We start from the raw sequence: 144,179 nt of genomic DNA, 5'->3' as shown, positions 1-144,179 counted from the left end.
CAATACACTTGTTGGGCTTATGGGTAATATTATTTCTAATGAAAAGAGCTTTAAAGAATTTGAAAAGGAAGATGAGAAACAAAAAAAAAGGTGTCAAATGTTCTTATAGTTAATGAAACTGATGACTCTTAGAATGAAACTAAATTGGATGATGAAATAGTTTTGTTTATCAAGAAATTAAAAATATTTTCTAGGTTCAGGATAAGCAAAGGGCAGAAAGGAGGACAACTTGATGAATTTATGGAAAACAAAAATACTTCATTGACTTATTTTAATCAGAGTACATGAACCTCTATTAATAATAGATGAAGGTAGTAGAGTCCAACAACAATTAAACTACCTTTGTCCCAATTACACCCAAACTCTAACACTTAAAGATAAGTCCTAGCATAATTAAATAACCCAATATAAATAGAAGACTAACATGACTAAAACACCTTTAAATTGAAACTCTTCTGTGAGACCTACTTCCGTAATAAATTTGGCTTTGTTAGACTTCTTATTGTGTAAGAATCTTCACGTGATCATGATGGGTCCCACCAGCTCGCATGATCATGGTGGGTCCATATCTTATGGCTTGGGCCCATCTTCCAACACTCTTGGATATGTGGGTCTTCCTTGGTCTTATAGGCTTGGGCCCATCTTCCAACACACTTGGATATGTGGGTCTTCCAAGGTCATGTGGACTTGGGCTTATCTTCCAACACTCCCCCTCAAGCTGGGGGTGAGTGAACATCATGAACTCCCAACTTGCTGCAAATGATATATAGGATCTTCTCGTAACATTGGCAGTCTTCCATATCTTCCAACACTTCCCCTCACACTGGTGCTATCTTCCATGAGGCCCAACTGGCATAAGATAAGTGAGAGTAAAATCACTCAAAGCGATATGACATTGCTCCATACTCCAATCATAACCCATGTTGGATGTAGGGCATACTCCTATCATTCTCAGGTAGTGGCACTCCTATCTTTCGCAAGTAGTAGGTCTATACATAGTGCTCAGAAGTGTAGTAAAACTCCTCCATCACCGTGTCCCTCTACAGGACAACGACTCTCTAGTTGTAGGAATAATAAATGCCAATTAAGGGGGGTAACAATATGTAGTAATAAGCTCCTCCATCGGGCATCGCCTCTCACAGGTTGAAATGGGTGATAAATACCTGTCATTCACAAGACGGCGATAAAATATGTGATACATGATAAATGCATGTCATTCACAAGACGGCGATAAAAGACATGATACGTGATAAATGCATGTCATTCACAAGATGGTAATAAAAGACATGATAAGTAGGTAATTCCTGTCATTCACAAGACAACGATAAAAGACCCACCGGTACATATATATATATAAGTCTCGATGGACTTAAAACACCCAACCATGATGGACTTAAACTCCCAATCGAAGCAACACACAAGAGGTTGGCCCAAAGAAGTATGTGAGAGTCAAATAAAGGATAGTAGGAGTAAGGTTGTCAAATAACCAATAGGTAATGGGTAAAAAGGAAAATAGGATGTTGAGGCCACTACTTCAATAATAATGTCTCATCTAAAGAGATACAATAACTGCAACTGAAATGGGCCTGGGCCCATATAACACGAACCAAAATAATAAAATCCTTGTAAAAGGAGCCATGAAATAATCCGATGAGTATCTATAGCAAATAATAAGTTGACCAAAGAATATGTTGCAAAATACCTCAAAATAATAATCTAGCCGAAGAAATAGAATCGAGTTGAGCCAAGTCAGGTATCACCAATAATTACCACAATTATTACTACGAGTCAGGATTCTAGATCTTCAATTGTCTTTTCATATCATATAGAATAAAATACCTCTTTCTTATACTTCTTCTACTTCTCCCCCTCAAGCTGGGATGTAATGGCAGTGTTCCCAGCTTGAACCAAGTAACATAGATTTAGTAACCAAAAAATGGGTAAGTGAGATATTTTCCTGATATATTTGATTAATAACAGTAACTCAAAAAGTGATGCAAAACAATCGACTTAAATTCGGATTTTTCAATGCAACAGGATACCAGTGTGACCTTTGATTATTCTAATGCAAATATATCCTCAAATTTAGATCAGATTGATGTAAAATTATTTCCTTTTAAAACTAGACTTAAATACCTTTCGTCCAATTATAAATTCTCTTCATAAAATATACTTCTATTGAAATATATAATCTGGTAGATTTCGGTCTCTACCAAACTAACTACTCTTACCCTTTTTCTAGGATGACCATTGACTCTTCCAAGATCAATATCTCCATAGAAAAAATTCAGATCTAGAATTGGTTAAATAGGTAATAAAATAGGCTTACAGATATTTATTTTTATATATAATTATCTACATAAAGTCTAGTTCTTGATAGCATAAAATATATCGGAAGTTGAAGTTTTCTGCTGTTGCACGAACCTCTTTTGCAATCTGACCTTTGCTACTTCAAATATCGATTTCTCTATGTAGATAACTCCGATTGCAAATAATCATTTTTCCTAGGAAATTAGACTCAAATATATTTTCGTCAATATATAATATGCAATATTAAAAGCTCATAATAGAGGTGAAAACATAAATACAATAACTGGTAGAGGGACTGAAAAAAATAAAAATATGAACCAAAATTTCTAGAGATAATAAATCAAAAAATATCACATTACCTCTGTAGGTTGACCAAGTCAACTCATGGAACCTACTCTGTTACCATGTTCATTGACTTATTTTAATCAGAGTACATGAACCTCTATTTATAATAGAGGAAGGTAGTAGAGTCCAATTACAATTAAACTACCTTTGTCCTAATTACACCCAAACTCAAACACTTAAACATAAGTCCTAGCATAGTTAAATAACCCACTATAAATAAAAGACTAACATGTGGGTTTGAGCCCATCTTCCACTCACTTGGACGATTGGGCCGTCCTTGGTCGTGTGGGCTTGGACCCATCTTCCAACACTCCTAACATATGAGAAGGAACCTCAAGAAGTTGAGGAAGAGCAATAAAAGAAAAACCATTGCTCTAAAGGCCAAAGTTAGTGCTAAAAATGATTCTAGTGAAGAAAGCTCCGGTGAGGTGAGTTTCATCACTAGACATTTACAAAGAATGTATAAGAAAACGAACTTTAGAAAAGGCCAAACCAGAATTCAAAATGACAAATCATTTAAGAAATTTGACTTTTGTTTTGAGTGTGGTAAACCGGGGCATAGAAGGAACAAATGCCCAAACCTAGAAGGGAGAACCCCATCCTCAAGAAAAGATCCCAAGGACAAGAAGAAGAAAGTCTTGATCTTAGCTTGGGATGCTATGGATGATGAGTCAAGCCACTTTGAGGAAGAAGAAAGTGATGTTGGACTCATGGCTATCAAAAACACTTTTAAGAAAAATAACTAAGAAACAATTCAAATTTAAAGGATCGAAATCAATCAAAAGAAAAAACCTTGGTCTAAGTCAACGTCCACCATCGGAATTTCACAACTGATCATCGATGCAAGCATATATCAATTCGCACTTGAGTATTTACTGTTGGAACTATCTTGCTATCTCTCCTTAGTCATAGTTAATTAGAAAACAAGTGATCCAATTAACCCTAACTACTAAACAACACAAGACAAGCGTTAAATGTTTAATCTAGCAACAACCTTAAGAATTAGAGAGATCGATGAAACTAAACAACACAAGCACAAACAACTGTATTTAATTTAGTCTAGCGTTCTTCTTAAGATCTAATAATTCATGACGCAGCAAATCATCAAATCTCAATTGCTTCAAAAGTTAGAGGGATAAAAAAATTATGGATTTGACATCTAACCCAGCAGTAGATTGCAACAAGTAATAAACTAGTAGGCCTCCTAGTGATTAAACGAGACAATCGTGAAAAAAATTACAGAAGAAAATCTGTTACTCAAAACATAAATTGAACGGTGAAAAAAAATCAGATCTCATAGTTTTATTGATTATGATAGCTTCAGTTTCCTATGACCAAGTCTGAAAGTTTAGCCATGCAGGGCCATGAAGAAAATTGAAGGAAAAACTAGAGAAAAGAGGAGGAAAAGCTGGAGAAGGGAAAAAGAGTGGGGGTCGTCCAAACTCTCCTCGTGGCCCCTTCTCATCTTAGTCCCTTGTTTAGGGTTTTCCTCTTTTTATTCCCCTCCCCCCCCCCCTCTCTTTTTTTCCCGTTCCAGGACACCATAGTGCACATACAACGACTTCAAGGCAGATGTCGACCTGGAATCAACCGGTATCTCTCAAAATTTAAAACATAAAAGTTGTAGAAAATTTTTTTGGAGTCCCATATCATCTTGAATCATCTCAATCAGAACTCTTATGAGAGAGTTATGCTCATATTACGAAACAATGTTGAAACTATCCAGAATCGCCCAATTAACTTCATTTTGCATTTGATGCCTCATTTTGCATCCTAAATAAAAATATAATAATATAATAATAATGAGTATATTTAGGCACCAAATAATTATAAAATCCTAATAATTAAGGGAGAAAAATATCACATTTTGCATTCTCATCACCCACACATCCAAGAGGTGGCATATTGTTAAAAAGAAGACTACTCATAAAGATGGCATGAATTTGTAATTACTTGTCTTTTTTATGTCTCTTCTCTTGTAATGTTGTAGCCAAAAGGGCATTGTAAAAAGCTATAAATATAGGCCCTTGGCTAAGAGGTAGGGCATCAAGCTCTCTCCTCTTTTTCTCAAATTCGACCAAGCTCTCTCCCTTTAGTGGTAGATCTTTCCTCTCTCTTCTCCTTCTTCTTACTTTGGTTGAGGTTCTTATCATGGGATCATAAATTCTACATGGTATCGGAGCTTATATTTTAGGATCCTCCATGTTAAGGTATATGTGAAAAAAAATATGAAGATCTCATACGAGTTACTCGTGAAGGAAGGAATCCAGCCATGAAGAGATAATTTATTTCTGGTTATAATTTACACATATTTTTTGCTATTTGTGAAGCCTTTGATCTCTAGATTATATCAAGCAAAGATGGCCTTCATATGAGAAGTTGTGAAGGTTAATTCTTTGTGTTAAGAGGATGTTATAATTTTGGTATTCCTGTAGATAAATTACAAGTTTGATCAAGATCGGTTGTTACAAAATTTTTTTATCAAGATTGATGATTTGAGAAGAGGATGTTTCTATGATTGAAATGATTTGATCTTCAGTTACTTACATGAAACTTGGTTCGATTTCCTAATGTTCAAGATCCCCTATTTGGTAACTTGGATTCAAGACAAATTCTTTATACTCGGATTAGTCTACAAAGCATGAGACAAGTTCTCTCTTTGAATTTTTACGAGTTAAAGTGATTGATAATATGTTATTTGGAAGTTGGGATTTTCCCCTATGTGATGAGATTTACAAGAGACCTTATTTTCTACAAATGATCTCAAAGAAAATTCAAAAAAGTTGTGGTTCTTAAGTGATTAGCCAAGATTTTGGAATTTTGGGTTAAGGCACGAGTTTTCACTCTATCCTCTTGAAGTTTTTTTGCTTAAGGGTATAAAAGGATTTGATTCATTACTGGATGGTGAATCCACTTGACATAGGCACGAATTTTTTTGATGATTTAGCGCCTAATTTTGTGGAGGAGATACTATATCTCAATTTGAAAGTGGTTGATTTGGTACAAGGTTTCTTCAAGTTTGAATTAGTGGATTTTTTTAGGAGATATTCCCCTATTTGGTCTATTTGGGAAATTCGGATTGACTTATTTGGCAGCCTATGCATGATTTTAAGGTGACTTACGACCTCGGTTTTATTCATTCTTAAATTTGGAAATTCTATAATTGGATCTTGAGTGTGGTTTAGGCATGTTTTTATTCAAGATGGATGGAGGAAATAGTAGTAAGAGCGACATACTCAAAATTACTACTATTCCCTTAAGGGGACTATCAAACTATCTTAGTTGGCCTCAATCAGTAAGAAGGGTTCTTATTACTCGAGACCTTCTCAGTCACTTAACCAAACCTTCTCCACCAATTGGTGAAGAAAGTCAATCCTATCTCAAGTGGGTTAAGGATGACAATTTGGTTGTTAGTTGGCTTTTTAATAGTATGGAAGAGCATGTAGCAAATAATGTTGTTCACTTGGAATCAGCCAAAGAGATTTTGGACACATGTGCTAAGTTATATTCTAGTACAGCTTCTTTACAAAAGTTATTTGATGTATTGCAAAACATGCTCAAGGGGACAATATTCATGATTTTTTTGCTCGGTTTTGGGGTCTCCTTCAAGGGTGGAAGATCACTCAACCATACTCCACCGATATTTTGGTTCAAGAGAGGCAAAGGGAAGCTATAGTGGCAACAATGTGTTTGACAAAGATCAAGCTATACATTAAAGTTGCTAAGACTCAACTCCTTAGCTCCTCCGCACGACCGTTCTTTGATGAAATAAGTGCAACCTTGCTGAGAATCCCTGATCCATCTCTTAACTCAAATAATGATGTTGCATCTACTATGTATTCATGTAATAGAGGTACATCATTCTCTAACCGAGTCCACAACAGAAATTCTAGAGGAGGTCGAACAAGAGGTGGTAGAACCGGTCCTAGCTACTCTTGCACAGAGCCTCGCATATGCACCTATTGTGGTGGTCAAAACCACCTTGTGGAAAATTGATGGAAGAATCATGGCAAATCGGAATGGGCCACGGCTACTCCAGCCTCTGTTAAAATGAAAAATGGGAAGAAAATGCTGAATCCCAAACCGGAAAGATGACTCTCACTCTTGAAGATTGTGAAACATTTCAAAAAATGAAGTCATTTATGGAGTCTTCCCTTCCATCTTTACCTACGGCTGCTACCACTATTGTTTTAGGTATGCTTTCTTCTACTTCTTCCTCTTCTTCATGGATAATAGACTCTGAAGCCTCTAAACATATCTCAGGTAACAAACATATGCTAAATTCTTTATCTCCATATCATCCCGATAAGTTTGTTTCTATAGCTAATGGTACCCACACCAAATTACTTGGCAAAGAATCATCTTCTATTACACCCTCTATCCCACTTCGAGATGTCCTATTTGTTCCTCAATTCCCTTTAAAAGTATTCTTGGTAAGTCAGCTCACAAAACATCTAAATTGCTCTATCACCTTCTCACCCTCTTCTTGTGTATTTCAAGATCTAACAACGAAGTGGGTGATTGGTGGAGGCCATGAAAAGGGGGGCTTATATTACTTCGACCTACCTTCGTTAGTTGCACTTTCATCCTCTCCATTCGAGGCGCAACTTTGGCACAACCGGCTTTGTTAAGTTGTGGTGCCTAATTAATCCCTGCGTTGAGTCGGTATGCATAAGTGTGTGCAATTTCTCTAGTAAATTATTTCATGTTTATAGTAGATTACGGAAGTGGGGGAAGACAAGACGTAGTCTCACCTTGAGGAGAACCTGTATTAATCTTGTTTTACTTTTGTGTTTTTGCATTTTCTTTCTTTCATGATTATTATTGCTCTCGTTAGTTTGGAATTAGGGCATCTAATTCCTAACTAGCTTGGCCATCTGTCTACATCTTCTCTTCGACATGAATTTCCTTCTTTAAACTCTTTGCCTCCTTTAAATTGTGAAGTTTGTTAGTTAAGCAAACACCAGCGAAGTACATATTCTCCTCGGACTAAAAATAAAAATGTTACTCCCTTTTCTCTAGTACATTCTAATGTATGGGGACACTTGAGTGTCTCCAATATTTCTCAAGTTAAATATATTGTTACTTTTGTTGATGATTTTACCCGAGTTACTTGGTTATATTTGTTTAAAGAAAGATCTAACATATTTAATATCTTTAAGGCATTTCATGCTATGGTATTAACCCAGTTTAACAAGAAAATTCAAGTACTTAGGTCTGATAATGCTAAAGAGTACTTGTCTAGTGAGTTTTAGTCCTTCTGTGAAGGTAATGAATGACCTTATACATCAAACATCTTGTGCCTACACACCTCAACAAAATGGTATTGCCGAAAGAAAGAACTGTCATCTCCTTGAGGTTGATCAGGGCCTCCTCTACTCCATGAAGGTACCCTACTTTTATTGGCCTCATGCCATACTTACAACTTGTTTCCTTATCAACAGGTTACCTTCATCTGTTGTTGGTCATAAGACTCCATATTTTTTATTATTTCCTACTAAAGACCCATTTTGTCTTCCCGTCAAGGTCTTCGGGTGTGCATGTTTGGTCCATATCACATCTCCTCAGAAACGTAAACTTGCTCCTTATTCTATGAAGTGCATTTTCTTGGGTTACTCTCACACCCAAAAAGGTTATGTCTATTACAATCCTACCCTTCGGCGGTTACTTGTGTCTAGTGATGTGACCTTTTTTAGGACACCTCATTCTATTCTTCGAATGATGCTTGTCATTCCCTCCTACCGCTCCTCGTCCAATTGTGCCCTTTAATGCCGATGTCACTCCGCCCTCCAAAGCATTGGCCGACATCACACCTGAGGAGCTTTCGGATCCTACCGAGGTAAGTCCTTCCCCTATTCCATTTGTTCCACAGTTTGATACTCGGCCCATTGCTCTAAGAAAAGAACGTCATACTTGTACTACTTCTCATCCTATATCCAACTTTATGTCTCACCATCATTTGTCTTCCGTATGTTCTCAGCTCCTTGCATCTCTTTCTTCCATCTCTATTTTGTAGTCCTATTAGGAGGCCCTGAAACATCCAGGATAGAAGGCGGCTGTGGATGAGGAAATGCAAGCCTTATATGAAAATCAAACATGGAACTTAGCACCGCTTCTGACAGGTAAGAAATCAGTGGGTTGTAAATGGGTCTTTTCCGTCAAACATAATCTGGATGGGTCCATTGGATGCCTTAAGGCCCGCCTCATCACTAAAGGGTACACTCAATGTTATGGAGTGGGACACCCATTGATGAAGAAGATGTTGCTTATGCTAAGTGATTAAAAAATGACACTTTGGTAATTAGTTGGCTCATCAATAGCATGGAAGAACTTGTCTCCAACGATGTTATTCATCTCAACACCGCCAAAACAATTTGGGACACATGTCCTAAGTTGTACTCTAGCTCCGACAACTTACACAGGCCATATGATATTCTCCAAAGAATATTCAACACTAAACAAGTAGAAAATATCCAAGAATATTTGACTCGTTTTAGACGCCTTCTTCAAGAATGAAAGCTAGCTCAGCCTACTTCCACCAATGTCTTTGTCCACGACAAGAAGAAGGAAGCCTTAGCCACTACCATTTGCCTAGCAAACATTAAGCCATATCTCAAAGTTTCTAAAATTCAACTACTCAGTGCTTCTGTTATTCCTACCTTTGATGATGTATGTGCCACATTACTCCGCATTCCAGACTCTTCTTCTCCTTCTCCTACTGAAGTATCGTCCGCTATGTAGTTCAGGCATAGAGGAACATCAACCGACCACGGCCGTGGAAGAAATTATAGAGGAGGATGAGGAAGAGGTGGAAGGACTGGTTTTGTTAGAACAGACGACAAGGAATGCACCCATTGTGGAAAATATGGCCACATTATAGATCTGTGTTTTAAAATCCATGGCACATTGGATTGGGTTAAGGCTAATCAAGCCTCAGTAAGTGATACAAAGGAAGACCAGTCTACCCCACCAACAGAAAAGAAAACCCTTACCGATGATGAGTATGACTATTCCAGAAAATGAAAACACTAATGGTCTCTCCTCCAAGTTCCTCCTTAACTGCTGCTGCCACCACCGCTTCAGGTATGCTCTCTGCTGCTACCACCACCGCTTCAGGTATGCTCTCTGTCACTTCCTCCTCTTCATCCTAGATAATTGACTCAAGGGCCTACGAGCATCTCACAGGTAATAAAAATCTACTCCACTCAGTTTCTCCTTGTCTCCCAAATAAATTTGTTACCATAGCTGATGGCTCCTAAACTAAAGTTCTCGGGAAAGGATTCACATTTGTTACACCATCACTTCCACTCATATATATTCTTTTTGTTCTTATTTTCCCTTGAATCTTTTATCTATTAGTCATCTAACACAACATTTCAATTGCAAAATTACCTTCTAACCCACTTCATGTGTGTTTCAGGATCTTACAACGAAGCAGGTGATTGGTGGAGGCCGTGAAAAATGGGGCTCTACTACCTCCACGTGCCTAAAATAAATGTCATCTCAACCAAGGAAACTGAGACAAGTCTATGGCACAATCAGTTGGGACATCCATCCATACAATCTCTTCATCTTCTTTTTCCTACCTTTAAGGATATGTTTAATTTAAATTGTGAAGCGTGTCAACTAAGCAAACACCAGAGGACCACATACACACCTCGTCCAGAACTTAAAAGTATTTCTCCTTTTATCGTTGATCCAAACAGATGTATGGGGACCCTTGAGCGTCTCAAACATTTCCCGAGTCAAGTACTTTATTACATTTTATTGATGATTTTACTCATACCACATGACTATTTCTATTTAAAGAGTGTTGGAAGATGAGCTCCAACCCACACGACCAAGGAAGGCCCACATATCTAAGAGTATTATAAGATGGGCCACACGACCAATTAAGGCCAACAAGATGGGCCCAAGCACATAAGAAGTAGGACCCACCATGATTACCATGAGCTGGCATCCTTATCACATAAGTTGGAAGATCAAGAAGGACTCACAAAGATAACCACAAGCTGGTTGGAAGATCAAGAAGGACTCACAAATATAACCACGAGCTGGCATCTTTATCTTATGGTCACATCATAGAAGAGTTCTAGTTTGAGTTATGTTTGTCTTCTATTTATATCGAGTTATTTAATTATGCTAAGACTTATTTTTAAGTGTTAGAGTTTGGGTGTAATTGGGACCAAGGTAGTTTTATTGTAATTGGACGCTACTACATCCCTCTATTATAAATAGAGGTTAATATACATTGATTATAATAAGTTAATGAATTCAATGAAGTATTTATCTTTTCTATAAATTCAACATGGTATCAGAGCCAGGTTCTGTCAGTTGACTTGGTCAACCCACAAAGCTAATAAGATCCTTTTCTCTAAACCCTAAACTAGTCTAGGTTCGTATTTTTTTTCTTTTCAATCCCTACACCAGTTAGTTTTCATTGTATTTTCACCTCTATACTAAGCTTTTAATATTGGAAAGTATATATTTACTTAAATATATTTGAGTCTACTTTCCAAGAAAAAAAGTTTTTTACCAATCAGAGTTATCTATAAAGAGAAATCGATATGTGAAGCAGCGAGGGTCAGAGACCGAAATCTATCAGATTATTTATCTTTAGATAATTATATTTTATGAAGTAAAATTATACTTGGATGAAAGATATTTAAGTGTAGTTTCAGAAAGAGAAATTTTCATGTCAATTTGATCTATATTTAAAGATATACTTGTATTGGAAGAATCTAAGTCATGCTGGTGTTTTGTTGCATTGAAAAATCCGAATTTATGCCCATTGTTTTGAGTCACTTTTTGAGTTGATATATCAGGAAAATATCTCACTTCTCCCTGGTTTGAGGGCTTATTTATACATCTCTGTTATTTGGTCTTATTGTTTTATCTATGATATTTGGTTCAAGTTGGGACCACTGCCATTACATCCCAGCTTGAAGGGGAGAACTAGAAGAAGTATGAGAAAACGGTTTTTTATTCCATATGTTGTGGATAAGTTTATGTTACCAAAATATTCAAGAAAGGGGGAGCACAAAAGATGAAGCTTCTGCATCTAAGAAAAAATATTTATATCGGATTATGATTAATTCATGGGCCCTTCTATAAAGTTTATTATTTTGGTTCGTGTTAAATGTGTTGGAAGATGGTCGTGTTATATTCAGCTGCAACTATTATGTCTCTTTGGGGACATTATTATTGAAGAAGAGGTGGCCTCTGTTTCCTTTCTCATATCATCATTTATTTGACCCCGTAAAAAAATATCACGGTTGGGAAACCATGATTGGCCTTGTAAAAAAAAATATATCATAGATGGGGAACCATGATGGAGGATACCCTATAAAAAAATATCACGGTTTGGAAACCATGATGGAAGAACATAATACCCTGTCAAAAAATATCACGGTTGGGAAACCATGAAAGAGGAACTTATTATTACATCTATGATAAACCCCCCTGAATTGGCCATTTGGGCCTCATGGAAGAGAGCACCAGCTTGAGGACGAGTGTTGGAAGATGGGAGGACTGTCATTTTATACAAAAAGATTCTATACATCAGTTGTAGCAAGCTAGGAGTCCATGATATTCTCTCACCCCCAGCTTGAGGGGGAGTGTTGGAAGATGGGATCCAGCCCACACGACCAAGGAAGGCCCACATATCTAAGAGTATTATAAGATGGGTCACACAACCAAGGAATGCCCACAAGATAGGCCCAAGCACATAAGTAGGACCCACATGAATACCACGAACTGGCATCCTTATCACATAAGTTGGAAGATCAAGAAGGACTCACAAAGATAACCACAAGCTGGTTTGGAAGATCAAGGACTCATAAAGATAACCACGAGCTGGAATCTTTATCATATGGTCATGTCATAGAAGAGTTCTAGTTTGAGTTATGTTTGTCTTCTATATATATTGAGTAATTTAATTATGCTAAGGCTTATCCTTAAGTATTAGAGTTTGGGTGTAATTGGGAAAAAGGTAGTTTTATTGTAATTGGACTCTACTACCTTCCTCTATTATAAATAGAGGTTCATGTACTCTGATTATAATAAGTTAATGAAGTCAATGAAATATTTCTCTTTTCCATAAATTCAACAAAGAGAAATCTAAAATACTATCCATTTTTAAATCATTTCATGCTATGGTTGTCACTCAATTTGGTCAGAAAATCAAAGTACTTAGGTCTGATAATGCCAAAGAATATAGTTCCAAAGATCTTGACTATTTTTGTCAAGAGAATGACATTATCCATCAAATATCTTGTGCCTACACCCCTCAATAGAATGGTGTAGTACAACGGAAGAACCGTCACCTTCTTGAGGTAGCTCGCAGCTTATTATTATATGCCATGAAAGTCCCATACTTTTATATGCCGCATGCCAACCTTACTACATGCTTTCTTATAAATAGGCTACCTTCTTCCATTCTCGGTCATAAATCCTCATATTCCTTATAGTTTCCACATGGTGATCCTTTTTGCTTCCCTTAAAAGTTTTCGGTTGTACATGTTTTGTTCATATTACCTCCCCACAATATAGTAAACTTGATCCAAAATCTGTCAAATGTATCTTCTTAGGATACTCTCGCACGCAGAAGAGTTATATTTGCTACAATCCCACTCTCCACAGGTTACTTATGTCCAAGGATGTAACTTTTTTTGAAGACTCTTCATACTACTCTGACAATGCTCCTCTAGGTCTCGCTGTTGTACCAGCTTCTCCTCAATCGGTTGTGCTCCGCGCTACAAAAACTATTCAACCCCCTGAAGCGTTGGCTGACACCACACCTGTAGAGTTTGTGGATCCCATCGAGGTATGTCCATCTTCTCTTGTTCCTTTTGGAGCACAATATGATACTCGACCCATTGCCTTAAAAAAATAAACCAAAACTTGCACTAGGCCCTCTACTTCTCACCCCATATCCAATTTTGTGTGTCACCATCATGTATCCTCTTCATGTTGTCAATTTCTTGCATCTATCTCCTCCATCTCAGTCCCACAGTGTATCAGGAGGCTCTAAAACATCCAGAGTGGAAGGCGGCAATGGATGAAGAAATGCAGGCACTCAATGAGAATAGAACATGGGCTCTAGTTCCACTTCCATCAGATAAAAAACCTGTCAGCTATAAGTGGGTCTTTACATATAAACACAATCTGGCTGGGTCAGTTGCTCGCCTTAAGGCCCACCTCATTGCCAAAGGCTATATGTAGTGTTATGGGAATGATTATGAGGAAACATTCTCTCCTGTGGCCAAAATGAACTCGGTACATATTTTATTATCTTTTGCTGCTAATTCTTCTTGGTCGATCTATCAGCTTGATGTGAAAAATGTTTTTCACAATGGGGATATTAAGGAAGAAATTTATATGCAACAACCACTTGAATTTGTGTTTGAGGGGGAGTCGGTATGTCGATTGAAGAAATCCTTTTATGGTCTGAAATGGTCTCCTCGTGCATAGTTTGATAAATTTAGTCCAACACTCATGTAGGCCGGATTTCACAGATGTTCCATAGATCACTCCATATTTCTTAAAGACACACTTGGCAAAGTAATTTTGTCCGTATATGTTGATGATATTTTCTTAACCGGTAGTGATCCTGAGGGCATTCAGGAAACCAAGGAAAAGATATGTGAAGAATTCATGACAAAAGATCTTGGACTACTTAAATATTTTTTGGGTGTTGATGTACTACAGTCCAAATATGGGATTTACTATCTCAAAGGAAGTATGTCCTTGATCTACTGGAGGAGACATGAATGATGGGGTGTAGACCAACAGAAACCCCAATGGATTCCAATACAAAATTATCTACAGGCACTGGAGAAGATGTGGATATCAGAAAATATCCAAGACTTGTGGTGAAACTCATTTATCTTTGTGTAACAAGGCCATATATATCATATGCAGTAAGTGTGGTAAGTCAATACATGCACAAACCACAACTTACTCACTGGCAAGCACTAGAAAGAATATTGCAATATTTGAAAGGAGTTCCAGGAAGACGGCTTCTCTATAAGAACCATGGTCACTCCAACATACAAGGGTTCTTAGATGCAGATTGGGTTGGATTTCCGGATAACAAAAAATCTACTTTGGGATATTGTATAATGGTTGGAGGGAACTTGGCTACATGGAGAAGAAAAAAACAGAATGTAGTTACAAGGTCTAGTGCTGAAGCATAATATAGGGCCATGGCACACACATTTCATAAGCTTCTATGGATCAGATCCCTTCTCACTAAACTTGGATTCTATAAAGAAGACCCTATGGATCTACATTGCGATAATCAGGCGACAATACATATCACCTCAAATCCGGTCTTCCATGAGAGAACAAAATACATTGAGGTAGACTACCATTTCATACGAGAGAAATTCCAAGCCGATATGTTATCTCTCAAACATATCTCCTCACTAGGGCAAGTTGCAAACATTCTCACCAAACCAGTCACTCATAAGATCTTGTCCACCATCTGCAGCAAGTTGGGCATTTACGATGTTTTCTCACCCCCGGCTTGAAGGGGAGTGTTACAAGGTGGGACACACCATGATCACATGAGCTGGTGGGACCCACCATGATCACATGAGGTGGCATGATGAGTCATCACATGAGGTTGAATCCTTATCACATGAGTTGGAAAAAATTTCAATCTTCCTTGATTAATTTAATCGATTTATCTTCCCTTGATTATGTAGATTTGGAGAATCATGATTGATGTAATTAGGGATATTAGGGATCCTATCTTATCTCTATATATGTAATTGAAATAGTATAAATAAGGGTCTTGGTTGAAGGGTTCAATCATGCTCTCCACTTCTCAATTCGTGAAGAATCTTTCTCTAGCCTACATTCTTTTTCTCTCTTTTCTCTTCTCTCCTCTCTACCCGAACTCTCTCTCTCTCTTTGCTCTTTTTCTTCTCCCTCTCTCATCTTGCTAGCGGTTTCAATCATGGGGTCCTAAATTCAACAGGGACACAACGATAGGTGGCCACCCTCCAGCGGTAGTGCTGGTATTGCTCTCTGCTTCACTGGCTGTCAATCCAAATTTCATCATTGTTCATTATCGGGATAGATCTTTGCCTCTATTATATTTTTTGGAAGTTGCCTTCGTTGCCTCCCGGTATCTTGTGACATGTTTCCTATCGAAAGTTGCCTCAGTGAATTAACTTGGAAATTTGTCTTCAATCCAAATCATTCCAGCAACAATGACAACTTTGTTGCTGGTTAACTTCGTCAGTTTGGTATTTGATTGATTTGGTATTCTGTTTGTCTGGTTTTTTGTCTTATAATTTCTCTGCTAACTGTTGGATCGTCACTACATTCCATTTCTAGTTTCCTTCTAGAGAGTCCAAAATTCGGAAAAATATTTCAAACCAACACAAATTTTTGGTATCTTTAAATATCTTTGTTATTTGTTGTTGAGATATGCAATTACAGAAATTTTCCATACTTGTTGATTAGAAACTCGCCATTTGAATGCATTTTTCTGCTCGCTGTAAGTCAAACATTACAAGCTAGATTAAGCTCGGGGTTCAAGAATCTCTTGGTTCTGTAATCTCTTCTCTCAGACATCTATTATAGAAGCAACCATATTTAGTAGAGATTATGCATCTATGGCACGTTGCTGATTGAAGATCAGGTTTGTCACGTATCTTCTCTGGTTCTTTTGAAAAGAAAATTGCAGTAGTAGAGATCAAGAGAGTGCGTTCTTCTTCCAAAAGCACCAATATCTTCTCTATTTGCAACATCAGTGTCCTCTTCTCAATTATCATCCTCTAGTTTGTGAGAGCATCTCCTTCACCTTTGTTTTCTTTTGGGACTATCCATTGGAGCTGCAAATTTTGATTTGAATTATCTCAATAGCAGAGGCTTATATTATGCTCACCATGTCAAGACAAACTCAGAAACCAATGTGTTGTGTCAAGTGTCACTTGCTTTGATAAGAGAAGCAGTTGTTGCTTTCTCATCTCTCTTAAATCCCAACACACGTTGGTACAACTCCTCCAACAATTGGTGCTTTTATTGAAGATCATTCCTTTAAGTGACAAATTACTTGGTGCTGAGATATATTTGTTGAAATCACTACTTGATGATGATGTTTTGATACAACAGGATTCCTTGTTGAGTTTTTGATTGGTATCATATGTGTATGATTGGTATCTTAGCAAGAGCAACTACTAAGTTGTTGATTCTTCATAACTCAAACTGGTAAACCAGTGTCTGGATCAGGTTCACTTGGATTAACTGAAACCAGTAAGGTCTGCCTCAGGCCTAGTCAACTCGGACTCACAAGTCAATTCAGTCCTCTCCACCCAGTCTCTTAACTCGATTTCTTGGCTTCGACGGATAGCTTAATCCTCGGTCAGCATATTATGTGGAGAAACTTCCTTATTTAGTGATGGAATATATGCATATTATTTTATGGGTCATTTTTAAGGATTATTTGTTGACATCACTACATGATGATGATGTTTTGATACAACAGGATTCCTTGTTGAGTTTTTTATTGGTATCATATGTGTATGATTGGTATCTCAACAAGAGCAACTACTGAGTTGTTGATTCTTCATAACTCAAACTGGTAAACCAGTGTCCGGATCAGGTTCACTTGGATTAACTCAGACCAGCAAGGTCTGCCTCAGGCCTAGTCAACTCAATCCTCTCCACCCAGTCTCTTAACTCGATTTCTTGGCTCCAACAGATAGCTTATTCCTCGGTCAGCATATTATGTGGTGCAACTTCCTTATTTAGTGATGGAATATATGCATATTATTTTATGGGTCATTTTTAAGGATTATTTGATTCATGATATTTGGGCCCAGGCCCATTTTAACTGCAGCTATTGTGTCTCTTTGGCTGAGATATTATTATTGAAGGACTTCTCAGTTGTTGATTATTGTCAAAATTGGTTATTTTGATAAAGTAGAAAGCATATGGTGGCCCCAGAATATTATCTTCCGGGTGATTACCAGTTACCCCCCTTAATTGGCATTTATTACTCCTACCATATGAGAGTCGATGTCCTATGGAGGGACACGGTGATGGAGGAGTTTTATTACATTTATGAGCAATGCCTATTGACCCACTACCTACAGAAGATAGGAGTGTGTCCAACATCTACCATGAGTTATATTATGCCAGTTGGGCATCTTAGAAGACACCAACGACTTGAGGGGGAGTGTTGGAAGATATGGTGGACTGCAATTTTATATGGGAAGATCCTATACACCATTTTCAGCAAGCAAGGCGTTCATGATGTTCTCTCACCCCCAGCTTGAAGGGGAGTATTGAAAGATGGGCCCAAGCCTACATGACCAAGGAAGGCCCGCACATCAAAGTGTATTAGAAGATGGGCTAGAGCCCATAAGACCAAGGAAGGCCCACACATACAAGAGATGGACTCAAGGCCCACAAACCAAGGAGAAGACCCACGAGCCCACAATGATGGCATTATGGTAAATAATGATTCATATTTTAAAGATGACATTGATGTAATTAGTTTAAGTTTCAGGGGCTTAATTATAATATTATTAGATTATTAATCTATAAATTCAGCTTCAAGGGAAGGATTAGGACAAAAGTCCATAACCTCTTCTTCGTCTAGTTTTCTCCCAATGAGTCGCTCTCTCTTTTTCTCCATGAGCTAAATCCATGGAGTTCTGAAAATTAAAAAAATCATAAAGCTGGCGCACTTTGCATAGAAGGAAAGTTCCTTCTTCTAGAGTGTTGGAATATATGATGTAATTAGGGTGGCACTGATGTAATTACTTTACGTTTCTTGTCTCTTCTTCACTCTTATTAGGGTGAAGAATATTGGTAGCTTTGATATCTATAAATATACCTTATGGGTGAGGGTTTGGATCAAGTTCATAACCTCTAGTTTTCTCCCAATGGTGTCTCTCTCATTTTTCTCCATGACCTAAATCATGGAGTCCTAAAAATCAACATGAAACTTGAAAAAAATGAAGGTTGAAGAAAAGAAAGTATTGTGATTTATCTATGTAAATGCTTCCTGTATTAGATTATTCTTAGGAATTTATTTCCTAAATCATTTAGGAAAGAATGAAGTCAAATATTGAGATCTTATCTTCATAGTTGGCGCAAGAGTCATAGAAGGAAAGTTGCCTTCTTTCAAAAGATCTTCTAAGTTATCCAATATTCCTTGAGATTTCACTTACCTTTATAATTCTTTCTTAATTGAGGAAGATTTAGAATCCATATTCTCTTATTTGGATTAGCACGTGGAGTCATAATCTCCTTGATTACCTACATGATTAAGGATTTGGTTTGGTTTGGCTTAAGTGTGAATTTTTTGTTGACTCGGTTTGGTTTACTTGGTTTCATTTCCTCTATTATTGGTTGGTTGATATGGTGCATTGAATATACATTGGTGGTGGGTGAAGATTATGTGAATATGAGTGGTAAAAGCAACTTACTCAAGATAACCACAATACCCTTGAGAGGGTTATCAAATTACTTGAGTTGGGCTCAGTCAGTTAAGAGATTCCTTATCACTAGAGATCTCTTTGGACATTTGTCTAAACCAACTACACCCATAGATGAGGATGATAGTTCCTATATCAAATGTCTAAAAAATGACACATTTGTCATTAGTTGACTTATTAACAGCATGGAGGAACATGTGGCAAATAATGTTGTCCACCTTGAGACCGCAAACCAGATATGGAATACTTGCTCCAAGTTGTACTCGAGAATTTGCAGAAAATATATGATGTGTTTAAGAACATGTTTACTACAAAACAAGGAGAGAAACTGCATGGATTCTTGGATAGATTTAGAGGGATGATTCAAGAGTGGAAACTTGCTTAGCCCTATTCAATCGATATATTGGTTCAAGAAAAGCAAAGGGAGGCCTTAGTAGCAACTATTTGCTTGTCCAATATCAAGCCATATCTTGAAGTGGCCAAAATCCAACTCCTTAACTCCTCCGCACTCCCATCATTTGAAGACATCAGTGCAACATTACTTCAAATATGAGATCGTTTTTCCACCTTTCATATTGAAGTATCATCAACTATGTACTTAGGAAATAGGGGTACATCTTCTACCACCCGAGGGGCACGGTAGAAATCATAGAGGAGGCCGAGGAAGAGGTGGTAGGAATGGCTATGGTTCTTCAAGGTCAGACAACCGGGTATGCACTCATTGTGGTGGACTGATCCATCTAGTAGATACTTGTTGGAATCTTCATGGCAACCCTGACTGGGTCACTGCCAACCAAGCCTCAGTTTAGAATGAGAAGAACGCTACCCAATCCAAGTCACAATGAGGAATGCAGACTCTTACCAATGATGATTATGACCTCTTCCAGAGGATGAAAACTCTGATGGTATCTCCTCCAGCTTCTCCAGCACCTTCAACTACTTATGCTTCCACCACTGCTTCAGGTATGCTTTCTACCACATTCTGCTCTTCATCCTGGATCATCGACTCAAGGTCCTCTGAGCATCTTACAAGTAATAAGAGTTTGTTACATTCCTTATCGCCATATCGACCAAGTAAGTTTGTTACCATTTCCAATTGATCCCAAACCAAAGTTCTTGGGAAGGGATCCTCTTACCATCTCTTCCGCTTTTGTTCCTCAATTTATTTTAAATTTGTTATCTGTTAGCCAGTTAACCAAACATTTTAATTGCTCCATCACCTTTTCACCTTCTTCTTGTATCTTCCAGGATCTCACAAAACGCAATAGGTGATTGGTGGTAGCCATGAATAGGGGGGCCTTTATTACTTAACCCTACCTCCAATCATAGTGATTGCCACTTCTTAGACAGAGAAAAGGTTATGGCTCAATCGGCTTGGTCATCCATCCACAACATCGCTTTAGCATTTATTTCCATCCTCAAATACTTTATCAACTTTCAACTGTAAAATCTGCCAGTCGAGCAAACTCCAGAGGACATCATACTCTCCTCGAACTGAACTCAAATGTGTTGCTCCTTTTTCATTAATTCATTTAGATGTATGGGGACCCTTAAGTGTCTCGAACATATCTCAGGTTAAATATTTTGTCACCTTTGTTGATGACTTTATTTGAGTCACATCACTATTTCACTTAAAAGAACGGTCTAAATTTTTTTCCATATTTAAATCCTTTAATGTTATGGTGTCCACCAAGTTTGAAAAATAAATACAAATGTTTCAATCAAATAATGCCAAAGAGTACCTATCTATAGAATTTTAATCATTTTGTCACGATAATGGCATTATTCATCAAACATCTTGTGCCTACACCCCTCAAAAAAATGTTGTAGTTGAAAGAAAAAACTGACATCTCCTTATGGTAGCCCGTGACCTACTCTACTCTATGAAGGTGCCCTACTTTTATTGACTTTATGCCATTCTTACAACCTACTACCTTATTAATAGGCTACCTTCTTCAGTCCTTAGCCATAAATCCCTTACTCATTATTATTTCCGAATGAAGAGTCCTTCTCCCTTCCTTTAAAAGTTTTTGGTTGCACATTCTTTGTTCATATCACATCTTCTCAAAAGAGTAAAATTGAATTGAAATCACTTAAGTGTATCTTTTTCGGTTACTCTCATACCCAAAAAGGATATGCCTGTTATAATCTCTCTCTTCGAAAGTTACTTGTCTCTAGGGATGTCACTTTTTTTAGGACACATTTTTTATTCCTCAAAAGATGCACCCAGGGTCTTTCATCAGTTCGGCCAACTCTGAAACCTATCACGCCACTTGATGCGGTTCTACTTCAGCCCCCTACAGACTTGGCCAACCCCACACCTATGGAGTTTATGGATCCCTCCAAAGTAAGTCCATCTTCCCCTATTGTATATGGACAATTTGATACTCGGCCCATAGCTCTATGGAAGGATCCTCGGACTAGCACTAGGCCCTCCACTTCTTATCCTATTTCAAACTTTGTTTCTCACCATCGTTTGTCTTCCTCATGTTGTCATTTTTTTGCATCTATTTCTTCCATCTTTGTTCAATAGTCCTATCAGGAAGTTCTGAGACATCTAAGATGGAAGGCTACCATGTAAGAAGAAATGCATGCCTTATATGAAAATCAGACTTAGGCCCTTGTTCCTCTTCCTCTCGGCAAGAAACCCGCGGGCTGTAAATGAGTTTTTACTATCAAACACCATCCAGATGATTCTGTTGCTAGTCTCAAATCCCAACTAGTTACCAAGGGATATACTCAGTGTCATGGAGTTGATTATGAAGAAACTTATTCCTCAGTGGCTAAATTAAACTTGATACACATCTTATTATCTCTAGTTGTTAATTCCTCTTGGTCGATCTTTAAATTGGATGTCAAAAATGTTTTTTTGAATGGGGACATAAAAGAAGAGATATAAATGCATCAACCACCTGGTTTTATGGTTGAGGGGGAATGTATATGCAAATTGAGAAAGTCTATATATGGGCTTAAACAGTCTCCTCGGGCTAGGTTTGACAAATTTAGCCAAGCAACGTTATGGTTTGGATTCAACTGGTGCTCAGTAGATCATTCTGTTTTTATCAAGAATACGTTAAAGAAAAATGTATTACTAGCAGTTTATGTGGATGATATCCTTTTAAATGGTAGTGATGCGGACAACATAAAAGAAGTCAAAGATATGCCAAGAACTTAAAACAAAAGATCTTGGACTTCTAAAATATTTTCTGAAAATTGAGGTATTCCACTCTAAGCATGGGATTATATCATCTCAGAGAAAGTATGTCTTGGATCTACTAGGGGACACAAGGGATGAGGAGGAGTCAACATACAGATACTCCTATGGATGCTAATGTAAAGCTATGTGCAAGCTCTGGAGAAGATGTTGATATAGGTAATATCATAAACTTGTGGGAAAGATTATTTACCTCATGGTGACCAGACCAGATATATCATATGTAATAAGTGTGGTGAGTTAGTATATGCACAAACCACAACTTACCCATTAAAGCCTTGGAGAGGATATTAAGATATTTAAAAGGTGATTTGGGAAAAAAAAGATTTCTCTTTAAGAATCATGGCCACTACAACATAGAAGGTTTCTTAGATGCAGATTGGGTTGGATAACCTAATGATAGGAAGTCCTTAGTTGAGAAGCAAAAAGCATAATGTTGTTGCAAGCTCCAGTGCAGAAGCAATGTATAGAGTTTTGACACACACAATCAGTGCGCTTCTATGGATCAAAATCCTTCTTACTGAAATGGGATTCTATAAAGGAGAATCTATGGAATTATATTGTGACAACCATGTGGTCATTCATATCACTTCAAATCATGTCTTCCATGAGAGTAAAAAACACATCGAGGTAGACTGCTACTTTATACGAGAGAAATTTTAGGCTAGTATCTTATCTCTGTCTTGTTTCATCACAAGGACAGGTGACAAACATTCCTACAAAACCAGTCACTTTAAAAGTCTTAACCACCATATGCGGCAAGCTAGGTATTTATGGTGTTTTCTTCCCACCAACTTGAGGAGGAGTGTTGGGAGACATCTCAAGTGGCATTAAGGTAATAACCTTACCCACATCAAGGAGGTGGCACAATGGGTACTTAAGTGCTCTTGTCATAAGGATGGCACAAGGGTGTAATTATCTAAAATGATGTATGTCTACTTATGTCTTTTTCTTTTGAAAGGCTGTAGCCCTAAGGGCATTGTAGTCATTTTAAACTTTCTTCATAAACTATAAATAGAGGCTCAAGGTAAGGGGTAGATCATTAAGTCTACCCTCTTCTCTCAAATTCGTCCCTAGCCTTTCTCTCTTCTCCCAAGCACTCTTGAGCTCCATCTCTCTCTAGTTGTCTCTCTCTTTCTCTCTTTTCTTTTTTTCTTCCTCTCCTTTTTTCTCCTCCTCTTCTTCCTCTCGTCATTCTCATCCTCTTCTCAAGGACCTTATCATGGGATCCTAAATCCAACAACTTGGATATCTAAGGAGAAGGTTGTCTCTCCTCAATTACAAAGGCTATAAGTTTTTCTTCTTTTGCAATTTTTCAATTTCTTGATAGGTTCATCTAAAACCTTATGAAATCTATATAGAAGGGCTTGCTAGAGCTAGAATCTAGCTAACTCAGGGGAGATTGTATTATAATCATGTATTTGAGCATACACTTGGCTTGAGAGAGAGCCAAAATCTCTTTCTTCTAAATTCCAAGCTAATAAGGATGATATTAGTGAATTTTTCTAAGAATGAGGTTCTTGGGTGGTGAATAACAATAAGGGAACATTGATAACAAAATATTTGGTGTTATTTTGTGGTGTGTGAATTTTTGTCTCTATATTTTTATTTTTCATTTACTTAAATTCTTGAGAAGCTATCGAGGTCAACATTGGTAACGTAATGACCCAGGTTTATAAAAAATCTCACAATTAAAAAAAATGATTTAGTCCCCCTTCAGTAGGACTCTAGGAATCAAAGTTGTCATGGAAGAGATCTTAATAAAGTTCTACTCATGTTGCTCTCTAGCTAGTTGGAGGTTTTCACTGACAAACAAGAGCATGTCGTCGGCCTGGTTCTGGATCTTCCTTCACAATAGGCTTCTTCGTCTTCTCCATGGTCACAAGAGCTTTCTCTCCACCAAAGAAGAATACAATTGTTGATCCAATTGGGCAGATGCCTTCAGTCTATGGTTGGAAGTGCCTATTATCTTCATGTCTCTTCATGCAACCATTGAGAAGGCCATATGTAAGTTTAGCCTCATAGTCTCTTGATTTGCAACTACTCGTCTTTGTGATTTTGAAACCACAAATCATAAAGAGATGAATGTTGATCTCGTTGGAACCTCCGAATCAAGTCAAGAAGCAACAAAGGATGAACACCAAAACATGCTAACTTATTTGTGACTGAAATTTCCAAACTTAATTTTTTGCTTCTCTATGTCACCGTGGTAGAGAGATCCAAGTCAGCTACTAGACATTGTCGTTTGTTTTACTAATGTCCTCAACAAAGAGATGCCATAGTGAAACTTTTTTATAAATGATTGTGGAAATTGATAGCAAAGTACTTCCACGGTTTGGAGAGGAGGTTTTTACTAAGATAAAATCTTTGAGCTCAACATAAGAAAATTAAAGGAAGAAGGAGGGCAAATAATCTCTCAGATGACACCAAAGTACACGACAGTAAACTAAGGTAATGAGAAAAATAAACTAGGGTATAAACTAAAACCTAATTAAAAGAGAGAAACCCATCATCTATAAATTGATGTGACGTTAATTTACAAAACCTGCTATGACACCATGTTGAATTTCAAGAAAAGAGAAATACTTCATTGACTTATTCCTTACTGAGTACAATGAGCCTCTATTTATAATGGAGGAAAAAAGTATAATCATATTAAAATTAAACTACCTATGTCCTAGTTATATTCAAAGTCTAACAATTAAAAATAAGTCCTAATAGAATTAAACAATTGAACATAAATAAAAGACTAATATAATTAAAACACCTTTAAATAAGACTCTTTTGTGCGACCTCCTCATATGAGGCTCTTGTAAGATTCTACCATATTAATTACTGCTCTGTGAGACTTCTTCATATGAAAGTCATGCAAGACTCTTCCATACCTGATCTTCAACAACTATAGAGTTTGATAATCAAACCATCGTCTTCATTGCTAACAACCCACTTGATCCGTGAAATAGTGAACCATGTAGAAGTTGATTGCCACTTCATTCGTAATCAAGTCATTAAAGGGAAGATTACTACTACTCGTGTATGTTCAAATGATCAAGTAGTAAATCTTTTCACCAGGGCATTACAAGGATCTCTATTCCTAAAGTTGTGCTCCAAGTTGGGTTTATTTGATGCTTACTCTCCAACTCGAGGGGGAGTGTTAAAAGGATGAAGGTTTTATATTTAGTTAGTTCTTAGCTTATGAGTCTTAAACTCATGTACTTCTCCTAGTATGTTCCCAAGATGTAGCCTTAAGGGCATTTGTGATTTTTTATATTTAGGTTACTATAAATATGGTATAGATGTTGTTTGAGGACATACCTTAAAAAAATTCAGGATGTGGATCTTGGGTTTGAAGAAGACCTTCTTCCTCTTCTCCTTTTCTCTCCTTCTTCTTTCTTCATTTCAATCTACATTGTTTCTCTATCACATGATTGGTGTTTTTGCATTCTCATAATCTTCCCTCTTTAGTGAAAGTTAATTGAGAAAATTTAGAATAGTCTAGATTAAAAATTTACTTTTAGGTTCAAGTAATTTTTATTTATTCTATTAGCTTATGGTTTATGTGGACATTTTATTTTAGTATTAAATTTCTTACTTCCTATTTCTAGAATTAAAGTTATATTAGAAGTTAATACTATATAATTACTTTTTCATTTTGTATTCACATTTCTTCTAAATTATTTAGACCCATTCTCTCTTCTTTACTTTATGCATTAGAATTGACCATGCCGATGAGTATGAGTAGGTGGGTTGGTTGGAACAAAAGGATGGAGAAATGGTTGGATCGCGGTGAAGAAGAATAAGGTTTTAGACCACTAAATTCTTTTCACTAGAGTTGTTTTATCAACTTTTGGAACATGTGTTTTCTAATATTGTTATTATAAGCATCGTATGTTTTTTGGTGTAGAATATAAAAATTAAAATACAAACAAGTTAGTGGAGGTTTCTCACTTATACTTCTTTCTTTTGCTTATTTCAAATCTTATTATTAAAGAGTACATATGAAAGAGTCTTACATAATTCTCATAGTAAGAAGTCTTATAAAGTTAGAATAAATATAGTAGATTCTTACAGGAGGAGATGTCACAAAATAGTCTCATTTAAAGATGTTTTAGTTATGTAAATATTTTATTTATGTTAATATTTTATTTATGTTCAATTATTAAATTATTCTAGGACTTATTTTTTAGCATTTAACTTTGGGTGTAACTGAAATTAAGATAATTTAATTATAATTGGATTACGTATGTACTCAAATTATATCAAGTTAGTAATTTTTTTTTTCCAGAAATTCAACACTTATATCTAATTACATGATTCTTTTACAACAATTTTTATATCTCCTTATGAATGTGATAAAATAGGCATTGCAGAAGGGTTCACCTCTCATGGGGTAAGGGAGCCTCAAGCAAAAGTTTCCTCTCATGGGGAAGGGAGCGTCAAGCAAAAATTTTCCCTTCGCAGTTGTCCCTTCCTACTCGGTGGTGGTTTTGTAATAAATTGGAATAGTTCTTGAACAGATCCTTCCGATTATGTTTATAATGATTGAACGGTTTGTGTGCGATGATCGCACGTTGAACTCATGTAAGATGTAATCCCACCAATATTATGTCTCCCTCCCCCGTCGTCTTTTGGCAGAACTGTAGTGGCTTGTCGCTAGGTTACTCCGTACTCGTAGCTCAACGAGTTTTCCCTTCTTCGTAAACATCTCGATGTTCTATTCCAAAACAGAACCATGGGATGCTCATCCATGATGAAAAAATACTCGCTTCTCCTTGTTCTTTCCCTCTGCTTCGTAAACCTTTCTTTCGTTTCTTCCTGGAAGAAAGATGAATTTCGTAACTGCAACCAGACACCCTTCTGCAAGCGTGCCCGAGAACGAGCTCCACAATCATGCAATCTCGTTGTGTCCGATGTCAAGATCGATGGTGGAGATCTCACAGCCAAGCTCCTCCCAAGAACACAAGAAGGGAAAATGGAGGCTGAAGCCGGAGGTGATGAGTCAAATGTGAAGCCCCTTTTACTTATAATCTCTGCTTACCAGAAGGGAATCCTTCGTTTGAAGATCTATGAAGACCCGAGTCTAAATCCGCCCCGGAAGCGGTTTGAGCCACCGGAAGTTGTCATACCAGAGTTTGAGAGTAGCAAGCTTTGGCTTCAGCAAATCTCCTCCATCCAACTGGAAGGAGATTCCTCTCCATCATCTGTTGTATACCTTTCCAGTGATCATGAAGCAGTGGTCCGACATGACCCGTTTGAGATCTATGTGCGTTGGAAGGACAGCGGCAAGAAGCTTATCTCAGTTAATTCGCAGGGATTGTTCAATTTTGAGCAATTCAGGAAGAAGAAGAGTGAGGACGGGAAAGAAGAGGATTGGGAGGAGCGGTTCCGGACCCACACCGATAGCCGACCATATGGGCCTCAGTCGATCAGCTTTGACGTTTCCTTCTATGGCGCAGATTTTCTCTATGGGATCCCGGAGCATGCCTCAACGAGCCTTGCCCTGAAGCCGACAAGGGGTCCCGGGGTGGAATTCTCCGAACCCTACCGCCTGTTTAATTTGGATGTTTTCGAGTATGAGCATGAATCCCCCTTTGGGCTTTACGGATCTATTCCTTTCATGCTGGCTCATGGTAGAGCTTATGGGACGAGTGGGTTCTTCTGGTTGAATGCTGCTGAAATGCAAATTGATGTGCTTGCCCCTGGTTGGGAAGGAGATTCATCCAAACCAGTGCAGAGTCAGAGGATTGACACACTCTGGATGAGCGAGGCAGGGATTGTGGATGCTTTCTTCTTTGTAGGTCCCTCCCCAAAGCATGTGGTGAATCAGTACACAACAGTCACTGGTAATCCAGCAATGCCACAATTTTTTGCAACAGCTTATCACCAATGCCGGTGGAATTACAGGGATGAAGAAGATATTGCGCAGGTGGATTCAAAATTTGATGAATTTGATATTCCATATGATGTATTATGGCTTGATATCGAGCACGCTAATGGGAAACGCTACTTCACCTGGGATCGTGTCCTCTTCCCCAATCCAGAACAGATGCAGGATAACTTGGCAGCTAAAGGAAGACATATGGTTACAATTGTGGACCCTCACATTAAACGTGATGATTCGTATCATCTGCATAAGGAAGCCACAGAAAAGGCTTACTATGTGAAAGATGCATCTGGGAAGGATTTTGATGGGTGGTGCTGGCCAGGTTCATCATCTTATCCAGATACGTTGAATCCTGAGATTCGGGCATGGTGGGCTGACAAATTTTCATTGGATAATTATGGTGGTTCAACTTCTTCCTTGTATATATGGAATGATATGAACGAGCCTTCAGTCTTCAATGGTCCTGAGGTAGGTTATTTCCCAACTTATCGTCTTTGATATGTTATTCATGCTGATAATCCGATATTTTTAATTGTAAAATATAAGCAGTCTTTGGTGTCTCTTTGTTACCTTTGTTGGTCTATTTGTAAAATTTATGGACAACAACCTGAAACTCATGTTAAATTTGTAGCTTTCACCATTTTTCTTCTGCCCTGCATTTTTACATTTGGATTTTATATGCAAAAGGCCTGTATCAGAGGTTGAATATCTTTTTTTTTTTGAGCAGTATGTAACAATTCTAGCAGGAGAGATAAGGAATATCCACTAATAGATTGCAGTTTCTTTAAAGATGCTTTAAGTGAGAGAATAATAGTTTTTTTTCTTTTTTCTTTTCCCCTCTTTCATTGGCAGTGTTAGAGAAAGATATTTAGTAAAACAGTTTGGTGTCTGGAAGTGTTTTAACTGTTATCCTTAAGAAACTGGCTGAAGATTATACACCTTTGATGAAAAAAAATGCAAGGATAGTGGGAAACTTTTATTTAAGTCAGAATATTGTTACTTCAATTTTTCCATTTTTCTGAAGGGCAAGAATGTTATTGAAAAAAGGCAGCTCCACCAAGAAATGAGCCAAAAAGAAAGAAAAAAATGCAATGCTCACGAATAACTTGTTGTTACTTCAAACATACTCTTGCACAAGTTACTAAAAAACCATATAATGTGAAGAAACTTAAAAACTTTATGTGATTTGAAAATCCCTAATTGTCATTTGGATTAGTTGGTAACCTGCGTTTGGTTCATACCTCAGTCAAAAAAGAAATCTATTGTTATAGAACTGTTGCAGGAATAAGTCTGATAAAAAAGGAAAATTAACGCAGTTGATGTCATGGCTTGTGTTAAAATGAGTGAAATTGAGTTTTTGAGAGAGAGAATGAGGGAGAGAAGAAAGAGAGAAGAGTGCCACAAGAAGCTACTCTCCTTGGGGTCATGCACGACTCCTAGTCCTTATTCAATTAACTGTCAATTAATTACAGAATTATCCCTAATCAGTTATACTTTACATAATCCCTTATCCCTATTGACTGACTCAAATTACATCAAATTTAAACTACAAATAAAGTTAAACATGCTGAACAATAAAATGTCATCTCTAGAAATTATAGCTAAGGTAAAATGAGCAAAATGCCCTTCTACTCATTTTCTATCACTCCCGCTTAAGCTGGAGCGTATATATATATCCATGAGATTCAGTTTGTCACAAAAAGATTCAAATTCACGTCTCCCCAAAGATTTAGTAAATTGATCGCCAGATCTAACATATGGAGTGACTACTTCTCTTCATCACAACATCCCAAATAAAGTAATAGTCCACTTCAATATGCTTGGTTCTTTCATGGAACGTTGGTTTTCCAACAATCAATATAGTTGCCTGGTTATCAAAGTACATTGTCATAGGTTCATCTTTCTGTAGGTTAAACTCTCTAACCACAAATCTCACCCACATCAATTCACTGACTGTATGAGCCATAGCTCTATACTCAGCTTCAATACTTGACCTAGCTACAACATTTTGTTTTTTACTCTTCCAACTAACTAACAAGATTGTCTCCCAAGAATACACATATGTTTGTGGTAGATTTTTTATCAAGTTTTGACCTTGCATAATCAACATTAGAGAAAGCTTCTATTTTCAAGTGATCTTGAGATTTAAAAAACAATTCCTTACTAGGTGACCCTTTTAAGTACCTCAGTATTCTTTGTGTAGCCTCCAAATGAACTTTCCATGGACATTCCATAGACTGGCTAACAACACTCATAGCAAATGAGACGTCAAGATGTGTGACTATAGCATAGATAAGCTAATCAACCAAGCAACAATAAACTGTCTTGTCCATAAGCTCTTCACTTTGTTCATTATGAAAGTCATGCCCAACTTTCGTAGGAGTTTTTGCTGGTTTAGCTCCCAACAAGCTATATTCTTACAACATGTCTGTGACATATTTTATTTGAGTTAGTACCAATCCTGCTTTGCTTTTGGCCACTTCAATGCCTAGAAAATATTTCAAGTTTCCTAGATCTTTTGTTTGAAAATGTTTGGCCAAATGTATTTAACATCCTCAATGGCTTTCTCGTCACTACCAGATAAGATAATATCATCGACCTATACAAGCAAGACCACTATACCAGTCTGACGCTTCATGGTGAAAAAGGTGTGATCACAGTGACTTCCAGAGAAGTTAGCAACTATCAGACTGAATTTATCAAACCACGTCCGAGAACTTTGTTCATGACCATATATGTCCTTCTTATGCCTACACATTTTACTCATCTTCCTTTGAGCAACATACCCAAGAGGTTGCTCCATATACACCTCGTCATGTAGGTCTCCGTACAAGAAGACATTCTTTATGTCTAACTGGGATGGTGATCATCCTTGATTTATAGCCACAAAAATTAAAATTGGTACAATGGACAGCCTGGCGACCGGGGAGAAATTTTCAAACACGTCAACACCACAAGTTTGTGTATACCCCTTTCCAACTAACCTTGCCTTATACCCTTCTATGGAGCCATTTGCTTTGTATTTAATCGTGTACACCCAATGACATCCAACCTCTGTAGCACCAATCGGCAGATCACATAGAACCTATGTGCCTTATATCCAGAAGTGCTTCCATTTCAACTTCCATGGCTTTCTTCCGTTGAGGAGATGATAAGGCATCCTCCACAGAAGAAAGAGAAGAGCATGAGGACAATTTTTTTTTTTGATAAAGATGTATTATATTAACAAGAGAAAAATTACAAAGGAAGAGGGAGTAAATCCCTAACAACAAGAGATTGAAGGGACGCTCCCTGCTTGGCAAGCACATCTGTTGCCGAATTTGCAGATTTCGGAATGTGAGACCAAATACAAGAGAGTAGTGAGGTAATATCTAAGATCTCCCGAAAGATGTCCAAATGCCGCCACGACGGAGGGGCAGTACACTCGCACCATCCAATGACCACCTTGGAGTCCCCTTCAATGTGAATGGGACCATTGCAGTTGTCTTTGAACATGCGGAGCCCATTAAGGAAGCCATATAGCTCAACCGACGTTGAATCGGAGAAGCCTAACGGGCCAGCATAAGAGAAACACTGATTGCTAGATGAATCCGAAATCACTCCCCCAGATCCAGCGATCCCCGGATTGCCGAGAGAATAGCCATCAAAATTCAACTTTAGGTAACCAATTTTCGGGGGAGTCCACTCCCGCATGACTTGAACCTTGGCCCCAAAGTGCATATTTGCCAGATTGCTCCAGCTATCACGGATAGAGGTACCCTTGAAAGAGGAAAATGACTTCTTAGTCAGAAGCCAGGTCGAGATTTGCCCCATCACCCTTTTCGCTACTTTTACGTCATATTCACTTTTTGCATCGAAACGCCTTTGGTTACGTTCATTCCAAAACCCCCATGGCACGAAACTGGCACATGCGGAGATCATCACTTTACTAAGACTAGGAAGGGGATAGCCAATGATCGACTTGCTAAAAGAGATCAGATCAGTTGATATACAAAATTGCAACCCCAACTTGCATAGGACAGAGGTACACACATTCCATGAGAACGGGCACTGTAGCAGAATATGGCTGGTGGATTCCGCCTCCGCATTGCAAAAAGGATAGTGACAGAACAAAGTGTTCATAACAATTGGACAAGGAATCAAAAGAAACAAAGTGAGACAATGGATACCTTGTACCTTTGCGCATACCTTTCTTGAAGAGCAATAGGAAAGTGTAAGTCACTCACCTTAGGATCGGTAGGCAAGGAGGATTCAGGTGCAGATGTGAGAGGAGGATCTAAGATTTAATGTGTAGGTACACATTGTCTCTAATATACCTATAAAGGTCTCCCTTTAGTAGCATCGGATGGAGGAATAGAACATCCTCTACCACAAGAGGAACAACAATATTTGGACCTGTAAGACATGGAGATTCATCTATAGAGACCAATGAATTGAATGGGGTATTCTCAAAGAATGTGACATCGGCAGGTAGAAATGTCTTTCTAGTAGATGGACAAAAGCATTTGTACCCCTTTTGAGTACAAGAATATCCAAAGAAAATACATTTTACAGCCCGATGAGACAATTTATCTCTACCAGGACCAATAACATGTTTTCCAAAAGGTGATGATTTTTTTGCAAGCAAGAGAAAACATGTGCGAAGCAAAAACACATCTAAATACTCTGAGGAGACAATGAAAATAATGTGTCTCATGGCATCGATACCTGTAAAGTTATTTTTTCTCCTAGGACAAAAGAAGGCATCCTGTTGATGAGGAAACAGGTAGTAAGAATCGCATCGCCCCAATAAGATTTTGGAACATTCATGTGGAACATCATACTGCGTGCAAGTTCCAACAGATGACAGTTCTTACGCTCAGTCACTCCATTCTGCTGTGGAGTAAACGCACGTGAGGACTGATGTATAATCCCTTTACTCTGACATAATAAATCAAACTTCTAATTCATAAATTCCAAACTATTGTCAGTGCGAAGTGCACGAAGAGAAGTATCAAATTGTGTCTTTATTTCAAAATAGAAAAGTTGAAAATTATCGAATACTTTAGATATTTCCTGTAGGAAATACACCCAAGTACAATGACTAAAGTCATCATTGAAAGACAAAAAATACTTATAACCAAAAGTACTAGATACAGGATAAGGACCCCAAACATCAGAATACATGATGTCAAATAAGTGTCTGCTTCTAGATTGACTAAAAGGAAAATTTGTCCGTCGATGCTTGCTCAGTTGACACGACTCACATTGAAATGAAATACTAGAAGGAAATGTGGGAAAGGTTGAGGGCATGGTGATAGTATCATCAGAGTGTAATGCCTGTAATGACTGTAGTGAGTGGCTCTCAAAATAGTAGTCCATCTCTCTCACATGCGAAACCAATTGTCCTCCTCGTTGCAAGATCCTAGAAAATACAATGAGAAGGGTAAAAAGTGACAAAATAATTTATAGACTCTGTGAGTTGACTAATGGACAATAAATTCAAAGGAAATTGGGAATAAACAGTATAGGCTGGCTATTTTCTGGTTGTTTTCATGCAAAGCTTGGCAGGTCTGCAAACCTTGTCCACCATTTTCTCTTGGCAAGCAATCAATCCTTTATATGTTGACTGAAATTCCCATTATGGTCTAGGCCTTGTGTACCTAGTGCACTCGCTCTCCTAGGTGAGAAAACAACTTTGATGTCACCTGAGATTATTGTTGCATCGAATGAAGTGGAGTTATGAGGCGTCGCCCGAAGGAACGTGAGAAGACATCGTCGGGGCTAAAGGATAGGTCTCCGACGATTCTCTCCCCGGCAACGGAAGGGAGGAAAGAAGATAAACAATCCCCCCCTCCTGGCATAACCGAAGAAGTGGAAACGTCAGATGCTGAGGCCCGCCGGAGACAAGAGGACCGAGGCAAATCGCCGGTGACGGAGGAGGATGGGCCCTGGAGCATGGCGAAGGTAAGATCTGCGTTCCGGAAAAGAAACATTAGAAAGGGAGACACATCGTGGGTACATGGCGACACCGAAATCTCGTTGGAGCTAACGCAGGGACGAAATGCAAAGGTAGTTTGTCTAACGATAAGGAATGGGCAAAGAAGATCTTATATCTCTATCCCCCCTGCCTCAATCACGGACTTTGCCCTCTGTTTTGAAGAAGGAGATTCTGGAAATGCTCAGAGGTTTCGTGAAATCCGCATCGATGAAATTTCCTTTACCATCTCTGTATGCCGGAAAAATGGTATCAAAGAGCTAAAAGTACTCTAGAGGAGAGGACTAACAGTCATGGCACGTGTGTACTTACCGGAAACTCTCGGAGATTATCACTGTTGGAAAGAGTTGCGAAGATCGATCCTAGCTATCGACGAGAAATGTGCTGAGGTTTCCGCAACGAGAAAAGGAAAAAACCAATTGCCTCCCAGGAAAGATCTTCGTCATCCCCCCCCGCCCGCCCCCCCCTTCAATGTCCATCCCGAATAACCAAAATTCTAAACCCCCTTTCCCTATATCACCCTCAAGCCCCCACCAGAAAATCCCCCAAACTCCTGGCCAACTCCTGATCATAAATCTACCCCCGTTTTTTTTTGAAAATGGGAAACGGAAACTCAACAACAGCCTCATCGTGGAATCCCCCTCCGCGAGATGGAATAGCATCAGACTTGCTTTTTTGTTCGGCGAGTTCTTCTCATTGCAACCCAAAATTGCATGGATGGAACCCGGGAAGTGGCTGGTTACTACAAAATCGAGAGAGGAAACGGAAGAAATTTTGGAAAATAAAAATTGGCTACAAGAAGAGGAACTATTTGCGGCGGAATGGGAAACAACTCCGGTAGGACAGTCTCTCGGCCAATGGGTTTCGATTCGTGGTCTACCAATTGAATTGTGGATAGAGGAGGAACTCAATAAAATCTTTACCACCTTTGGAAAGATAATACAATGGTTGGAAACCACGGCGGAAGGCTCAAAACTTGATGTTGCGATGGCTTTCGTCGACCCCAACTGTCGATGGAGAGAGGCGTGCTACCAAAAATTGAGCTTCGGTGAATACTTCGTATGGCTGGAGGTGTCTTTCAGGGAGCTCTGTGTGCTGTGACCGCCGGAATGTCACCGGACGCGAAAGAGAAACAAAACTCATTGGGAAATCTTCCAGGAGATTTTAGAGATTACCTCATTATTTTCTTGTATTTGGTCTCACATTCCGAGATCTGCAAATTCGGCAGCAGATGTGCTTGCCAAGTAGGGAGCATCCATTCAACATCTTGTTGTTAGGGATCTTCTCTCTTTTCCTTTGTAAATTTTCGCCTTTTAATGCAATATATCTTTATAAAAAATAAAAAAAATAAACAGATGATGGAACTGATGTACCCATTCCTTGAACTGAGGATATGGATCCAGCAACCAAGGTAACATGCGGAATCATAGTAGTCTCTTTTAATTTAGAAAATAATGAAGACATACGTGACATGTGAGTAGTGGCACCTAAGTCAAGAACCCAGGTAGAGGAAGGACACACATGTAGAGTTGACGTACTTGAGCTAGCCAGGGTAGGTGTAGGAGTGAAGCTAGAGCCATAGATGCCAAAGTAGAAGCACCAGTCAACTATGCCATACAACACTAGCTGTTGCATCTCATCTGATGCTCCAGGTGCAATATGCACTATGGGCCTAGTAGGTGTCTCTGTAGTCTCATGATAAGAGAATTAGCCCATGTGGGCTTGCCAAATTTGGCCCAACACTTATAAAAAGTGGTTGGTCCGTCCATAATGGATACACTTTCTATTCTGCTTACTACCACCATGCCCTCAACCTCTGCCTGATTGTCTCTACCTCTACCCCTTATACTACTACCTTTACCTTTAAAAGTTTTTGTGGATCCTAGAGTGTTCAAGGCAAACATAGGGACACCTATAACAACTTTATCCTCCTGTGAAACAATGGCAGATTTTGCACGCAGAACTCTGTTATATGCAGTAGAGAGAGATTGAACATCCTTGGAAGCATCCTGGAATCAGAGGTGGAGTCGGCATGTGTAGACGTCGGGAGGAGCGAACCCATTTCCCCTCTCGTCTTCAAGCATCGGTGCTTGGGGTCGGTTTGCTCCTCTGATATCCTCGTCTGCGGAGGAACCCCGACCTCCTCCAGGGAAGTTGGTTGGCGAATCTCATACCTCCCTCAGTCTAGAGTCTCTGACAACGAGGAGAACGCAGCCGCGACGATGCAACAGAGGCACGATGACTTTGGCAAAACTATGGTGACGGAGGATGATGGGCTTTGGAGTACGGCAAGAGGTAGAAATACAGAGAGGAAGGAAAAATGTAATGTGTGGGATTCATCATGGGTTTGTGGAGATTCTGATATTTCTCTTGAATTGATATCAGGGCAAATCGAAAAGGTAATTCGTTTAACCCTTAGAAATGGGAGAAGAAGATCTTTTATTTCGATTCCTATGGCGATTTCAGATTTCGTCTGATGCTTTGAGGAAGGTGAAACGGTGAGAGTACTAATGCTCTGGGAGATTCGAGTTGGAGATATTTCCTTCTCCCTCTCTGTGTTCCGAAAGAAGGGGATAAGGGAGCTTAAGATTATTTAGAGGAGGGGGATGCTCATTATGGTGCATGTTTACCTCCCGGAGGTTTTTGGATCCTCCCCGTTGGAAAGCATTGTGAGAAACTATCTCAACCATCAGAGAAAAATGTGCGCATGTTTACCTCCCGGAGGTTTTTGGATCCTCCCCGTTGGAAAGCATTGTGAGAAACTATCTCACCCATCAGAGAAAAATGTGCGCATATCCCACCGAAGAAAACTCTAACTTCTCCGAGCACCCATCCCCCCCCTCCAGAAATGACGTCCACCACTTCCCCTTCCTTCTGAATACCAGCCAGAGAGCGAGATTACAACCTCCGACATTGAGCCTTACCCACCCCACCACTTAGAACCCCACCATACATTTGCCCTCCGACACTTTCTTAACGGGAAGGAAGGCTTTGAGCCCAGTTTTCATCGTGGCAACAAAATCTGATATTTGGAATAGCATAAACCTTGCACCTTGGATCCGTGATAAAATCCAAATTGATTACTTGCCCAAAATAGCATGGATGGACTCTCGAAAATGGTTAGTTTTTCTCAAATCGATGGAGGATGTTGATGCTGCTCTTGAAACTGAGAAATGGGAGCAAGAAGAAGAGATGTCTGCGTCGAAGTGGGAGGAGACCTCATTGTTTTGTCCTCTCGGACAATGGGTCTTGTTCAGAGGTTTGCCGATCGAGCTCTGGTTGGAGGAGGTGCTAAATCATATCTTCAGCTCCTTCGGAAACTAATCCAGTGGGCGGGAAACACGTAAAAAAAGACAGGCTGGATGTGGCAACGGCTTTCGTCGCCCCAAATTCCCGATGGACCGAACCTCTTTTTTTTGAAAATCATCTACGGCAAAGATTTTGTATGGATCGAGGTTTCTTTCAGGGAACTTTGTATTCTGAGTTCGTCGGAGAGTCGCTGGCATCGAATGGGATGCTTCTCCCCTTAGTGTTCACAAACATGTCTTCCCGACGAGTCAACACCGAACCCACTCAGCACGATCCTCTTGCTCAAGTGAGTCAACCTCGCTACCGAGTTCAGACTTGAATACTAATTCAAATTTGAATTTTCTTGTGAGTTCTTCAAGGTTTGCCCCCTCTGTCATGGTCCCGGATACCGAGACTATGCCCTCAGAAATATCAATTTTGAATCCCATATTTCAAAAAGAAAAACTTGGCTCCACGTCAGACTTCCCATCCAACCCACCTTTCCCGAATTCCTATGTTGAGACATCACGCATATCCACATCCTCCTTTTTTTTTAAATTTTCAAAAAAGCGCTAGACTTGTCACGTACAGAAAAGTCCTTTCAAAAACAGCTGTACTTCCACTTTGTCTCCCTCGTCCCAAGACACCCTTGCATAGGGCTCGATGTCTTGGGGTGCGCAGTCAAACTGTCACCAGCGCACTGAATGTCTCGAGATGATGAATAGTCGAAATACTCACCTGAGTGAGCTGCCTGTCGTACAAAGTCCTAATCATGAGGTAAGCCTCCCTACCATGCTTCATCTCAAGGTCGTGGGGAAGCCCACTCGAGAGAGAAACTACCAGCTCCCGTGGCTCGAAACCTCTAACACCGAGAATACTGGGAACCCTTCTGTGACAAGTCTTCCGCCCATTACCCACAATGGCCTTTTCACCTTTCAGAACCCACTTGATGGGTCACCCCACATTGAGAAACACACAGAGGGGAAAAATAATAATATTGCTGACGGTGTCCCCTTCCCCTCAAGCTCTGCATCTTTCAGCGAATGACATTCCCAACTTCTAGGAAATACCTACGGTGATTCCAGCTTCAAATATAATCATGTTGAGCAAGACTCCTCTCTGAGAACAGAAATGGCGTTGCCTCCTACCTCACCTTCTCACCCACACATGGAGTTTGGAAACCCTGACCACCCCGATTCTGAATTCACATCTGAAATCACCCCTCCCCTACACTTTGCATCTTCCCCAGTCCTAGCTACTTACCAAAGAAGAAGTGCAGTTAATCTTCGGTTTCCTGAGAGAAATCACAATACTCCATCCTCCCCTTCTCCGAATGAAAGATCGTCTCGTCTAGTGGAGGAACTCTTTAAGTTGAACGTCACAGATATGATGATGAGACGTGGCATCAAATGATGAATTTGGCATGCCTTGTGGGAGTTGTCTATAGGGTCAGCTGCTTGGGGACAGCGCTGCGCCGGGAGTCCAAAAAAAGGTAACAAATGATCTTGTTATCTTGGAATGTTAGAGGAATTGGTGCTTGTCGGAAGTGCAGCATGATATCTTGCTTCTTCTCTCAATTAAGCCCTCTATTGTAATTCTTCAAGAGACGAAATGTCATGAGATGACCAATGACATTGCTGAGGAACTTTGGTCATGTCCTTCGATAAAGTGGGTGGCGGTAAAAGCCATTGGTCACTCTGGTGGCATCTTTGTCGCTTGGGGCTCTGCGAATTTTGATTCTCTCAACGTTACTGAGGGTCGCTTCTCATTGGGCATCCATCTCCGAGATCATTCCTCCGGTAGAATATGGTGTGTGGGTGGAGTATGTGGCTGGACTAGATATCGGGAGAGAAACATCTTTTGGAATGAGCTCTGTGAGCTTAATTAGACATGGAGATTCCCTTGGCTATTTGCCGGTGATTTTAATGCTAATCGCTATTGCAATGAGAAGAAGCCACCGGCTACTTGCATATTTGCCTCAATGCGGGGCTTTTCAGACTTCATTGGCAGATGTGGTATGGATGAGATATCTCTTTCCCGGAAGAACTATACTTGGTCTAACGGCCAACAACAACCAATTCTCTCGAAATTAGATTGTTTTTTGGCTTGTTTAGATTGGTTGCAACTTTTCAGAAATATCTTTGGAAGGGTGCTCAATAAGGTTGGGTTTGACCACTGGCCTATCATGCCGACCACCTCTTTTGAAAAATGAGGATCTTCTCCTTTTCGCTTCAAAAACTCATGGTTGATTGAGAAAAATTTCGAAGCTCTTATAAATTGATGGTGGATTGAGGGTCCAAGCTTCGGAAGAAGGGTGGACTTTCCCTCTAAAGTTGCGGTTCATAAAAGGAAAAATAAAGAAATGGGCCACAAGTTGTTGTGCCTCTTTGGGTGCCGAGAAGGCTTCTCTCCTCTTTGGGTGCTGATTTCTCTTCCCATGTTTCTCTAAATACAAATCTCAATACTATCCTGCATAAAGAGAGGATCCGATGGAAGCAAATGGCCAAATTTAAATGGCTAAAGGAAGGAGATGCAAATACTAAATTTTTCCATGCCGTCGCATCGACAAGAAGGAGATCCAACCGAATTACCCCATTATGTATAAATAATGAGGTAATGTCGTGTTGGACCTCGATCACTAATGTGTGATTTAGTTTTTGACAGATTTATATTTGGTGGAGTGTCCAAATCGGCCAAAGGTTCAACACATCAGTTTCTCTTGTCTCTCTCCAACAACTGCCTCTTTGTTAGAATCTCCTTTTGTGTTGGAGAAATCGAGCGTGTCGTTTTAGGCATGGAAAGTGATAGGGCCCCAGGCCCTCATGGTTTTAATGGAGATTTTTTTAAAAAGTTTTGGTCAAGGCCCAAGGAGGATATCACTGCAATGATACATGGTTTCTTCAAGAATGGCATCACCTTCCACAACATTGGCCCGTCTTTTATCACTTTGGTTTCGAAGAAAGCCAGTGTTGAGAAGCCAGAAGACTTCCGGCCAATTAGTCTTGTTAAAAGTGCCTGCAAAATCATTGCTAGAATTTTGGCTCATTGGTTAAAAGCTTTTCTCCTGATCGTCATCCACAGAGGACAAGGCACTTTCCTCAATGGGAGAGAAATCCTATACTCCACAATGGCAGCTCACGAACTTATTGATCACTTTCGGTGTAACAAGGATTTGAGAATAGCCATCGAGCTCAATCTGGAAATAGCTTTCGATAGAGTAAATTGGATCCTTCTTGATGAAATAATGAAAAAAATAAACTTTAGCGAAAAATAGAGATTTTGGATCAAAAGTTGCGTGGGCTCGGCCTCCTTCTCACTCATTCTCAATGGCTCGGACTGCGGCTATTTCAAAGGGACCAGGGGGATCAAACAAGGTGATCCACTCTCTTCGCTTCTGTTCAACATGGTAGCGGAATTCCTCTTCTCTACATTTTATTCGGCTGTTAATCTTGGATGATCCCCCCTATTAGTCTCCAACAAGCTTTTAATATCCCCATCCTCTAGTATGCGGATGATACCATCATTTTTGGGATCGAAAATATGGAAGGAGCTAGAAGGATCAAAGCGGTCTTGGGACTTTTTGAATTATCCTTAGGGCAGAAAGTTAATTGGGGGAAAACATCCCTCATGGGATTCAACGTCAGGCCTGAACTCCTTGCTGATATGGCAAATCTCTCTGGCTGTACAACAACTAACCTCCCAACCACTTACCTAGGACACCTTTTCAATGGTCGCATAAACCAAAATATATGGAATCCTGTGGTGGAAAAGATTGAGACACAGCTTGCAACCTGGAAGGGGCGTTTTCTCAGCAAAGCAGGAGGCTCATTCTCCTAAAGTCTTGTATTGCGGGCATCCCGAACTATGCATTGTCCTTTATGCCTTGCCCCACCTTCGTATGTAAAGTCATGGATAAGTTAAAAAGAAGATTTCTCTGGAGGGGATCGAGAGATGTCTTTAATTATCATTTGGTTAGATGGGAGGAAGTTTGTTTGCCCAAGCGCATGGGAGGTTTGGGGATTCGGAAATCGAAGGAAATGAACCAAGCTTTGCTCCTAAAATGGATCTAGAAGTTCAACACCATTACTTCTAATCTTTGGCAGGAACTGGTTCTTGTTAAGTTTGGTAGTCCTACTCCATGGTGGACTTCAAGTGGTAACCGGAGATACCCAATTTGGAGATTACTATACTTCTTCCAAAATTCTCCTCAACCAGTAGATTTTATGTTGGAAACGGCAGATCCTTAAAATTTTGGGATGATTGGTGGGCGGGACTGAAACCTTTACAGACCTCGTTTAGGAATCTTTTTCTCCTTTCTTCACAAAGGGTAATATTGGTAGCCGATGCTTTTGAGGGGGATAGTTTGAGCTTGCACCCCAGAAGGGGTCTCCGACACTGAGCTTTGGAGTCAAGCAGAGGGATGGATTCTTTGAACTATGTCAGAATAAGACCTTCGGTGGCGGACAAGCTCATTTGGTGGCCTGACAAAAGTGGTATATTCTCTGTCTTTTGCATACAAATACATCAATGACTGGCATTTAAATCAAAGGGAGCATGAGATTTTCTTTGTATGTCGTCTCTGTGCACCACCAAAGATAAAATTCTTCATGCACAACGTTTGCCAAAGAAAGATTCTCACGACAGATGTGCTTTGACGAAGAGGCCACTCATCTATTGACACCCTCTGCCCTCTCTGTAACATAGAGGCTGAAACAACCAGTCACATCCTGCTACAATATCCTTTCTTGTGGAATGTTTGGACTTCCATTCTTTGCAAGATGGGGCTGCAATTCTATATGCCGGCAGATCTGATCTCCTTCACCAAGTCGCTCATAGGTATTCCTCTTCTTGGTCTTGGAAAGCTAATGATCTCTGCATGTGTTGGTTTCATTCTGTGGGGGCTTTGGAATGAACGCAACTGCATGCGTTTTGATGCTAAATGTAAATCCGTAGTAAGAGTCGTTGACCATGTGTCTGGCCAAATCTCCGCTTGGCTTCTTACTAAGAGGCCCTTTTCCTCCTTTGTGGGCTCCTCTATCTGTGAAAATTGGAACAACATAGCAAAGATGGCGATTGGAACCAAGGTCTAAGTCATGCAGGAATCGACTCCTCTGGAGCCTGGTTTCCTAAAGTTGAATTTTGATAGTTCTTCTCTTAGTAATCCCAGGATTGTTGGCTTTGGGGGAGTTATCACGGATCCCTCTGGCAATTAGTCTTTCTTGTATGCTGGCCCATTAGGCATTTCTGACTCAACGTCGGCTGAGCTCCACGGTCTCCTCAATGGGTTTTGCGATTTCAGAGACAATTGCAGTGGTCCGCTCCACATTGAAGGTGACTCGAAGGTGGTTATTGGTTGGTGTGATTGTGCTTACACTCCCCCATGGCGCCATTGGGACATTTTTCAGGAGATTCTAGAAATTGCCTCACTCTTCTCTTGTATTTGGTCTCGCATTCCAAGATCTATAAATTTGGCAGCAGATGTGCTTGCCAAGCAGGGAGCCAACCCTGCAACCTCTTGTTGTTAGGGATTTGCTCCCTCTTCGTTTGTAATTTATCTTTGTTAATATATATACATCCTTTTCAAAAAAAAAAAAAAATAGATAAAGAACACCCCTGGAAGCTAGAAGCTGTGCTTGGACAACATCAAATTCTGGTCCTAATCCATCTAGAAATTTTGCAATGTGTACTTGTCCATGCTGCTTTCGTGTTTCCCTCTAATAAGTAGGAAAGGGGTGAAAAACATAAATCTACTGCAGTATTCCAATTAATTCACTATAATACTATGTAACAGATTGTTGACCTCGTTTGAGGCTAAACATCTTGGCATATAACTTATATACCCTTGACAAATTACTTTCTTGAGCATAAATAGACTCTAAAGAGACCCACATCTCCTTAGCTGTGTCACAGTTGATAACTCGATTCATGACCTTGGAATCAGTACTTTTAAGTAACCAAGTCATCACTTGTCTATCTTTAGCTTCCCAATCATCATTTAGTGGGACCGGGGGATCATCTCTAATGAACTTAGATTTTTTCTTGCCTTTTAGGTATATCTGAACAGATTTTTGACCATACAAGATAATTCTGACCAATTAATCTTTCGAAAATAATTATGATTGTATCTTTTCCATCTGAATTACTGGATTCTCTGGAGGGAGTAATTACTTCACCAGAGTCTGCCATATCTGTCACTAAACAAGCACAATTAGCCAAATAAAGCTTCGATCACAAGATAGGTGCTTAGGGTAAGTGGGCCCCACTCCTCAAGAAATTGGGTTTGCAGGTATACTTTAACAAAACACCAGAATATATGATTTTAATCACTCACAATTGCATATCATGCAAAAACTAGGGCTGATATCACCTGCCTAGTGGGTGATGCAGCAACAAAGCCCTGTATTGGTCTGCGCACCTGAAAAATGGGAGTTTCCCAAGTCAAAAAATCCCTCTAGGACTTTATCTTAGTATTAGACTGCACCTAATAGCAGTAAAAACCAACAACCTAAAGGTTTTGGCAGAAAAGAATGGGAAAAATCAATTTGTTTTTATGGAAATCTGTCAAGACCAAACCTCAACAATCCCTTATTCTGAATTTGTTGACTTCAATAGAAGAAGGCTTGAATCCTATACCTAGAACTCTGGTACCATGTCAAAATGAGTGAAATTGAGTGTTTGAGAGAGAGGATGTGGGAGAGAAGAAAAAGAGAAGAGATCCACAAGAAACTGCACTCCTTGGGGATCATGCACGACCCCCGGTCCTTATTCAATTAACTTTCAATTAATAACAGCATTGCCCCTAATTAGTTAGACTTTACATAATCCCTTATATCTCCCTTTTGACTGACTCAAATTACATCAAATTTGAACTACAAATAAAGTTAAACATGCTGAACAATAAAATGTCATTTCCAGAAATTATAGCTAAGGTAAAATTACCAAAATCCCCTTCTACTCATTTTCTAAAAGCTTGCTTTGCCTTTTTTTTTTTTTCTTCTTCTTCTTCTTTTTATTTTCTTATAATTTTCTCTAATTCTTGCTAGATGATTAGTGTCCTGGCCTTTTCTATAGTTTGTGGTTCGTTGCCAAAATGTGCTATTTAGCAGTGTCTCGCATTACTGAGCATTTGCATTTGTTTTAAGCCAAGCATATTCTTTTTCTTTTTGACCCACAAGATTGTGCTATTTCATTTAAAGCTGAAGTTTCTTCCTTTCATTGAACTGTATTTAACTGATTTTGCTATTCATTAAAAGCTGAACTTTCTTCCTTGCATGGAACTCTATTTTAATGGTTGTGAAACCTGAACCAGGTCACTATGCCTAGGGATGCACTACATTATGGAGGAGTAGAACACCGAGAATTACATAATGCATATGGATACTACTTCCACATGGCTTCCACTGAAGGGCTCCTAAAGCGAGGAGGTGGAAAAGACAGGCCTTTTGTTCTGTCAAGAGCATTTTTTGCTGGAAGTCAAAGATATGGAGCAGTTTGGACTGGAGATAATTCAGCAGACTGGGATCATCTTAAGGCATCAGTCCCTATGGTTCTTAATCTTGGCCTTACTGGCATGTCCTTTTCTGGTAAGTGTTTTGATAGAATAACACGTGTGTTATCTATATTGTTGTTTTAGTGTTTTACCATTTTGTACTGCTGTAATTCAGTTATTGTTACTGCTATAACTTATTTGATGTAACTACTTGTAAGGCTCTGCATTCTACTATAAAAAGTTCATCTTCACACGTGAGAATTATCTTGACCTCAAAATTTTCATGGTATCAGAGCTCTCACTTTGGCTCCCTCGAGGTAGAATCGAATACTTTGCTTTTCTCTCCTATAGCTTCTGCTGGAGACTCGTCCTCTGTCTCCATGGTTCTTGATACTTCTGTTTCTTCTTCTTCTTCTTCTACTTTTTCTACAAGTTGAACTCAATTTTCCAAATTACTTTGTCTGGAAGTTGTTGAACCCAAGAGTCCCTTGGTGAATGAGAGCTATGGTGACGAGAACCAGAAAACACAAATAGGAAAAGGGTAGACAAGAAAGAAATTTCAGAAGAGTAGTGACTAAAATTTCTTCTTCTTCTTATGCGTGGCTGGCAACCTCAAGCAACAGGTTTCTGTCTGGCACATGTCCCACGCTTCAGATCTCACCCAATGAGTCACACAACTTTGGGATCCACTCTGAGTGGAACGGAAATATCATTGAGAGGGTCGAAGATATTACCCATAGCTCTCCCCTCCCAAAATGTTCTGCATCTTTTGGTGATTGGCATACCCAGCTTCCAGATAACACTCACACAGAGCTCATCTACCAAAACAACTTTGCCGTACAAGATACCCCTCCTCAAAGAACCGAAATGGCATCGCCTCCCACCTCCCCCTCTCACCTTCATCATCTCGATGCTGCGTCAACATCTGAAGCCATTGCTCCCGTGCACTCGGCCTCTTCCCCTATCCTAGCAACCTACCAAAGAAGAAGGCGTCGCCAGGAAAGCACTATTCATCACGGTGAATCTAGTTTGACCAAACCTAGGCCTCATGAGACCTACTTCCCTCCCCGAAATGAAAGGTCGTCTCGGCTAGTGGAGGAACTTAAGCGTGACAAATATGATGATGAGACGTGGCAACAAATGATGAACTTGGTGCGTCTCATGGGAGTTGTTTATAAGGGTCAGCTGCCGGGGGACAACACCACTCTGGGAGTCCAAAAGAAAGGTAACAAATGATTTTGTTATCTTGGAATGTCAACGGAATTGGTGTGGCCCGGAAGCCCGGTATGATTTCTAGTTTCTTATCTCAGTTTAAGCCCTTATATTGTGATTCTCCAAGAGACGAAATGTCAAGAGATGACTGATGCCATTGCCAAGGAACTATGGGCATGCCCTTCAATAAAGTGGGTGGCAGTCAAAGCTATTGGTCATTCCGGTAGCATTTTCGTTGCCTGGGATTCCACTAATTTTGATGCTCTCAATGTTATTGAAGGCCGCTTCTTTTTGGGAATCTAGTTTCGGGACCACTCCTCTAGTAGAGTATGGTGGGTGGGGGGAGTTTATGGCCCTACAAGATATAGGGAGAGAAGGTTTTTTTGGGAAGAGCTTTTTGAGCTCTATCAGTTGTGGAGACTCCCCTGGCTATTTGCGGGGGATTTTAATGCTCTCTGATTTTGCAATGAGAAGAAACCTTCGGCAAATTCCATATCTGCTTCAATGCGGGGGTTCTCATATTTCATTGGAGGTTTTAGTCTTGACGAGATATCTCTCTTTGGAAAGAACTATACTTGGTCAAACGGCCAACAACAACCAATTCTTTCAAAACTGGACCTCTATGGCCTGCCCTGATTGGTTGTAGCTTTTTGGCAATGTCACTGGACGGGTGCTCAACAAGGTGGGCTCTGACCATTGGCCTATCATGCTCTCTTCCTCCTTCGAAAAATGGGGGCCTGCCCCTTTTTGAATTGAAAACTCATTGCTCTTTGAGAAATTTTTTTATTCCCTTATAAATGAATGGTGGGGTGAAGGTCCAAACTATGGTAGGAGAGAGTGGGTTTTCCCTCTCAAGCTACGATTTTTAAAAGGAAAAATTAAGGAATGGACGACAAGTCGTCGTGCCTCTTTGGGTGCCAAGAAGGCATCTCTCCTCTCTCCGATTGCGGATATTGACCTGGTGGAGGAACAAAAGTATTTATCTCCTGTTGAGTTTACTTCCCGAAATTCTCTGAATTCTGAACTTAATACTATACTACATCAAGAAAAAATTCGATGGAAGCAAAGAGCTAGATTTAAATGGTTGAAGGAAGGCGATGCCAACACAAATTTTTTCATGCCATCGCATCGAAAGGAGATCCAACCGAATTACCTCATTATGTATTGATAATGAAGTAACATCGTGTCGGACCTCAATCACTAATGTGTTGGTTCAGTTTTTCTCAAATCTATATTCGGATGAATGTACAAATAGGCCAAAAGTTCAGCACATATGTTTCTCTTGGCTCTCCCATGTAGCAGCTTCCCTATTAGAGTCCCCTTTCTCAGCTAGAGAAATTGAGCGGGCTGTACTTGGTATGGAATGTGATAGGGCTTCAGGCCCAGATTGTTTTAATGGAGATTTTCTGAAAAGGTTCTGGCCACGGCTCAAGGAGGACATCTCTGATATGATTCATGGTTTATTCATGAACAATATCACTTTTCGCAGCATCGACGTGTCTTTCTTTACCTTGATCCCGAAGAAGTCCAGTGTTGAGAAACCAGAAGACTTCCGACCTATCAGTCTAGTAAGAAGTGCATATAAGATCATTACAAGAATTCTAGCGCATCGGCTAGAGGCCATGCTCCTGATCGTATCCACCGTGGGCAAGGCGCTTTCCTGAAGGGGAGAGAAATCCTCGACTCCATTATGGTAGCTTATGAGCTTATTGACCATTTAAGTTGTAGCAAGGATCCAAGAATCACCCTCAAGCTTGACCTAGAAAAGGCTTTCGATCTTGTTAATTGGGTACTCCTTGATGAGCTAATGGAGAAAATGGGTTTCGGTGCAAAATGGAGGTTTTGGATCAGGAGTTGCGAGGGCTCGGCCTCCAATTCTCTCATCCTCAATGGTTTGGTTTGCGGGTATTTCAAAGGGTTCAAGGGTATCAAGCAGGGTGACTGGCTCTTTCCGCTTTTCTTCAATATTATAGCAGAATTTCTCTCATCGATATTTTACTCGGCTGTGAATCTTGGGTGGCTCCCTCCTACTAGTCACCAACAGGCTTTTAATATCCCCATTCTACAATATGCATATGATACTATCATTTTTGGGATTGGTAACATGGATGGCACCGGAAGGATGAAAGCAGTCTTGGGACTATTTAAACTAGCCTCGGGGCAGAAAGTTAACTGGGGGAAAACTTCCCTCATGGGTTTCAATGTAAGTCTTGATCTACTTGATGAAATAATCTCTTTGTGTGACGAGGGACAGCCAGCGGGGTCCAGATGGCACTCCCACATGCCCACCACACAGCTCCAGCACAAGAGAAGGCAATGCGCATACGGCAGAGGAAGCGCGTATGGCAGCCATTCAAGTCTGGGAAGCAACGTCAGCAAGCCTAGCACACAAGGCTGAGCCAGTCGCATGCAAGGCAGCGCACCAACAGACACGCAGAGGCGGGTCGAAATGGGGTTACGTGCGGCAAGGACTCCAAGCGCACGCGCGCAGCGAGGACTCCAACCGCACGCGCGCAGCGAGGACTCCAAGCGCACGCACGACAAGACTCCAAGCGCACGCGCACAACAAGACTCCAAGCGGGGCGCACAGCAAGGCTCCAGGTGGGGCACGCGGCAAGGCTCCAGGCGGGGCGCGTGCAGGACTCCAGGCGGGGTGCCTGCAGGACTCCAGGCGGGGCGTGCGTAGGACTCCAGGCGGGGCGCGTGCAGGACTCCAGGCTGGGCGCGCGCGGCCAGGCGCCAGGAGACTCCAGAAGACTCCTGAAGGCGCCAGAACGCACCAGAAGGCGCCAGAAAGCACCTGAAGTGGAAATCTTTGGAACTAAGGGGTTTTCTGGGCACCTCTAGAACTTTCTAGAGGTCAGGGACAACAACCAGGTTTCTAGCAATTTCTAGAACCTTCTAAAGGCAAGGGAGGAGGCTATAAATAGGAGGGGCCTCTCCCTTTGGAAAGCATTCTGATTCTTGAGCATTCTTTGCATTCATTGCTCTCCAAGTGTATAGAGAGTTTTAGCCTTCAATAGGGTTGAGCTTTTCTCTTCCATCTCTTTGGTCTTTCCATTGCCCCTTTGTCTTGTAACATCGAGTGTGGGAGGTTGGGAAGAAGGTCCGAGGCACAAGGAGGCTGACTAGTTCTTGGGAAGAGCTAGGCCGCACGGGGTAGATATTCCGCTTGGCTAGACGGACTTAGCCAAAATCTAACTGCGTGGCAACTGGTATCAGAGCAGCATTTCCAACCATGGCATCCACGAGTGGCGATGTAGCAGCAAGAGGTATGGAGTCACCCTCTGAAAACAATGTACGTTTTTGCGATTTCGAGTCCAGACTTGCAAGCATGGAGGATCAGTTTTCAAGGCTGGAGGAGTATGTGAACGACCTTGCACATGCACGGTTACCTGTCCCGGAATGGTTCCAAGGGTATGAGGACGATGTGCACAGTGCTATGGCCGTGATGTGAGCCGAAATCAGGAGGGTCGACGAAGAGGTCAAGACCCTTGCGGGAGAAGTTCGGGCGAGGCTCACCCTATGCGAAAGAGCCCTTGCGAATGGAGGAGGTTCGCAAGGGGGTGCAAAGATCAAGATACCGGAGCCGAAAGCCTTCACTGGAAAACGCGACCCAAAGGTAATAGACAATTTCCTTTGGCAAGTGGAACAATATTTCAATGCTTCGAAGTTAACCAGTGAAGAAGCCAAAGTCAGCACTGCATCTATGTTCCTTGCGGAAGATGCTATACTTTGGTGGAGGAGAAGGACTTCGGGCGAGCAAGGAGATGAAGCGCCGGTGGAGACCTAGGAGGACTTCAAGAGAGAACTCCAACGCCATTTCTTTCCGGAGGATGTGGACTATCAAGCTCGAAAGGAGTTGCGTGCCCTTAGACAAAAAGGTACAATTCGAGAATATGTCCAGGCCTTCACTTCACTCATGTTGTGCATTCCTCGTATGTCCGACGAGGATAGACTCTTTTCATTTTTGGCTGGGCTAAAGTCTTGGGCAGAGACCGAACTTCGTAGAAGGGAGGTAAAGTCCTTGGCTTCAACCATAGCCACGGCTGAAAGGTTGACCGAGTATGAGCGAAAGTCAGAGGACAATGCTGCTCGGCCAAACAAGGACAACTTCTTCAACGGAAAGAAGAAGACGAGGCCAGAGAAAGAAAAGGATTGGACCGAACCCACCAACACTCGCCACACCAACAACAAGAAGAAGGATGATAGAGGTAAGCCCATCAAACTTCCTCTAAAATGCTTTATTTGTGAAGGGGAGCACATGTCCCAAGAAGGGAATGCTAATGCTAGATGATGCCCAATCTGAGAGCGAAGAAGAGGAACCACGGATGGGGGCTATATCGTTGCTCAATGCTGTCCGGTCGAAGGAGGCAAAGACGAGTGCCAATGAGGTAAGGCCAAACCGTAATCTTCTCTACTTGGATATCCTTATCAATGGATTCCAGGTCAAGGCCATGGTAGACACGGGAGCTACTCACAACTTCGTTTCGGAGAAGGAAGCGAGGCGCTTGAAGCTCAAGGCTACAAGAGATAGCAGCCGGATGAAGGCCGTGAATTCCGCTGCAAGAGAGGTCTCGGGTGTAGCCAAAGCCGTTTCTACCAGTGTTGGAGAATGGGTTGGGAAGCTGGACTTCACCCTTATACCCATGGATGACTTCACAGTCATTCTCGGCATGGATTTCCTCACAACTTGTAAGGCCTTCATTTTACCATCACTGGGCGTAGTAGGCATCCTTGATGAGGGAGGGGCTTGTGTGATCAATGGCTTTAAGACCAATGTAGGATCAATCAGTGCCCTCCAACTCAAGCGCAGGTTTAAGCAGGGCCACCCCACCTACTTAGCTGCCTTTCGTGAGGAAAAAGAGGAGATGGCCCAGGAGATACCCAAAGAGGCGACGGGAGTCTGGAACAAGTTCGAGGATGTCATGTTGAGAAAGGCAGAGAGGCGCCAGTTTCGGTACTGCTGGGAGAGACAGCAGGGAGGCGCCTGTTCCGGTACTGCTGGGAGAGGCAGCAGTGTGGCGCCAGTTCCGGTGCTGCTAGTGAAGGCAGCAGAAACGTGCCAAATCCGGTGCTGTCGTGAGAGGCAGCAGGGAGGCGCCAGTTCCGGTGCTGCTGGGAGAGACAGCAGTAAGGTGCCAATTCCGGTACAGCTCGAGGAGGCAGCAAAAAGGCGCCAGACCCGGTGCTGCTGGCAGAGACAGCAGAGATGTGCCAGTTCCACTGCTGCTGGGAGAAGCAGCAGAAGGGCGCCAGTTCCGGTACTGCTGGGAGAGACAGCAGAGAGACGCCAGTTCTAGGAACTGCTGGCAGAGGCAGCAAGAAGGTCACATTTGGATGGATGTGTCAAAGCTGCAAGCCAACCATGAGGGGGTGGCGCATGTTGATAGCGTGCAGACGAGGACGTCTGCATTATGGCGGTGGGAGTATGTGACGAGGGACAGCCAGCGGGGTCCATATGGCACTCCCACATGCCCACCACACAGCTCCAGCACAAGAGAAGGCAATGCGCATACGGCAGAGGAAGCGCGTATGGCAGCCATTCAAGTCTGGGAAGCAACGTCAGCAAGCCTAGCACACAAGGCTGAGCCAGTCGCATGCAAGGCAGCGCACCAACAGACACGCAGAGGCGGGTCGAAATGGGGTTACGTGCGGCAAGGACTCCAAGCGCACGCGCGCAGCGAGGACTCCAAGCGCACGCGCGCAGCGAGGACTCCAAGCGCACGCGCGCAGCAAGACTCCAAGCGGGGCGCACAGCAAGGCTCTAGGCGGGGCGCGTGCAGGACTCCAGGCGGGGCGCGCGGCAAGACTCCAGGCGGGGCGCGCGTAGGACTCCAGGCGGGGCGCGTGCAGGACTCCAGGCTGGGCGCGCGCGGCCAGGCGCCAGGAGACTCCAGAAGACTCCTGAAGGCGCCAGAACGCACCAGAAGGCGCCAGAAAGCACCTGAAGTGGAAATCTTTGGAACTAAGGGGTTTTCTGGGCACCTCTAGAACTTTCTAGAGGTCAGGGACAACAACCAGGTTTCTAGCAATTTCTAGAACCTTCTAAAGGCAAGGGAGGAGGCTATAAATAGGAGGGGCCTCTCCCTTTGGAAAGCATTCTGATTCTTGAGCATTCTTTGCATTCATTGCTCTCCAAGTGTATAGAGAGTTTTAGCCTTCAATAGGGTTGAGCTTTTCTCTTCCATCTCTTTGGTCTTTCCATTGTCCCTTTGTCTTGCAACATCGAGTGTGGGAGGTTGGGAAGAAGGTCCGAGGCACAAGGAGGCTGGCTAGTTCTTGGGAAGAGCTAGGCCGCACGGGGTAGATATTCCGCTTGGCTAGACGGACTTAGCCAAAATCTAACCGAGTGACACTTTGGATGTAAACATTTAGCATCCCATCCACTTACCCTCATCCACTTACCCTCTTCAATGGTCACTCTCCTAAAGTCTTTGGAACCCTATGATGGAAAAGATTGAGACCCGTCTGGCATCCTGGATGGGCTGTTTTCTCAGCAAAGCAGGAAGACTCACTCTCCTAAAGTCTTGTATTGCAGGCATTCTGAATTATGCTTTGTCTTTTATGCCTTGTCCCGCCTCCATTTGCAAAGGCAAGGATAAGTTAAAAAAAAGATTTCTTTGGAGAGGACCAAGTGATGCCTTTAAATATCATTTGGTTAAATGGGAGGAGGTTTGCTTACCTAAACAGATGGGTGGGTTGGGGATTCGGAAATCGAAGGAAATGAATCAAGCTTTGCTCTTAAAATGGATTTGGAAGTTCAACACTATATCTTCCAATCTTTGGAAGGAAATGGTAAAAGCCAAACTTGGTTGTCCTTCTCCATGGTGGATTTGGGGAGGTAATCGGAGGGGTCTATCCCTAATTTGGAGATCGATATATTCTCTTATTCCGGCATTCTCCTCTGATAGCAAATTTTATGTTGGAAACGGCAGATATTTAAAATTCTGGGAGGATTGGTGGATAGGACAGGAACCCCTTCAGTCTTCGTTTAGAAATCTTTTTCTCTTATCTTTATAGAAGGGAGATATCAATTGCAGAAGCTTTTGAGGGGGATGGATTGATCCTGCACCTCAGGTGGGGTCTTTTTGATACCGAGGCATTGGTGACTTGCAGGTTGATGAAATCTCTTCATTCTTTAAGACTGAGGCCTTCAGAAGTTGACAAGCTGATTTGGTGGCCAAACAAAAGTGGAATCTTTACAATATCCTCCACTTACAAACTTATCAATGGTTGGCATCTAAATCAAAGTAATCATGAGATTTTCTTTGCGTGGCATCTTTGTGTTCCACCAAAGATTAAATTTTTTCATATGGAGTGCCCTATAAGGAAAAATACTCACGGCAGATGTGCTCAGAAGAAGAGGCCACCTTGTTATTGATCCTCTCTGTCTCTTTTGCAACTCAGAGGTTGAGGCAGATCTGATATCTTTCAGTAAGTCGCTTGTTGATGCCCCCTTTCCTAGGCTTGGAAAGCTTATGGTCATTGCTTGCACTGGCTTCAAATCCTCCCCCCCGTGGGTGCTTTGGAATGAGTGCAACCGCATGCGATTTGAGGCTAAATGTGATTCCGCGGAGAGAGTAGCCGAGCGTGTTTTGGGTCAAATCTCAGCGTGGCTTCTTACCAAGAGGCCTTTCTCTTCTTATGCGGTTTTCTCTATCCGCGACAACTGGAGTTTAATGGCAAAATGAGGTTTGCATCCATGGTTCTAGTTAAGTAAGACTGGACCCCCCCCGAGCATGGTTTCCTAAAGTTGAATTATGACGGTTCCTCTTTTGGCAATCTTAGGATTGCGGGCTTTGGGGGAGTTATCTCAGATCCCTCTGGAAACCAGCACTTCACGTATGCTGGCCCGTTAGGCATTGCTAACTCAATGTCGGCTGAGCTCAAAGGCCTCCTTTATGGGCTTTGCTTTTCAGAGGCAATTGTATTGGCCCTCTGCATATTGAAGGAGACTCAAAGGTGGTAATTGGTAGGTGCGAGTATGCTTCCTCTCCCCCATGGCACCATCGGGACTCTTTTAGGGAGATTCTTGAAATTGCTTCTCAATTTTCTTGTATTTGGTCTCATATTCCGAGATCTGCTAATTCGGCAGCAGATGTGCTTGCTAGGACAGGAGCAAACCTTCAATCTCTTGTTGTTAGGGATTTGTTTCTATCCCCTTTGTAATTTTCTTTGTCAATATATACATCTTTTTGAAAAAAATAAAATAAAATAAAATAAAATAGATTTCTTCATCTTCTTTCTTATCTTTTTCTATTGAACTCTAGAGCCCCATGATCAATGAGACTACTGTGACAAGAACCAGAAAACACAAATAGGAAAAAACTAGGCAAGAAAGAAATTACACAAGGGTAGTCAATAAAATTTCTTGCCCCTCAAAACCTTAGTTTATTATATGGTTTTACATACTAATCTTAATCCTGAGTTGAGTTGGAATTATAAACCACTTATCTTTTCATGCATAACATTCCTCATTCTAATATGATTTTTCATGCTTGAACACTCCCCTTCAAGCTGGATAATATGGTTCATACATTCCCAGCTTGTCATAAATTGGGAGAACACAACCAATTATATTGATATAGTAAACACATCTATTTAGAAGGAATCTTATGCCTTAGTTACCACTTGGAAAATAAATCTCCTAGGGAAAGAGAAAGTCAAAGTGAAAGTGAATTGCAGCGTGATCTACTTTCCCTAAAGAATATTTTTTTTTTTTTTTTGTGTTAGTGTGCTATATGAAAAGTTTAACCTTTTTGTGTTAGTGTGTTATAAGAAAAGGAGTGAAATGAGACAGGACTCAAGTCCAGCCAAACTTGGCGGTGACCATCCTTTCATCCCTTAGAGAAGTTCCTTTGTTTAAAATAATGTCATTCACTTTTCTATATTGACAACATTGCCATTACCTCCATTTTATTATTAAATTGATAAAAATAATAAAAGCTAAAGTAAACATCAACATGAATGCATGGAATAATAAATAAATTTACTATTCAACATCAACATACAATATCTTAATGTGAAGGCGGCGAGAATGCGGCGATCCCAACCACTGGCGACAACGAAGACGACGACTTGGGCGGCGCCAACGGTATTGAAGGTCCTTCTGCCGACGATCGGAAAAACCCCCAATCGAGGAGAAGACGATGAAGATGGAGATTGGTGCACGGCAAGAGGTCGGAAATCCGGGAAAAAAGGCACAAGAATGGAAACAGAAGCAGTGTGGGTACGCGGAAACTCGAAAATCTCTTTGGAGCTCAAAGAAGGGAGATTCGGAAAGATGATTCGAATCACAGTGGAAAACGACAATCGACGCTCGTTCGTTTCCTTTCCGGTAGCTGCAGTTGTGGATTTCGCTAACTGTTTCGTCGACGAGGAAGAGTCGAATGCCCCTCGTCTGCGGGAGATTAGAGTCGGAGAACTCTCCTTCTCAGTCTCGGCATTCCGAAAGAAAGGAATGAGAGAGTTGAAGATCATCCAATGCAGAGGATTGTTGATAATGGCTCGAATCTACATTCCGGAAATATTTGGGGACTCATTCTGTTGGAAAGATTTGAGGGGAAAACTCCTAAATTTCACCCCACTGATCCCGTCTATAACTCCCCCACCCATTCCTCCCATCCCCCCCAAAAAAGACGGTCTCCATTTCCTCCCTCTCCTTGCATCTCAAATCCCCAACCCACCCCTGTTGATACCTTTCGTCCAGGAACCTCCCAATCCCAAAGTCCAAAATATTTCCATACATCTCCCCTCGGATCTGTTCTCGAATGGAAGCAAAGCTCTGCAATCGGCTTTGACGGTGATGACCAAATTTGATAACTGGACAAGCGAAAGCCTTGCTCACTGGTTTTGGAAGAAACTCCAAGCCGATCACCTTCCAAAAATCTCCCGTTTGAGTCCTTGGAAATGGCTAGTCTATTTCAATTCAAGGGAGGAGGCGAAGGCAGTTCTCACCGACAGCTTATGGGAGTTTGAAAATGAACTTTTAGTGTCGGAATGGGAGGAGACCACCAGAAATCTCCCCCTCGGACAGTGGATTATCGTAAAGGGACTTCCAATCGAACTATGGTCAGAGGAGGTCCTGCAATGTATTTTCCACTCCTTCGGACGCATTATTCGTTGGGATGAAGACACATCCGGAAGATTGAAAATGGATGTTGCAAGGGTGTTTGTCGCCCCAAACTCGCGTTGGCCGGCAACATTATTCATGGAGCTAATTTTCAGTAGGGATTTCGTATGGATTGAGGTGGTTTTCGGCGCCATGGAGACTCTGAGGGCACCGGAGCTTCGCCGGACTCAAAAGGGACGATCGGAATCCATCTCTCCCTCTAATCGAGTCAACTCGGTTTATAACTCGTCAGACTTAAGCGAATCAACTTCTCTGCCGAGTTCTGGATCTGACTCGGGTTCAAATTCAAAATCTTGGGGAAGTACTTCGAGACAAGACCCCGTCAGTACCCTGAATAATTTCAGGTCCTGGCGTACCACGCTGCCAAAAAAATTCAGAGTCCCGAGGACTCCAATTTATCTAAGCCAAGTCACAAAGCTGGGTCTGGGCGTAAACATGCAGCAAATGTGGGTCAGAGTCCCGAAAACTCTTATACGAGTACTCCAAACTTTAAAATTAGTGATACGTTGCCCGGTTGCCCGAGAGAGGTCTCCCCGAGGGTTCTGGCACGAGCACTCAGCTGCCGAAGTTAGTTCCAAATTTCGATCCAGTACCGGCTCAGTTTCAAGAAGCCTTTTCAAAAGCTAAGGATAATGGGGTTCAATCGGAAAATTTTCGGCAGTTGTCTGGCTCAAAGCTTCGAGGAGACAATGTTCGGCGTATGTCTGGCTCAAAGCTCCGAGAAGAAAATCCCCGAGCTGCTCCAGCGATACATCCAGGTACGATTCCTGAAAACCTAAGGACTATTTCGATTTCAAATGAGTATTCTACAAGTGATGCTGTCAGACTAAATACAGCCTCGGCTTCAAACGACTCCTCGATCAACTGGCGTAGGCAGAAAGTACACAGAAACAGAGACGGAAGACGGGTGCTCGCCAATATCAAGGCTGTCTTCAAACTTTTCATCAGAAAATTCAGGAAAATCTTCGGAAACCCCCTCTTCTACCTTCCCAAATCCCCAAAACTCTACCTCTTACCAACATGCTTCTATCCCTTCAAACCCAGAAATAACGCAACCTCTTCTGTCCTCCTATTCGGCTACCTCCTTAGCTAATGTTCCAAACTCCCAGATCAATCACTCTCCAACTGGCGCAACCCCCCTTCCTCATAAAAGTCCTCCTGATATCCCTTTCTCCACTTCCAATTGTCTCTGGAGTCCACTTTCTCGGGAACAGCAATAGCAGAAGACTGATCTCGAGTTTGCAGTCATACATTTTCAAACTAGCCCATCTTGTCACTTTATCACCCCAGAACCTCAAACAGAACTGTGCCAAAAGGCACCTCCCAATCATGGCCCATCTATGAGTACTGATAAAATTTCTGGCACCCCGGATTCCCATTGTTCGAGAATTTTTGAATCTTCTAATTTGCCCCCTCAACCTCCCATGGTACCACAAAATTCTCACCATGAGCCTATTCCAACTAATGCTCCACAATTTAATGCCCAAAATTAGGACAATCCAGAAAACTCCCAAACCCCCCTCTCTCCTGGTAGACCTGGCAGGGTGGTCAAGGCACTACAAGTAGAAAGGCACAAATATGATGAAGAAACATGGCAACATATGATGGATTTGGCCCGTCTTATGGGAGCAATTTTCAGAGGCCCGTTGCCTGGAGACAAGAATGTAGCTGGAGTCATCAAGTACGGTACTAAATGATCATCCTCTCCTGGAACGTTCGAGGAATTGGGGCTTTTCGGAAGAGGGGGATGATTTCAAATTTCTTATCTCAATTCAAGCCATCCATTGTGATTCTCCAAGAAACAAAGTGTCAAGAGATGTCTGAAGCTATTGTCAACGAGCTTTGGTCTAACTCTTCAATTAAGTGGGTGGCTGTTAATGCTGAGGGTCTCTCGGGTGGTATTCTAGTCGCTTGGGACTCGACTCTTTTGGATTCCTTGCAAGTGGCTGAAGGTCGCTTCTCTGTGGGTCTACAGTTTAGAGACCTCTCCTCGGGAAAAATTTGGTGTATTGGGGGAGTATATGGTCCGACCAGATATCGTGAGCGTGGATTTTTTTGGGAAGAGCTCAGCAATCTCTTTCAGTCCTGGAGTTTCCCATGGCTTTTCGCTGGGGATTTCAACGCAATTCGCTATTGCAGTGAGAAGAAATCGCCGGCAAATCGCATCTCGGCTTCTATGCGCGGTTTCTCTCATTTTATTGGCGGATGCGGTCTGGATGAGATCCCCCTGTCGGGAAAGAATTATACTTGGTCGAATAACCAACATCAGCCGATTTTATCAAAATTGGATCGATTTTTGGCCTGCACTGAATGGCTGCAACTGTTTGGGAATGTCTCTGGTCGGGTCCTAAACAAGGTGGGATCAGATCACTGGCCAATCATGCTGACCACCTCTTTCGAGAAATGGGGCCCCTCCCCTTTCCGGTTCGAGAATTCATGGTTATCTGCCAAAAATTTTGAAGCTTGTGTAGACGAATGGTGGGCTGAGGGTCCATCTTTGGGCAGGCGAGAGTGGGCCTTTCCCCTAAAGCTTCGGTTCCTTAAACAGAAAATTAAGGAGTGGGCCACAGTGTATCGCACTTCTTTAGCTGCTGAGAAGTCTTCCATTATCTCCCAAATTGCGGACCTTGATTTGGCAGAGGAGCAAAGGTATTTATCTCCAGCGGAGTTCTCTACCCGTATTTCTCTAAACTCAAATCTAAATTTAATCCTCCATCAAGAGAAGGTCCGTTGGAAACAACGTGCCACATTTAAATGGCTCAAGGAGGGAGACGCCAACACAATTTTTTTTCACACAGTGGCTTCAGCTAAGTGAAGGACCAACCGTATTACCTCATTATGTATCAATAATGAGGTAACATCGTGTAGGACTTCGATCACTAATGTGTTGCTCAAGTTTTTCACAGATTTATATACGGAGGAATGCCATTACAGACCAAAAATTCAAAATATTCATTTCTCTAGCCTCTCTCCAGCAGCTGCTTCATTTCTAGAGTTGCCATTTTCACCGGGAGAAGTCGAACGCGCTGTATTAGGCATGGATAGTGATAGGGCGCCAGGCCCTGATGGCTTCAATGGGGATTTCCTTAAAAGATTTTGGCCGCATCTCAAGGGGGATATCATAGCCATGGTTCATGGTTTTTTCAACAACGGGATCACGTTCCATAGTATCGGTGCGTCCTTTATCACTTTGGTTCCGAAGAAAATTAGTGTGGAGAAACCAGAGGATTTCAGGCCCATCAGCCTCGTTTCTAGTGCATACAAGATCATAGCCAGAATTTTGGCTCATCGTCTCAAAACTCTCCTCCCTACAGTAATTCACAAAGGGCAAGGCACTTTCTTGAAAGGTAGAGAGATCCTGGATTCTACTATGGCTGCCCATGAGCTAATTGATCATTTTCAGCGCAATAAGGACCCAAGAATTGCCCTAAAGTTGGACCTTGAAAAGGCTTTTGACAGGGTCAATTGGATTCTATTGGATGAGATCATGGAAAAGATGGGTTTTGGCAACAAATGGAGATTCTGGATCAGAAGTTGTGTGGGTTTAGCATCGTACTCCCTCCTCCTCAACGGCTCAGTATGTGGTTATTTTAAAGGAAGCAGAGGAATTAGACAGGGAGACCCTCTCTCCCTGCTTCTATTCAATATGATTGGGGAATTTCTATCTGCAATGTTCTACTCGGCAGGAAATCTTGGTTGGCTCCCCCCTACTAGTTTCAGTCCAGCTTTTAATATTCCCCTACTTCAGTATGCAGATGATACCATCATTTTTGGAGTCGGAGACATTGATTGTGCAATAAAGATTAAAGCTGTGTTGGGGCTTTTTGAGTTAGCCTCTGGTCAGAAAGTAAACTGGGGAAAGACCTCCCTAATGGGCTTCAATGTTAATCCTGAGGTTCTCACTGAGATGGCAAGTATATTTGGATGCACATTAAGTCAATTACCCGTAACATATCTTGGTCTACCTCTCTTCAATGGGCGTATATGCAGGAGGCTATGGAATCCGGTGGTAGAAAAAATGGAATCCCGATTATCATCATGGAAGGGGCATCTTCTTAGTAAAGCGGGGAGACTCGTTCTCCTAAAGTCATGCATAGCGGGTATCCCAAATTATGCTTTGTCTTTCTTGCCTTGCTCTATTGCTATTTGCAAGATCATGGATAAGTTGAAAAGAAGATTCTTATGGAGGGGATCGAGTGATGCTTTTAAGTACCACCTGGTTAGTTGGGATGATGTTTGCAAGCCAAAGAATATGGGGGGCCTGGGAATCCGGAAATCTAGAGACATGAATCAAGCTTTATTGTTAAAATGGCTATGGAAGTTTAACACTCACTCTTCAAATCTTTGGAAGGAAATGGTTCTCACAAAGCTGGGTAGTGAACCTCATTGGTGGATGTCTGGGGGGAACCGTAGAACCCTATCTCCTATATGGAGAGCGCTGTATCTTCTGCTCCCAAAATTTTAATCTGCAAGTAGATTCTATGCTGGAAATGGTAGATCGCTCAAGTTTTGGGACGACTTGTGGATAGGGCCGGAACCTCTGCAAACTGCTTTCAGAAGTCTTTTCCTTCTCACCACCCGCAGAGAAATATCAGTAGCTGAAGCTTTTGAGGGGGGAGGGATGAGCCTCCATCCTAGAAGGGGGCTCTCGGATAGTGAGGCATTGGAAGCTAGCCGATTATTGGATTTAGTTGCTTTGTTCAAAATTCGTCCTCGGGAGGCTGACAAGCTCATTTGGTGGCCGGACAAAAAGGGGCCTTTCACGGTCTCATCGGCATACGGATTTTTAAACGGAAGTAATTCGGCATGGAGGGAGAATGGGATCAATTTCGTATGGCGTTTATGTGCCCCTCCAAAGGTAAAATTCTTCATGTGGAGTGCCTGTCAAGGTAAAATCCTCTCGGCTGATGTATTGAGAAGAAGAGGCTATCCCTCGGTTGATCCCTTATGTCCATTTTGTAACTCTGAGAACGAAACTATCAGACACATTCTCCTACACTGCATTTTCTCTTGGAATGTGTGGATAAGCATCCTTGGAAAGTTTGAGCTTCAATTCTGCATGGCGGAGGACCTCCTCACTTTTAGTAATTCACTCTTGGGTACCTCTATGCTGCCTCTTGGAAAGATGATGCTCTCTGCCTGTTCCAGTTTCATCCCGTGGGGGCTTTGGAACGAGCGGAATAAAAGAAGATTTGATGCTAAAAGTGAATCGGTAGACCGGGTTGCGGACAGAGTGGTGGGTCACATATCTACTTGGCTTTTAACAAAAAAAGCATTTTCTCCCTATCTGGGTTCCTCCATTCGTGAAAATTGGAGAAACTTGGCTTTGATACACATTGGTAAAAAGCCTCTGGTCATGCAAGAATGGACTCCTCCAGCTCTTGGTTATCTCAAGCTAAATTTTGATGGTTCATCTCTTGGCAACCCTGGTATTTCCGGCTATGGTGGAGTAATTTCAGATCATTCCGGTAATCAGCTCTTCACATATGCGGGCCCCCTTGGAATTTCTGATTCTACGAATGCAGAGTTACAGGCTCTCCTCTCCGATCTTCGTGTTTTCAAAGAAAGATGTAGTGGACCCCTCCAAGTTGAAGGGGATTCGAAAGTGGTGATTGGATGGTGTGAGAGAGTATCTTCTCCTCCGTGGAGACATTGGGATACATTCAATAAAATTTTAGACATTACCTTGATTGTTTCTTGTTGTTGGACCCACATTCCGAGGTCCGCAAATTCAGCGGCAGATGTACTTGCTGGGGAGGGAGCTACCCTACAGTCTCTGGTTGTAAGGGAAATGCCCCCTCAAACTTTGTAACTTTCTTCTGTTTATTAATACATCCTTTTCAAAAAAAATAAAAAAAAATAAATTTACTATAAGGATAAGTTAATTCCAATTTGATGATGAAATTAAAAATTGGGTGCACCTGAGCTTGTATGGACTTAGATCCATACTCTTATTTCCTAATGAAAAGTGTAGTGGAATATACTTTTTTGTGTAGTGTAACCTTATGGAAAGTGTAGAAGGAATCATTAATAAATAGAGTTCTAGAGTATTTGTTGAATATGGTATTAATAAGTAAAAAAAATACATTGTTACAAAAGACTCCCCCCTTGTGTAAAATTGCTAAACTACAATTACTAATACCCCTACATTGAGCATTATGTCAGTTGTCTATTGGTCATAGTTTCTTCTAGAGCCTTCTTCCATAATACCCTTTTCTTTTCTTGCTCCAGCCATCTAGGAACCATAGAAAACTTAGTTATTGTCATGAATTTGAGAAAATGAAACATTGAAAACTATGTAAATCAAAGTCAAGTCTAAAGCAACCACTTGAATCTAATTTTTAAACTTTAAAAGAACAAACTACAAGAAGATTCATAAGCTTCAAGAAGTTTCTTAATCACCACCAAAAAGCTTTGATTAGGTCGAAATTAATCAAAATGTCATGCTTAATCAAACAACCAGCAGCCCTTAGTCAGACTGCGAGCGTATCATTGCCATGAAGAGGATTTATTCAATTTCAGTTTTTTTTCTTCCACATTATATAATGCTTCAGCTGGACTGAGATACAACAAAATAGAGAGGTAATGTATGCCTAAGATGAAATAGAGAGATTTCTGATTCCTCCCAATAGGTGCCGGGACTTCAATGCTATCTTCTTATGTTGTCTTAAAATCTTGTATTCTAAAAACATTTCAGAAGCATTACTTGCAAAAGTTGTTAAGGCAATATCTGGGAAAAAGAATTTCAGAAACCTAAAGATGATCATTGTATGTCTGTCTTTTTGTGGAGAGCGAGCCACTGAAATTTGGCTTCAGGCAATTGGAACATTAGATTAGGCCAGCTCACAGCATTAGTGAATGATTGTTATGTGAAAACAAGAAACAAGGAACTGGGAATATTGAATTAGGGGAATATTGAACCTCTTTAGCCATTCTATTAGCAGTAAGATCGTCTTCTAAATTTCTTGATTTAAGTCTTCTTCAGCACTGTCATATGGCTTGTTCCAGATCCATGTCCTTGCAAAGTGAAAGTCGTCCTCTTCTATGCTTCAAGATACTGATTTCTGAGAAGTCTGTCATGAGGGCAGTGCTTCTTCAAAGACAATCTGCAGATTTTGTTCAGTTCATGATAAATCTGTTGATCATGTTGCATTTACTGCAAGATCTCAATCAAATCTTGCATCATGGTCCTCTTGTAAACAAAATTTCTGGATTCTCATCTCTTGGTTGTGCTTGCATTGCTGTTTTTCATGCTGTTTCTTGATTTTCTTCTAGCCCTATGGCAAACTTCTCCTTCCCCTTCAATAAAATGTCTTCATTTGCTACTAAAAAAAAAAAAAAAAACAAAAAAAGCAAGCTCCACCCGCTTCTAATCCTAGGCCGACACTTTGGCAGCTATCTCTTTCTTCCATCCCTTTGGTCCAGCGGAAGTTAGTGGGTCTTTGACAACAACCACAGTTCTTGGTCTCATGTTCTTAGATCAGTCAATACGGCTGCTGACTCTAGTGCTAAATTGGGTCCCTCCCTTCAATCTCTAGTTGTAAGGAGATGCCTCTCCTCTGGGCAAAAAGTAAGATGGACAAAATCTTCAATTACTGGCTTTAATATCGATCCTAATGTGTTAAATTCCTTGGCGCATTACTTGGGATGTGTTGAATTTATGGAAAAGTGAAATACTTCATTGACATCAATAACTTACTGTAATCAAAGTACATGAACCTCTATTTATAATAGAGGAAGGTAGTAGAGTCTAATTACAATAAAACTACCCTTGTCCCAATTACACCCAAACTCTAACACTTAAGGTAAGTCCTAACATAATTAGGTAACTCAATATTGATAAAAGACAAATATAACTTAAACTAAAACTCTTCTTGGTCGTGACCCTAAGATAAAGATACTTTTGTGAGTCCTTCTTGATCTTCCAAATGATGTGATCAGGATGCCAACTCTTGGTAATCATTGTGGGTCCTACTTCTTATGAGCTTGGGCCCATCTTGTGGCCCTTCCTTGGTCATGTGACCCATCTTATAATAATCTTACATATGTGGGCCTTCTTTGGTCATTTGGGCTTGATCTTATCTTCCAACACTCCCCCTCAAGCTGGGGGTGAGAGTACAACATGAACTCCCAGCTTGTTGCAAATGATGTATAAAATGGCACATCTTCCCATATGCCTTCATTTTCCAACATCCCCTCTCATGCTGTTGCATCCTTCCACGAGACCTTGCGGCATTATAAGTGAGTAAAAATCACTCCTAGCCGGTAAGCCATTGCTTCATACTCTAGTCTTAATGCTGGATGTAGGGCACACTCCACTGCTATCGGTAGTGCGTCTATCGGCATTGCTCTGAAGTGTCCACCACCGTGTCCCTCCACAGGACAACGACTCTCAAGTGGTAGGAGACATAAAAGCCATTACAGGGGGGGGGGACGTGGGATAACATAGATGTAATCATAAGTTCCTCCGTCATGGACTTCCAACCACAAATAATTTTCATCTTTTTGACGGGGATGAAGTTCCTCCATCGTGGACTCCCAACCACAAATAATTATCATCTTTTTGACGGGGTAAAATAAATAATAACATGAGGCCACCTCTTATTCAATAATAATGTCCCCACAGAGACATAATAGCTGCAGCTGAATATAACACGACCATCTTCCAACACATATAACACGAACCAAATAGTAAACTTTGTCAAAGAACCCATGAAATAATCTGATATAAAAATTTCTTCTTTGATGCACAAACTTCATCTTTTGTGCTCCCCTTTCTTGAATATTTTGGTCACATAAATTTATCCACAACATAAGGAATAAAATACCTCTTTCTTGTTGTTGTTCTTCTTCTCCCCCTCAAGCTGGGAGGTAATGGTAGTGATCCCAGCTTGAACCAAGTATCATAGAAGTAGCAATAATCCCTAATAACAGAGATTTGTAAATAAGCCCTCAAACCAGGGAGAAGTGAGATATTTTCTTGATATACTCAAAAAGTGACACAAAACAATTGGCATAAATTCAGATTTTTCAATACAACAGAATACCAGTATGACCTTTGATTCTTCCAATTCAAATATATCTTTCAATATAAATCAGATTGACATGAAATTTTTTCCTTCTGAAAGTAGACTTAAATAAATTTCATCCAAGTATAACATCTCTTCATAAAATATAATTATCAGAAGATAAATAATCTGATAGGTTTCGGTCTCTATCATCTGGCCGAACTAAGTTCTGTTTCTCCTGTTTTTCCAAAACGACCATTGACTCTTCCAAGATAAATATCTCCTTATAAAAAAATCATACCAAGAATTGGTTGAATAGATCAGAAAATAGACTTACTTATCTTTCGTTTGATATATAATTCTCCATATAAAGTTGTCAGAGTGGTTCCGTCCACTCTTGTAGGCGGTAGCTTTCCGCACCTAACAAATCGGTTTGTTGGGTTGTATTGACTAGCCGCTGTCATGGTATCAGAGTTGGGCACGTCGTGTCCCGCATTTGAATCCCGTGAGAGGTGGTCAAGAATGGGCGGGGTGGGTGTCAAAGTGGTTCCGTCCACTCTTTTAGGCGGTAGCTTTCCGCACCTAACAGATCGGTCTTTTGGGTGTATTGGCTAGGCGCTGTCAAAAGTCTCTTTCTTGATAGCATAAAATACCTCGGAAATTGATGCTTTCTGCTGCCATTCGAACCTCTTTTTCAATCTGACCTTTCTTGCTTCAAATATTGATTTCTCTTTGTAGATAACTCAGATAAAAAATTGGTTGAATAGGTAAAAGAATAGACTTACAGATCTTTCTTTTGATATATATTTCTTCATATAAAGTCTAGTTCTTGATAGCAACAAATACCTCGGAAACTGAAGATTGTTGTTGCTGCTCGAACCTTTTTGCAAAATGACCTTCGCTCAATTAAATATCGATATCTCTCTGTCGATAACTCCGATTAGAACAAATCTTTTTGTGAGTCCTTCTTGATCTTCCAACTGATGTGATAAGGATGCCAACTTTTGGTAATCATTGTGGGTCCTACTTCTTATGAGCTTGGGCCCATCTTGTGGGCCTTCCTTGGTCATGTGACCAATCTTATAATAATCTTACATATGTGGGCCTTCCTTGGTCGTTTGGGCTTGATCTTATCTTCCAACAGGATGTAAAATTGCTACACCTCCCTATACATATGTGGGCCTGCCTTTGTCACCTACGTTGCCTTCCAAAAGCTCTTGGCATCCTATTATTGAGTGTTTGGAGGGCCACCTGGCGACTTGGAGAGGAAGATTTTCATCTAAGGTTGGTAAACTGATTCTTATTAAATCTTGTCTGCACAATATTCCTTCTTATTTCCTCTCCCTATATCGATGCCTTGCTTTTGTCTGCAAAAGAATCGAATCGCTCAAAAGGAGATTCCTGTGGGGAGGACCCAACGGTGAAAGGAAATATTGTTTGGTGAAATGGGCAGAGGTATGTAAATAAAAAATTCTTGGACTCGGGATCCGTGATACAACTACCACAAATTCTGCTCTGTTACTTAAAATGGATTTGGAAGTTTAACTTATATCCAAAATTGATTTGGAGGAAATTGGTTGTTGCAAAAGCAAATAAATTAGAAGGTTGGTGGATTGAGGGTGGGCGATGTAATAGGTTGTCCCATATGTGGAAAAAAATTGTAATATTGTTACTTGCTTTAAAAAATGCTATAAAATGTTACACTGGCTCGGGTTTTGTAACACGATTTTGGACTGACTGGTGGACTGGATCTCAGCATCAACATCAGCCTTAACGTGATCTCTAACTTAGCAAGAAATATGGAAGCATCTATCTCAGACCAACAAATTGATTCTGGAGGACGGAATCTAAATCTACGAATGTCACTTTTGGATTTTGAGGCCTTGGTTGCATCCGACCTCATCATCGCTCTCTCTTCGGTAAGTCTAAAAAATGTGCTTGATACTCTTATTTGGATGCCGTGCACGAAAGGTAATTTCTCAACTTCTTCTGCTTACAACTTCTTGAGCTGCCCCAACATTCCAGAAACTAAACATCCTGCTACTATTGCATGGACCTTGCATGCTCTCCCACGTGCTAAACTTTTTATCTGGTCCGTATATACGAACAAAATTCTTACCTAATCCGGAGAGGTACCCATGTCCCAGACCCTCTTTGCCCATTCTGCCAAATTTCTTCAGAAACAGCCACCCATATCCTTTTACATCGCAATTATGCCCATTTTGTATGGACCTACCTCCTTAACAAAATCGGTCTCCAGTACTGTCTCTCTTAAAACCTCTCATCTACCATTCTCTCAGTTACAAATACCAACCTCCCAAAGCTCGAAAAAATATTAATATCTTGCTGTGTTAGGCATATCATTTGGGCATTATGGAAAGAAAGGAATAATCGCAAATTTAATCTAAAATCTATTCCTAGAGATACATTGGTTGAAAAAATTATTGTTCAAGTCACTGTGTGGATCCTTCTACGTAAGGAATTCATAAATCTAAAAGGATCTAACTTTCGAGAGAATTGGCTAACAATTGCTAGCATGTCATATCCACCCTGACCCCCAACTATGACAATTTGGACTCCTCCCTCAATGGGCTATTATAAACTGAATTTTGACGGAAGCGCTCTTGGATGTCCGAGCCCAGCGGGCTTTGGTGGTATTGTTCATGACGAAAATGGTGCTCTTCTTTTTTCCTTTGCTGGACATATTGGAATTTCAGATTCTACTACTGCTGAATTATCTGGATTACTAAATGGATTATGGATCTTCAAAAGTCGTCTTTTTGGGCCCCTTTGCATTGAAGGAGATTCGAAAATCGTCATTAATTGGTGCGCAAAGACAGACGTCCTCCTTGGTGGCATTGGAACATGTTCTATGTTATATATAATTTAATTTCTGCTTTAAATTGTAAATGGAAATATATTCCTAGAGCAGTTAATCATTTAATTGATGCATAGGCTAAATTAGGCGTCTCTCTCCCTCACCCTATTGTGGAGGTAGGCCCTGTTTTGCAAGGTATTGTAATTTCATCTTTTTTTAATTAGCTTATACATCTTCATTAAAAAAAAAGGAGATGCCTCCCTTGATGTATCTTCTTACTTTTTCTTGAAATAAAATCATCACCATTTAAAAAAAAAAACCCAAGTTCTTTAGGGTGCATCATTTGAAAAACAGCCAATAAAATTATTGCTTTGGGTGGCATATAGAAAACTTTTAGCCATTTGTGGGATAAAAAATTGTGGAAACTTGGGAACATTTAATTCATCACAATGAATTGATGTTATTTTTCCTCGTGTACTGCCTCCCAAGATCAATATTTATGGTGGTGCAAGGGGAATGCCAAGGGAGCCGAAACGCACCCCTCCCCTCTCTCCCCCCCCCCCCCTGTTATCCATTTCTCAATAAATTGCTCATCATTCAAAAAAGAAGTGATTCGACTAGTAGCTAAAGGACAGAAAAAGAAACCCTCTTCTTGTCACATCAACATAATATGCATAATTTGTCGTCATTTTCTTCATGACTATTTTTGGATACTATGCTTCCGATGACATTGATATAAAAATTATGGTTGTCAAATGTAGGGGCGGATGTTGGTGGATTTTTTGGCAACCCTGAACCAGAGTTGTTGGTTCGATGGTATCAACTTGGTGCATATTATCCTTTCTTTAGAGGCCATGCTCATCATGACACGAAGAGGCGAGAGCCTTGGTTATTTGGGTGAGATAAATTATCTTTCAAAATGCCAAAAATGGAAAAGAAAGAAGATTTTTTTTTCTTGTAACAGCTATTTCCACTGAATTTTAACCATGTTTTCATTTCACTACAACTTCTCTTTCTTTTATCATTTAGAAACAATCTCAAATTTTCTTCTGTATGGGGTTTACTGGTTTTTATTGTAGACCCAATTGGATTCTGCTGCATCTATATGAGATAGGAATTTCTTTATATCCTTATATGTGAATAATCTTAAAGGTTTTTAGTTGAGCCGAACAAGGATTCAAGTCCCTATGAGTTATTGTACCAATTTTGTTACTTTATCATTATATTTGTGTTAAACGACTTATACCTTCTTCCTGTACTGCATGTGATTATCCTATTGATGTCCATTTTAGCTTTCTGTTTCTTTTTCAATTTTTAATGATAAATGAACATCATATCATTGTTGTGTCACTGAAGTTGTATGAGTGTGAAAAGTCGTAGAAGAATTAGGACTCTTTTATATAGAAGTAGATTTTAATCACAAGTCTTACTTTGTTTCTCACTAGGATTGAAAAATAAGAATCTTGGAGAGATTTAGAAGAGAGATAGAAGAAATTGAGAAGAGAAGAGAGTTTCGGGGAAAACAACAAGGGTTGCGTTGAGATTAGGCTCAAAATTCGAGCTAGTCCCCTCATTATAACATCACTCAAGTAGTTTGATGTATAAGGACAATAATGCCGCTATGTACAATATCCCTTATAACTGGAGGCCCCTTGATCACCTTCACACCAGAATGGGTTTTAGCCAAAGATGGCGGTTTTGGATCAACAATTGCATATCATCCGCTTCTTATTCCCTGCTCATCATTGGTATTGTTTGTGGTCTCTTCAAGGGTCCCGTAGCATCCACAGGGCGACATCCCTATCGTTCAGTTTGTTGACGACACGATATGCTTTGGTGTTGGTACCATAGACCAGGTCAGAAAACGTAGGGCCCTTTTGGGATTATTTGAGGTTTCATTGGGTCAACTGGTAAACTGGAGGAAAACTACCCTCTTTGGTTATCACATCGACCCTGAGATTTTGAGGCATATGGCAGATTTTTTGGGTTGTTTTCTGAGCACTATTTCATCGACATACCTCGGCCTCCCTCTATTCAACAGCAGGCCAAGTGCAAGCCTATGGTTTCCTTTGATTGAAAAGTTTGAGGACCGTTTAGCTACCTGGCGTGGCAAGCTACTCTCCACTGCAGGAAGACTCGCTCTCATGAAATCTTGTCTAGCTGGCATCCCAAATTATTATCTCTCCTTCATTCACTGCCCGGCCTCTGTTTGCAAAAGAATTGATTCCATCAGAAAATGCTTCTTATGGCGAGGATCCGAGGAGTCCTTCCTCTATCATCTTGTCAACTCGAATGTTGCTTGCTTACTGTGGTTACTGGGTGGGCTTGGTGTCCGCCCCACAAAAGAAATGAACCAAGCTTTTCTCCTCAAGTGGATATGGAACTCTAATGCTCAGCGTGCCTCTTGTTGGAAACCCATGGTGGCTTACAAGTTACAATGCTCTCGTCCTTGGTGGTTTGAGGGGGGAGACACATGCACCTATCCCATATGGAGTCTCTCCTTCCCCTACTTGCTCTTTTCAAAAGTGCCACCTCTTTCTATGCAGGTAATGGGCAAAGGCTTTTTTTTTGGTGCGGCAACCGAATCCTTATGGATGCTTTGGTTCTCTCTTTACCATCACTTCTCAGAAATATGCCCTTACTGCGGATGTTTGGCATAACCGTTCCTAGGACTTCCACTTCAAACGGAGTCTTCGGGATAGCAAGGCCAACAACCTGTGTGCACTTCTTGATATTCTTGCTCCTAATTGTGATTCGGGGAAACATACCAGATAAGATTATTTGGAAGCCAAACAAAAGTAGCCTCTTCTAGGTGGCCATTGCATACTCTCACATCAGAGGTTGGACAATCAGCTCCCCTGAGCATGATGCCATTGCTGCATAGAAGCTTTCCACACCAAACAAAATCAAGTTTTCATCTGGACAGCCATTACAGGGAAGGTTCTTACTGCCAACAACCTCCAGATGCAGGGTTTTTCAAGTCCTAATGCGGTCTGCCCTCTCTGTGATACGTGCAATGACTCAGTCCAGCATGTCCGCTTCCATTGCAGCTATTCTTGGAAAGTTTGGATGGGTGTCTTCCAAAAAATCAATGTTCAGCTTGCCATCCCGCAAGACCTAATTGGAACTATCCAAATGGTTAGAGCTCCCCTCTCCCCAAACTTGACAAGATCCTTTTATCTGCCTATCTTGCCCATGTGCCCTGGTGCATTTGGTTAGAGCGCAATAACCGGCGTTTTAATCACAAGTCCAGCAGCATTGATCGTTCTATCGAGCTGGTTGTGGGTTATATTGCTAGCTGGCTTTACTCTCGTCGAGAATTCTCTGCCTAAATGGGGTGCCACTTTGCATCATTTGGCGTATCCTCACCCACATGGCGGGCCCAACAAAGACACCTGGCATTGTTGAATGGTCCCCCCTCCTCTGGACAGCATGAAGCTGAACTTTGACGGGTTTGCTCTACTGATTTTGTCTTATTTCCTCTTCTTTGTTAATATATATATCATTTAAAAAAAAGAAAAGCTGAACTTTGTTTGTAGTGCCTTGGGTTGCCCGGGTCCGGCTGCATTTGGAGGCGTATTCCGCAACTCATCGGGTAAGGCCATCTTATCTTATGCGGGACCTCTGGGTCTTGCTGATTCTACCACCGTTGAAGTTTTTGCTCTCCTCCATGATCTGAATATTTTCAAGGAACAGCTCTCCGGGCATTTATTCATTGAAGGGGACTCTAGCGTCATTATTATTATTATTTTTTTAGTAGAGGTGTAAATGTCATTAAAAGAGAGAAGAGTACAAAACCTGGCTGAAAAGGACCTTCCTCCACAATAAGGTGTTGGAGGGAAACGCCTAATTTATCCTAGGTATCCGCTTGATGATTAGCTGATCTAGGAATGTATTTCCAATTACATTGGAATTGAGAAAATCAATTACAGATATCATAAAACAAATCCCAGTGCCACCAAGGGGGTTTAGAGGACTTCTCACACCAGTTGATAATGATTTTTGAGTCTCCTTCGATGCAAAGAGGGCCCACCAGCCGTTGCTTGAAAAGTTTTAATCCATTATACAGCCCAAAAAGTTCAGCAGTAGTTGAGTCAGATACTCCGATTGGCCCAGCAAAGGAGAAAAAAAGATTTCCATTTTTGTCATGGATAACTCCCCCATATCCGGCAGGCCCTGGGCAGCAAAATGCGTTACCGTCAAAATTTAATTTGAAGTGTCCCATCGGAGGAGGGGACCAAGTTTCCATAGTCGGGTGGGGGGGGGGGGAGGGGTCCCATCGGAGGAGGGGACCAAGTTTCCAAAGTCGGGGGGGGTGGGGGGGGGGGGGGGGGATGGGTATGACATTTCAGCTACCAGCCGCCAGTTTCCTCATAAGTTGGAGCCTTTGAAAATTTGAAATTCTTTACGTATGAGTATCCATGTGGAAACTTGGCTTACAATTCTTTCAATCAGAATGTTACTAGGAAGAGATTTTATATTGAATTTTTTATTATTTATTTTTTTCCATAAGGCCCAGATGATATGACCAATGCAGCAAGAAATAAGTAATTTTCCGAGCTTAGGGTGATGAACATTAGTAACAGTGAGGATTGTGGATGAGAGATTCTGAGAAGGGCAATATTGTAAACCGATTTTGTTGAGGAGGCTGGTCCAGACAGTGTGGGCATAGTTGCAATGTAACAAGATGTGGACAGCAGTTTCGGGAGAGGTTTGGCAGAAGGGGCATAGGGGGTCCTGAACAGGAGTTCCCCGACGGATTAAGGAATCGGATGTGAGTATTTTGTTTCGGCATGCACTCCAGATAAAGAACTTCACTTGAGGAGGCGCGAGTAAGGATCCACACAATGGCTGCGGGTCGGTAGGTTTGAGGAGAGTAGAGGGAAAGCAAGAAGTTGTAAGCTGAGGTAGTAGAAAGGGTACCTTGTCGGCATGGAGTCTAGATGCGTGAGTCAGGTACATTTATGAGCCGTACCGACGATAGACAGGTGATAAGGTCAGAAGCTTCTAGTGCTTCAACATCTGACAACGCTATTTGAAGATTTAAGTTCCATTCATCGAAATTTGTCCTTTGGTCAGAAATGGTCACATCCTTATTTCTTGCCAAGGAAAAGATTTGCCAATGGCTGATATTGACGCTGCTTGGCCCCACCCACCAATCTGACCAGAATTTTGTCAGACATCCCGTACCAGTGTAGCATTGACTGCTTTTTTGAATTTAGGCAACATTTTTACAATCTTTTTCCACACGGGAGATAACTTATTATATCTTCCACCTGCTGTACACCACCCCAGTAACTTTGTTTGCTTTAGTAGCAACAATAGTCCATCAGATCAAATCAGGTTGCCTGTTAAATTTCTAGATCCATTCAAGTAACAATGCAGAGTTTGTTGTTGCAGTATCTTGGATCCCAAGGCCTCCCATGACAATTGGTTTACATACCTCAACTAATTTTACAAGGCTGTACTTTCTTTCACCGTTTGGCCCACCCCACATAAATCTTCTTTTTAGGAATTCAATTATTTTTCGAACTGAGGCAGGGCAACGGTATAAGGAAAGGAAATAAGAAGGAATATCGTGGAGGCAAGATTTGATAAGGACAAGTTTTCTTGCTTTGGACAAAAATCTTCCTCTCCAGGAAGCCAAACGGCCTTCAAGATGCTCAGTGACAGGGTGCCAAGCACTTTTGGAGGGAAGAACAGGTGACAGTGGAAGTCCCAAATATGTACAAGGAGGAGATGCAATTTTAAATCCCAAATAACTAGCCATAGAATTTAGAACCGAGGGGTCAATATTGAACCCAATTATGGATGATTTTGACCAGCTTGCCTTTTGCCCAGAAGAGAGTTCAAATAAGTTGAGCAGAGCTTTTATATGGGAGTGTTGGTTCATTGTACCTTTGCCAAAGAGTATGGTATCATCAACGTACTGTAGAAGTGCAATATCTTGATTGGGATTATTTGAGATGGGGTTTAGCCAACCCGATCTTTTAGCAAAATGGACCATCGATGCTAGGTGTTCAGCAATGAGATCAAGGAGAAAGGGAGAAAGAGGGTCCCCTTGCCTTATTCCTCTAGTTGAGTTGAAAAAACCCACACGGTTTTCCGTTAATAAGGATAGAGTATGATGCGGTAGATAAGCAATTTCTCATATAAAATTTCCACCTGGTCCCAAAACCCATTTTGTCAAAGAGGTAATCGATTAATTTCTTGTTTCCACGGTCTAAGGCTTTTTCAAAGTCAAGTTTCAAGACAAATCTGGGTAGATTGGATTTTTTGAAAGAGTCTAGGAGTTCGTGAGCGAGCAAATGAACTTTGATAGGCGTTAATGATTTTGGGGAGGTGGGGCCCTAAGACGGTTTGCGAGTAGTCGACCAATGATTTTGTAGTAGCTGGTGATGAGGCTTATTGGTCTAAAATCTTGAGGAAGGGCAGAGTTGGATTTTTTTGGGATTAAGGCAATGAAGGAGGCACCCACAGCCTTGTGAGTGATGCAGATTTGGTGAAAATTTTGGACAAATGCATACACATCCGACTTGATTATGTCCCATAATTTGTGGTAGAACTCACCATTGAAACCATCAGGTCCAGGAGCTTCGTCTTTTGGAAGGTCAAGGGAAGCAAAATCAATTTCTTCGGTGCTGAATGGCCGTTCCAAATTTTTCGCGTTAGAAGGTGAGATACGTAGATAGTCGAGCTGGAACAGTGTGGGCCGGTTGTAATGTTCCTCTTAATAGAGATCTGAGAAGAACTTGACAAGAAGATTGGATATAGAGGGATCTATCTATGATCACTTGGTCTCCATGACAAAGAGAAGTGATATGGTTAGCCCTCTGCCTGGCCGAGGCAATGACATGGAAGAATTTTGAATTTCCACCTCCCTCGGCCAGCCAGTGGAATCTTACTCTATCGTTGTTATTAGCTGGGGATCAGGATCGGCTTCCCCCCTTGGCGCTATTGGCCTACCTGCATTTCATTTTCAACATTGTATCTGCTATTTCTTGCTCTTGGAACCATGTAATCTGATTGAAAAATTCTTTTGCCGACAAATTATCTAAGTTTGGGACCTCCCTCCAATCTCTCACTGTTTGGGACCCCCACCCCCCTCCCCTGATGTAAAGTGCATGATTAAATATGTTTTACTTCCTCAATTCTTTCCAAGTCACTCCCATATTACAATATCATTAGAATACACGACTGATACAACAATACCAGTGTTCCTTTTTAGCACTGTTGAATTTATGGGAAAGAGAAAAACTTCATTGACTTGATGTAGTCTGAGTACAAAAACCCCTATTTATAATAGGGGAAAGCAGTAGAGTCCAATTACAATTAAACTACCCTTGTCCCAATTACTCCCAAACTCTAACACTTAAAGATAAGGCCTAACATGATTAAATAACTCAACATAAATAGAAGACTAACATAACTAAAACACCTTTAAACTGAGACACTTCTGTGAGACCTCTTTTTGTGAGACTCATGTAAAACTCCACCATATTTGTTTTGGCTCAATGAGACTTCTTACTGTGAGAGTCCTGTAAGAGCCTTCCATATCTTCTCTTCAACACTCCACCTTAAGCTGCGAGGTAATGGCAATGATCCCAACTTGAACCAAATAACATAGTTGTAATAATAAGTTCCTCCATCACGGTGTCCCAACACCAGGCACCAACTCTCAAAGGTAGAAATGGGTGATAAAACATAAATCAAAATCAAACTCAAATGATTTCGAACAAATATAGTGATAGTAATCACTAAAGTGGGTAATGGTTGTCATTCACAAGACGGCGATAAAAGGCCCACAAGTACCAATAAAAAGTCTCAATACACTTAAAACACCCATATAAATAAAATGGTCCAACCAAAGTAATGCTTCAAAAGGGTTTGGCCAAAGGGGTAAGTGAGATTTAAATAAAGGATGGTAGGAGTAAGTCTTCCAAATAACAATAACATGATAATGGGAATCAATGGAAGATAAGATGACGGGGCCACAATGTTCTTTAATCAAATCTTCATCAGGATAACTAATGCTGATAATAGTTAGCAACCGACGAGTCCTTCTTTCATAATAATGTCTCAGTGAAAGAGACACAATAGTAACAATGGATATGGGCCAATGCCCATATAACATGTACCGAATAATGAAAGTCCTTAATAAGGACACATGAAATTATCCGGTGCGAGTCCATCCCTGAGTAAGGAAACTTTAATACTTATGATATCAATTTCTCCAAAAATATAGCTCAAAATCACAAACGGTTTCTTGATCAAGAAACTAGACTCAAATATCTTTAATTTGATATCAAATTTGACATAAAAATATTCGTTCTTGAATCTTTTATGATCTCTTGATTCTCTTTATTTTGTATAAAGACCCTTACTGACCCCAATGCGAATATCTCCTTAAATATAGATCAGATTGACATGAAATTTCCTCCTTTTGAACTTGACTTCAATACCTTTCATCCAGGTATAATTTATGTTCATAAAATATACTTCTTTTGAGAAAAATAATTTGATAGATTTTGGAATCTATAATCTGGCCGAACTAAGTACTCTTTCTTCTTTTGCCAACGACCATTGACTCTTCAAAGATCGATATCTCCATCTAGAAAGTTTAGATTGAGAATTGGTTGTATAATTAAGAAAACAGACCTATAGGTCTTTCTTTGAATAGATAATTCTCCCTGTAAAGTCTCGTTCTTGATGTAATAAGCTGGCTCGAAAGTTGAAGCTTTCTGCTGCTGCTCAAACCTCTCTTGCAATCTGTCATTTGTTGCTTCAAATATCAATTTCTCTTTGCAGAAAACTCCGATTGCCAAACTTCGTTTTGCGTTGAAAATTAGACTTGAATGTCTTTCCATCAATATACAATATGCAATATGAAAAACTTAGAATAGAGGTTAAAACGCAAAGAAAACAATAGGTATAAGGACTGAAAAGAGAGAAAAAAGATGGATACAAACCTAAACTGCTAGAGACAATAGATCAGAAAAGGATCACATTATCTTTGTCGGTTGACCAAGTCAACTCACAGAACCTGGCTCTGACACCAAGTTGAATTTATGGAAAAGAGAAAAACATCATTGACTTAATGTAATTTGAGTACAAGAACCCCTATTTATAATAGAGGAAAGTGGGAGAGTTCAATTACAATTAAACTACTCTTGTCCCAATTACACCCATACTCTAACAATTAAAGATAAGTCCTAGCATAATTAAATAACTCGACATAAATAGAAGAATAACATAACTAAAACACCTTTAAACTGAGACTCTTCTGTGAGACTCCAATTAAAATTCCACCATATTAGTTCTGGCTCTGTGAGACTTCTTACTGTGAGAGTCCTATAAGAGCCTTCCATATCTTCTCTTCAACAAGCACAAACATAGAGTGATTACGATGACTTCTATGGAACCCAAAATTTACCACCATATTGCTGAATTTTTTTAACTATGCTCTAGAACTTTGTTTAAGCCCATAGATAGCTTTCTTCAACCAACACACTTTCACCGTCTCCCCTTGAGCAACATACTCAAGAGGTTGTTTGATATACACTTCCTCCTATAAGTTGCCATACAAAAATGCATTTTTGACATCCAACTGACATAACAACCAACCTTGGTTGACTTCCACCAAAATCAAAATACGAACCGAAGTGAGTCTAGCCACAAGAGATAATTTTTTCAATACGCCAACTCTGTATGCCTTGGCTACCAATATAGCTATATATCAGTGAATAGTTCCATTAGCTTTATATTTATTGGTAGTGTTAAGTTGGGTCCAAGGCCCATCCCAAAATGACTAGCGAACTTAGGAAACCTCTTTCCCAGCTAATAAACTCAAGATCTTTGTAATCACTAATCCATGTGAGACTATTCCTTAACACTCCCCCTCACATGTAGGCCCTCTTTTGTGGCTCTACAAGTGGATAATTTTAGGTGTAGGCCCTCTTTTGTGGCTCTACAAGTGGATAATTTAGGTGTAGGTCCTCTTTTGTGGCTCTACAAGTGGATAGTTTTAGGTGTAAGCCCTCTATTGTGGCTCTACAAATGAATAATTTAGGTATAGGCCCTCTTTTGTGGCTCTATAAGTGAATAACTTAGGTGTAGGCCCTCTTTTGTGGCTCTATAAGTGAATAACTTAGGTGTAGGCCCTCTTTTGTGGCTCTACAAGTGGATAATTTAGGTGTAGGCCCTCTTTTGTGGCTCTACAAATGGATTGGCGTCAACTTGACTTTCAAAGGACCACTTCCTTATTTTGTGCTTGATTTTTTTTATGTAAAACACAATATTCTATTCTTGATTTTCCAAGAACAATCATCCAACTCATGGCTCTCAAAAACTTCTCCAACAAATCACAAAATCGAGTAGAGTTCTTCAAACAACTCAGTTAATGGAGAAGCTTAGCATGGGGGTTAAGTAATTAGATTTCTGAAATCCAATGGATAAAAAACTACTCATAATAGGCTCAAGAACATTTTTCTTCATTAGGAAAATCTTGTTCCCACAAAATTATAACTTTTTATGCAGAAAATATCAACATGAACCGATTTTCAGCCAAGAACTTTCAAACTGACAAAACTGCCTTGGTAAACTTCTTCTAATCCGAGATGCATAACACTCAATAATTTCATAAGATGAAGACAACAATAAAATCATCTCCGAACCATCTTCTAAAGATCCAAAAACCAAGAGCATGAAGTAATAATAACAAGAATGAAAAACTTATCTCACAAGCTTCAACCTTGCTTCAAAAAGAGCCTTCTATGAGTAGCTTTGATCATAACTTCTTAGAGCATTCCTTTGATGTGGGGATCCTAAATTTGAATTTAGGACCCCATGATTGAAACCTCGAGCAAGATGAGAGAGGGAGAAAAAAAAAGAGCAAAGAGAGAGAGAGAAAGAGAGCTCGGGTCGAGAGGAGAGAAGAGAAAAGAAAGAAAAAGAGTTTAGGCTAGAGAGGGATTCTTCCACGAGTTGAGAAGTGGAGAGCTTGATTAAACCCTTCAACCAAGACCCTTATTTATACTATTTCAATTATATATTAAGAGATAAGATAGGATCCCTAATATCCCTAATTATCAATCATGATTATCCAAATCTACATAAATCAAAGGAAGATAAATCAATTACATTAATCAAGGAAGATTGCCAAATCTTCCAACTCATGTGATAAGGATTCCAGCTCGTGTGATTATGGTGGGTCCCACCTTGTAACACTTTTACTCCATTATATTTACAAAACTACTTACAAATATGCCATTTACTCCATTACATTTACAATAATATTATTATCTTAATGGAGACCCTATTCTTTCTTATGCTGGTCCGGTGGGCATTGTCGATTCTAATATTCCTCTTGCCATCCCATCAGACCCTCCCTCTCTGACACAAACCTCCCTATCCCCTCGAGCCCCGCTAAGCCCATCCCTCCTCTCCAATGAATCCACCTGGGATTTCGACCCCCCTTTTTACTCCCCTCCCCCCTTTTATATTCACTCTCCCACTATCCTCTGCCCCACCCCCCTTCGTATTATCCTCCCCCACTCGGACACCATGGAAACCCCAACCCCCAAAACAATCACCCCTCCCCTGCACACCAATACTGGAAAACAAAATGCCAACACCCCTTATCGGTATACCTATTCCAGGAAAAAAAAAGAAGGGAAAAATAAAGCCAAAAACAGCACCCCCGCACCTTCCCAAAAAAACACTAAAAAAGATAAAGTCAAAGACACTACCCCCCCACCTTCCCCCCCTTCAAACCCCCCTCATGTCATTCCATTGGAATTTCCCCTTGATTGGTACGATCTCCCCCTTGCATTCCCCTCTGGAATCCCCCCAATTTGTTTCGACCTCCCCCCAACTATGACCTTTGAATCTACCCCAACCAAGACCTTCACTCCCAATCCGTGGGATGAGCTCCTCCTGTTTTTGCTGGAACAGGAACAAGACTTTCCACGGGAGGAATTTTTAGAAATGATGGAGCTCGCCAACATCTTATGTGCGGGCTACTCTGAAGCTAGCGCCATGGCATGGAATATCAACACCCACCGTTCTCCATGATCGTTCTATCATGGAATGTTAGAGGACTCGGCTCTCTGGCCAAGTGAGTCCTCATCAGAGCGGTGCTTTTTGATGTTAAACCAAATATTGCTATTCTTCTTGAAACTAAGATACAATCTTTTGATTACTCAATTGTTTGTAAGTTATGGTATGACACCAACCCAGCGTGGGCAAATGTGGATGCAATAGGCCATTCTGGTGGCATAATTGTCATCTGGGATCCAACTGCTTTTGATGCTATTTCCGTCGTTCCGGGACAATACAAAATCGGTCTCCAACTCCTGGATCACAACCTCGGTACTTCTTGGGCGCTAGCCGGCATATATGGGCCAACTCGTTACCGTGACCGAGCATCTTTCTGGGAGGAAATCTTTCAGCTTGTCTAATTGTGGGACCTCCCTTGGCTCCTTGGAGGAGACTTCAATGCGACTCTACTTTGCTCTAACAAAAATCCTCCTGCCTCCCGAACCTCATCAACCATGAGAGTCTTTTCTGATTTTATCAATAGTCTTGCTCTATTTGAGACTCCTCTCTCGGGGAAAAAAATCACCTGGACGAATTCTCAGAATCCCCCTATTTTGTCTAAATTGGACAGATTTTTTGTCAATACAGAATGGAACCTCCTCTTCCCCAACGCCTCTGGCCAAGTCCTAAACAAAATAGGATCTGACCATTGGCCTATCCAACTCAACTCTCGGCCAGTTATGTGGGAAAGATCTCTTTTTCGGTTCGAGAACGCCTGGTTATTAACCGATGCTTTCATCCCTTCTATGAAAACGTGGTGGCTCGAGTTGGAAAATCATTCGAACCCGGGTTGGGCCCTCCCTCGGAAACTCAAAGGCCTCAAGACAAAGATCAGACTGTGGGATAAAAATCATCAAGTTTCTGCTGCTTCCCAGAAAGTGTCGATTCGCCGCCACATTTCTGAGCTGGATCTACTGGAGGAATAGAGGTTAATCTTTCCTTCTGATTTACTGGTTAGAAATAATTTAAATTCTGAATATCTTACGTTTCTTCATTCTGAATCTGTCCGTTGGAAACAACGTTCAAAATTTCGTTGGATGGCTGAGGGTGATGGGAATACAAAGTTTTTCCATTCCATCGCCTCGGCCAGGAGGAGGATTAACCGTATCACTGCTCTCTGTCACGGAGACCAAGTGGTAACGGATAGTGCCTCCATTTCTAACCTTTTGGTGAAGTACTTCGTAGAGTTATATTCAGAAGTCTGTTTCAGAAGACCAAAAATTCATCAGCTCGACTTCAAGCGCATTTCAGTTGAAGACGCTGCTGATCTTGAAAAACCATTTTCCTTATAAAAAATTGAACGAGCTGTCCTTGGCCTTCCTAAAGATAAAGCCCCCGGACCAGATAGCTTTAATGGTGAGTTTTATCACTGTTTTTGGGACCTGTTAAAAAATGATGTTTGTGCCCTCGTTCACAATTTTCACCAAGTGGGGATAACTCACTCTGGAATCGGCGCATCTTTTATTGCACTTATTCCTAAAAAAACTAATTCAGAGGTACCCAAAGATTTTCACCCTATTAGTCTCACTTCTAGTTCATATAAAATTGGGCGTCTAATGGCTAATCGGCTGAAAGCAGTCCTTTACAAGGTAATTAATCCTTGTCAAAGTGCTTTTATCCGAGACAGAAACATCCTGGACTCTTCTCTAACAGCTCATGAACTCCTTGATTCTTTAAAAAAATCTTCCCTTCCAAGGTTTGTTCTGAAAATTGATTTTGAGAAAGCTTTTGATCGGGTTGATTAGAAACTGGTGGACTATCTTTTTGACCGTATGGGTTTTGGCACAAGATGGAAATTCTGGATGAGGAGCTGTATTTCTTCTCCTTTTTATTCTGTCTTGGTAAATGGGAAACCTCGAGGTTATTTCAAAGCTTCTAGGGGGATAAGACAAGGCGACCCCCTTTCTCCATTTATTTTTACTCTCATTGGAGAATAGCTTACCTCTATGATCCGGTTTGCTAAACATTCGGGTTGGCTAAGTCCTTTTTTTTCTGATCCAAACCAAGACGTTCCCATTCTACAGTTTGCTGATGACTCTATCTTTTTTGGAGAAGGGTCCATGAGACAAATCAAACACATGAAAGCAATTTTGAACATCTTTGAATTGACCTCTGGTCAAAAGATAAGCTGGGAAAAAACATCAATTTTTGGATTTAATATTGAAGCCTTTATTCTCAACTCAATGGCGAACTATCTGGGTTGTAAGGTAGCGTCCGTTCCGAGCACATATCTGGGCTTACCTTTGACTCCGCTCTTGCCTAAGAAAAACTCCTGGTATCCGGTTGTTGAGCGGCTTGAGAAGCGTCTGGCTTCTTGGAAAGGGAAATTTTTATCCAAAGCTGGTAAGTTGGTTCTTATCAAATCTTGCCTTCATGGTATCCCATCCTATTTTTTATCTTTGTACCATTGTCCAACATCTATTTGGGATAGAATTGAATTTTTGAAAAGAAGATTCTTATGGGATGGGCCAAATGGGGAAAAAAAGTTTAATCTTGTAAAATGGGTAGATGTTTGTAAACCACTTGTAATGGGGGGCCTCGGGATTTGGGACATTGCTACCACAAACAAGGCTCTGCTCTTAAAGTGGATTTGGAAGTTCACCATGCAACCCAATCTGCCGTGGCGCCGAATGGTTGCAATTAAATCCGGAATAGATAATGGCTGGTGGACGGACGGGGGAAGATTTTACAAGTTATCCCCCATATGGAAGAAAATTGCCAAACTCTTACCTACCTTCAATCTGCCGTCAAATGCTACATTGGGAGCAGTACAAATACTCTATTCTGGATGGATTGGTGGATAGGGTCAAGTTGTTTAAAGAAAAGTCATCATCGCTTATATCAACTGTCAAGATCTCGTAGCTCAAAGATTTCTGACCATTGGCAGTCTTCGGGCGGCTGGAATCTTCATCTCAGGCGAGCGTTGAATGACTCTGAAGCTGTTGAAGCCACCTGCCTGGTCAATTTGCTTTCTGGTATGACTTTAAAAAGCTCTTCCGATACACTCATCTGGACGCCCAACAAACAAGGTATGTTCTCTACAGCTTCAACGTACCATCATATGATTTCATATCCGCCTCCCCACGCAGAACATCCTGCTGCCTTTGCATGGTCGCTCCCGATTCCTCCTCGAGTTAAGTTTTTCATCTGGACGGTATGTCGTAAGAAAATCTTAACTTCTGTCGCTTTGCAAAGACGAGGCATTAATATTCCTAATCCAGAATGCCCATTTTGCAACACATCCCCTGAAACAGCAGATCACACGCTTCTACATTGCGAATATGCTCATAAGATTTGGACCGAATTAATGGACAAAATCGGTTTATTATATTGCCCTTCGCAAGATTTGCATAAAATCTTAACTTTGGTTAGCTCTCATCTTCCAAAGTTGGGGAAAATTTTGATCTTGTTGTTTTGGGCACATTGTGTGGAATTTATGGAAAGAAAGAAACAATCGTAAGTTCAATCAGAAAGCTCTCCCTCGGAATATTCTTTGTGAACAGATCATCGGTCAAGTTAGCTCTTGGGTTCTCCTTCACAAAGAATTCTGTAATTTAAAAGCGACAAACATGCATGAAAATTGGTGAAATGTTGTGGGTATGTCTTTTCCATCGAAGGTTCCTATAATGGTTGAAAAGACCAAACCTCCTCTTGGACACTTTAAACTCAATTTTGATGGAAGTGCTCTTGGGTGTCCGGGCTAGCTGGGTTTGGCGGAGTAATTCACGATGATCAAGCGAATCTTCTCTTCACTTATGCAGGTCCAATTGGAGTATCTGACTCTACTTGTGCGGAATTGCATGGGTTGTTCAACAGACTGAAACTCTTCAAGCAAAAAAAGGAGGGTGCTTTCTTGGTTGAAGGGGATTCTCAAGTCATTATTAACTGGTGCTCAAAACCATCAAAACCTCCTTGGTGTCATTGGGAGCTTTTTGATGAAATTTGTAATTTAATTCTGGTTTACAATGCACTTGGAAACATGTTCCAAGATCTGCTAATCTCTTAGCCGATGCTCAAGCGAAAAAAGGCTTTACCCTCCAACATCTCTTTGTGGAGGAAATGCCTTTTTAGCTTCAAGGTATGTAATTTTTTCTTTAGTAATACATTCACACCTCCTCTAGAAAAAAAATATTGTTGAAGTTAGTGCTCTGCTGTTTGGCCTCCAAATCTTCAGGGATCATCTCCATGGCAAGTTAATCATTGAAGGCAACTTGAAGACGGTTATTAGTTGGTGTTCCAAAGACAACCTCCCCCCTTGGCACCACTGGCCCATCACTGATAGGATTGCTGACGTTGTATCTTCTACACATTGTAATTGGAATCTCATTCCTAGATCAACCAACTCTTTGGCTGATAAATTGGCAAAATTCGGAACTTCCCAGCAATCTCTCATTGTTTGGGAAGGCTTCCCTTCCTGGTACTATGCTCTCTTGAGCTTTTGCCTTAATAAAAATCAGCATCATTTAAAAAATAATAATAATATTATTATCTCCTTTTTATTGTTGAAAAATAATAAAAATAAGAAAAAGATAAATTGATGATCAATCATAAAAATATAGAATGTGTGTGTGTGTGCGCGCATTTGTGTGTTGCAGAATGTATGTAACTCGTGACAAATTTGGCAGCATGACATTCTAATGTTTTAATTCTTTTTCTTTGAAAAGATAACAAGGACATTTTCTACTTTTAACGTCTTCAAGTAGTTTTGCTACTGTTAAATCTATAATGCAGTTATTATGTATGGATTCTCATTTTGTTTACTAAAACTTTCTTGGCTACATGTCCAGAGATCACAATACTGCGCTAATGAGAGATGCCATACGCACTCGTTACACTTTGCTACCATATTTCTATACCTTGTTCAACGAAGCAAGCACAACTGGCATTCCAGTTATGCGCCCATTGTGGATGGAATTCCCTTCAGATGAAGCAACATTCAATAATGGAGAGGCTTTCATGGTTGGGAACAGTCTTCTGGTGCAGGGTATTTATGAAGAGGTCTCTCTCTCTCTCTCTCACTATCCCTCTCACATTTTTCTTCAATATGAAGATCATCAACTTATCTGAACTAGTATTTTGTTACTATTTGTGACAGAGGGCAAAACATGTCTCAGTATATTTACCTGGGGGCCAATCTTGGTATGATCTGAAAAATGGTGCCGTGTATAGTGGTGGCCAGACCTATAAATTGGAAGCAACTGAGGATAGAATACCCTGCTTTCAGAAGGCAGGAACCATTGTGTCCAGGAAAGATAGGTTGCGAAGGAGTACAACACAAATGGAGCATGACCCCTACACTCTGGTACGTACATATGCATTCACGTGTTGTTTCAGAATTATTCAGTTTATGATCAAAACCTATTACAGACCTACAAGTGAGTTAAATTATTTTGGAATAAATGGAGGTGCCTTCTTGTTATTCTTGATTCCCCCTTAAAATTTTGATATTTCTTTTTCTAGTGAAAAATTTGACTATTTGCATCTTGAAGAAGTAAAATATTGAGATTAAATTGGGAAAAGAGGAGAAATCGAGAGGAAGAGAGGATAAGAGGCAGGTTTGTTGCAAACTTAAAAAAGTTATGATTAGGAGTTGAGTTTGACCCCTAAGCCTCTCTTAAACACTCTTAGCTTAATTAAGTAAAAATTGCAGAAAAGCTCCTCTCCTTAATGACGTAATTGATTACTTTCTTAACATAAATAACTGAACTTAATGAACATAATATAAGTGTCCAAAGGAGACGGTCAAGAAAGCCAAAATACCTAAACTATCCACTATGACAAATTACAATATTACCTTCTATGCATAATTCCACATTTCCTCAAGTAGAGCATATATATCAAATAGTCTCAACTTTTTATAAAAGGAAATTTTCTTCCTTAAGAGCTTTAGTGAAGATGTCCCTGAGCTGGTTTGCAGACTTGACATACGAAGTTGAGAGCATGCTACTCATAATTGCTTCTTTGAGGAAGTAACAATTGACCTTTGTATGCTTGTTCTTTTATTTTTTTGAAATATTGTTCTTTCATTAAATACAGGATTATTGCCAATGAAAATTGTAGCTTGGTCATTACATCCCCACCACCATGGGCTCTTCACTTTGAACCCGAATTAAGAAAGGGACTTAACCTACATCAACTCTCAAGTAGTGTATGCCATGATTATATACCCGACATAAACACTTGACCTTACTATTAGATTTTGTTTCTTGCTCTTCCATGTATCTTAGTGAAAAAGTTGAGAAGAAATAAGGTTGAAGAGAGAGAATGCGATGGAGAGAAAGTGGATAAGAGAAAATTGAGAAAGTGAATGCGTTGGGAGACCTGCACGTCCCCTAGTTTCTATTTATAATTAGGGTTGAGTACAATTTACAATATTGCCCTTTTTTTATAAAGATGTATTATATAAAGAAGAGAAAAATTACAAAGGAAGAGGGGGCAGATCCCTCACAACAAGAGATTGAAGGGACACTCGCTGCTTGGCAAGCATCTCTGCTGCCGAATTTGCAGATCTCGGAATGTGATACCAAATACAAGAGAGTAGTGAGGTAATATCTATGATCTCCCGAAAGATGTCCCAATGCTGCCACGGCGGAGGGGAAGCATGCTCACACCATCCAATTACCACCTTGGAGTCCCCTTCAATGTGAATGGGACCACTATAGTTGTCTCTGAACACGCGGAGCCCATTAAGGAGGCCATATAGCTGAGCCGACATTTAATTGGAGATGCCTAACGGGCCAGCATAAGAGAAACACTGGTTCCCAGATGGATCCGAAATCACGCCCCCAAATCCAGCGATCCCCGGATTGTTGAGAGAAATTTACAATATTGCCCTTACTTTAAGTAAAAACCCTAATTCTCTGTATCTCCTATTCTTTGTCCTTTTTACATGAAATTGGGTCCATAGACATAATTTGACATGTAGAATAAGATTACATAAATAAAGATAAGGTAAAAAGACCATAATGCCCCTGTTCTTGTTTGTTAACACTCCCTCAAGCTGGAGAGTATATGTCAAACAACCCCAGCTGCCCCAAAAGTTCAAAAAATCACGTTTTCCCAGTGCTTTTTTGGATATCGCCGAGTTGATCACTAGACCGAATATATGGAGTAGTTACCTCTTTCTTCATTATTGCATCTTAGTTGAAATGACATTCTACCTCTATCTGCTTTGTTCTTTCATGAAAGATTGAATTGTTTGCAATGAAGATTTATTTTTATTTTTATGAAGGATGTAAAAACTTTTATTAAAGAAGGAGAGAAATATACAAACCTAACTAGATGGGCCTTCCTCCACAACAAAGTGTTGGAGGGAAACACCCAACTTAGCTTGAGAATCTGCCAAGTGATTGGCAAACCTAGGGATGTGGGTCCAACTACAATTCAAAAGAGAAGTTATATTGCATATTTCAAAGTAAATGTCCCAATGCTATCAGGGAGGATTGTTTGCCTTTGCACACCACTCGATGATAATCTTGGAGTCACCTTCAATAAGGAGAGGGCCGAAAAAATGGCCTTGGAAGATCTGAAGCCCGTTGAGTAATCCAGAGAGTTTTGCAGTGGTGGAGTCGGAGATTCCCAACAAGCCGACGAAGGAGTAAAGGATACGACTATTTTCGTCATGGTTTACTCCTCCAAAACCAGCAGGACCAGAGTAGCCAAAGGCGCTACCATCGAAGTTTAGCTTATAATGGAGGAGCCCAAATCGTCATTGTTGGAGGACGAGTAGGATGCACCATCTCAGCAACCAAACACCAGTACCCTTTGAGATTTGAGCCACTGAGGTAACTGAATTCCTTCCGAGTCATGAGCCAGGTTGATACTTGACCAACAATTTTATCTACCAGAACTTCAATTGTGGAAGATTTAAATTTGAATTTCCGGCTATTTATTTCCTGCCATAAGGCCCAAAGGATACGACCCACACAACTAGATAAGAGCAGTTTTTCGAGTTTTGGTAGTCTAGCACTAGTCACTGAGAGGATAGTGGATGACAGATTTTGGGAGATACAGTACTAGAGGCTGATTCTATTAAGGAGGCTAGTCCAAATTGCAGTAGCAGTGGAGAAGGACATGGGTGGCTGTTTCGGAAGTATTTTGATAAAAAGGGCAAGAGGGATCCTAGACAGAAGTGCTGCGCCTAATGAGGGAATCAGAGGTGGAAATTTTATTTCTACAAGTACTCCAAATGAAAATTTTCACACGAGGTGGGGAAAGTAAGGCAATGGTCCCAGGGTGGCTAGTTTGAGGGGAGTTGGGATTGCGAAGGAAGTCATAGGGCGAAGCAGTGGTAAAAGATCCTTTGGGGCAAGGGGTCCAAATAAGTGTATCCGGCAAGGATGCTCGAATTTTTACCTTGGAGAGGCTGGTAAGGAGATTTTTTTTTTTTTTTTGATAAAGATGTAATCCATTAAAAACAAAAAATTACAAAGAGATAGGGAGCATATCCGTAACAACAAGATGTTGAAGAGATGCTCCCTGTTTGACAAGCACATCTGCTGCTGAATTTGCAGATCTCGGAGTGTGAGACCAAATACAAGAAAATAGAGGCAATCTCTAAAATCTCCTGGAAAATTTCCCAATGCCTCCATGGCGGGAAAGAAGTGCCACGGTCCACGGTCTCATCCAATGACTACCTTGGAATCCCCTTCAATGTGAATTGGGCCACTACATTTATCTTTGAAGATCCGGAGCCCGTTGAGAAGACCATGAAGCTCTGCAGACGTTGAGTCGGAGATGCCTAATGGACCCGCATAAGAAAACCACTGGTTGCCAAATGAGTCTGAAATCACACCTCCGAAACCTGCTATCCCCGGATTACCGAGAGAAGAACCATCAAAATTCAACTTTAAGTATCCAACCTCTGGGGGCACCCACTCTTTCATAACTTGAGTCTTGGTCCCCAAATGCATCCTTGCTAGATTGCTCCGGTTTTCACGAATAGAAGTGCCCTTGAAAGAACTGAAAGGTTTTTTTGTCAAGAGCCAGGTGGATATTTGGCCCATCACTTTGTCCGCTACATTTTTCTCATATTCAAATTTAGCCTCGAACCTCCTCTTATTCCGTTCATTCCAAATCCCCCATGGCACAAAACTGGCACATGCCGATAGCATCATTTTACCGAGCCCAGGAAAGGGATAACCATAGATTGACTTGCTAAAGCTGAACAGATCTGCAGAGATACATATTTGCAAGTCGAAATTGCAAAAGATAGAGGTCCAAACCTTTCAAGAATACAGGCATAATAACAGGGTATGGTTGGCAGATTCTTCTTCAATGTTACAAAGAGGACATAGCAAGTCTATTGAGGGATGACCCCTTCTTCGAAGCACATCCGCTGTAAGGATCTTATTTTGGCAGGCACTCCACATGAAGAATTTTACTTTTGGAGGGCAACAAAGCCGCCACACAAAATAAATATCAAGCTCCCTCTGCGTTGAGTCCCAACCATTAATGTGTCTGTATGCAGATGCAACTGAGAATTTACCGCTTTTGTCAGGCCACCATATGAGCTTGTCTGCATTAGAAGGCCTCATTCTGACATGATTCAAAGAATCCAGTAAGCGGCTTGCTTCCATTGCTTCTACATCAGAAAGACCCCTTCTGGGATGGAGACTCAAAACACCTCCCTCGAAAGTATCTGCCACTGTTATCTCCCTTTGAGTGGAGATAAGAAATATACTGCTAAAAGAGTTTCTCAAAGGTTCCTGTCCTGTCCACCAATCGTCCCAAAATTTAAGAGACCTGCCGTTACCCACAAAAAATCTACAAGCTGAGGAGAAATCTGGAAGAAGTAAATGAAGAGATCTCCAAATTGATGATAGCCTTCTCCGATTTCCCCCTGACATCCACCATAAAGAATTCCAACCCAACTTGGTACGAACCATATCCTTCCAAAGGTTTGATGAATTTGTGTTAAACTTCCATATCCACTTAAGAAGCAAGGCTTTGTTCAGTTCTTTTGATTTTCGAATCCCAAGTCCACCTAATTTCTTAGGCAAACAAACTTCATCCCACCTAACCAGGTGATATTTAAAGGAATCACTCGAACCTCTCCAAAGGAATCTTCTTTTCAATTTATCCATGGTTTTGCATACCGATGACGGGCAGGGCATAAAGGATAGCGCATAGTTTGGTATGCCAGCAATACATGACTTGAGGAGTATCAATCTACCTGCTTTGCTGAGGAGCCGCCCCTTCCAAGTTGCTAAACGAGCTTCAATTTTTTCCAGCACCGGGTTCCATAAGTTCTTAGAAAGTCGCCCATGAAAGAGAGGGAGACCAAGATATTTGGCAGGTAGTGCAGTAGTAGAGCAACCAAATGAACTTGCCATCTCTGCAAGGTTCTCCTGGTCCACATTAAATCCTATGAGAGATGTTTTCCCCCAATTAACTTTCTGCCTAGTTGCTATTTCAAAAAGACCCAATACTGCCTTTATCCTCCTAACACTGTGCATATCTCCGACTCCAAAAATAATAGTATCATCTACGTACTGAAGGATCGGAATATTAAAAGCCCGGTGCGGACTTGTTGGAGGTAGCCATCCAAGGTCGACCGCTGAATAGAACATAGCGGACAGGAATTCTGCTACTATGTTGAATAGGAGCGGGGAAAGAGGGTCCCCTTGTCGAATACCCCTGGTTCCTTTAAAGTATCCACATACCGAGCCATTGAGTAGAGGGAATATGATGCTGAACCCACACAATTCCGAATCCAAAATCGCCATCTTTCACTAAATCCCATTTTTTCCATTATTTCATCAAGCAGGATCCAATTTACTATATCAAAAGCTTTTTCGAGATCAAGCTTTAGGGCGATTCTTGGGTCCTGATTACACCTGAAATGATCCATAAGCTCGTGTGCAGCCATTGTGGAATCCAGAATCTCTCTCCCCTTTAGGAAAGCGCCTTGACCTCTGTGAATGACGATGGGCAACACTGCCTTTAAACGATGTGCTAATATTCTTGCAATGATTTTATATGCACTCGTAACCAGACTGATGGGGCGAAAATCCTCAGGTTATTCAACACTTGCTTTTTTCGGCACCAATGTGATAAATGACGCGCCAATGCTGTGGTATGTGATGCCGTTTCTGAAGAAGCCGTGGATCATAGCACTTATATCTTCTCTCAGCCGAGCCCAAAACTTTTTCAGAAAGTCTCCATTAAAACCATCTGGGCCAGGTGCCTTGTCACTCTCCATGCCCAGGACCGCCCGCTCAATTTCAGCCGAAGAAAAAGGAGATTCAATTAGTGCTGCCGTTGCTGGGGAAATGCGAGAAAAACAAATGTGTGTAAGCTTCGGCCTGCTGGTACACTCCTCCGAGTATAGTTCTGTAAAAAACTTAACCAGCTCGTTAGTTATTGAGATCCGACACGACATTACCTCATTATTAATGCATAATGAGGTAATTCGATTGGACCTCCTTTTTGTTGAAGCGACGACATGAAAAAATTTGGTATTTGCATCTCCTTCTTTTAGCCATTTGAATCTAGCTCTTTGCTTCCATCGAACTTTCTCTTGGTGCAGAATCGTGCTGAGCTTAAAATTGAGAGAGACTCGAAGCGAAAATTCATCAGAAGTTAAGTACCTTTGTTCCTCCACCACGTCCAGAGCCGCAATCTGAGATATGAGGGAAGCCTTCTCGGCAATCAAAGAGGTATGACGACTAGTGGCCCACTCCTTAATTTTTCCTTTAATGAAGCGCAGTTTTAGGGGGAATGCCCACTCCCTTCTGCCAAGACTTGGACCCTCATCCCACCAACCATCAATAAGAGACTCAAAATTTTCCTCCATTAACCAAGAATTTTCAAACCGGAAAGGCGAAGGCCCCCATTTTTCAAACCGGAAAGGCGAAGGCCCCCATTTTTCAAACACCGATGTCAACAAGATAGGCCAGTGATCTGAGCCTACCTTGTTCAGAACTCTTCCAGTAACATTTCCAAACATCTGCAGCCAGTTGTTACATGCCAAGAATCTATCCAATTTAGATAATACGGGTTGCTGTTGACTGTTTGTCCATGTGTAATTCCTACCGGATAAGGGAATCTCATCCAGACCATTCCCCCCAATGAAGTCTGAGAAGCCTCGCATAGAGGCTGTAATCAGAGTAGCCGGGGGGCTCTTCTCATGACAGTATCTGATGGCATTGAAATCCCCAGCAAGGAGCCATGGGGAATTCCAATTCTCCAGAAGCGTACTAAGCTCCTCCCAGAGTAGGCTACGGTCCCTGTAACTAGTTAGACCGTAAACTCCACCCACACACCAAATTCTGTTAGTGGAAAGATCTCTGAACTGAATACCCAAAGAAAAACGACCTTCCATGATATTAAGAGAGTCAAACTTAGTCGTGTCCCATGCAACAAAGATACCTCCGGAGTGGCCAATTGCATTCACCGATGCCCACTTGATTGAGGGGCACGCCCAAAGTTCCTTGGCAATATCGTCTGTCATCTCTTGACACTTTGTTTCTTGGAATATGACAATAGAAGGCTTAAATTGAGATAGGTAACTTGATATCGTACCGTGCTTCCGGGTAGAGCCAATCCCTCTGACATTCCAAGACAACAAGATCATTTGCTACCCTGGCCTTGAACTCCCAACGCCATAATGTCCCCATTCAGCTGTTCATGATACATCACGCCCATTAAGCGTGCCAATTCCATCATATTTTTCCATGTCTCTTCGTCATATTTTTTTTTCTCTATGCGAAGTTCCTTTACAATACTCTCAGCTCTGTCCGTGGGAGGAGGAGCCGATTCTACATTCTTTTTTACCACGGGGCTAGTAGCTTCTCTCTGAGATAAATTAGTTTCCAAATTTCTTCTACTTTCCTGGAAAGTATTCCGTAGATGGGGAGAGCTTGAGCCATGATAGGTAGTTTTCCTTGGCCTGGGTATTCTGCCTGATCAGTCTTCACTTGAGTGTTTGATAATTCTGCAGAAATCACCAATCTATCTTTTCTCTGCGTGTCAGATCCTTGAAAAAGACTTAGAGTAGCCCCTTGAGAATGTTCATTCCATTCCCCGAGAGAGACAGAAGTCGGGGGGAAGGCGGATTCCTGCCTTTCTCCTAATTTTGAAATTGAATCATCAGAACCCGATTCGATTACTGGTTCCTCGGGCTGACACATATGAGAGGCTCTTGGCTCGAGGTTCAAAATTATTTTCTCTTTTTGTTTTGTCCTTTCTGTAATCTCGGGAGGAGCGGTAAACTTGGGTTTGGATGAAAAGAATGACGCTGAGATAGGGGAGAGGGTATTTTTGGAATTTGAGTAAGTTGAAAGACCAGTATTATCCGAGAGACGTGCAAAGTCAGACTCGATTTCGGAGCCAAGCTCATTTTCCGGGATACGCTGACCTTTTATTTTTTGATTTTGAAGAGACATGGTTTTCGAGAAAGGATTTGTGCTTCGTACACCCTTTTCCTTGTTTTGATTTAAATTTTGAAATAAAGTGGGGAGGGAGTGGGTGCATTGCTCATCGGATACCGTGTGTGGTTTGTTGAGTGCTGGGAGGGGCAACACGGAAGAGAGCCCAGACACACTACCCTCGGTAGTTCTCTGGGATTTCGAAATACCATTATACGCCTCGACTGCAGCGTCTCCTTTTTCAGAATTTGAATCAGAGATCAAATTTATTTTAGCTGACAGACGTACCTCTTTTTCCGGGATCGACACGCTTCTCGAAAAATTCCCTCTCGTCCCGCAGTCCCGCTGGCAGGAGTCTCCGGCATAGTGCTTCTCTTTCGTGTTCGGCGACCTTCCGATGGCCGCAGTACACCAATCTCCCCGAAAGACATTTCTAGCCATACAAAATCTTCCCCGAAGCTCAATTTTTGGTATCTTGTCTCTCTCCAGTGACATTTGGGGTTGACGAAAGCCATTGCAACGACCAGTTTGGAGCCATCCGCCGTGGATTCCGACCATTGTATTATCTTTCCGAAAGAAGTAAAAAATTTACTGAGTACCTCCTCCGTCCATAGTTCGATAGGTAGGCCACGGATTGAAATCCATTGGCTGAGAACCTGTCCTACCGGAGTTGTTTCCCATTCCGCCGCGAATAGTTCCTCTTCTCGTAGCCATTTCTTATTCCCCAGAATTTCTTCCGTTTCCTCTCTCGATTTCATAGTAACCAGCCACTTCCCGGGTGCCATCCACGCAATTTTTGGTTGAAGAGAGAAAATTTTGCCGAACCAGAGAGCAAGTCTGAGACTATTCCATCTTGCCGAGGGGGATTCCACGATGAGGCTTGTGCTTAGTTTTTGTTTTCCTTTTTCGAAAAGATCTAGGGCTAGATTTATGACTGGGAGCTTATCAGGAGTTTGGGGGATTTGGGGGATTTTTTGTTGGGGGTTTTCGGGTGCTACAGAGAAAGAGGATTTAGGAAGTTTGTTTTTCGAAATGGACATTTGAAGGGGGGGGGGGGGGGGGGTGGGGGGAAATGTTGAAGATCATTTCGGGGAGGTAGATTAATCGTGTCCTTCCTCGTCTCAGGAGTCTTAAACATTTTCTCGCCGAGTGCAAGTATCGAACTTCGCAGCTCTTTCCAACAGTGACAGTCGCTGAGAGATTCCGGTAAGTACACGCGCGCCATAACTTTGAGTCCTCTCCTCTGAAGAATTTTTAGCTCTCTGATACCTTTCTTTCGGAATACAGAGATGGTAAACGAAATTTCATCGATACGGATTTCACGAAATCTCGGAGCATTCCCGAAGTCTCCATCTTCGAAAATGCGGGCAAAATCTGAGATTGTTGCAGGTGGGATAGAGATATAAGATCTTCGTTGCCCGTTCCTTATCATTATACGAACTGCCTGGCCCGAAATCTGCTTCATCGAGATTTCCGTGTCGCCGTGAACCCACGATGCTTCGCCTCTTCTACTGCTCCTTTTTCGAGTTGCATATCTTCCCTTCACCGTGAACCAAGGTCCATCTTCCTCCGTCGCCGGCGGTTTTCCCCTATCCTCTTGTCGCTGTTGATCCTCGATGTCGGACGTTTCCATATCGATCGGCTGCCCCTTAAGAAAAACAATAGGAGACTATCTTTCTCTCACAAAGCCCCCATCATCTGACCACCTGGTAAGGAGATTTGATGCCAAGATGGCCTCAAAGTCCGTTAGAGCTCTCCGAAGGATCAAATTCCAGCCACCAGTTTCGGACTAGAGGTTAGAGATAGAAACACAGTGCTCCAAGCCAAGTTTGATATGTAGCCATGGCTGCTTTCAAGACTACTGATTCCTAGCCACCAATTAAACCAGAAATTTGTGAGATGACTGTTACCAATGTAGCATTTGACTGCCTTGCTGAAGTCTGGTAGTTGCATAACGATTTTTTTCTAGACAAGGGACAAACGATAACACCATCCACCCTCAGTCTACCAGCCTGTCAATTTGTTGGCCTTAGAGGCAACAAAAGCTCTCTAGATCAGCTCTGGGACCAAGTTGAATTTCCAAATCCATTTCAAGAGATAGGCAGAGTTGGTGGTTGCAGATCCCAAGACCCCCAAGGTGTTTGGGTTGACACACATCAGCCCATTTCACAAGGCGATACTTACTTTCCCCATTAGCCCCAACCCCCCTCCCCCCTTCCCCTCAACACACAAAAACCTTATTTTGATGCTATCAAGTCAGTTTCTGATTGATGCAGGACAACGAAATAGCGACAGATAGTAACTGGGAATTCCATGTAGACATGATTTTATAAGCACAAATTTACCTACTTTTGAAGAAATTCCCCCCTCCAGGAAGCTAGACGACCCTCCTAACGTTCAATTACTGGATGGCAGGAGCATTCGAAGGCATGCTAGAGGGCAAATGGAGACCCAAATAGGTGCTAGGAGGAGTAGTAATTTTGCACCCGAGATAGCTAGCCATTGAGTTCAGGAAGTTTTGGTCAACATTGAAGCCGATGATGGAGGATTTTGTCTAATTGACTTTTTTACTAGAGGAAATTTCGAATAGGTTAAACAAGGCTTTAATGTGTGAGACTTGGGCCATCGTGCCTTCACCGAAGAAAATAGTATCATCGAAGTACTAGAGAAAGGCATCTTGAGCAGGGTCAGCAGAGATAGCACTGAGCCAACCGGTGCATTTGGCAAGGCGGACCATTGCTGACAAATGCTCACCAATGAGGGTGAATAGGAGTGGAGAGAGAGGGTCCCCTAGGTGGATACCCCTTGTCCCGTTAAAAGACCCGCAAGATTTGCTGTTAACCAAGAGCAAATAGGACGCATTTGCGATACAACTTCTCATCCAAAATCTCCAGCGGGTGCCAAAACCCATTTGGTCAAAAAGATGGTCAATAAGCTTCTAGTTGACATGGTCAAAGGCTTTTTCAAAGTCAAGATTCAAGATAATTATAAGCAGGTTGCATTTTTTGAAAGAGTCAAGCAGTTTAGGAGCAGCCATTGCCGAGTCAAGAATATTTCAGCCTCTGATGAAGGCACTTTGGCAAGGGTTTATTATTTGAGGGGAGTGAGATCCTCCTCCGAGTAGTAGAGGGTACCATGGTAGTACTTGCAAAAGTTCCAGGCTAACTTCTTCGTCTCCTCAAATTCATGTGCGGAGTATTTGTGCGCCTGAGTTTCGAGGTGCTTGATGAAATTATCAGCACGCTCTCTGTGAGAGAGCAGTGGGAGCCCGTCAAGATAATCGGGCCTTGGAACGGAGGGAGTGGAAGGGTGGTTCTTGGATGCACAGGATTCAGCTAGGGCAATGTCTTTACCCTTGTTCTTCTTTCTGCACTGAGAGTAAGAGAATTCAAAGGGGGGTGGTGGAAGGTTTGTTTGAGGATTCTGCATTGGAGATCTCCATCAGGGTATTGGATTTGGGCTTCATTATTGCTAGAGGTGTTGGGCAAAGAATGAGGGAGAAGTGTTTATTTAAACAGGAGGGCAGTCGGTTATTTGACCGGGAGGAGTAATTGTGCCACTCCATGAATTTTGGATTTGGGGAGGGGGCGTCTGGATTCTCGAGATCGCTCCAGATCATAGAGTCCCATCGATCCCCCATCTCTAGAAATGGACCTAGGGACCTAGGGAATCAGAGAGCAATTCGTCAGATTCTGACATGTTATTAGCTCGAGGTTAACTGATGGCAGTGAAAAATTTACCGTTTGAGGGCAAAGGTGGAAGGCCTGGGGATTGCCATGTGTCGATACTGTAGGGATTTTCTGGGGAACCGGGTTTTAGGTGGCTCGGTGTGGCAGAAAGTAGGGGAAGGATACGACAAGGGATTAAGTCTAGAAGATCGGCAGAAAATCTAGAGTATGGAAGGTTTAGGTTGAAGGGCAAGCCGAGAGAGACCACCGATACAGAAGTAGAAGAGGAAGAAAGCTTCACTTAGAATCTTGTCACGACGTTGATGAATGCCTTACACAGAGGAGTAACCACAAACAACACACTTAAGCTCCGTGGCTTGCTTGGCAAAAGGGAGGTGGTGGTCCTCATTGATAGTGGTGCCTCCCATAACTGCATGAGCTCATCACTGGTCCAAGAGTTGGAACCTCCCAGTTGTGTGCAACAGCAATTTGAGAGTTACAGTATCTGATGGGAATTGTATCCAAGGAGGACTATGCCCTGACCTCGAGCTAGAAATTCAGGGACTGAAAATCAAGCAACACTTCCATCTTTTTGCCATGGAGAGTATCGAAGTGGTCTTGGGGGTGGCATGGCTAAGATTGCTGGGTGACATCTGTCTGAATTGGAGGAATCTTTCAATGACATTTGAAATCGATGGGAAAATGATAAAATTTCAGCGAGAGCCTCCCCTAGTCAAGGTAGAGGTGTCTCTAAAAGTGATGACCAGAATTCTGGAATATGAGGTTTAGGGCTGCCTATTAGAGTACACTTTGATTCGGGAGGTAGAAGCAGCCATCACAGAGGAGGTTTCCAGAGGTTGATGGACTGATCATTGAGGTCCAGCAAATGTTTGAAACCCAGAAAGGGCTACCACCAACACATTCATATAACCGTTCCATACCCTTAAAGGCAAGAGCAACTGCCCAACATCTGACCTTACCACCACCTATTGTATCAAAAGAATGAAATAGAAAAGATCGTGAGGGAAATGTTGTCAGCTGGGATTATAAGGCCTAGTAGCGGCCTATTTTCACTCTAGTGCTATTGGTTAACAAAAGAGATGGGGGATGGTGTTTTTATGTTGATTACAGGGGACTTAAAAAAATTAAAATACCCGACAAATTCCTTATCCCTACCATAGAGGAGCTCTTGGATGAATTAGGGTGCGCCCGGGTGTTTACTAAGTTGGACCTGAAATGAGGATATCACCAAATTAGGGTGAAGGGAGAGGACATGCCAAAGGCAGCCCTCCAAATTCTTGAAGGGCATTTTATGTTTTTGGTAATGCCATTTGGGCTCACTAATACCCCCTCAACGTTACGAGCCTTAATGGATCGGATTTTTCAGCCACATCTGCGTAAGTTTGTACTAGTTTTCTTTTATGATATTCTGATTTACATTTCAGATAATGTGGCTCACTTAGTTCATTTGAGGATAACTCTCCAAATACTAGGAGAAAATCACCTAGTTGTTAACCTAAAGAAGTGCTCTTTCTGCAAGCAATAGTTAGAATACCTGGGACGTTTAATTTCAACAATCTAGGTTGAACCTTCCAAAGTAGAGGGCATGTTCAAGTGGAAATCTCCTCAGGATGTCAAAGGGCTCAGGAGATTCCTTGGGTTTACTGGTTATTACCGCCAGTTTGTGGAAGGGTATGGTAAGATTGGTAAACCCCTCACGAGGTTACACAAGAAGGAAGCCTTCCTCTGGGATGAGGAGGCTCAGACAACATTTGAGAAGTTGAAATGGACAATGAGCACTGCGCCTGATTTAGCAATGCCAGATTTCTCTAAACTATTCATTGTATAAACCAACGCTTTCGGAAAGAGAATTGTGGAAGTACTCATGCAAGAAGGGAGACCTTCACTTATCTAAGCCAAGCATTATTAGAGAAAGGCCGATTAAAATTAGTCCAAGAAAGGGAGCTAATGGCCATTGTCCGTAGCAGTCCAAAAATGGACGCACTATCTTATGGGGAGACCCTTTATTATCAGGACTGACCTAAAAAGTCTGCATTTCCTAATGGACCCACGATTAATGGGAGAAGAGCAGCAAAGGTGGGTGACGAAGCTAAAATACTGTACAAGCCTGGTAATGAGAACAGGGTGGGTGATGCACTCTCAAGGAAGGAGGAATCCATGGAGATTTCTGATCTCCTTTGTGTGTTTCACGGGGGTAGAAGAGTTAGAACAAGAGATACAGAAGGATGACGGGCTTAGAAAAATTCAACAGGAATTGCTGGTGGACAGCTCCAGCCATCCTCGTTACAACATATTAAAGGGCTGTTGATGTTCAAGAATTGCCTAGTGCTGCCCCTACAACGGTTTGCAGTCCACAACTACTCAAGGAGTTCCATTCAATCCCTTCTGGAGGCCACACTCGTACATATAAGGAAATCGCCAATGTGGTACATTGGATAGGTCTTAAAAGTGATGTGCAAAGATTTGTGGAAGCTTGTGAAATCTGCCAACGAAATAAAACAATGCCCTCCAACGGGGTTGCTCCAACCACTTTCTATCCCTAACCATGTTTGGGAGGACATTTCATTTCATAGGTGGACTCCCCAAAATTCATGGCTTCGACACAATTCTGGTGGTGTTTGACCTATTGACTAAGTACAACCATTTCCTACTCGGCCATCCGTACACAGCAAAGCAAGTACCTGAATTGTTTGTCCAGGAAATCATCTGGTTACATGGGTTTCCACTCTTAATTGTGTCAGATAGAGATCAGGTCTTTGTTAGCTATTTCTGAAAAAAAAAAAAAAACTTTTCAAGCAATCAGGTACTTGACTCCAAATGAGCTTTGCCTGTTATCCACAAACAGTAGTGAACCGATGTTTGCCAGCCTATCTTCATTGCTTTGTGGGAGAACATCCTAAGCACTGGCCCAAAAGGATGCCTTGGGCTGCATTTTGGTACAATACCACTTATCACGAGCAGCGGGGATGACCCCTTTCAAAGCTCTATACGGCAGGGACCCACCTTCCCTTTCAAGGTACTCTGATTCCACATATCCGGTGGATGAGGTCAATCAGCAGCTACAAGACAGATCAAATTCTGCTAGAACATAATGTCAATTTAGACAAGGCCCAATAAAAAATGAAGACCTATGCTGATGGCAAATACAGAGAGGTTTAATTTTAGGAGGGTGATTTAGTTTTGTTAAGTTGGGTCCAAGGCCCATCCCAAAATGACTAGCCAACTTAGGAAACCTCTTTTCCAACTAATAAACTCAAGATCTTTGTACTCGCTAATCCATATGGGACTATTCCTTAACGCTCCCCCTCACATGTAGGCCATTTTTGTGGCTCTACAAGTGGATAATTTTTAGGTGTAGGCCTTCTTTTGTGGCTCTACAAGTGGATAGTTTAGGTGTAGGCCCACTTTTGTGGCTCTACAAGTAGATAGTTTTAGGTGTAAACCCTCTCTGTGGCTCTATAAGTGGATAGTTTTAGGTGTAGGCTCACATATGAGTGTACCTACTCTGATAGCATGGCCCATCCCAAAATGATTAGCTAACTTAAGAAACCTCTTTCCCAACTAATAAACTCAAGATCTTTGTACTCACTAATCCACGTGGGACTATTTCTTAATAAGTTTATCTTAAACTCCAGCCTTATTGCCTGAAGTCCTTAGCCATTAATCGAATGAAAATCTCAGTCCTCGATTATATGGACCCTATAAAGTGCCTGCGAAGATTGGGGAAGTACCCTACCAGCATATTCCAGAATTCACCTTGTCTTCTATGTGAGCCAGCTAAAAAAGTGAGCAGGTATTTCAGTTTCCTGCTTGCCATTGTTTGCGTGTTTAACGGATGACTTGGTCCTCTCTGTGCAGTCTGTGAGGATCCTCAATACTCGACAACTTTGTGATGGGAATGTTGAGGTATTAATCAAATGGATGGACATTCTAGATTTTGAAGCAACATAGGACCTTTTGACAGTATCCAATCCCAACTTCCTTCCCTTCCACCTTGAGGGCAAGGTGGAGCTGAAAGAGGAAAAGTCATTGGAGGAAGTGGGAAAGGGATCCAGGAGCCCATTGAGGAAGCTCCACTTGGCAACACCTGTACTGGCCTTTAGGGACGGTTACAAATTGGGAATGGAGGATTAAGGGACGTGTGGGGCGGAGCAGTAGAGAAGATGTGGACAATTTAGGAGGCTCTGGACCCTCGAAGTCTAGTAAGGTTCTGGAATTGGAAGGTTGCTGTGAGAAGACAGTTTACCAGAGATCTGAATCTGGTGAGTCTCCTGAAATTTCGCCCTGGTTTCCAACAGAAACCGAGTAGCCAAAATACCTAAACCACTCTCCTCAATTACATTGACTTCCTAAAGATAAATAGCTGAACTCAAAGACACATGACTGTCCTTAAGGAGAGGGAAACCTAGTCACCAAAATACCGACTACCCGTGAGGTAATTTAAAATATTATCTGTCAATACAGCATTCCTTTCTCCCTTCAAGTAGTAAAACATAAATGAAGTCTGTTCCTTATGGTGCCTTCTTGCTGGAATAAATCTACTCTAGCTGGTTTGTCAAATTACTATCTTTCTTACCATGCCCAGTTGAAACTGCAAACCACATTGAAGCCATTCAAAGGAGATTTTAGTGGGTTGGTACTTCATCCAACTTCAACTACCAGATTGTTAATTGGAAGGGTGGTCTGCAAGCCAAAGTTATTGGAGGATTAGGAATAAAAAGTGTCAAAAGCATGAATATGGCTTTCTTGACTAAATGACTATGGAAGTTCAGTAGTGAAAAAAGGATAGTATATGGAGGAAAGTTATCATGAAGAAATATAAGTGTGATCGAAGGAATTGGTTTCCTCTCTCTACTTTTTCAAATCTTTTCATATTAGCTAGAGATCCCAATATTTAATAATAAATTCTCACATGAGAAACAAAGGTTATCATGATTGGGTTAATTAGGAGAGCTCTTATTGATGATGAAGCACTTGTAGCTTGTGATATTTTATTTGAAATGTATTTTATTTGTGGTTCTGGTTATGATTACATGATTGGAAGAATGATCCTAGTTCTTAACACAATTTCATTTGTGGATTTTATCTTCTAAAAAAACATATTATTGCTCTTTTGGAAATTTTTGAGAAAACAAATTTTCTGTTTTTCTTTGTTGTGCGGCAGGAGGTAAGATTATAACAGTTGATCAGTTAAGGAAGAGAGAAATGTGATTGTAGATCAAAACTAAAAATTGTATGGAAATGAGCCTTACAGCATTACACTTTTGTTCTTATTCAGTTTATTTTGTTGACAAATTTGAAATGCTTTCACATTAAAAGTTAAGTCTTCATCTATGCTCTCCCTCTTCTTTCTCTGCAATGATTGAGCAATCAACTATTGTTCCTAGGAAAAGATCAGACAGAACTTTTGGGATCTCTGCAATTGTTGCAATCTGCTGCAGTCTTTTTGAAAAGAGTGCTATACACTAACCTTTAAAAACAAACAGAAAACTGTTGGTAGTATAATTGAGACGGTCATGCATCGCATTATGATTTGGGCCCAACAAATTTCATGAGACATATGGTTCCTTTGACTCCATGGTCACATGGAGGTAAGGGTGTCAATTTTATCTGTTTGTCTGAATTTCTGTCAATTTTATTAAATGGAATGGAAATACTGTGCAGCTCTTTCTAGTCGTACAAACATTGAACCTTCTCGTGTAATATTTCCTTCACACTAAGAAAAACTTACTGGTACTAACCGGCTTCTTGTGCGGCCGGTGCGTGTTTTTAGGTCATAGCATTGAACAGTTCTCTAGCAGCTGAAGGTGAACTCTACATTGATGATGGCAAAACTTTTGATTATCAGCAAGGGGCGTACATCCATCTTCATTTCCTCTTTTCAGATGGAAGATTGAAATCATCAAATATGGCTCCAGCTTCAAGTGAAAAGCACTTTTCATCTAATTGCGTTGTTGAAAGAATCATATTGCTAGGACTGCCTGCTGGTGCTAAGGGCGCTCTGATAGAACCCATGAACCTCAAAGCCGAGGTTGAATCTGGGCCTCTTATGCTCCGGAAGGGTTCGAAACCTGCTGCCCTTGTCATTCGTAATCCTAATGTCCGAGTTTCTGACAACTGGACTATCAAGATATTTTAGTTCACTTTTTATTTATTTTTTGTGTTAATTGTTTAGCTCTCAAATATATTGCAGATCAGACCAATTTTTGTAGCTTACAGTGCAAGGTTAAATTTTCAAGCAGAAGTTTCATGCAGCTTGTTGCTGTTTCAGCCTAAAACTAACACTATTTCCACTTTCTCATTCTAGTGGTTCATCTTATTTTGCCTCTGATATAATTTTTTTTTTGTCTTAGGCTGAATGTGTTTGATTTCTTCCTATAGGTCCTGTATAAAAAGAAATGGAAAGCTAAGTAAGTTCCGCATCCCACATCTGGCAGGGCTAACTACCAAAAGTCATCCAGGCCCTTATATAACAAATTAAAAAAGAATAGTTTCAAATGGATTAATGAGAACAAAGATCTTGAGGTATCATAAGTTGGTTAGTCATTATGGTATGGGTCTTGAACCCAACTTCACATGGTATTAGAGCAAGTATTAATATGCGGATTTTTACCCAAATTATCTAACGTGACGAAGAGTTTTCAGGAATAGTTTCACATAGATTAGGTTTATTAGTTGGGAAAGATAATTCTTAAGTTGGTTAATCATTATGGGATGAATTTTGGACACAACTTCACAGCAAAATCATGTCAATCTATTTCAACTGATTTGATTAATACTTCCACCGCTTAAATCTGTTTGGCTTAGCTACCCCCCATAAGAAAATTTCGGCTACTGGAAGCTGAGCAATCCCTGAAATGAAGATCTCTCAGAACAAAATGCCCAGAAGGATAACTGGGTAGTTTCTAATTTTTATTTTGTTTGTGGTGAACTCAAGATAATTTCGTTGTTTAGAAAAATAAGAATTCAAGCCAGAGAAAGAAAGCAATAGCTAGACGAAGCAATTTTTTGCATATTAGATAAAAGAGATGCTATTTTATTTGTCAAATTCCACGAAGATGGAATTTCCTTATTTACTACAACTCGCCGAAGCATTATTTACTCATAGGAGAGAAAGCAGACAGAGAGCTCTTGTAGTTATTCCTTAGAAGCCTGAGAAATCCAGAATGGAACCGAGGGGCTCGTGGTGCCATGCTTCCACCCCATCGTTGCTCTCGTCTGGCTGTCCTTGCCCGTACTTTTCCTCACATTGGCGCTGGCACTGGCGTTGCTGGCTTTGAGAATACTGCTCGCATTCCCTTCTGCATTCCTCTAGCTGCCGTTGTTGGTTGTCACTCCCTTGCCCGTACTTTTCTTCGCACTGGCGTTGGCATTGACGCTGTTGGCCCTGCGGATATTGTTTGCATTCTTCTCTGCATTGTTCCAGCTGCCTTTGCTGGTTCTTGCTGCCTTCCTCACGTCCATACATTTGCTCACATTGACGCTGACATTGGCGTTGTTGGCTTTGTGGGTATTGCTCACATTCCCGTTTGCACTGCTCAAGCTGTCTCTCCTGGTTGTCACGGTCTTCTTCCTGCCCATATTTTTGCTCGCATTGGCGCTGGCACTGGCGTTGTTGGCTTTGTGGGTATTGCTCACATTCCCGTCTGCATTGTTCCAGTGGCTTTTGCTGGTTATCCTCTCGACCATATTTTCGTTCGCATTGGCGCTGGCACTGGCGTTGTTGGCTTTGTGAGTATTTCTCACATTCCCGTTTGCATTGCTCGGGCTGTCTCTGCTGGTTGTCACCGCCTTCTTCCTGCCCATATTTTTGCTCGCATTGGCGCTGACACTGGCGTTGTTGGCTTTGTGGGTATTGCTCACATTCCCGTTTGCACTTATCAAGCTGTCTCTCCTGGTTGTCACGGTCTTCTTCCTGCCCATATTTTTGCTCGCATTGGCGCTGGCACTGGCGTTGCTGGCTTTGTGAGTATTTCTCACATTCCCGTTTGCATTGCTCGAGCTGTCTCTGCTGGTTGTCACCGCCTTCTTGCTGCCCATATTTTTGCTCGCATTGGCGCTGACACTGGCGTTGTTGGCTTTGTGGGTATTGCTCACATTCCCGTTTGCACTGCTCAAGCTGTCTCTCCTGGTTGTCACGGTCTTCTTCCTGCCCATATTTTTGTTCGCATTGGCGCTGGCACTGGCGTTGTTGGCTTTGTGAGTATTTCTCACATTCCCGTTTGCATTGCTCGAGCTGTCTCTGCTGGTTGTCACCGCCTTCTTCCTGCCCATATTTTTGCTCGCATTGGCGCTGACACTGGCGTTGTTGGCTTTGTGGGTGTTGCTCACATTCCCGTTTGCACTGCTCAAGCTGTCTCTCCTGGTTGTCACGGTCTTCTTCCTGCCCATATTTTTGTTCGCATTGGCGCTGGCACTGGCGTTGTTGGCTTTGTGAGTATTTCTCACATTCCCGTTTGCATTGCTCGAGCTGTCTCTGCTGGTTGTCACCGCCTTCTTCCTGCCCATATTTTTGCTCGCATTGGCGCTGACACTGGCGTTGTTGGCTTTGTGGGTATTTCTCACATTCCCGTTTGCATTGCTCGAGCTGTCTCTGCTGGTTGTCACCGCCTTCTTCCTGCCCATATTTTTGCTCGCATTGGCGCTGGCACTGGCGTTGTTGGCTTTGTGAATATTTCTCACATTCCCGTCTGCATTGTTCCAGTTGCTTTTGCTGGTTATCCTCTCGGCCATATTTTTGCTCGCATTGGCGCTGGCACTGGCGTTGTTGGCTTTGTGGATACTGTTGACAGTCCCGCTTGCATTGTTCAAGTTGCCTTTGCTGGTTATCCTCCTGGCCGTACTTTTGCTCACATTGGCGCCGGCACTGGGGTTGCTGGCTTTGTGGATACTGCTGACATTCCTGTTTGCATTGTTCCAGTTGCCTTTGCTGGTTATCCTCCTGGCCGTACTTTTGCTCACATTGGCGCCGGCACTGGGGTTGCTGGCTTTGTGGATACTGCTGACATTCCTGTTTGCATTGTTCCAGTTGCTTTTGCTGGTTATCCTCCTGGCCGTACTTTTGCTCGCAATGGCGCTGGCACAGATACTGTTGGCTTTGGGGATACTGTTTGCACACTTGCTTGCATTGCTCTAGCTCTCTTTGCTGACTGCCGCGGTCATCTTCCAGACCGTAAATGTCCTCGCACTGTTGCCGGCATTCCCGTTGTTCTTCCTTGCCTTGCATGTAACGACACTCCACCATGCATTTCTGAAGTTGTTCCAGGGTGCCGATGCGGAGGACCAGGTCCTCCAGGCCGCCGCCGCCGCCGCCGCCGCCGGCAGGGTACTCCTCCATGCAAGCTTGCTCGCACTGCCTCCGCTCCCCGCCCTTCTGTTCACTTTCACACCGCCTCTGACATTGCTGGTACCGAGGATCGTCTCTTGAATAAGAGACAGCCAAGGACGCCGAAAGGAGGACGACGGAGAAAATTAGGAAGAGAGGAAGGAGTCTCGCCATTGGTATTATGGTATGGCTGAGAGAGATGGTGTTATGGTGTAGTGAAGGGAGGATGGCTCAGGGGCTGAATTTATAGGGAAAGAAAGGGCGGCAATGGAAGGGACGTGGCGACTAGGTTGCTGCATGTATATCAACGTGGTGAGGCTGCAGCTGATTTTTGTTTACAAGCGACGACGCGCCGCATCCAGACAAAGAGTGGCTGGTTAAAGACTTAGCGATACAAACAAAACGGTAAGCGAGCTGGATGTTAACAAGGACGCGTTAAAATCTGCTGAAATGCAATAAGGGTGCATAATAAAATTTTGTCATATAATAAAAAATACGTCAGAAGATCACAAAGATGTTGAGGGTATTTTTGAAAATAAATTTAGTAAAGTTAAAATTAAAATTTGGTGACACTAAATTGAATTTGACAGAGTTAAATTCAAAATAACCAACTTCAGAATGGGTATTTTTATTAAAATTTTGTATTTTTATTAAAATAGAATTTTGCATTACTAGATTCAATTTAATTTTTCCCAAGTTAAATTTAATGCCACCAAATTTCATTTTTTGCTCCACCAAGTTCATTTTCAGAGTTTATATAAGAATCTCTTATAGTTGTTATATTGTTACACCTCATTGTGTTGTAGCACATTTGAGCCCCAAGGTTGTACCGTGCCAACATAGAATGTGGGTCCACTTCCCCTCTTTGATCACATGGTATGTACATTTTCTAGTGTTTGACAACACAGATTTATGAAGAAAAGAAAATGTTAAGTTGTGGAGCCATGTGGATCGACATTCGCGGTAAGATCATCATGGAGATTGGAAGGGGGGCTAGGAGCCCCCCTCCCAGGGGTGTGGGGGCGGAGACCTTGCGAGGTCCACGATATATTAACTACTGTTTTATTAAAGGCAGTTTGAAAATTTTACTCTTGTAAAGCGGTTGCGCTAGTTTTCTCTTTATATTGAGGTAAGGGGTGGGGGGTGCTGGGGTGTGTTATCGTCTGAGGAGCTTCAGTTGCGGCTGAAAGAGGTTAGAATAAAACAACACCCATAAGTGAGTGCAAGCGATGAAGATAGACATAGTCTCACCTTGAGGCAAATCTGTATAATTCTTGGTGTTTTTCTGTACTTGTTTTTTTTCCTTCTTCTGCATTTATTGTTATTTCTCTCGTTAGTTTGGAATTAGGACATCTAATTCCTAACAAAAAATATGTGAGAAAGTTACTTTCTCTCTAAAAGTTTCAATCACGATAGCGTATTCCCACCTTTTAGGGTATGCCAATGTTAAGATCATAAATATGTTGACCTTTCACATGGATGTATTCACTTTCATAACATGGAAAGATGTATTCTAGTTAGAAGATAGTCTAAAGGAGTTTAGGCATGTTGAAATTAGTGTTATAAAATTTGCATTAAACTACGGGTTCAATTAGACCTAATCATGCACCTTTGCTCTATATAATTATCATAAGCCTATAACTTAGGTTAAATTTTGCTTGACCACATTATTGGTAGTTCAACCATTGAATCGTTTGATCTAACAAGATTAATAGGGTCTCAATGGAATTTTTCTATTTGAGAAGATAGATGTGAAGGGGAAATCATTCCCTTCCTCTCTTTTACCACTTAAGGGATGAGCCCTTGTCCACCCTACCATCAACAAAAAGAAGGGTGATGGATCATCCCTACTCAACAACAAAAATGGTAGAAGGATGGAGGGCGCTACCACACACCATTTACAACAGAGTGATGGGGGAGTGGTCCCTCCGCCTCTCCACTATTTTTTTATGATGGGGTTTCTTCACAATTTATACCTTCATTTTGGTTATATCCTTTGGCAACTACCTAACTTTGTTTTTCACATCTTTATTTTCTTCATCGACTTTGTTTCTAAAGACCCATTTGGTTCCAATTACTTGTTGATTTTGGGGTATAGGTACTAGAGTCCAAAGTTGATTTCTTTGAAATTAATTAAGTCTCTTGCATAGCCATGATAAAAAAATCATATTTTTTTTTGCCTCAACAAAACACTTAGGCTCTATTTGAGAAATAAATGCACTATTTGCCATGAATTTATGAGTTGTCCTTCTAGTAGCAATTTTCCTTTTGGGGCCACCAATTATGTGATCTAGAGGTTGATCAACCATGGACCTATAGTTTTTTGGCATGGTAGGAGGTTCCTCTTGGTTATCTATGTCTTTTGGGTTCTCTTTAAGATTTTCTGTTTTGAGGTTGGGAAACTGGTGATGGATTAAGAAGGGCTTCCTCTTCATCATCGGAAATTTGAGTTGGCATTGTACTTGATGGGTTCGACTCGTAAATTTCAACATATACCGACTCCATGATTCTTATAGACGTTTTATTGTAAATTCGGTAGGCATTGCTATGAGATTAATAACATAGGAATATTCCTATATCAACCCTAGAGTCAAACTTCCCTGGTTTCTCCTTTGGCTCTGTTAATACTTATACTTTGCATTCAAAGGTTGAAAAATAGGTTATGCAGGGAAGGGTACCTTATAAAACTCATAATGCTACCTCGGTTCACAATATCGCAAGCTATATTTATAGCTTTGATACAAAATCTCTAAGGTAAGTTATATGCATGTAACATGGCTCTTGCCATTTAAATTAAGGTCCTATTCTTTCTCTCAATAACACAATTTTGTTGAGGAGTTTGAGCTACAAAAGTATGCTTAATGCCATGTTGAGTACAATATTCCTCAAATGAGAATTCCAAAATTCTCCTCCATGGTCAGGCCTAATTGTTACAATGTGGGACACACCATGGTGCACGAGCTAGCCTCCTCCCTTATGTCCATGTTATTGAAGAAGAGTTCTAGTTCAACTTATATTAAACCTCTAGTAGATTGTGTTATCTTTTCATGATAGATTTGCCTTAGAGAGTTAAAGTTGGAATGTAAGTAGGAGATTGAAAAGTTAATTGTATAAGGACTCTATCACTTCCTCTACTATAAATAGAGGTATTGTAATTCAGAATTAATCAAGTTACACAATTCATTGTTGAGTAAATCTCTCTCTCTCTCTCTCTCTCTCTCTCTCTTTGCTTGGTGCACATCTCTCTTTTCCACTTCTTTTCTCTCTAACTGAGAGCTCTTCTTCCTTTTTTTCTTTTTCTTTCTCCTTTTTCTTGCTCGAAATATTGGAAAAGGGATCCTAAATTCAACATGGTATCAGATCATTAAATTTAGGATCCCACGTCAAAAGGAATACTCTAAAGAAGATATGATCAATACCACTCAAAGAAGGCTCTTCATTTATTTATTACTTCATGTTACTGGTTTTCGAATTTAGAAGATGATTTAAAGATGAGTATGTGAATTTTTTCATCTTATGATATTGTGGATATGCATGCCTCTCCATCTAGAAGAAGCTATCAAAACAGTTTTGTCTGTTTGGAAATTCTGTTAACCGAGACCAGTCCCTGATCAGATTGTTGAAAAACAAATCGTGGGAACTAGAGTACCCTTATATAGAAGATTGTTATAGAGTCTCTTATGAGTGGTATTAAGAAAAGAAATCATTATAATGATTTAGCATCAATGCTAAAGTTCTCCTCCATACATCGAGTTGTTTAAAAAATACTACTTGGTGTTATTGTTAGAAATGTTTTGAAGAAAGACCTATCATGGTCGAAGAGAATATGAATATCAAAGGTGATATACTGAGAATTACCCCTATACCCTTACATGGGGTATCAAATTTTATAAGTTGGTCCACATCAGTTCGGAGGTTTCTTATAACTAAGGAGCTACTTGGTCGCTTCACCACCCGAGGACCACCTATTGATGAAGAAGATATTTTTTATAACAAATGGTTAAAAACTGATACCTTGGTGAATAGTTGGCTAATCAACAACATGGAAGAACATGTCTCCAACAATGTCATTCATCTTGACACTGCTAAACAAATTTGGGAGACATGTGCTAAGTTGTACTCTTGCCCGGATACTCTACATAGACCATATGATATTATCCAAAGGATGTTGAATACTAAAAAAGAAGAAAATATCCATGAGTACTTGGCCCACTTTAAAGGCTTTCTTCAAGAGTGGAGGTTAGCTCAGCCTTCAACCACAAATATTTCTTTCCAAGACAAGTAGAAGGAAGCCTTAATTATTGCTCTTTGCCTTGCAAATATTAAATCACATCTTAAAATTACCATGAGTCAATTTCCGAGTGTTTCTGTTGTCCCCATGTTTGATTGATGTCCGTACAACACTACTCCGTATTCCATAAACTTCTTCCTCCATTACTGATTTATCATCTGCTATGTATTCAGATCATAGAGGAACATCATCTGACCGCGGTCGAAGCTGAGCCAATGGTTATAGAGGAGGCCGAGGAAGAGGTGGAAGGACTAGCTTCAACAGAGCATATGGGAAAGAATGTACTCATAGTAAGAAATTTGGCCACATTGTAGATCAATGCTATTACAAGGCATGCAGTTATTTTGGACAATATGGACAGTCAGAATTGACAAAGGCTATGTTGAGGACTCCATAGCCCACTAAGTCACCTAAAGGAGGCAGCAATGACTCACTGAGTTAATTACTTTTAATTTCATATTTTAATTTGCTTTTGAGTATAGTTTTTCATTAAATATGTAAGGAGCCAAGTCGTAGGGGCAGAATTGTCAATTTTAAGCCCCAAACTCTAATAACGTCAAAGCCTATTTAGAGGGTAGTGGAACAAAAGGGAGGCAATCATTGAATTAGGTTAAATAGGGTTTGGAGTTCTCCTTGACGAGCTCTAGGGTTTTGGAGGTCTTCTTGACGAGCTCTTGGTATAGTCTCTCTTTTGATTTTGGGTTTATTCTTTCCCTTTTGAATTTTGTGTTGCATTGATCTTACCGAAGCTAAGGGGGGAAGGTTTGTTCCCTGTTTACGAGTTCAATCAGAGGCTATAGCCTCCCCTACGTCTACAACAGAAAGTTGAGGGCTTCTCTCCCTCATTCCGAGCAAGGATAGGGGCTCTCCAGCCCCAAACTGAGTACAACCTCTAAGAGAGGTGCGTCAACCTCTAATCCAGCAAAGAGTAGGATTAGGGATACCTAATCTCACAACTGTGAGTAGCAGCACTTAGCCAAGAGGGTCCTAACCCCTCTCAGTAGCGAACAACCAAGCCCTTCCTGGCTGAGAGCAGCAAGGGGTTCTCAACCATTACCGAGAACAACAACTAAGTTGTAAAGAAAAGAGATTTTTTTCATCTTTACCGAGAGCAACAACTCTATTATAGTGCTGGATTCACAAATCCCACGCCGAGTTACTTGATCCATGGCTAGGGACCATAACAACGTGGTATCAGAGCAGGGTAACATGGTGGAGAACAACATTAGTGAGTTAAAAGAGGCGGTGATCAGAGGCCAGCAAGCGCAAACAAAGACTGAAAAAAAATTTGCTCTAATCATGGAGCAGTTGGTACAACTTCTGAATATGAATCTTCAAATCGATAGACTTTCGGGGATGATGGGAAATATGACGGCTGCAAGGAACTCAACCTCGGAACAAAGAGGAGAGGACAACTCACACAACAGAGAGGGAGATTAGTTTGCAAGGCGCACTGCCTTTCCTATCCATATGGGAAATTTCAACCAAGAAGGAGGTACCGTACCAAGGTATATAAAAATTGATTTCTCTACTTTTAATGGGTCAGATGACCCCTTGATTTGGTTACAAAGGTGATAAAAATTTTTACCCATCAATGAACATAAAAAATTGATAAGGTGAGATTGGCCGCCTTCTAGATGCTCGATGAATCACAACTCTGGTTTCATCAAGTAGAGTTGGACAGATTGGTATTGGATAGGGAAGAGTTTAAGGAATTATGCACTATACGGTTTGGTCCTCCAGCCCACAGTAACCCCTTGGGGGATTTGGTGCTGTTACGACAAACTGGCCTAGTGGAACTATATAAAAAATAGTTCCAAGAAAAATTGGCACAAGCCAACTGAATGGTTAGCGTTGATCAGCAAGTCAATTTATTTATGGCAGGCCTTAATGAGTCATTAAGGTTAGAGGTGGAGCTCCATGCACTTGCTGACTTAGCTCGAGCAATGAATTTAGCTCGCACACTGGAAACTCGTCAAAAAGTTCAAGACAAGAGGACAACTTGGCAAGGGGACCGGAACACTTCCAATAGTTGGCAAGGGAGGCGCAACACTAATCCTCAATGTTGAATTTATTGAAAAGAGAAAAACTTTATTGACTTATTATAACCAGAGTACATGAACCTTTATTTATAATAGAGGAAAGTAGTAGAATCCAATTACAATAAAACTACCATTGTCCCAATTACACCTAAACTCTAACACTTAAAGATAAGTCCTAGCATAATTAAATAACTCAATATAGATAAAAGACAAACATAACTCAAACTAAAACTCTTCTTGGACGTGACCATAAGATAAAAATGCTTTTGTGAGTCCTTGATCTTTTAACTTATGTGATAAAGATGCCAGCTCGTGGTATTCATTGTGGGTCCTACTTCTTATGTGCTTGGGCCCATCTTGTGGGCCTTCCTTGGTTGTGAGACCCATCTTATAATACTCTTAGATATGTGGGCCTTCCTTGGTCGTATGAGCTTGGGCATATCTTCCAACACTTAGAGAACTTTTCCAACAAGGTAATAGGTCAGAAATCATCTCAGTACTACCCCTGTAGCAGATACATGGCCCAACAACCCGCCCGCCCAGTATATTCATAAATTAACTAGTTTGGAGATGGCTGACCGCAAGGCAAAGAACTTATGTTACAACTGTGATGAGCCATATAGGGCAGGCCATCAGTGGAAAAGGTTGTTCTGGTTAGAGGTCGATGAAATCACAAAATCATAACAGATTGGTGATCCTACTGAGGAGGATACACCAGGAATTTCTCTACATGCCATTACAGGATAGAAATCCACCAAAACTATGCAAGTTTGGACTCGGGTGATGGACCAAGACCTTGTCGGCCTTGTGGATTCAGGAAATACACATAATTTTCTCAGTTTGACCGCTGCTCAACACATTCAACTACAGAAACTTCCACACTCAACAACAACAGTTTCGATTTCCATTGGATAAAAAATTCCTAGCTACGACATTAGCAAAAAAATAAAATTCTCAATCCGTATGACTTTCTTTCATTCAAAATGTTTTGTCATACCTCTAGCTGGGTTCGATATGGTATTGGGTATTAAATGACTGCAAACATTAGGCCCTATTTTATGGGATTTTATTGCTTTAACTATGAGTTTTGAAATAAGCAGACAACAAGTACTATTACAGGGCAGTCACGTGGACAAGCCACATCACATTCATACGCTTCACACACTGGACAATCTTGACAGCAATATAGAACATCTCTTGGATGAATTCTTAGACTTGTTCCAAGAACTCTCCGGGCTGCCTCCCTTGAGGCACTTGGCCATCAGATAGACTTATCTTTAAGTGTTAGAGTTTGGGTGTAATTGGGACAAAGGTAGTTTAATTGTGATTGGACTCTACTACTTTCCTCAATTATAAATAGAGGTTCATGTATTATGATTATAATTAGTCAATGAAGTATTTTTCTTTTCCATAAATACAACATGGTACCAGAGCAGGTTCTTTGAGTTGACTTGGTCAACCAACAAAGGTAATGTGATTATTTTCTTATCTCTATCAGTTTAGGTTCGTATTTATCTTTTTTTTCAGTCCCTACACTAGTTATTTTCTTTGCGTTTTCACCTCTATATTGACCTTTTCATATTGCATATTATATATTGATGGAAATATATTCGAGTCTATTTCCAAAGAGGAACTATTTTTTCCAATTGGATTTATCTAGAAAGAGAAATCGATATTTGAAGGAGAAAATGTCAGATTGCAAAAGAGGTTCGACTAGCAGCAGAAAACTTCAACTTCCGAGCTATTATATGCTATCAAGAATGAGACTTTATATGGAGAATTATATATTAAAAGAAATATCAGTAAGTCTATCTTCTTACCTATTCAACCAATTCTCGATCTGAATTTTTTTATGTGAAGATATTGATCTTGGAAGAGTCAATGGTCATGCTAAAAAAAGGGGAAAGAGTACTTAGTTCGGCCTGATTATAAAGACCAAAATTTATCAGATTATTTATCTCAATAGAATTATATTTTATGAAGAGAAGTTATAATTGTATGAAAGGTAATTAAGTCTAGTTTCAGAAGGAGAAACTTTCATGTCAATTTGATCTATTTAAAGATATATTGGCATTGGAAGAATCAAAGGTCATGCTGGTATCCTGTTGTATTAAAAATTCCGAATTTAAGCCAATTGTTTTGCGTCACTTTTTGAGTTGCCATATCAGAAAAATATCTCACTTGTCTCTATTTTGAGTTTCTGTTATTACTAGATCTATGTTATTTGGTTCAAGTTGGGATCATTGCCATTACCTCCCAGTTTGAGGGGAGGGTAGTAGAAGAAGTACAAGAAAGAGTTATTTTATTCCATATGTTGTGGTAAGTTTTATGTGACCAAAATATTCAAGAAAGGGGAGCACAAAAGATAAATCTTTTGCATATAAGAAGAAATTTTTGCATCGAATTATTTCATGGGTCCTTTTACAAGGTTTATTATTTTGGTTCGTGTTATAAGAGCCCAAGCCCATTTCATTTGTAGTTATTGTGTCTCTTTGGATGAGACATTATTATTGAAGAAGTGGTGGCCTAAGTATCCTATCTTCCTCTTTACCCATTACCCATCTGTTATTTGTCAGCCTTTCTCCTACCATCCTTTATTTGACTCTCACATACCTCTTTGGGCCAACCTCTTGCATGTCGCTTCAGTTGGGAATTTAAGGCCATCATGGTTGGGTGTTTTAAGTCCATTGAGACTTATATATATATATACCCATGGGTCTTTTATCGCCATCTTGTGAATGACAAGAATTACCACTAATCACGTCTTTTATAGCCATCTTGTGAATGACAGACATTTATCACCCATTTATACCTGTAAGAGTCAGTGCCCGGGTTGGGATACCGTGATGGAGGAGCTTATTACTACATATATGTTACCCCCCTTAATTGGCATTTATTACTCTTACCACTTGAAAGTCATTGTCTGGTGGAGAGATACGTTGATGGAGGGATTTTATTACACTTCTGAGCATGGCGTATAGACAATACGGCCAGGAGTGATTTTACTCACACTTATCTTATGCCAGCTGGGCCTCATGGAAGAGATCACCAGCATGAGGGGGAGTGTTGGAAGATATAGAAGACTGCCATTTTATACAAGAATATTCTATACATCATTTGCAACAAGCTGGGAGTTCATGATGTTCTCTCACCCCAAGCTTGAGGGTGAGTGTTGGAAGATGGGTCCAAGCCCACAGAACCATGGAAGGCCCACATATCAAATAGTGTTGGAATATGGGTTCAAGCCCATAAGATGTGGGACCCACCATGATCACATGAGGTGGCATGAGAAGTCCTACACAATAAGATGTCTTACAGAGCCATAATTATTATGGAAGCAGATCTCATAGAAGAGCTTCAGCTTAAAGGTGGTTATAGTCATGTTAGTCTTCTATTTATATTGGGTTATTTAATTATGCTAGGACTTATCTTTAAGTGTTAGAGTTTGGGTGTAATTGGGACAAAGGTAGTTTAATTGTAATTGGACTATACTACCTTCCTCTATTATAAATAGAGGTTCATGTACTATGATTATAATAAGTCAATGAAGTATTTTCCTTTTCCATAAATTCAACAAAATGGATTCATTGTTATCCAATCAGACATGGCAGTTGATCGAGCTACCATAAGGAAAGAAGGCCTTGCAGAATAAATGGATGTACCGATTAAAAGACGAACATGATGGCAACAAGCAGTACAAGACAAGACTGGTGGTAAAGGGCTTTCAACCAAAATAAAGGCATTGACTACATTGAGATTTTCTCTCTAGTAGTGAAATTGACCACTATTAGAACGGTGTTTGGACTAGTGGAAAATGAAGACTTGCACTTAGAGCAGTTGGATGTAAAGATAACCTTTCTTCATGGTGATTTGGAAGAAGAAATTTACATGATGTAGCCACTTGGTTTCAAAGCACAAGAAAAGGAGAAAATAGTGTACGAACTTCAAAAGAGCTTGTATGGTCTTAAACAAGCTCCAAGACAATGGTATAAGAAGTTTGACACCTTTATGAGTAGTAATGCTTTCTTGAGGTGCCAGTCAGATCATTGTTGTTATGTGAAGAAGCTTGATGACTCCTACATCATTCTACTGCTATATGTTGATGACATGTTGATAGCAGGTGCTTGCAAACAGGAAATAGATAATTTGAAAAGGTAGTTGCCAAAGAAGTTTGCAATAAAGGATTTGGTTACTACAAAACCAATGCTTGGGATGAGGATAACTAGAGATACTACTATCTTGAAACTGTCACAAGAAGAATATGTGAAGAAGGTGTTGAGTAGATTCAACATGAATGATGCAAAACCAGTGAGTACTCCATTGGCTTGTCACTTTAGGCTGTCTAAGGAGCAGTCACCTTCAGCAGAGTAGGAGTGAGCCAACATGGACAACGTGCCTTATGCTCAAGCCATTGGCAGTCTCATGTAGTGGGAGTTGTGAGAAGATATATGAGTAATCCGGGTAAACAACATTGGGAAGCAGTGATGTGGATTCTCAGGTATTTGAGAGGCACTACAGACTCAGCCTTATGTTTCAAAAAGTTAGACTTGGGATTACATGGTTATGTAGATGCTGACATGGCTGGAGACATTGATAGTAGAAAGAGTACCTTGGATATGTATACACATTGGGTGGTACAACAGTTAGCTGGGTCTCTAATTTGCAGAAGATAGTTGCTCTTTGCGCCACTGAGGCAAAATATGTCATCGTAACCAAAGCCAGCAAAGAGATGGTATGGCTGCAATCTTTCTGGGAAGAATGTGTTATATTGTAACAATCAAAGTGTTATTCATTTAGCAAAGAATCTTATTTATCATGCCAAAACAAAGCACATATAGGTGTGTTATCACTTCATCAAATTGGCTCTAGAGGATGGAGTCTTAGCTCTTGAGAAGATTCAAGGAAGACAAAATTTGGTAGATATGTTAACAAGGACTGTTATGATCGAGAAACTGAAGTTGTGTTTAGCTTCAATTGGACTTCTCTCTGAGGATTGAGAAGCTGTTGCCATTGTAGAGGAGATATTGATGATGGATTAGTCTCCAAGTGGGAGATTGTTAAGTTGTGTAGCCTAATTATCGCCCTACACTGAGTTGGTCACGGATCGAGAGGTCCATGATATATTAACTGTTATTTTATTAAGGGCAGATTGGGAGTTTTACTCTTGTATCACGATTGCCCTGATTTTTTTCTATAATTGAGGAGCACCGCTATTAGGGTTTTATCATCTTAATCTGAGGAGCATCTCGAGTTGCAACCCGAGGGGTTAGAGAGAAACACCTGTTAGTGTGCGATTTCTCTTGTAAACTATTTCATCTTCATAGTGGATTACTGCAACAGCGGAAGATAGGACGTAGTCTCACCTTGAGGCGAACCTGTATAAATTTTTTGTGCTTTTCCATGCATGTTTTTCCATTCTTCCTCGTTTATTATTATTGGTCTCGTTAGTTTGAAATTAGGGCATCTTATTCATAACAGTTGGGCACATTCCTCTACATTTTAGATAGTGGTTTTAGGCATTGCTTTGGAATGATGAAAAAACAAGATGACAAATTGAAGAAGGAGGCGACTAAGCAACACTCATACTTCCAAATGAATATGAAATGTAGCCTTTTAAAAAAGAAAATCTATAGCTGTAGAGTTGAAATAACTTAACAAATTTGACCAAATATGACTTTTGGGGGTTGACTACAATTTTTCGGAGATGAAAATGCAGAAGTAACACAACCAAGTAACAAAAAAGTAAAAAATAAAAAATAACATCAAAGAAGGTTATCGATACCTTTGCGACTAAAAGAGATTTTTTTCCAAAAATCTAGGACTCTAGGAGAAATAAAAATCAATTCACATCAATACATGAAGAGATAATAGGAGAAAAAATAGGAAAATGAGAGATTTTTGGACAACATTGACCTTTTGTACTTCTAATATCAATATCTCCTGCAATATAATTTAGAATCACAAACAATTTTTTGATAAAGAAACTACCCTCAAAGAGACCTCATTTGACATAGAAAGCTTTATTATTGAATCTTTTATGAGTGCCTAATTTGTTTCATTTTTTAGAATAACCCTTATTGACTCCAATTAGAATATCTACTTACCTATAGTGCAGATTGACATGAAAGTTACTCTTTCAGAACTAGACTTTAATATCTTTCATTATTGAATTTAGGATCCCTTTTCCAAAATTCTGAAGAAGAGAAAGAAGAAATAAAAAGAAGAAAATGGAAGAAGAGCTATCGGGTAGAGAGAAGAAAAAAGAAAAGAGAAAAGAAAGGTGTGCGCCAAGCAAAAGAAGAGAGAAAGATTAACTCAAGAAGGAGATGTGTAACTTTATTAATTCCAAATATAAAACACCTCTATTTATAGTAGAGTAATAGAGTCCTTATACAATTAGCCTTTCAATCTCCTTATTACATTCCAACTCTAACTCTCTAAGATAAGTCTATCAAAACAATCTACAAGAAGACTAATATGAGTTGAACTAGAACTTTTTCTTCAATCACGTGAATATAAGGGAGAAGGCCAGCTCGTGGCCTTATCCTTGTGGGTCCCACATGATCTTCCAGCTCATATTGATAAGGTTGCCAGCTTGTGGTATCTTTGTGGGTCCCACTTGATCTTCAAGTCTTCTAACTCATTTAAGCTTGTAATTCTTAACTCCTTAACTCGTGCTAGCTTGGGTGAGGACTCTTCTTGGTGTCCCACGTCCTCATGGTGGGTCCCACCAGCTTGAGCTCCATGGTGGGTCCGACATTGTAACACTCCCCCTCTAGGTGGGGGTGAGAAAACATCATAAATACCCAACTCGCTGCATATGGTAGACATAATCTTGTGAGTGACCGACTTGGTGAGAATATCTTCAACTTGACTTTGTGATGATATATGCCTTAGAGATATAAAACCTGCTTGAAACTTTTCTCGTATAAAATGGCAGTCCACTTCAATATGCTTTCTTCTTTCATGGAAGACTGGATTCAATGTAATGTGTATTGCTGCTTGATTATCACAATATAGATCTATCGGATCTTCTTTGTAAAATCCCAATTCATTGAGAAGAGATCTTATCCATAGGATTTCATTAACAGTGTGTGCCATGGCTCTGTATTCTGCTTCTGTACTAGACCGTATTACTACATTTTGCTTCTTGCTTTTCCATGTTACCAAATTCTCTCCAACCATCGTACAAAATCCCGAAGTAGATTTTCTGTCATCTGGGGATCCGACCCAGTCTGCATATGAGAATCCTTCGATGTTAAAGTGACCATTGTTTTTAAAGAGAAGCCCTCTTCCTGGAGCTCCTTTCAGATACCGTAGTATCCTTTCAAGTGCTTGCCAATGACTAAGTTTTGGCTTGTGCATGTATTGACATACCACACTTATTGCATATGATATATCCGGCCTTGTTACACACAGGTAAATAAGCCTTCCCACTAATCTTTGATATTTCCCAATATCTACATCTGCTCCAATGCCTCCACTTAATTTTGTATTTGAGTCCATAGGAGTGTCTGTTGGTTTGCTGTTATGGTCCCTAGCCATGGATCTAGTAACTCGGCGAGGTATAGATGAATCCAGCACGTTAAGAGGGTTTGACTCTCTGTAATGATCCAAAAACAACCTGTTCTCTTTTAATGAATTCATTTCCCTTGAAAAGGAGTTTCCTTTTCTTAATTATGGATGAAATCAGAGAATCAATGGAGCTCCTTGATGCCCCAACGTGGAACCCCCTTTCTTATGACTCAGGTCAAGGTAGGGTTTCCTCTACCATGCAATACTGGTACCTTACATAAAAAGAAACAAAATTCTAATCTTCAATACTTGGAACAAGATTAAGAATTACCTCTTGACGTCAATACCAATCCAGCAACCAGAATTCGCTCTCCTTCCTGGTTAGCTCGCGCCAACCCTTCTCCCTTTCTGGAATTTCCGTGAAAGAGATAGTCTTCTCTTGCAGCTCGGAAGAGAAAGGTAATTCCTCTTCTTCCTCCTCTCACGATCACCTTAGATACCTCCCAATGTATTCACCAAACAACCAGAGAGAGTTCACACCAAGAACCTAATTACCCTCATTTACTCTAAATCCGAACTTGCTTTATTTCTCTTTCCTTACCCCTTAAATAGGGTATTCCATGTCATGATAGTTTAGGGTTATAAATCCAAACTATACCCCTACGTCCAAGTCTTATTACATAATCAAGAAACTCAAAATTAAAAGCAACATAAATAATGAAAGTAAAAGTAGGTGACTCGGTGAGTCATTGTCTCCTCCTCTGAGTGACTCGGTGTGCTATTGAGTCCATAACATCTGCCACCCCTTGGAGAAAGAGCTTGCCCTCAAGCTCATAAGCTGGTTAGACCTGTTTTAAGGTCTCTAACCGCTCCCATGTAGCTGCATCTGGGTCTGTAGCGGTCCACTGCACGAGAATATGCCACTGAGCATCGATCAAACGTGCCCGTATACCGTGTAGGTGTTATAATGACGTGGCCGTTGTCCACTGGAGGAAGGAATGGAGTGGAAGTAGGTGGTGGCCCCTTGTGAGGTTTTTGGAGTGAGACATGAAACACATCATGCAGCTTTACCATGTCTGGCAATTGCAGTTGATACGCCACCTGCCCTACGCGTCGAACAATGGCGAAAGGCCCAAAAAACTTGAGGGAGAGCTTATGGTGCGACGGCCCCGTGAGGGACTGTTGCCGATACTGTTGGAGGCATAGCCAAACATAGTCCCCAACCTCGTAAGAGACATCCCGGTGTCCCTTGTTGTAGGCAATCATCATCCGGTCCTGAGCCCGTTGGAGACTATCTGTAATGGTCTTCAACACCTGATCTCGGTCCATGAGCGCCTCATCAATGGCGTCCACACGGGTGGAGCCTCTGGTATAAGAGAGAAGCCGTGGGGGATCCCTCCCATAAAGAACCCAAAAAGGAGAGGTTTGCAAGACTGAGTGGAATGAAGTGTTATAACAGTATTCTACCCATGGTAACCACTGAACCCATTATTTTGGTCGATCTGCAACAAAGCACCTAAGATACATTTCGATGGTCCGATTAACCACCTTGGTTTGGCCATCCGCCTAAGGATGATATGCAAAGGAAATTTTCAATTTATTGCCACTGAGACGAAAAAGCTCCCTCCAAAAAGTACTCGTGAATACCACGTCCCGATCACTGACAATAGATTATGGGATGCCATGTAAGCAGACAATATGCTCCAGGAAAGTATGGGCCATGCAAGCTACCGTGTAGGGGTGAGCCATCAGAATAAAATGACTATACTTGGAGAATCGATCAACCACCATGAACAAAACTGATTTCCCTGCTGGGAGTGGAAGACCCTCCACAAAATCCATCAAAATATCTGCCCAGACCTGAGTGGGGAGAGAGAGAGGCTGTAGAAGACCCGCTGGTCTTAAATGTTTGGATTTGTTTCGTTGACATACCTGACAGTCAGAGACATATGTGGCCACCGAGGTCTTCATAGCCTACCAATAAAAATCTGCCTGAATACTCAACAATGTTTTCTGTAACACCTCATGGGTAAAATCATGATAAGTCGAGAGAATGGCTTGAATTAACTCGAACGTGGGCGGAAGGTAAATCCTCTGTTTGTAAAAAATGAGTAAATCCTGAACTGACTACTTAGAATCCATCTGCCCTTCTGAAATCTTTCTGCGCAGCTTCTGTAGTTCTGGAATAGTGGCATGTGCATCACACACCATGTCTGGGATGAGGAAAAGCGGCTGGCTGATGGCATATATGAGTTGATGTTGTTCAAAACGCCTGGACAAAGCATCTGCCACCTTTTTCCGTCTTCCCGCACGATACTCCACAGAGAAATCAAAGCCCATCAACTTACTGATCTAATGCTACTGAGGTGACGTAGTGAGGAGCTGCTCAAGTAAGAACTTGAGACTATAATTATCAGCATAAATAAGGCCTCTAGTGTTGGACCGCCTTGGCCAACCCGATCAACTCTCGTTGATATGTAGCCAATTTTTTATAATGAGAGGCCAACTGTCGACTGAAATAAGCAATGGGGTGTGAGTTATGTTGTAACACGGCCCCAATGCCCCCACCAGAAGCATCGCAATCTACCACAAATAAGTCATCAAAATTTGGTAGTTGTAAAATCAGTGTTGATGCAAGAGCACCCTTAAGTGTGTCAAATGCCTGTTTGGTCTCCTCGTTCCAATGAAAGGAATTCTTCTTGAGGAGGTTTGTCAGAGGTGCTGCCAAAGGACCATAACTCTGAATACATTTCTGGTAATAGCCTGCCAAACCCAAGAATCCGCATAATGCTGAGCAAAACTGAGGCTGTGGCCACTCACTAATGGCCTGGATCTTCTCGGGATCCACAATGACCCCCTCATGGGAAATAATGTGGCCCAAGTAAGCAACATGAGATGCCCCGAAGGAGCATTTGAACTTCTTCAAATACAGTTGATGTGCTCGTAATAAATCAAAGACAATCCTAAAAGGTACTAAATGGTGCTCTCGAGACTTGCTATATATGAGTATATCGTCAAAAAATACAAGTACAAACTTCCGAAGGTAAGAGCTAAATACCTCATTCATCAGTGCTTGGAAAGTGGAAGGAGCATTTGATAACCTGAAAGGCATGACCACAAATTCAAAGTGGCCGTGATGTGTGCGGTACGCTGTCTTTTCAATATTTGCGGGATGCATGCGAATCTGATGATAACCCGATCATAAGTCTAATTTTGTGAAGACCCACGATCCATGTAGCTCGTCGAGGAGCTCCTCCACCACCGGAATTGGAAACTTATCTTTCACTGTCTGCGCGTTCAATTCCCGATAATCAACACAAAAGCGCCAAGTCCCATCATGTTTCTTCACGAGCAGCACCGGTGAAGAGAAGGGGGACCGATCTCATCTTTTTGGAGGTGAGGATACTGATGTGGGGAAACAACTACCACATCTGACCCTGGTTTCAAACATATTCGGTGATCACAGTCTCGCAAAAGGGGGAACCCTGTAGGCTCACAGAAAAGGTCAGAAAACTCATCAATAAGACTATCAATAGTGCCTTCTGTATTATCCGGGGTAGTCAGAGAATGAATGTGATGTTGTGTATCCGTTTGACTTCCATGTAGGAGTATTTGGCTACCGCGTAAGTTAGAGAAGTCCCACAGAATGGGTCCCAATGTTTGCAACCATTTTATTCTGAGCACCATATCAAAACCAGCCAGAGGAATAACAAAAAACTCAACATGAAACACAATAGTGCCAATAGAAAAATTTATCGCCTTGCAGATTCTGTAGCTAGGAACCTTCTCCCCATTGGCCACTGAGACTGTGGCTATTGGATGTGGAAGAATCTGTAACTGCAAGTGTTGAGCCACAGTCAAGCTAAGAAAATTGTGGGTGCTCCCCAAATCCACTAGTCCCACAAGTTCCCGATCAAAGACCTAAGCTCTGACTTGCATGGTTTTGGGTGGTTTCTGCCAGTAATGGCATGCAAAGAAATTTCCGGCAGTTCTTCCTCTATCATCTCCTCTGCCTCCCCTAGATCATCAACTTCATCCACCTCAAGCCAAAACAACTTTTTGCACTGATGACCCGCCCAAAATAGTCCATCACAGTTGTAACACATATTTTTGAACCACCTTTCCCCCATCTCAACGCTTGTCAATTTTTTTATGTACTGAGGTGGATGACTGCTCGATCTCGTATCCCCTGGTACAGTATTACTCAAAGTGTGTCTGGGAGGAGGTGCTGTTGATTGAACCCCCTGAGGATAATTGCACCAGCCTTGCCAGTTGGAGGAAGTGCTCCTCTTTCTTGACCATGGTGGTCATCTGTGTTGGACCTTCTATCCTAGTTCTAAGGCACAGGCTATATTCATCGCACTGGATAAGTTAATAGGTGCATAGAGCTCCACCTCAAGCCTTAATGACTCAGTCAGCCTACTGTAAATAGTGCAACTTGTTGATCCCCTCGTACCATATTGCGTGCTCGTGCTAATTTTTGATATTGCTCCACGGAACCAGTTTGGCAAAACAAAACCAAATCCCCCAAAGGGTTACTGTAAGCCGGAGGACCAAAATGAAGAGAGCATAAAGTCTTAAATTCATCCCAACCTATAACCGGTCTATCCATCTCAACCTGTTGATACCAGAATTGTGCTTCCCCGAGTAAGTGGAAAACAACCAACTGTACCTTATCATAAACTACTACTTTTGATGGGCAAAAAATATTTTGCATCGATACAGCCATATCGAAGGATCTTCTGACCCATTATAAGTAGGGAATTCAAGTTTAGTATACCTGGGTACGGTGCCTCACCCCTAGTTGAAGTGTCCCCTCGGAATGAAGGGTCCTTGTTGGCCCGAGAAACTCTTGCGTCTAGTAAACTCATCTCCCCCTCTGTTATACGAATGGTCCCCTCCTCTTTGCTCTGGAATTGTGTTCCTTCTAGTAGTCAGACCGGTCTCCATGCTATCCATCCTTCCATTCAAGGTCTCCATATCGATATCAATTTTAGAGAACCTCTCCATGAGTGTATCTAATTTTCTGTCTAACAATTCAAACAATTCATTGTTGCTTCTCTTTGTCGTGTTACGCTGCTCTGATACCAAGTTGTTATGGTCCCTAGCCATGGATCTAGTAACTCGATGAGGTATAGATGAATCCAGCACGTTCATAGGGTTTGACTCACTGTAATGATCCAAGAACAATTTTCTGAATTCGTTTCCCTTGAAAACGAGTTTCCTTTTCTTAATTATGGATGAAATCAGAGAATCAATGGAGCTCCTTGATGCCCCAATGTGGAACCCCCTTTCTTATGACTCACATCAAGGTAGGGTTTCCTCTACCATGCAATACTGGTACCTTACGTAAAAAGAAACAGAACTCTAATCTTCAATACTTGGAACAAGATTAAGAATTACCTCTTGACGTCAACACCAATCCAGCAACCAGAATTTGTCGTCCATGTTAGCTCACGCCAACCCTTCTCCCTTTTTGGAATTTTCGTGAAAGAGATAGTCTTCTCTTGCAGCTCGGAAGAGAAAGGTAATGCCTCTTCTCCCTCCTGTCATGATCACCTTAGATACCCCCCAATGTATTCACCAAACAACCAGAGAGAGTTCACGGCAAGAACCCTAGAATAGGGAGCTTGAGCAAGAACTTAATTACCCTAGTTTACTCTAAATCCGAACTTGCTTTATTTCCCTTTCCTTGCCCCTTAAATAGCGTATTCCATGTCATGATAGTTTAGGGTTATAAATCCCAACTATACCCCTACGTCCAAGTCTTATTACATAATCAAGAAATTCGAAATTAAAAGCAACATAAATAATGAAAGTAAAAGTAGGTGACTCGGTGAGTCATTGTCTCCTCCTCTAAGTGACTCGGTGTGCTATTGAGTCCATAAAATTTGTATCCCATCATTTCTATCTCCTCTAGTATATCAAGGGCATACTTTCTTTGGGATAGAACAATCCCATGTTTGGATTGTAATACTTCAATACCCAAAAAATATTTGAGTAGTTCAAGATCCTTCGTCTTGAATTCAACACATATTTTTTCCTTTATTTTCTGGATGCCCTCGGAATCACTACCAGTTAAAATAATATCATCAACATACACAACCAGAATTACCTTACCTCTTGATGTATTTTGAATAAATACTGAGTGATCTCCAGAGCATCTGTAAAAGCCTGCCCATATGAGGGTTTGACTAAATTTCTCAAACCATGCCGGAGGGGACTGCTTTATACCATACAAAGATTTTTTTAGGTGACAGACTGACTCCCCCTCAACTACATACCCAGGTGGTTGTTGCACATAAATTTCTTCTTTAATATCCCCATTCAGAAATGCATTTTTCACATCAAGTTGATATATCGGCCATGACGAGTTGGCTGCCAAAGATAATAATATATGTACCGAGTTGATTTTTGCCACTGGAGAGAAGGTTTCTTCATAATAAATTCCATAACACTGAGTATAATCTTTGGCAACCAGTCGAGCCTTCAATCGTGCAATTGACCCATTCAGATTATGTTTGATAGTATACACCCACTTGCAACCAACGAGTTTTTAATCTTTTAGAAGAGGAACCAGTGACCATGTCTGATTGTCATTAAGTGCCTTCATTTCTTCATCAATTGCTGCCTTCCACCCTGGATGTTGTAGAGCCTCCTAATAGGATTGTGGAATAGATATGGAGGAAATAGAAGAAAGAAACTAACAACATAAAGGTGAGAGGCGATGATGAGACACAAAATTTGAAATGGGATGAGAAGTAGAAGGTCCAGTGCATGATCTAGGTTCTTTCCTTATAGCAATAGGATGAGTATCATATTGAAGGCCAAAAATAACTGGTGATAAAGGACTTACCTCTATTGGATCTGTTAACTCGGCAAGTACGGTGTCAGCCATTTGCTCTGGGGTTGAATAATCTCTGTATCATGAGGCACAACCAGTCGAGGGGAACTTGGTTCTAAGGATAGACTAGGAGGAGCACTATCAGAATAAAATGATGAGTCATAAAAAAATCTTACATCCCTGGACACAAATAAACATTGAAGAGTAGGACAATAACAAACATAACCCTTTTGTGTACGAGAGTATCCCAAGAAGATACACTTGATAGATTTAGGATCAAGTTTGTTGTGTCTAGGAAATGAATTATGAACAAAACATTGACATCCAAAGACTTACAAAGGTAGTTAAAATAGATCATCATTTGGTAATAATCTAGAGTAAGGAGATTAATTACCAAGAATGGAAGATGGTAAATGATTTATAAGAAAGCAAGTCGTAAGGACTGCATGAGGCGAATAAAAGTATGGAACTTTCATGACATATAATAAACCTCGAGCTACCTCAAGAATATGATGATTTTTCATTTTGGCTATACAGTTTTGTTGAGGAGTGTAGACGCATGATGTTTGATGGATAATGCCATTTTCTTGACAAAAAGATTCAAGGTCTTTGAAAACATATTCTTTGGCATTATCAGACCGGAGAATTTTTATTTTTTGACCAAATTGTGTGAGTACCATAGCATGAAATGACTTAAAAATAAATGGTATCTCAGAACGCTCCTTAAATATTAACAACCAAGTTGTGCGAGTGAAATCATCAATAAATTTAATTAAAAAATTTCTTGAGAAATGTTGGAAACACTCAAGGGCCCCCAAAAATTTGTATAAATTAAAGAAAATGGAGTAACACTTTTGACTTTTGGATGAGGAGAGTATATACTCCTTTGATGTTTACTCAATTGACAAACCTCACAATGAAATTCTGACCTTACTTTAAGAGAAGGAAACATATAGTGAAGAGACTGTGTAGATGGATGTCCCAACCGATTGTGCCACAACCGTGTCTCATTTTCAGTAGTGGAAACCATATTCATTTTTGGCACATTCAAGTAGTAAAGCCCCCCTTGTTAATGGCCTCCACCAATCACTTGTTTCATTATAAGATCCTTAAAGACACATGAAGTGGGTGAGATGATAACAGAGCAATTAAAATATTTTGTCAGTTGACTAATAAATACTATGTTCAAAGGGAAAGTAGGAACGAAAAGATTATCAATGAACAGAAGTGATGGTGTGACAGAAGTGGAACCTTTCCCTTGGACTTTGGTTTGAGAATCGTCAGCTATGGTAACAAACTTGTGTGAAAGACTCGGAGATAGAGAATGTAATCAATTTTTGTTACCTGTAAGATGCTCGAAGGCTCCATAGTCAATTATCCATGATGAAGATGAGGCAGATAGCATATCTGAAGCAGTAGTGGCAGCAGTAGTTGCGGAGGAACTAGGAGAAGAACCTAGCATTGTCTTCATTTTTGCTCATACTCTTCATGAGTAAAATTTTTCTGTGCTGTTGATTTTGTGGGTTGTTCTTCTTTTGTATCACTTAATAAGGCTTGATTAGCCTTTGCCAATTCTAACTGTTCATTGTCTTTATAGCATATTTCTTTATGATGACCATATTGTCCACAGTAATTGCATGCCTTGTAATCCTTGTAATAGCATTGATCTATAGTATGGCCAACTTTCTTACAATGAGTACTTTCTTTCCCATATGCCCTGCCAGCACTAGTCCTTCCACCTCTTCCTTTGCCTTCTCTATAACCTCTGCCTCGGCCTCAGCTGCGGTGAGATGATGATCCTCTATGATTGGAATACATAGTGGATGATACTTCAGTAGTGGAGGAAGAAGTGTCTGGAATACGAAGTAGTGTTGCACATAGATCATCAAAATTGGGGATAGCAGAAGCACTCAAAAGTTGACTCTTGGCATTCTTAAGATAGGGTTTAATATTTGCAAGGCAAATAGCAATAATTAAGGCTTCCTTATGCTTGTATTTGATAGAAATATTTGTGGTTGAAGGCTGAGCTAACTTTCACTCTTGAAGAAAACCTCTAAAGCGTGCCAAGTACTCATGGATATTTTCTCCTTGTTTAGTACTCAACATCCTCTGGAGAATGTCATATGGTCTATGTAGAGTATCCGGGCTAGAGTACAGTCTAGCATATGTCTACCAAATTTGTTTAGCAGTGTCAAGATGAATGACATTATTGGAGACATGTTCTTCCATACTATTGATTATCCAACTAATCACCAAGGTATCATTTTCAACCATATGTTATAAAAAATATCATTTTCATCAATAGGTGGTCCTCGGGTGGTGAGGTGACCAAGTAGGTCTTTTCTTATAAGGAACCTTCGAACCGATATGGACCAACTCATAAAATTTGATACCCCACATAAGGGTATGGTGGTAATTCTCAGTATATCACTTTTGATATTCATATTCTCTTCAGCCATGATAGGCCCTTCAAAAAATTCTAACAATAACACCAAGTAGTATTCTTCAAACAACGTATGGGAAACTTTAGCATTGATGCTAAATTATTATTCTGATTTTTTTTCCTTTAATACCACTCATAAGAGACTCAATAACAATCTTATATATCAGGGGACTCTTGTTCCCATGAAGAAAAAAAAAATCCAACAATCTAAACATGGATTGGTCTCGGTTAACAGAATTTCCAAACTGACAAAATTGTTTTGATAGCTTCTTCTAGATGGAGAGGTATGCATATCCACAATATAATAAGATGAGAGTATTCATATACTCATCTTTAAATCATTTTCTAAATTCAAAAACCAGTAACATGAAGAAAAAAAATTTAAGCACTTATCTCATGGTTTGTGATCTTTCTTGACAAAAGAGCCTTCTTTGAGTGGTGTTGATCGTCACTTCTTTAGAGCATTCCTTTTGATGAGGGATCCTAAATTTAATGCTCTGATACCATGTTGAATTTAGGATCCCTTTTCAAATTTTCCAAGCAAGAGAAAGAAGATAGAAAAAAAATAAAAGGGAAGAAGAGCTCTCGGGTAGAGAGAAGAAAAAAGAAAAAAGAAGAGAGGTGTGCGCCAAGCAAAAGGAGAGAGAGAGAGATTAACTCAAGAAGGAGATGTGTAACTTTATTAATTCTGAATTATAATACTTCTATTTATAATAGAGGAAGAGATAGAGTCCTTATATAATTAGCCTTTCAATCTCCTAATTACATTCCAACTCTAACTCTCTAAGATAAGTCTATCAAAACAATCTACTAGAAGACAAATATATATTGAACTAGAACTCTTTCTTCAATCATGTGAATATAAGAGAGGTGGCTAGCTCGTGGCCTTATCCTTGTAGGTCCCACATGATATTCCAGCTCATATTGATAAGGTTGCTAGTTCGTGGTATCTTTGTGGGTCCCACTTGATCTTCAAGTCTTCTAACTCATTTCAACTTGTGCTTCTTAACTCCTTAACTCTTGCTAGCTTGGTTGAGGACTCTTCTTGGTGTCCCACGTCCTCATGGTAGGTCCCACTAACTTGAGCCCCATGGTGGGTCCCACATTGTAACATTCATTAAAGTATACTATTCATTCATGAAATATATTTCTTTCGAGAAAATAACCCGATAAATTTTGGATTTTGCAATCTAGCTTAACTAAGTACTCTTTCTTCTTTAGCCAACATGACCATTGATTTTTTTATAGTGATATCTCATTCTAGAAAATACAGATTGAGAATTGGTTTGATAGGTTAGAAAATAGACTGACAAATATTTCTTTTGACATATAATTCTACATATAAAGTCTCATACTTGATGGCTTAAAATGCCTAAAAAATTGAATTTTTTTGCTGCTTCTTGGCTGACTGACCTTAGCTATTTCAAATGTCAAATTCTCTTTGTAGAAAACTATGATTGCCAAAATTCCTTTTGTTTTGGAAAGTAGACTCAAAGATATTTCTGCTAATATATAACTATTAATATTAAAGTTCTTTATGTATGTGAAAACACCAAGGAATCAACAAGTATTGGGACAAGAAAGAAAAAAAATTGTAGAATACGAACCTAAACTCCTAGAGAAGATAAACTAGAAAAAGATCACATTAACCCACTTTGATACCATGTTGAATTTATGAAAAAGATAAATGCTTCACTATATTTTTTATAATTGAGTACAACGAGCCTCTATTTATGATAGAGGAAACGAGTAGAATCAAAATAGAATTAAACTGCCTTTGTCCAAGTTATACCTAAAGTCAAAAACTAAAAGACAAGTCCTAGAAAAATAGAAAATTTGAACATAAACAAAATCCTAACATAACTAAAACACCTTTAACTGAGATTCTTCTATGAGACCTCCTTCCATGAGACTCGTCTTAGACTCTGCATATTAATTTTGGCTCTGTGAGACTTCTTTTTAGGAGAGTCATGTAAGACTCTTCCATACATTCTATTCAACAACAAGTTTGCAAACATCATAATGTTTTTCCTTTAAAAATCTCTAATTTTGTAGTCCTTTAACCTGATTTTCCTTGCTAACTTGTTCATCAAGTTTATTCCTATATGCCCTAACCTCTTGTGTCATAACCAATATTCCTCTACATTTGCACCCATTTCACCTGTAGAAGGTAAGTCACTAATGTTTATCACATAGAAATTTTTGCTTCTCTGTCCCTCTCACAAGTTTTTTCATTTTTTACTAAACCTTTGTCCTTTTAAAATGTCACTTTGTTTCCTTTATCATAGTATTAACAAATGCTAAGTAAATCAAGTATCAACCATTTAACATAATAAACATCTCATAGGAAAGAGTTGGATGCACCTATTTTTCCAATTCCTTTGATGGTATTTTACTATTGTATCCAAATGTAACATGACCTTCACCCTTTGGAATGAATTCTACAAACTTCTTTTTATTACTGTTCATGTGCCTTGAACACCCACTTTCCAAAATCCATATGCTCTTTATTGTCTTGGCTCAAAGACAATAAAAAATGAAAAAATCATCTATTAGAGTTCCCATTCAGGTTTGGTCTCTTTGAGAAAATGCTTGTTCCACTAGTAGGTTTGTGTATCCATGTTTTTTTCCCAAGTTTTTTAGGGTTACCATAACCTATTGGTTGTTTTGGGTACCCACCTTTATTTAATGCCATTTGTATTCTTAATTTCACAAATATGGACATAGTGTCCGAATTTGTTGCATTAGTGGCATCGAAAGTGATGAGTGGGGAGTGAACTTTTGGTTTTGCCTCTTTTTGTTCTTCCCAAGTTTTTTCCTAGGTGTGTACTTGTTTGATGAGAAGTGGGGTTGTTGTAAAAAAAGGTTGTATTTTTAGCAAGAAAAAAGGGTAAGCTTTTCTAAGGCTGGAATGGAGCAAAAGATAGCAAAATTGAAGTTGGATCACATAGATGTGTGAGGGCTTTCAACTGTTACCTTCCATGGTGGTTCTAACTACTATGTGACATTTATTGATGATGCAACTAGAAAGGTATGAGTTTATTTCCTGAGAATGAAATCTGATGTCTTTGATACCTTTAAGAGATGGAGAGCAATGGTTGAGAATGACACATATTTGAAGGTGAAGTATTTGAAGTCAGATAATGGGGGAGAATACATAGATGATGATTTCATGCGTGTTGAATTTAGGACCCCATGACTGAAATCTAGAGAAAGATGAGAGAGGGAGAAGAAAAAGAGAAAAGAGAGAGAGAGAGAAAGAGAGAGAGAGAGAGAGAGAGAGGGAGAGAGAGAGAGCTCAGATAGAGAGGAGAGAAGAGAAAAGAGAGAAAAAGAGTTTAGGCTAGAGTGAAATTCTTCACGAGTTGAGAAGTGGAGAGCTTAATTGAAACCTTCAACCAAGACCCCTACGTATACTATTTTTTATTACATATTTAGAGATAAGATAGGATTTATAATATCCCTAATTAAATCAATCTTGATTATCCAAATCTACATAAATCAAGGGAAGATAAAACAATTACATTAATCAAGGAAGATTGCCAAATCTTCCAACTCATGTGATAAGGATGCTAGCTCGTGTGATAACCCATCATGCCACCTCACGTTATCATGGTGGGTCCCAACTTGTAACGCTCCCCCTCAAGTTGGGGGCAAGAAAATACCGTAAACCCCTAGCTTGCTGCAAATGGTGGACAAGATCTTATGAGTGATTGCTTTGGTGAGAATGTCTATAACTTGGCCTTGTGAGGAGATATGTTTGAGAGATAATATGCCCATTTGGAATTTCTCTCTTATGAAATGGCAGTCTACTTCAATGTGCTTTGTTCTCTCTTGGAAGACGGAATTTGAGGTGATATGTAATGCAGCCTAATTATCACAATGTAGATCCATAGGGACTTCTTTATAGAATCCCAATTCAGTGAGAAGGGATCTAATCCATAGAAGCTCACTAACTGTGTGTGCCATGACTGTATTCTTCTTTTGCACTAGACCTTGCAACTACATTCTGCTTCTTGCTTCTCCATGCAACCAAGTTCCCTCCAACCATTGTACAATATCCCGAAGTAGATATTCTGTCATCCAGGGATCTGGCCCAGTCTGCATCTGTGAATCCTTCTATCTTGAAGTAACCATGGTTCATATAGAGAAACCCTCTTCCTGGAGGTCCTTTCAAATATCACAATATTCTTTATTGTGCTTGCCAATGACTAAGTTGAATTTTATGAATGTATTGATTCACCACACTTACTACATATGATATTTCCGGCCTTGTTACTCAAAAATGAGTTTTCCCACAAGTCTTTGATATTTTCCAATATTCATAGCTTCTCCAATGCTTGCAGATAATTTTGTATTGGAATCCATATGGGTTTCTGCTAGTCTACATCCCATCATTCCTATCTCCTCCAGTAGATCAAAGAAATACTTCTTTTGAGATAGTACAATCCCATGTTTGGATTGTAGTACTTCAATACCCAGAAAGTATTTATGTAGTTCAAGATCTTTTGTCTTGAATTGTTCACATATCTTTTCCTTGGTTTCCTGAATGCCCTCTGGATATCTACCGATTAAGACAATATATCAACATATATGGCCAAAATCACTTTTCCTTTACGTGTGTCTTTAAGAAATATAGAGTGATCTACATAACATCTATGAAATCCAGCCTGTATGTGTGCTTGGCTAAATTTATCAAACTATACACAAGGAGACTATTTTAGACCATAAATGGATTTCTTCAATCGACATACCGACTCCCCTCAACCACAAATTTAGGTGGTTTTCTTTTTTTATATCCCCATGGAGAAAAGCAATTTTCACATCGAACTGATAGACCAACTAGGAAGAATTTGTAGCAAGAGATAATAAAATATGTAACGAGTTCATTTTGGCCACCGGAGAGGTGTTTCCTAATAATCGATCCCATAACATTGCGTATAGCCTTTAGCAATGAGGTGGGCCTTAAGGCAAACAACTGTCCCATCTGGAATATGTTTAATAGTAAAAACCTACTTACAAATGAAAAGTTTTTTTATCTATTGGAAGAAGAACTAGAGCCCATGTCTTATTCTCTAAAGTGCCTGCATTTCTTCTTCCATTGCCGCCTTCCACCCTGGATATTTCAAAGCCTCTTGATAGGACCGTGGGACTAAGATGGAGGAGATAGATGAAACAAATTGACAACATGAAGAGGATAAACGATGATGAGACACAAAATTGGATTTGGTGTGAGAAGTTGAAGGCCTAGTGCAAGTTCTGGGTTCTTTTCTTAAGACAATGGTTCGAGTATCATATTGTGGTTCAAAAAGAACAGGAGAAGGTGGACTTACCTCGATGGAATACTAAAACTCTATAGGTGTAGTGTTAGCAGTGCTTCTTGGGGTTAAAAATTTTCTGTAGCACAAGGTAAAACCGGTCGAGGAGAGTCTAGTACTGAAGAGTGACTTGAAGGAGCATTGTCAGAGTAGAATGAAGAGTCTTAAAAAAAGCTACATCCCTGGACACAAGTTACCATTGGAGAGTGGGATTGTAGCAAATATAATCCTTCTGTGTGAGAGAGTTTCCTAAGAAGCTGAAGAGTGACTTGAAGGAGCATTGTCAGAGTAGAATGAAGAGTCTTAAAAAAAGCTACATCCCTGGACACAAGTTACCATTGGAGAGTGGGATTGTAGCAAATATAATCCTTCTGTGTGAGAGAGTTTCCTAAGAAGCTGAAGAGTGACTTGAAGGAGCATTGTTAGAGTAGAATGAAGAGTCTTAAAAAAAGCTACATCCCTGGACACAAGTTACCATTGGAGAGTGGGATTGTAGCAAATATAATCCTTCTATGTGAGAGAGTTTCCTAAGAAGATACACTTGATAGATTTTGGATCAAGTTTAGTATGTTGAGGGAGGTAATATTAACAAAGCATGTACAACCGAAGACTTTCAAGGAAATCAAAAAAGGATCACCATGTGGAAACAATAAGGAGTATGGGAATTTATAACCGAGAATGGAAGAAGGTAGCCTATTTATAAGAAAGCATGCAGTAAGTATGGCATGCATCCAATAAAAGTATGGGACTTTCATAGTATACAATAAGCTGCGAGGTACCTCAAGAAGGTGACGGTTCTTCCGTTCTGCTACACCATTTTGTTGGGGGGTGTAGGCACAAGATGTTTGATGGATAATGCCATTCTCCTGACAAAAATAGTCAAGATCTCTGGAAGTATATTCTTTGGCATTATTGGACCGAAGTACTTTAATTTTCTGTCCAAATTGAGTAACAACCATAGCATGAAATGATTTAAATATGTACGTTGTTTCAGATTATTTTTTAAAAATAAATAGCCATGGGGGAAGACGACCCACCGTCATCGGAGAAGACAACTCTGCACCTGAGAGAAATTTTTTTTCTGCTGCTTCGTTCCTGTCAGAGGACGATGATGTCAAGATTACGTTCTAAATACATGTTGTTTGATGCCGTGGGAATAAAAAGCCATTCCAATTTTATCGGAACTGCTCGCCGGGAAGAGCCTTTCCATTTTTGGATGTCGAAGTCGATGGCATCTTACCAAGCCATTGCTGATTGCTCAAACCAACTGGTTTCTGTTTCTAGGTGATAAATCAGGAAACCAGTTGCACGTGGGGAAGAAGGCTGTTTCCCGATTAAATGGGTCCTAAGTTAAGAAATATTATTTCAGCGCCCAAGTTCGGAAAGTTTAATTGAGCACAATCCGGACTCGCCCAAGTCAACTCAGCGCGGCCGAGTCAAGCCAGCGACCAAGTTCCCAGCCAGACTGAGTCTACTTGGACCAACCCGGACCGGGACAACTCGGGTCTGGGTCAACCTGACTCGGGCCACTTAATTTCTACCTCGGTAAATGTGCTCAAGATTTTAGTGCAACTTGGTAAATTTTTTTCTCTGGCTGGATTATTATTTTTGAAGAATTGACAGATTATTCCTTGGTCAACATATTATTTGGTACAGATATGTACATTGGATTATTTCATGGGTCATTTTACAAGGATTATTTTGGGTCGTGTTAAATGGGCCCAAGCCAAGCCCATTTAAGTTGTTGCTATTGTGTTTCAGTTAATGAGACATTATTATTGAAGAAGAGGTAGCCTCATACCATTATTTATTGTCAACCTCGTAAAAAATATCAATTTTTTTGGGTTGGGAGTCCATGTCAGAGAAATTTCATCCTCGTAAAAAATATCAAATTTATTTGTGGTTGGGAGTCTATGACGGTGGAACTTCATCCCCGTAAAAAATATCAAATTTATTTGTGGTTGGGAGTCCATGACGGAGGAACTTCTGTTAAGCACCTAGCCAATACTACCCAAAAGACCGGCCTGTTAGGAGCGGAAGACATAGATACTTAACCCAGGCCCATAACCAGGATGTCCCATAACATCACACCCCCCCTTCGCGAGCCGACGACCACGGCGGCGCAACGACACAGGCCCGACCCGGTTTTTTTTATCCTACGACCTACCTGTATTTTAATCTAGCCTTTGCGCGCGATGCAACGACACTGGCCCGACCCGGGTTTTTATCCTACGGCCTACCAGTATTTTAATCCAGCCTCTGCAGCGTTGCCGGGAATCGAACTCGCGACCAAGGGTCGGCTCTGATACCAAATGTTAAGCACCTAGCCAATACTACCCAAAAGACCGGCCTGTTAGGAGCGGAAGACATAGATACTTAACCCAGGCCCATAACCAGGATGTCCCATAACAACTTCATCCCTGTCAAAAATATCAAATTTATTTGTGGTTGGGAGTCCATGATGGAGGAACTTCATCCATGTCAAAAATATCAATTTTTTTGTGGTTGGAAGTCCATGACGGAGGAACTTCATCCCCGTAAAAAAAATCACATTTTTTTGGTTGGAAGTCCATGACGGAGGAACTTATTGTTATATTTATGTTACTTCCCTCCATTTACTCTACCACTTGAGAAAAGTTGTCCTCTGTAGAGGGACACGGTGGTGGAGGTGGACAGTTCAAAGCAATGTCTTAGCGGTTAGGAATGATTTACTCTACTGATATTATACCAGTTGGGCCTCATGAACAAGAGCACCAGCGTGAGGGGGAGTGTTGGAAGATGAAGGCATATTATACAAGAAAGATTTTATACATCATTTGCAGCAAGCTGGGAGTTCATGTTGTTCTCTCACTCCCAGCCTGAGGGGGAGTGTTGGAAGATAAGGCCCCATTCCACATGACCAACGAAGGCCCATATATCAAAGTGTATAAGAAGATGGGCCCAAGCCATTAAAACCAAGGAAGACCATGGATCCAAGAGATATAGAAGATGGGCTCAATGCCCATAGATCAAGGAGAAGTCCCATAGGCCCACATACATTGATGGCAGGATGGTAAATAAAGGATCATCTCATAGAGATGGCATTAATGTAATTATGTTAAAGTTCTAGGGTTAAAACCCTAAACTCTAAACCCTAAGTTCATGGGTATTATTGTAATATTGTAGTTTCATAAATCTATAAATAGAGCTTTAGGGGGAGGGTAAGGAAGAATCAATTCCATAACCCTTCTTCCTCCAATTTTATCCCAATGGGTTTCTTTCCCTTTTCTCCATGAGATAATTTCATGGAGTTCTGAAAATCAACATTATTGATTATAAAAAGTCACTTCTTTCAACTTATTATTGGCAGTCTATTACTCGGCTTGACTCACTCACTCATTGTCAAAGTTACTACTTGCTACCTGCTTGACTCCGGCTTGATTATTACCTTAGATTATCCTCAACTTATTACCTGGTGCATAGCTTCCTTATTCAAGGATGGACTTGCTGCAAATTATCTTATGTGGCCTTATTACTTGTAGAATTTAGGATCTCATGAAAGGAACTTTAGATCAACAAGAAAGAAGAAGAAGAAGAAGAGAGAAGGAGAAGAGAAGAAGAAGAATGTGGAAGAAGAGAGTTTGGATTAAGGGAGAAGAGGGTTGCGTCAAAAAGAAAAATGAGGTTGGACGAATTTGTGTAAAGAGAGGAGAGTGCTTCAATGCCCTGCCTCTTAGCCAATGCCTTTATTTATAGTTTTACAATACCCTTAGGGCTACAACTTGATAAAACAAAAGACATAAAAGGAACACATATTTACACTACTATGCCATCTTTATGGAAAGTACCATATTTTACACATATGCCACTCCTTTGACGTGCGGGCTTCTTGTCTTGAGCTCGTGGGCTTGAGCCCATCTTCCAACACTCCCCCTCAAGCTAGAGGAGAAAAGACATCATAAATACCCAGCTTGCCACATATAAACGATTGGATTTTATATGTAACGGGTTTAGTGAGAATATCAGCTACTTGCTCTTGAGATGACACATGTTTGAGAGAGATTATTCCTGCTTGAAACTTCTCCCATATAAAATGACAATCCACCTCAATATGTTTAGTTCTTTCATGAAAAACTGGATTTGAAGTGATATGAATAGCTGCTTGATTATCACAATGCAGATTCATGGACCCCTTTTTATAAAAACCTAGTTTAGTAAGAAGGGTCCTAATCCATAAAAGTTCACTAACGGTATGGGCCATAGCTCTGTATTCTGCTTCGGCGCTAGATCTTGCAACCACATTTTGCTTCTTACTTTTCCATGTAACCAAGTTTCCCCCAACCAGAGTACAATATCCTGATGTAGATTTTCTATCATCAGGAGATCCAGCCCAATCTGCATCTGAGAAGCCTTCTATATTGAAGTGCCCATGTTTTTTATACAGCAATCCTCTTCCTGGAGCTCCTTTTAGATAATGTAATATTCTCTCTAAAGCCTGCCAGTGGGTAATTTGTAGTTTGTGCATGAATTGACTCACCACACTTACAACATATGATATGTCTGGCCTAGTTACCGTGAGATAAATCAGTTTTCCCACGAGTCTTTGATATTTTCCAATATCAATATCTGCTTCATTTGTGACACATAATTTTACATTTGTATCCATAGGTGTGTCAACTAGTCTACAACCCTTCATTCTTGTTTCTTCAAGGAGATCCAAGACATATTTCCTTTGAGACAATATTATCCCATGTTTGGATTGAAGAACTTCTATACCCAAAAAATATTTAAGCATACCAAGGTCTTTAGTCTTGAATTCCTGACATATCATCTGTTTCACCTCTTGTATGCTCAAAGCATCATCACCGGTTAAGATAATATCATCCACGTATACGGCCAATAATATTTTCCCTTTGACCGTATCTTTATAATATACGAAAAGATCAACTGAGCACCGATGAAAACCAAACCGTAGGAGTGTTTGACTAAATTTATCAAACCAAGCCCGAGGGGACTGCTTAAGCCCATATAAAGACTTTTTTAACCGGCATACTGACTCCCCCTCAACCACATAACCAGGTGGTTGATCCATATAAATTTCCTCACTGATATCACTATTTAAAAAAACATTTTTAAGATCCAACTAATAGACGGGCCATGAGGAGTTAGTAGCAATAGATAAGATGATGCGTACCGAATTCAATTTTGCAACAGGAGAGAAGGTCTCCTCATAATCTATCCCATAGCACTGCATATAGCCCTTAACAACCAGTCGAGCTTTAAGATGAGCAACCGATCCATTCGGATTATGTTTCACCGAAAAAACCCATCGACAACCAACCGGTATTTTACCTTTCGTGAGTGATGTTAAGTACCAGGTTTGGTTTTCATATAAGGCGTGCATTTCTTCATCCATAGCCGCCTTCCATCCTGGATGTCTCAGGGCCTCCTGATACGACTTTGGAATGGAAGTAGAAGAAAGGGACATAAGGAACTGAAAACACTCGGAAGACAAGCGATGGTGAGACATAAAATTTGAGATAGGATGCGAAGTAGTACAGAAGCGACGTTCTTTTCTTAAAGCAATAGGCCGAGTATCAAATTCAGGCCCATACATAGGAGGAGAAGGACTTACCTCAGGTGGATCTGACAACTCCATAGGTGAAGGTACGGCCGGTGCATCAGGGGATGGATCCACTTCAAGATTGAACGACACAAGCGGACAAGGAGTAGTAGAAGGACAAGTCCATCCTGGAGGAGCATCATGGGAGGAGTAGAAGGGAGTGTCCTCAAAGAAAGTCACATCCTTAGAGATAAACATCCTCTGAAGGGTAGGATCATAACAGACATAACCTTTCTGGGTGAAAGAGTATCCCAAAAAAATGCACTTCATAGACTGAGGATCAAGTTTATTTATATGTGGAGATGTAACATGAACAAAACACGTACATCCAAACACTTTCAAAGGAAGAGAAAAAGGATCTTCACCATTAAATAACACAGTGTAAGGAGTTTTATGATGAAGGACTGATGAAGGTAACCTATTAATGAGAAAGCATGTTGTAAGTATAGCATGAGGCCAATAGAAATAGGGTACCTTCATGGAGTAGAGGATGCCCCGAGCAACTTCAAGAAGATGACGATTCTTCCTTTCAGCAACACCATTTTGTTGAGAAGTATAGGCACATGATGTTTGATGAATAAGCCCATTACTCTCAAAAAATGATTTGAAGTCATGAGACATGTATTCCTTAGCATTATCAGATCTAAGGGTTTGAATTTTCTTCCCAAATTGTGTCCAGACCATTGCATGAAAATTTTTAAACAAAGGAAGAATTTCGGAACGCTCTTTAAATAGAAATAACCAAGTCACTCGAGTAAAATCATCAACAAAAATGACAAAATATTTAACTAGGGAAATATTTGAGACACATAAAGGGCCCCATACATCAGAATGTATTAGCTCAAATGGAGCAGTACTTGTAGTTGTAAGACGAGAAGAATATGTACTCCTGACATGTTTACTTAATTGACAAACCTCACAACTGATATTAGAAAGTCCTTTTAAATATGGAACCAAAGAACAAAGTGAAGGGGTAGATGGATGACCAAGTCGGTTGTGCCAAAGTTAGGCCTCAGATGTAGTGGACGATAATGCAGCTAATGGTGGAAGACTGAAGTAGTACAAACCCCCCTTTTCATGGCCGCCACCAATCACCCGCTTCATAGTGAGATCCTGAAAGACACAAGAAGACGGTGAGAAGGTGATAGAGCAATTTAATTGTTTGGTCAATTGGCTAACCGAGAGCAAATTTAAAGGAAATTGAGGAACAAACAAAACATCTTGAAGGGGAATAGATGAAGTAAGAGAGGAGGAACCTTTGCCAAGGACCTTGGTTTGGGTACCATCAGCAATAGTAACGAATTTATGAGGAAAACAAGGAGATAAGGACTGCAACAAGTGTTTGTTACTTGATAGATGTTCGGAGGCCCCGGAGTCGATGATCCAAGAGGAAGAGGAAGAAGAGGAAGAAAGCATACCTGAGGCAATAGTTGTGGCAGCAGTAGATGATGAGGGAATAGATAATTCCATGAAGGACTTTATTTTCTGAAATGCAGCATAGTCCTCAGCCGTAAGAGTCACATTTCCGAATGATGATTCAGCCTTATCTTCATTTTTCTCAACGTTAATTGAGACTGGGTTAGCTGTGGCCCAATCAGGCTTGCCATGAAGTTTCCAGCATGATGCCACAAGGTGGTTCTGACGGCCACAATAAGTGCAAAGTTGAGGCTCAGTACGAAAAGAATTCTGACCCATTCTACCACTTCTATTTTCAGCCCCTCTCATAGTTCGACCCCCTCTCATATTTCTGCCCCGTCCTTGGGATGAGGAAGATGTTCCCTGATTGCCAGAGAACATCACCGATGGAGCATCAATAGGAGAAGGAGGGGATGGATCCAGTATCCTAAGTAATGTAGCACTAATATCATTGAAGGATGGAAGAATAGAAGAACTTAGAAGTTGTGTTTTGGCCACCTCAAGGTATGATTTAATATTTGATAAGCAAATGGCTGCTGCCAAAGCTTCTTTTTGTCATTCTTGAACGGCAATATCAGTGGAATATGGCTGAGCTAGTTTCCATTCTTGAAGAAGACCGCAAAACCGTGCCAAAAATTCATGAATATTATCTCCATGTTTCGTATGCAGCATGTTTTGTAAGACATCATATATTTTTTGTAATGAAACAGTGCTTGAGTAAAGCTTGGCACAAGTGTCCCATATGTTCTTGGCGGTTTCCAAGTGGACCACATTGTTGGCCACCTGCTCTTCCATGCTATTAATGAGCCAACTTATCACCATGTTATCATCCTTAACCCACTTTTGGTAGGACGCATCTTCATCATCAATCGGAGGAGGAAAGTTAACAACGTGGCTCAAGAGGTCATGAGTAATAAGAACCCTCCGAGCTGATTGTGACCAGCTCATGTAATAGGAGAGACCTCTAAGTGGAATTGTAGTAATACGGAGTATATCACTCTTATTACTATTGTATCCAATCTCCATGATGAGGCAAGTAAAATATGGAGGTCAAGGGATAAGGCCTTCTTCAAAGAACAATTACTCTATGTAATTTGAAGAACCCATAGACCAAATCAATCACCAACAAAAGAAAACAAGTACCAATTTCTTTCACAAGGGCAAGCACCAAATTATCAACAAGTTTGTGCCTTTAGAAAGTGATAATAACATCCAGCCATCACTCAACTTCTCTTGTATTCATAAGAACAAAGAGAAGAAAGTAGATGCAACAGATTAGGCCTTAATCCAAACTCCAACACAAACGAGCAATAGACAAAAATTTAGAGAAGATTTAACGACAAACCAAGACACTTTGAAGAGATTTATCTTCAGCTCATGGGAGACTTCAACGTAAGAAAAAATTCAATTGTTGAAGTTAAAAAAAAAATGGAACTACAAAGGGTAAATGGTTGTTGGCATTTCATCAAACATGTAATGGGCATCCAACAACACAACACAAACCCATGAGCAACCTAAAGTAGGAGAAGATACAACAACATGTGCTGGAATTCTACCTCAAATGAGATGAATCCAAATTACATAAAGGTAATTGAATTTTACCAGTCAATCTTAATAAGATGCAAACAGCAAATGATCTTGATCACTCTTGTAATTGATTTACAAGGAGTCAAGATTATAACATCAATTTAGTCATAGAAATAAATCTTTACAACATATAAAGATTTATCTTGACTTGATGTGACTCAAAATTCAAGAAGTAAAGAAAAATATTAAAAAGGAGTATGTAAAAAAGAAAATGAAACAAAAAAAAAAACGTAAATAAGAAGATGATGAACTTATCTCTTTATGACTGAACTCCTTTTACAACTTCTTGAACAGATTTCATAATAACTCCATGAAGAGATCCTAAACTCCCTGGTCTGATACCATGTAGAATTTAGGATCTCATGAAAGGAACTTTAGATCAATAAGAAAGAAGAACAAGAAGAAGAGAGAAGGAGGAGAGAAGAAGAAGAACGTGGAAGAAGAGAGTTTGGATTAAGGGAGAAGAGGGTTGCGTCAAAAAGAAAAATGAGGGCTGGACGA

The 144,179-nt window shown here is 40.7% G+C and overlaps 1 protein-coding gene across 1 annotated transcript; it reads left to right on the top strand.

Moving 5' to 3' along the window:
* Positions 1-26,913: 26,913 nt before the first annotated feature.
* On the top strand, positions 26,914-103,647 carry LOC137945910 (probable glucan 1,3-alpha-glucosidase). The gene is made up of 6 exons (XM_068791999.1): positions 26,914-28,681; positions 44,788-45,061; positions 68,902-69,037; positions 85,024-85,234; positions 85,332-85,538; positions 103,069-103,647. Exons 1-6 carry the CDS (start codon positions 27,062-27,064, stop codon positions 103,432-103,434), a joined length of 2,814 nt encoding a protein of 937 aa, XP_068648100.1. The 5' UTR covers positions 26,914-27,061; the 3' UTR covers positions 103,435-103,647.
* The last annotated feature ends 40,532 nt before the right edge of the window (positions 103,648-144,179 follow it).

This window comes from Aristolochia californica, unplaced genomic scaffold, assembly GCF_029961685.1.
Source record: "Aristolochia californica isolate CCGP_79_NKW_82.1479 unplaced genomic scaffold, dmAriCali1.0.hap1 SCAF_12, whole genome shotgun sequence".
NCBI classification, from domain to species: Eukaryota; Viridiplantae; Streptophyta; class Magnoliopsida; order Piperales; family Aristolochiaceae; genus Aristolochia; species Aristolochia californica.
The sequence above is the reverse complement of the archived record's forward strand: the minus strand, read 5'-3'. Positions and strand labels throughout refer to the sequence as shown.

Coding starts and splice junctions, on each gene's coding strand:
- LOC137945910 (XM_068791999.1), top strand. CDS start 27,062: ATGGGATGCTCATCCATGATGAAAAAATACTCGCTTCTCCTTGTTCTT. Junction 45,062..68,901: donor TACTGGCATGTCCTTTTCTG/GTAAGTGTTTTG, acceptor TGTCAAATGTAG/GGGCGGATGTTGGTGGATTT. Junction 85,235..85,331: donor TGCAGGGTATTTATGAAGAG/GTCTCTCTCTCT, acceptor TATTTGTGACAG/AGGGCAAAACATGTCTCAGT.